We start from the raw sequence: 114,603 nt of genomic DNA on the forward strand, positions 1-114,603 counted from the left end.
CTTCTGCAGGAGAAATATTTTCCAAGCAGGGGATAAATTTAAATCTTTCACTTACTAAAAATACCCCTGTCTCTGAAGCATTTGGGTGGAGCTGGGGATGGTTTGGTTATTGCTGGGGCGGCAGTGCCTGGGAGGGGAGAAGCAGAGAGTCCTGCTCAAGTGGGAATGGGGGTGCTGGGATGGGGGCGTGGGATCTCCTGCCTCCAAAATGGATGGAGCACTGCCAAACCAAGCCATGATCCAAATGAGGTGGGCTCCAGGCTCCGGAGGCAGCTGGCACCGTGTCCTTCCTGCCCCGCTGGCAGCTGTGGCTCCATGGAGGAGCAGCCTGCACAAACCTTCCTGAGCAAATAGCACAGCGTCTGAACTCTTACCTATGAAATTCAATTCTGGGTTTCCTAAAGCAATCTCCCTGTTCCACCAGCCTCATCAGGGAAGAGTGTAATTTCATTTAATCCATTTCTTGAGTTCAGAGTGAACGGCGTTGCCATCATGCTAATATCACTGCTCTGCCATCTCTAGAGACGGACTGACGAGTTTGGGCCTGAAATCGAATTTGGCTCTGAGCTTCCAGAGGATCTATCAGCCAAATTACCCATGGTCTCTTCGCAGCAGCTCTGTCATGCAGTTTAGCTCTGTGAGCATACATTAGGCCAGGAAGGAGAGGTTATATAGCTTTTTGTTTGGGGAGCAATGAAATGCTGAAACAAGATATATGCAAAGCAATCAAAATAGTTATAGTGAGGGCTGAGTGTTCATTTTCAGGACAATGCAACCACTGCCTTTTGATATCCTCAGCTATTTTAATCTATGTATTCTCTCCTGTGACTGCCAGTAAGGTTTTCACTTGATGGGATGTGCACAATCAGTTGTGGACATAAATGTCTGTATAAGCAAGAGAGATTAATGTCAAATATGTATATTTTCTGATGGGCAGTCATGGGCAGAGGGATGCAAATGGGTCCTGGCACAGCACTCACTTGAGCCCTCATTCTGATAACTGTGTCTCAGCTCCATAGTATCAGCTGGTGGCCAGTGGCACACTTGTTTTGCCAGTGAATAGTAAATTTTCTCATACATCAAATCTGGGAATTACAAGAATTATAGTGGGAAATGGATGAGCTCAGGGGATAGATATTTATACCAAAGGAAAAGTGAGATTTTGGAACAGCTCTGTATTTTGAGGTTTTCAGCTCACACTTCACTGTCCCGCTTTAAAACTACATTCTTCTTTTAAATGCTGTCATTAGATTGCAAAGGCAATCTGTAAAGATCTCAAATGATCCGCAAGCTGAATTAAACCTTCGACTTCAGGTTAAATGGTTTAGCCTGTCTTGGGATAGAAATATTGTGAACTTGTCCTTTCAAAACATCCTACAAAAATAAGATGCTGGTTTCGGGGTGGGCTGTGGCTGTAAGGGGTCTCTCTCCCCTTTGCTGTCATTGCTTGGTACTTGATACAGCAACAGCTCTGCAATGTTATTAATATTAGGTGAAGCACATGGAAAGTGTTCTTTTGTGCCACATAAGCAGGTGATTAGGGGGGTTATGCCTCATGGGAGATGTGTGCTCCACAGGGGGAGACTGGGAATTTCCCCTCTGGGCATGGCAGGCTGGGAAGCGCATTAATAGACATCATTACATTAGAATAATTGCTGTGGAATCAGCAAGCGCGTACATAATCTTTAATGCCTGGGAAATCTCACACAGTTTCAAAATAATTAAAAGTGGGATTAATCTAGATGCCAGACAACGCCTGCCTAATTACCAATGAATAAAGCTGTCTGAATGGCTGCAGCACCCTCAGCAGCATCGCTCTTTGAAGTCAATGACCTGCAGATGGGCACAGGGCAGGGGTCCGGCCCAGCCCTTGTCCCTGTCCCCGCGGGCTGTGCTTGCCTGGAGCTCGGTGGGAGCCCACCCGGCCCCGGCAGCCAGCGGGGATGCCCTGGGGAGATGCTGCTGGGACACGGGGATACTCGGGGTACTCGGGATGGATACTCGGGGTACTCGGGATGGATACTCGGGGTACTCGGGATGGATACACGGGGTACACGGGATGGATACACGGGGTACTCGGGATGGATACACGGGGTACTCGGGATGGATACTCGGGGTACTCGGGATGGATACACGGGGTACTCGGGATGGATACTCGGGGTACTCGGGATGGATACACGGGGTACTCGGGATGGATACTCGGGGTACTCGGGATGGATACACGGGGTACACGGGATGGATACTCGGGGTACTCGGGATGGATACACGGGGTACACGGGATGGATACACGGGGTACTCGGGATGGATACTCGGGGTACTCGGGATTCACGGGTACACAGGATATTCGGGATGGATACATGGGATTCACAGGATACACGAGATACAAGGGATGGATTCACGGGATTCAAGGGACAGGAGCCCATCCCTCCTGGAGCACCCGTGGCTGGCAGATGTGCTCTGCATGTGGCTGAGAGCTGGCCCCGAGCCGGCCCCACAGCAGGGATCTGGGGACAGAGAGGGGTGTAAGAAGTGATTTTATGGCTGGGTGAGAAAGCACAGCTGGGCAGGGGCCCCTAGCCCCAGCTCCCATCCCAAACACCAGCTCGGCAAAAGCCCTCCTGTCAAACCCCAGGCTGGCTGTAGCTCACAGCCTGGGCCAGGCAGGAACTTCTGCTCCCGGGAGCAGCTCCACGGTTTTATGAGGCTGTAAACACACAAAGAGCCAAAATTCTCCCCTCAGGGAGATGTGTGCTGCACATCCCAGCTGGGCCCCGATGATCCTGGGGATGCACCGGCACGGCTGGGCACGCTGGCTGCGGGTAGTGGCCACTGCACCCAGCTGGACCCCAGGTGCCACTGCCTGGTGCCCAGTGGCCCCGTGGCTGTGCTCCCTAAAGGTGTTTGCAGACACCAGCCACAGATTTACAGCTATTACTGTAAATTTACAGCTATTACTGGGATTTTTGTGTCCTCTGAAGAACGGCCACAGCTGGAGTAACTCCTGTTGCTGGACTGAAGACCAATGTAAGGAAATCCCCTTTCCTCAGTTCCCAGTGCTGTGATGGTGTGGGGTAACCTCTGCTGCAGCTGGGAAGTGCATTTACTGCTGCTGCCTTTGCCCTGTTTGTTGTAATTCTTTGAGTTTTTTTTACGGGCATGTGTTTATTTTGATTCAATAGAAGGTCACATGGTTAGCCCCTCAGATCAGAGGTGAGGGTGGACAGATGAATGCAATGAGCAGGTCTGGGTGTATTGCTTATTTATATGTATGAAAGTTACGGGTGCTTCCTCGGAGTAATGAATTGTGAATAAAAAGTAGTGATATGCTGAATTTTTAAAATCCAGAAAAATATATTCTTGCAGTACAAATGTATGGGAATAATGAGGAGGGAATCATAGAACCGATTCCCTCAGGTCCTGTGCTCCAGTGTCTGAGTTTGCTCATGGAGGACTCACACCTGGAGGTGGCTGGGGTGGTGCCAGGTGCCACCACTGCTGGCAGGCAGCTAAGCCAAGGGGTGACATAGGCAGCTGTTGCCAATGGTGGAGAGTTCATCCCCCAGCCAAGGAGCCTGGGATGTGACCATCATTCTGGAAATCACTAAAGATTTGTGAGCTGTGAGTGGGCTAATCCCCTCCTCAGGGAGACCCGTTTGGGACTTCACATCTGGGACAGCTGAGGGAGGGTGGGTGGGGGCACAGAGGACAGACAGTGTCCATGGTGCGTCCTTGTCACAGCCCTGTGCCCCCCTGCCCTGCCACACCATGGGTGCCTCTGCTGTGCTTCAGCTGCATCCGTACTGGGATCGCTCACAGATCCCCCAGCCCAGCTGTGCCGGATCCTGCCCAGGGAGCCCACATGCACCAGGCTTTGCCAAAATAATGCTGCCTGCTGGGGCTGATTTGAAGTGCAGTGATTTGATGTGAGACAGTGCCAGCACCACACCAGGCAGAGGGGGAACAGTTGCTGCAGCAGCAGCTTCCCCAAACAGTGCCTTCCATAGTGTCCTCAAGTTCCATTGTGGAGAGGACACAAATTATAATTAAGGACGTCCTGCCTTCCTCCAGTGCCCTTCAGAGCACATTCCACGCCGTGGCTGCCTGGCCATCCGTGGTGTGTGGGTGGCTCTGCAGGGTTGCTGTGATGCTGCTGACTCACACACAGTGCCACTTCCCCTCACCAGCTGGTCACACCATTGCAATGCTGCCTCTTTTTTTTTTTTTTTAAATTCACTTTTCATGGCCTTGCTGAGAAAATGCTGCATCGGCATCAGTGTGTGCAAAGGACTGCCTGCAGAATCCTAAGTCCCTTCCAGGGCCTTTTGGGATGTTGCTGCCAGTCTGGAAGGAGTCATGCTGGCTCTTTGTCAAACATCACATTGATTTTAAAATTACTCTGATGGTTCTTTAAGGCAGTGCACTTTTTGTGGCCTTCTGCATTTGTCATAGCTGATCTCTCTCTTTCCCATGGAAGGGCAGAGGGGTGGCATTATCTGGTTTGGCTGCATTGATTTTTCTGGGAGTGGCAGGTCAGATTTCAGGTGGGGAGAAGATCAGAACTGAAATGTTGGACTCTATTTTTTCCCAGTGGTGCTCAGCTCCTGAGCAGGATGGAACTCACAGAACACACTCTGTCAGCAGAGATTTTCCTCCCAGGACACCTGGGTGGTGGATAAGACAGCAGTGCTTGGGCTGGAGTTTGTAATGCACAGACCATGAGCTGTGCTAGGGTGGGATCCACATACTCCTGCCTCCTTCTTTGCTGAATCTGGTAACTCGTGCCCTAAACCCTCATCCCTTTGACCTGGCTGCTTTTCTGTCACTTCTACACAAAAGTGAAGGCCAAGCCAAAGGTTGCAGAGGCAATACTAGAAATTAAGATGTAAAGGTGAGTCATTCTTCACCTTCTGCAGGCTGCAGCCTTTCTATGAGGGTAAATACAATCTCTGTATCTGTACACTCAGCTGTTAATACTGTAAATGAAGTACAATGTTTTTTAGATTCCTGACTCATTGCTGTCAGTAGAACAAGCAGCCCAAGCAGGCTGCCAAGGCAGGAGATGAAAGAAATCATTAATTTTATGTTTCTGGTTCATGAACAAATTTCTGAGCGAGGGTGATTAACTGCTGGAACAAGCCACTGAGGGGAGCAGGGGATCCTCCAGTTCCTGCTGTCTCCAGATGAAGGCTGGCTGCTGCTGTGAGGGACACTTTTGCCAGATAAAGTTGCACTCTGTGCAACTAGCTGAATTGTGCACCAAGTGCAGAGGCCAAGTGGAGACAATCTAATCATCTCAGCCACCCTTAACTCTTATGACATGCTCTTTGAAAAGGTCCTGCTGCTATGTGGGTTCTGAATATTCATGGGTCAGTTCATTCTGTCCCCTTAAAGGAATATCTCAACTGGCACCAGCCCACCAGCCTCTGGGGCAGTGGTGCTGTCCCCTGTGCCTGTGGGGATGGTGCAGTAGCTGCAGGCTTCTGTCCCCTGCAGGATGCTGTGCAGGGGCCATTCTGTGCAGCCCTACAGCCTTCCCTGGAAGGGAAACCCAGGTATGGAGAGGTGCAGCACTTTGCTTTTGGGGGTGGGAAGGAGACTGCCCTGACGGTGACAGCGTGGCAAAGCTGCCTTCCATCGGTCAGCTGCAGAACAGAACTCTCCTGCTTTGCAACCTGTTGATCATTTTAGATATTGCTTTTGTGCAGCAGGTCATGATAGAGGCCAGTGGTCCTCATCTGGCACTGTTCATTTTCCTCACAGACCTTGTGTGGGAGGTTGGACGCATCCCCTGCAGTTTCGTGCAGCACCGTAGCTCTGGTCCTGGGAAATCATTCTGGTTAATTCTCAGGGCTGATAATAATTAAACAACACCTTGGATTCGCTTGACAGAAGTGTTGGGGTGTGACCCTTTTCTTTTGCTTTGTCTGATGGTCAGCCTGGCTCCCTAAGGGAGGGCTCAGCACCCAGGGGAGCAAAGAAGATGCAGTCAGGATAGGAGGGGACTTCACCGAGCACATCTCAAGGTTGATGTTTTTGTGAGACCTCAGAGAAGAGCCCATTTCTCATGGCCCCAAAGCCAAGGATGCTCCTTGTCATCGGCTGTTGTGTGAGGAAGACTTTGTTACTGATCATGGGGCTTAGTTTTAGGTGCTCCTACCTGCCAAGCAGCAGAGATGCCTGGACATCACAACCCAGCCTGATCCTGGCCCTCATCCAGTGCCAGGATCTCTGCCCTCAGGGCAAAGCTCTCCCCTCCCTGGCCCCACCTGAGGTCCAGGGGAAAAAGAGGCATTTATTGAAAGGACTTCTATGTTCTGGCCAAGTTCTGCTTGATATTCAGAAGTGGAAGAAAGTGGGAACCCTAATATTTACATCTGTACTGATTTAGGCTTTAATTTAGGCAATATAATGCAATCTTTCTCTGGACTTTAATAGCTTTTCTATTATTTTGCTCCACAGCTACTTGGAAATGTGAGCTCCTTTACTACATGACTACTTAGACCAATAAAGGAGTTGTTTACTTAAGACATTATTTTGCAGGCAGCCTCCTGTGAGCCTGCTTGTGGAGGCTGCCTTTGTCCATGGCTGTGAGTATGAATATACATAATTAATAAATGTTATTTGCTGGACATTTATTCCTGAGTGTCTCAGCTCTCCTTGACCGAGAAATTCTGTCTCTTTGAGATCTAATGAAAGGTTTAGACTTTTTAATTTATTTTCTTAGATTAGTCTCAGAAAATAACCCTATTATTCTAATAGGTAGATCAGTCCCCGAGGAAGATATGAATAAATGAAAAGGAAATAGGTGAAAAATAGGCCAGAGCTGCTATTACAGAAGAGTCTCTCTGACCTTTTAATTTTTGGTTCAGAAACACAGAAATCAGACTGCAAGCATACAAAATTCAACCAGCTGCTCCTGCAGCCCCTGTAGCTCTTTTTCTGTGCAAGAGTGGCAGAATTTATACGAGAGCAAACATCTTCTCTGGAAATACATTTTAAGTGCCTGTTGTATTAAACCTATTTTAGGTTGCAACAAGTGCACGAAATTCCTTGTCTGTGTTCAGTCCCATTTTGGATTGTACACACTAGAGGGAGCCATGGAAAAACCAATCCCCAGCCTGCTGCCAGGCTCCTGCCTTTCTCCCCAAAGCCCCGGGCCCTGCCTGCTCCTGACCTCTCCCTTGGGAAAATGGGTGTCTGTGAGGAGGAAACCCTTAAAAAAAAAAAAAATTAAAAAAAAAAAAAATGGCTGTAGGAGCAGTTTCTTGAAAGTAAAGTGTTTTGCTTGAATATGCTGGTGTTGGTCAAAATTTTAATGGGAAAAAGGCATTTATTTCAATACATCTAAATGTTGCCTTTTGAGAATGTCCCAGGTTAGGTGATGTTGGTCGTTTTGGATGTTGTCCAGCATTCCTCTTCCCCATTGAAACATTGTGTATACGTCCAGGAGATGATTTTGCACAGTATCCCACTCTCAAGAGGACAGCCATTGTTGAAGGTGTCCAGTTGTCAATTAAAATGTTTCAGGAGACAGGAAATTATTTTTGCAACTCTGTTTCACCTGAAATTCCATCTTGTTTCTCCTACTTCCAAAATCTTCGTGTGCCCACCGCCCACAAATTCACCTAATCTCTTCTTGAAGTCTCCTGTGCTCCCAATACTACTTCCCAGAGAGGGGAGTCCTTGGGGCTGGGGGAGAGGGAGCTCCTCTGCTTTCCTTCTGCCTGAGCCCCCTTGGTGTTGGGAAACAGGGAAAGAGAGAGCTTGCAGCTCACCAGCAAAGTCCCAGATTCTGACAGCCTCCTGAGCCTCCATTTTCCTCAGCTAAATGATGCTTGTTTATAAGGTATGATTTAGGATAGGATATTAATTTTTGTCTCCTTTGAGAGCTAATATTGGGAGCTGGTGATGCAATCCCTGTGTGCTGATGGATCCTTGAAGAGGTTAATGCCCTGTGTGAGGCCAGGAAGAGCCATGCAGCCACTCCAAGTCCTGTATTTTCACAATGGCTATTTGCCCTGGCAGCTTTATGGAAAAGAGTGGGGCTGTTAGTGGAGCGCAGCTGGAATCAGAGCAGGGATATGAGAATTTAGCCCTGCAGTTGTTAGTGGTGGTCACAGTGCTGCACATGTGAAGCCCAAATGATAACAGGCACAGGCTGTTTGCTTTGCTGCCTTACAGCACAACAGCAGCTTTGTTGGAGCTTTGATGAGCTGTCTCTGCTGCAGCTCGGGTATGGGCTGTTTTTCTGTCTGCAAGGAAACATCATCTCTGTTAAGGCAGAAATGTTTCCCTCTGAATGACAAGAAAAGAAAAGCCGAGCAGTGGTCTTGTCAAGTGCTGTTCCACTGATAAAACAGAAAATAGGACAAAAGTTTTCTCCCATCAAACAGGGTTATTCTCAGCCAAGAGCAAACATCTCCCATTTATTTATATCCCCTTGCTCCTGTGCTCTTTTCGTACTCCCATCTGTATAAAGTTTCAAAGGGGCTCTAGGCCTGATGCTGCAAGTCCCCAAAAGGCCTGGCACCGAGGTAAATAAATCCAGCAACGGGCTGGGAGAGAATAACTAGCTAACTAACTGGGAAGGCTTTCCAGGATTGCAGCCGAGCCCTGGCACAGGGCTGGATGCACAGCTCGGTGGGTGGGATACACACACAGCCACATTTGAGGGTCAGGGGCTGGAGCTGTGGTGGTGCGAGGAGTGGCAATCCTCTCTGGCCTCTCCTGCTCTCCCACAGTGATTAGTGCACCTTTTGTAAGTCATGGAAAAAGAAATATTAGCTGAGTAATGCTTAAACAAAGCCTCTGTGTGTTTGGGGACGGTGGGGAGTGTGCAGGCTGGGCTGCCCAGGCAGCCCAAGAGTAGATTTAGAGCAGCTTTTAGCTTCTGATGAAGCTGACACACACTTCTGCTTGGAGCAGTGACCCTGGAGGAAGAAATGAGAACCCATTTGGGAAAGGGTGATATCATAGACCATAGTATCCTGAGTCCACCAATGACCCAGGGAGGTTTGTTTCAATATGAGATGGAGATATTATTCCGAAGTGATCTGCAATGGACACCAGACACAGTGTCTCTCAGTGCTGTCATCTGCAGGGAAAGTCTCCAGGGGGATGGTGCTGGTTGTGTTTGGAGACGATGCCACAATTCACACACCGGGGACAGTGTGTGTTCGGGTTCCCCCGCATGATGGACTTTGTCAGGAAACAATTTTTCTGCTTCTCAGATGCATCTCTGGCTCTCCAAGGGCACAGCTGAGCGCTGAGGGGCAGAGTTGCATCCTGTGTGTTGTTCCCCACCATTGTACCTGGTTTTATTTAGAAAAAAGGCAGCAAGGCTGGCAGAAGCCATTCTTTGTGATATGATGCAGCAACTGAAAGGAGAAACTCTGCTTTTTATGGCTTTCAAGGAAAGGCTTCCCATTTAGCCCAGGAGTAGCAGCTGTTCTCCCAGTTTACAACACACAAACAGACGGCATTGTTTTCTGATTTGCCTTTTTTATTACAGCAGATATTGGATGGATAGCTAGCAAAAAAAAAAAAAACACCCAGGGGTAGACCGGCCCAGCTGGTTCAGTTTATGGCATTTGGGAACACTGGGGCCCTACGAGTGGCACGGCTACCAGCACACGCTCTTCAAGGCAAGCAGTGCCCAGGCACACCCATGATCAGTGCTGCTGTCTCTGGGTGCATGGAAAAGGGTCTCCTTAGCGTGGGTGGGGCAGTGAACAGGTGGTCCCAGGGGACTTTCCTGTATATGGGATGTATGCAAAAGCTGGGAGATACCCCATGAGCCAGGCAAGAGCCGCCCGTAAGGGTGGCTCTGCAGCCTGTTGGGAGCACTGCAGTCAAAAGGGACTTTTCTTCCTCAATTCATCAAACTCAACTGCATTAATGTGAGGGAGCAGAGCACTGAGTAGGCAGAGGCCATTTTAACAATGCGGTGATGTCTATTTATTTATTTATCTAACCAAGATCGCACCTGCAAATGGCTGAAGTGATTTCCCCGAGTCAGGCTGCTCTGTGTCAGGTGCTCAGCGGGTATTGCTGCCTCGCCTGATCTTTCTGCAGGCGGCACTGGATTTTTTTTTTTTTTTTTTTTTTTTTTTTAAGAGCTTCCTCAAGCTCATCTACCCTCCCGGCTGCTCTCACGGTGTAGCAAAGCAAAGGGGCTTCTGCCAAGGCTTGCCAGGCAGGCCAGTCCGCAAGGCTCGCTGGCCTCGGGCGATGTGAACGCTTGTTAATTGGCAGCGGGTTCTTAGCCCTCGCTGGAGGCAGAGGCTGTGCCAACACGCTGCTTCCTCCAGCGCATCGCTCCGGTGATTACAGCTTGACTCAGCCTTGCAGTGCTGCTGCTCTTCCCCTCTCAGCCTCTCCTGGGAGCAGGAGGTTTTGGCAGGCGCTTGCTCCGTGTAAGGTGTCTCTGGGGACCCGGGTTCACTTACCGGGACTGCCTCTCATGTGCCCAAACTGGCTGCAGGCTCCAGCCATCGAGGGAGAGGAGCGAATGCCAGCAGCCAGTGAGTCAGTGCACTCCCATGGTATTTGCTAGGCTTGGGTGGGGTTCCTCAGAAATGCCAGTTCGCTTCCAAAGGAACATAAATCACTGTATTTAAACAAGCCTCAGTTCCGCAGATCCCTGTTTAGCAGCCAGGACGGGGCTTACAGTTAATTAAAAAAACAAAAAAGAAGAGGGCATGTGAAAGCAAGACCCAAATGTTTTTAATAATTATCCCAAGAGCGAAAACTTTCACTCTTCCTTTGGATGATGACAAACACTGGGGAGCAGCCGCCCCCGGAACTCGGGCCCCTCCTGCCTCCCTCCCTTTGAAGCTTGGTTTCCTTCCCCTCGGCGGTGCGGCGACGTGACTGGGGACAGTGTGTTCATCACACGCTGGCACTCGGGCTCTCGGCGGGGCTCAGCCCCACTGCTCCTCCAGCCGCCCGTGTCCTCCCTGCAGAGCAGCTCCTCCGAGGCTGCTCGGGACAGGGGCAAATGGGGCGGCTGCAGACATGTGCTGGCTTTGGAGAGGGAATCCCTCTTTCCTCATCTTGCCCTGCTCTGCACACCTCTGCATGGGTGCTTTGTGAGGGCCAGAAGGGACAAGAACACTCCCTTGCTGGAGGAAAGGACCAAGCGTTTTTCTGTGGGTAATCCACCATAACAGTCAGCAAAGAAAAACTCCCAAACCCTTTTATTTAAAACGACTGGACCTCTTTTATCTGCTCCCACAAACAGAGAGCATCTTTTCCTGCCCTCCTGTTGCTGATCCAAGACAATTGATTTGCAAGCCTGGACACCTGATGGCTGGGGTCTCGTTTGCTGCATGTACCTGATGCTCACCCACAGACCATTGCCTCCTTTGTGAGTCTTGTTCCCCTCCTGTGTTTCTACCTTTGACATTACGTTCTTTCTCTTGCAAGTCCAAAGAACAAAGCTGTCCTCCCCACGCACTCAGGCACTCCTTCTTTTCTTAACTGAGCTCTGCAGTGCAGAGTTATTAATAAAAAATCACAACGTCATGTACAGCCTGCACCATCACATCTGTCAATGTCACCACCACGCAAAATTGTGTGTTTTTTCCACCTTTTAGTGTTTCTTTGCTGCAGAGGTTGTTTAAAAGGAGGAGGAAAGCTGAGAATTCCCTTCCTACCTGCCAGAAGAAGTGAGTGATGATTTCAATAAGGGGTGTGGCATTTGGTGTTGTCATTCATGGCTATTAAAAACTGTTATTCGCGAATATTCAGCTGCTAAAAAGAAAAGAATTTTAATACTCTACCATGATTTATCTTATTGAAGGTGTCAAAATGATCCTGGTTTGTCAACCTCTTATGTAAAATGTCAATTTCTAACTGGTGCTCATGGCCTATGTTTCTGCTCACTCCTTGGTAACATATGTAAGGTTAATATTCAGCAGAAGCCATTAAAATCATCTTCTGCTTGAGCAGGGTTAGGTTTTGAAGACTTGTTTTCAGCATTTCCCCTAGTTAGTAGAATCCATACAGAAGTGCAGGAGTACAATGCAAGACCCTGTCCCAGCAAATGCTGGGTCTCACTGTCATGAGGGTGAGTGATGTGCAAAGCAACTTTGGATCCAAGGCCTCTCTGCCCTGACACATTGAGGAATTCAGGACAGAACCTTCTGAAGAAAATGTTGCAGAAAAAAAATACAACACAGCAGAAGGCAGATTTTATGGTGGGGATCTTTCTGTGTTTTCCCTTTGCAGCATAGGTGGGACTTCAAATGAGTAACCACGCTCCCCATAGCAGTGTTTGGCTCACTCCATTGATTGTCTTGTAGCAAGAAAAGGAATTAGCTTGTGGCTTTCTTAGTACCTCAGAGGATTCACGATACTGCAGGAATGTGGAGCAGGGGAAGGTGTCACAACATCAGCCTGAAGCACCGAGTTCCTCCATCAAGGGCTGCAGGTCCCATGGGTCTCATGGCCCCCACAAAGGGATCTGCAGGTGGGTGAGGGTGACACTGGCCCAGAGAACCACTGCAGCCTTCATCAGCTCACTTGGCACGAACACTTCTGAAATAGTCTCCTTCTGTATGCATGTGCATTGCCACTGGGGTGCAGCTCTGCAATCTTGTTTCTGCTCAGCACTCCGATTCCTTCATGTTACACATCCCTGGGCAGCCTGTGTGTACATTCACGGGGCTTTTGAAGGGGACAAGCAGGGCTCTTGCCATCGTTGGCTCCCAGGAAGGTGGCACAAGACCCAAATGGGTCTGTTGATAGCAAGCCAAAGCTGGAATTAGAGTGTGCTGTAGTAACAGCAGCCCCAGGCCAATTCATTGTGTAGGCAAACAGCCAGGAGGGCTTGGTGGAGCCAAAGGGGCAGGGTGATGGAGAGAGGGCTGTGCTGGGACTGGAAGCCCCATCCAGTTCTCCTTGTTCTCTGGTACGTGAGGCTGCCTGGGATTCTCATCATTTGCAGGTTTAAAATCCTGTGGACTTCAGGGAAGAAGGTGGAAACTGCTGTGGGCTAGGCAGGAGGTAGATCTCTTTCAGTTATAAACATCCCTGGCTGCCTTGTGCCAGCTTGTGCGAGTGGACATTTACTTCCCAGCTGGAGAGCTGCACGGTGAGTGAGGGGGAAGGAAATCCCACTCTGTGCTAGAATTGCTTTAGTGTAGAGTATCAGGGATATTTTTTCCTCTGTTGTTACAACTACCTTACACCACGTGCTACTTTCTTCTGTTTTATTTAGCAATAAGCAAAATGTCACTTGCTTTTGCAACCTGACAATGTGTGTGTGCCATGGGGCATAACGTGGGAAGGACATTAAATATACTTGTTCCTTCTGCTATCCATGGGCTGTTCACAAAACCACGTTAATATCCCTTCCCTCCAGACACCTACCAGAGACACGAACCTCTCCTGCTTTGTAATTCCTGCCCAGGAGGTTTGGGACACAGATGAGAAACAATAGACTAAGAGGCCCCAGTCTGGTCCTCTCTGGCTTCTTCCCCTTCCCTGGGGCAATCCCAAGCAGAGAAGCTTGGGATATTCCTGTTTCTCCTCTCTGGTTCACCCACCTGGTCCTCCGGCTGCTCACAGAGTTGAGTGCACAACCCAGCTGAGTACACAGCACTGAATGCAGCCCCTCTGAATCCAGCAGCTAAGCCATCTGCTCATGAGTTGCACCTTTGTGCAAATTCCAGCCCAAGTTTCCCAAGCATGGACACAGCCAGGCTGCCTCAAATGAGAGCAGATCACACACTTGTGCAGTGTGCAAGCAGCTGGAGATGTAAAGCACCACCTCTACAGAGAGGAACCTGCCCTGTGCCAAATACGGGATGTGGCATGAGTCAAAATGAGGGACACTAGGAAATAATAGACTTCACATGAAGGAGAGCAATAATTAGCAGCTGTAAATCACCTTTCATCTACAGATCACAGAGGCGTCTCAAGCACTAATTAGCACAGCCTTGCAGCATCCCTGCCCCATAACTAGCGCGGGGCAATGGTTATTCCATCTCCTGGCACACAGCCACATGTCCTTGCAGGCACCAGCAAGAGGGAACTGGCTTGCAAGGTTGGTCCTGTTCCACTTCTCACAGCCAGGCTGGAGGTTCTTGGGCACCTGTGCCAAGGAGCTGCCTTGTGTCCCAAGCCAGTGCTTCCACAGCAGGTAAGTGAAGATGGGCCAGGGGGAAAAGAGACACTTGGGATCCAACCCATTTCTGTTTTGGGCTCTATATGATATTTTCTGTGTGGAAATCACTACTTAAAGAAAACTTGAGTGAACAAGGTAAGCTCCTCCAGAAGCAAAAGTCCTCCTTAAAAGCATTTTAAGTAAGTATGGCGGGGAAGTTTACAATCTCCTAAAGTTTTTGTAAATATACGTGTGTATATATTTAAATATGTATATTTACAAAACATTTTCAAAAAAATCTAGACTTCTTTAACCTTGGTAGTTATCTCTGTAATGTTGGTAAGACACACCCAAAGCACTTGTTAATTTGGGCAGGAAGCAGAGAAGACAGGTTTGCAAGGATCTGTATGTGGAATTGTTCATATTTCTTGGGAAGTGCATGGAAGCCTGGCCAGCCCCAGCCTCAATCTCCTGCTTCTCTAAGTTGAGTCATCTTTCCTAGGAAAAATGAAATATGCTTTTCTTGGAAGAATTTAAATGTGAGAAAGTGGCATACTCAGGAAATTTCCCAGTTAGCTGTAGGTGAACCAGACCTTCCCTCCCCCTGGGCTGGCTACCTACAGCACATCAGCAGCACCCCAGTGCCTGAAGGACACAGCAGGAGTCTCTGGGTTGCAAAACTTGTCTATTTTGAGTTTGCAGCGAGCAAAATGAAGCAGAAGTTACTGGGATTCATGTGGGAATTGAAATGTAAGACTGTGAAATATGGGAGAGGGGAATCAGACTGGTTAGTCTCTCTCTGCATCTGAAATGTCTATGAACATTGTTGAAATACTGCGTGTGATCGTTTTGCATGGCTGAAAATAGCTCTGCGAGGTGCCGGGTGGCAGTACAAGCCAGCCCTTGGCATCACACAGCTCCCAGCATCGCTTTATTGTCACACCAGGAGCTTTGCTGTACAAAGAAAGCACAACTGGAGTCTGCTGCTTTGTCCATGCTACAAGGAGGTAAATTAAAGGCTAGAAAGATTTTAATTTGCTCCAGAACATAAAGAACATCAGGGCAGAAGTGAGACCTGCAAGCCCTAGCTGGCAGTCCCTTGCCCTGACTTCTGAATGATGTGGGATTTGTTCCCTTCGTTAAAAATAACCTTGTTTATAACCTCTGTTTCATGATTCAGCTTTTCTGCAGTTATCAACCGATCGCCATCAAAGCAGGGCAGCATCAGATTTCAGGAGGAAGATGCAGTAGGCTGTTGCAACTCAGGTGTGCTCTTTGCAAAGGGCAGTTTGATGGAGGAAATGAGGGATACCTTATCAAAGGGCTGCTCTTTTTGGAGGGGAGTTCTCTCTGAGATCTCTGTGCCAAAACTAAACTGCCTGGAGTTCCTGTTGTGCAAATCCCCACCCATGGCTTCTGCCCTGCCAGAAACTCCAGTGCCTCATCACCATGAAGGTGGCCCCGTGCAGGCCCAGAGCTACAGACAAACGTGGTTTTCCTGGTTCCTCTCCTCCTTCTCGCCTGTAGGTCAGAGCATCAGACATGCGCTGCTCTACATACGGCAACCTGGGGCCCTACCAGTGGCACAGCTACCAGTTCTACGTTTAAAGCAAGACTCGTTGCCAAGAAAAATCTCCTAGAAAGTCCCACACACCCACTTTTGTTTCTCGCACTGTGGTGTGACGTGTCTCACAGGCAGCACAGCTCCCCAGGCTTCTAATGACCGCGTTGTGAGGGTTTGCTAACTGCTGTATTATGTTGTCTGCAAAAATCAGGCTACACAGCTGCAATCCTCATCCCATTTAGCAGACTGGGAAGCAGAGGCACAAAACAAAAAGGACCATCTCTTTCCAAAACCTTCTGGTGACTTTTGGTTAGCTCTGGATTAAGTTGCCATGTTCAGGTGAGTCAGCAACTGCTGGCCCAAGTGGTGTGCCCATGGACACACAAATAATCAGTAGCAAACATCCAAGAAGAAGCCAAACCCTTGAGACACAATCCTGTGGTGCAAATTTGTGCTCATCCTCCTTTTTTTAGGAGCTAATCCTTTGTCTTTGCAGGAGGAGGAATTTTCCATAAATGTGGTATTTTTTTTACACCTCATTGTGTGTTTAATGTTTAACAGTGGGATCATTATGGTTTTATTAGCAGCATGTAACGCTTTGTCATCTTCAACTGACTTTGCAAACATTAACTAATTGATCTCAACTATGAATCAGTGGTGGTAACTAGGAAGGGAGCCGGAGTGGTCTGCTGGTGGTCACTGGGGAAGCGGTTGTCAGAACAGCAGGGCACAGAAACCAGGGCTCACACTTTGCTGCTCAGACCACGAACTCGACAGTTTTATTAGTGTTATTTCCATTAGTGCTGCTGTCAGGGAGGGCTGCCCTGCGTTCAATAAACAACCCTCAGCTGCTTCTCTCTGCCTCTGGTTGAGTTCATGCTTGACAAAATGTCACCAAACCCCCAAAAATACTGAATTAAGAAAAAAAAGTGACCGACTTTGTTTTCCTCAGTGATCCAGTGGTTGCTGGTTGTTTTCCGCTCCCCCTAACAAAATGCATAATTCAATTATCTATATTTGTGGGAATTAGATGCTAATGCCAGAAAGGAGCAGTGCTGCTTGCAGCCGCAGCCTGAGAGGTTTTTAAGGGCCACATCGGCAAAGACTGACTTGAAGCATCCTGAAGCCGGCTGCCAGGAAATTAGCTCCTCGTTTGCAGTATGCAGAACATGTACGGCGGCTTCATGATTTACTCGCTCATCTGCTTCACATTGCGCCTACTCTCCCTCGCGACTGTCCTGGCGTACGCAATCTTCTGTTGCAAAACAGGAGTGAAAATGAGCACTGCAGCGTGGAAGAGCTGTGCCACTACCCAGGTAAGGGTGGCCAAGCCTGGCGGGGACACGGCCCCTCTGGGGGGGGTGGAGTGACAGCAGCTCCGGTGACGGGAGGCTGTGCTGGTGGCTTTGAGGACAAATGAGATGTGTTTGGGGGGATGTGATGATGGCCTGGGGACAGCAGGGATATGGCCCCTCCGTGAGAGGGTGCAACGATGGCTTTGGACATAAGGATGGCTGCAGTGGGGGAGGTGATGGTGACTTTAGGGACAGCTGGAACAGAGTGGGAAGGTGTAATAGTGGTCTTGGGAAAAGCAGGGATGCAGTGGGGACATGTAAGAGCAGCTTTGGGGACAGAGGGTACAGAGTGGGAAGGTACGATTGTGACTTTGGGTACAGTGGGGATACAGTGGGGCATATGATGGTGGCTTTGGGGACAGAGAAGACAGAGGAGGAAGGTGGAATGGTGGAATGGTGGCTTTGGCAGCAGAGAGGACACAGTGGGGGGTATATGATTGTGACTTTGGGACAGCAGGGACACAATGGGGGGGATTAGATGGTGGCTTTGTGAACAGTGGGGATGCAGCCCCTCAGCAAGTGGATGTGATGGTGTCATTGGGGACACACAAGAAGGTGTGACGGTGGTTTGGGGACAGTAGGGATTCAACCCCTCATCAAGGGGACTGAATAGTGGCTTCAGGGACTGAGGGTAAGAGTGGGGAGGTATCATGGTGGCTTTGTGGACAGTGGGACTACAGCCCCTTAGAATGTGGATGTGATGGTGTTTTTGGGGACAGTGGGGACACAACAAAAAGGTGTGATGGTAGTTTTGGAGACAGCAGGGATACCATGGGGACATATGATAGTGACTTTGGGGAGTAGTGTGGATACAGTGGGAATGTATGATGGGGGCTTTGGGGACGGAGGGGACACAGCAGGAATACGTGACGGTGATTTGGGGACTGTAGAGATGCAGCCCCTCAGTGGGGGGATGTCACCGTGATTTTGGGGACAGTGGGGCCCCAGCAAGGAGGTGTGATGGTGGCTTCAGGGATAGAGGAGACATGTCAGGGAGGTGCAATGGTGGCTTTGGGGATGGAGTGGACACACCAGGGAGGTGTGATGATAGTTGAGGGTGGAAGGGACACGGCAGGGAGGTATGACGGTGCTTGGGGACAGTGGCGATGCAGCCGTTCGGCGGGCGGCGGTGGCTTTGGGGACAGGTGGGCTCGGTGCGGGATCGCGGCGGCTCTGTGCAGAGGTGCCGGGAGGTGCCCGGGCATCCCGGCCGGCGGCGGAGCGGCGGCCCCGGGGCGCGCCCCGCGGGTCGCGGCGGGGCGGGGGTCGCGGGGCGGTTGCCATGGCAGCAGCCGGGCGGCGCGCGCGGCCGGCGGGGCGCGGCGCGGCGCGGCCCCGGAGCGTACCATGTGCGCCCGGCGGGGGGAGGCGGCGGCGGAGGGGCCACGACGGCGGCGGCTGCTGCTGCTGCCCTGCTGCTATAGCTCCGCCACGGCGGGCCCGGCGACCAGGAGCCGCTGCGTCAATGTAACGGCGGGGACGGGGGCGGAGGGGACGGGGAGGACGAGGGGGGACGCTGAGTGGCATTTCCACGCCGCGCGTGGCCGCGGGGAGAGGGGGGTGAGGGGGGCGGAGGGCGGGCGGGAGGCGTTAAAATGGCGGCGCGCGGGCGCCCCCCGCGCTACACCGCCCCCCGCGATAACCCCCCCCCCGTGCCCCGCCCCGCGCCGCCGCGCGTGGCACGGGGGGCCCGCCGCTCCCTGCGTGCCCCGCCGCCGCCGCTGCGAGGTAAGGCCGGGGTGGCCACGGGACGCTCGGTGCCCCCCGACCCGCGGGCGCCCGGGGACGGGGGGCGCGCTCCGGGGAGGGGGCGCGGCGGTGGCTGGTCCCGGTCCCGGTCCCGCGGGCGGCTGTCCCGGGAGCGCAGGCGGGCTGGCCGCGGGTGCTGGCGCGGCTCCGCATCTCTCCTTTGTCTGGCGGCGGCGGCGGCGGGCCCGGGCTCCGCTCCGGCGGACGGCTGCGGAGGGCGGCTGGCGCGGTTGGAGCGTGGCGGGGGCGACGTTCCGTTCTTTAATAGGAAAAAAAAAATAAATCGCAAAACCCACACCAGAACTAATTTTTGCAGCCGAAAGTGTTGCAGGCGCTGCCGTACCCCCGGACGCCTGGTAGCCTGGCAAACCCCCGCTCGGAGCAGTAGGAAGAGGAGTTTTACTTCTGGAAAAGCAGCCCAAACTCTCCAGAGGGCTCCGGCCGCCGCAGCGGCGAGAGAGGGACCGGAGGGGAGGGGGGATTTTTTTTTTAATTTTTTTTTTTTTTTTTTTTTTTTTTTTTGACTCTTATGAAGACATGCGCATTTGTTCATTCTTGCCACCGCACTAGAGTCTGCCTAGAAACAAAGAACACAGCCTGGCGAAGTTGATGCTGGCTCCCAAAGTGTCTGGCTATTTATTTTTTTTTTTCCCCATTCTTCTTCTTTTCCTTCATTTAGTTGTGCCATCGGTAAAAGCCTCGAGATGTTTCCTTCAATTAGTCTCGTGTGCCTGCTAATGGAAACACACCCCCCCTCCCCTCCGCTCCCCTCGCCCCTACCAGGCCAGGTTACGCATTTTGGAAAGTGCAGCCATGATAGACAGAGCAAGTTCTCGCTCCCATTTTGCCCCGGCCCCGCGGTGTGACAGCTCGCAGGAGGTGTGCCTTCTCACCGGGAGCCACCCCCTTGCTGAATCATCGCCGAGCCATGGCCGGACAGCTCGTCCGCTCGGGCAGCGGAACATTCCCCGGCCGAGTATGAGGCGGTGGCGAGGCTGACGCGAGGCAGAGACCTGTTAACATTCGGCTCAGGCGCGGCCGAGCTGCTGCGGGGAGAAAACCTTCCCGATTCATGGCAGCGGGAGCCGCGGATGCCGTTCTGAGCTCAAAGGCAAGACGTGCGTTGCTGTAAGGAACATCCCCTGCTTTTGAGGTAGTGAAAGTCCGACTGCCTGGTCCTGCAGGTTTTGCCTCTGAAAAGTCCCCTCTTGCTCAGACAGGCTCCGTGTTGGATGGACACCGGGCTCGGGGAGCGACGTGCGAATTCGCGGTGTTGTGGCTCTTTGCAATAATCCTGTATTGTGTTTGTATAGAGAAGTGTATGAACAGTAGTGTCGTGTCTGTGCTATTTGCCTAAAACTAGCTTATTCTGCACTGATGGAAGTCATTGCCATTGTTACTGCAAGGAAATAATGGCTTAATCTTTATGAGGCTTGGGGTGCGAGTGTGTCATTTGCTGAGGTGTTGCTAGGTATCCCTGCCTCCATTCAAAGGTTGCCAAAAAGCAAGAGAGTGAGAGGTGGGATGAGCAATTTTCAGCTGGGGTGTATCAGGCAAGACTAAATTGCAGCAGTTGTTGGACATGTAACATGATCCTGTAATTAGAGTGAGGTTATAGTCTATACCATGTTGAAACTATCAAGTGTCTGAGTTGGAGCAGTCTGAATTAAGGTAATTATTCTGGGATTATACAGAAGCAGAAGTAATGCAGTTAAAGTTTCCACAGAGCAGCTTCCATAGGGTTGCAGAGATGTTTTCCCCCTATGGGTCCTCCTTGCGGGTGTTTTGCTGTTAAGGTAGTATGTGGGGGCTGCAATGGTGCTGCTCTCCGGGTTGGAGAAAAGCCTTACATGGCACAGTCCTGCTCCTTGGAGCTTAATTTACTAATGAACATCCAAATCATGCATCTTGGTCCTGGGAGGGAAAAATATCCTCAAGGGAGGACTTGGTGGTGGGGGGTTCAGCTTTGTGCAGAAGTGAAGGACTTAAAGGATTTGTAATGTGGTCTTGAAACTTCCCTGCCCCCATTACTCTCCATACCCCAAGGAAGATGAGTGTTAGTAAGTCTGGTGTAGAGCCTGGTCTGGTGGAGAGCCTGCAAGCTGTGGTCTTTTCAGGGCTCCTGGCAGTGGGGCAGGGTCTTCCTGGGGTGGCTTTAAGCAGCTCTGGTTTGCTGTAGGGTTGTACTGGTGTGGAGCTGCACAGGCAGACCTGGGAGGCTGTGCAGAGGTACGGCGTGTGGGCACCAGCTCTGCGCACGGGTGCCAATTTCCCTTGGTGTGTGTGCGGATATATATATAGACATGGTATATATTTAAACAAAGTAATTTTAAAGCAGAGATGGCCCAGAAAAGTTTTGAGAACTATTTCAGTGTTTTGAGTGTTCCAAAGACAATGGACTATGCTGAAGCTTCTAGGTATTATGGGATGTGCTGATAGCAGGAGGAGGAGGAGGAGTAGTCTACTTTGGGCTCAGCTGGCCTTTCTAGGAGCGGCTGAGTTTTATGTGTGCACCTGGTTCATCCTGTTTACAGCTGTGTGGCCACTGCAGATCTGGTGCTGCCTTCTGGGCCTTTTGGGATATGTTGGCAGGGGCCCAAAGCAGACGTGGTGGTCAGCAAGGAAATTAGCCCCACCATGCTGTAAACTGTCCTGCTCAGCCTCCTGCAGCATCTGGCCGGCTCAGCAGAATTCAGGGTGCCACATCCTTTCCACTGCTGTGAGGGACCTACATGGAGAAAAAGGGAGGTCTTGACCTGTGAGATCCTTCCCTCTCAGTGCTGGACCATGTGCTGCAGGAAGGTTACTGACAGTGGGGATGGTGGGCAGTTGTCCCTCTGAGATGCTGAATCCACACAGAGGATTTTCTAGTGGTTTTTGTGCCCAGTTCCATGTCACAAGCAATGGGGGCCTGCTCTCCCCTCTTATTCTCTGTTGGGTAATGGCTGGCGTAAGCCTTAAAGGTTATTTAGAATTTTACAGACCTAGAAATTTTCTCCTGGGCTTGTCCCATCTTGGAAAGAGGAATATGTGGAGCTTAGAATTTTGCACTTACGATGCCATCAGACATGAAGTTTTGAGGGGCTGTTCTGCACGTTTAAGGGAATCTCAAAGTGCAACTTAAAAACTTGTGACTGCAGAGAGAGAGGCTGGATTTGTTACTTTTTGCAGCATAGCTTGCAATCAATTTTGAAGCTGGTGCTGTGGTGGGAACTGGTGCTTCTTCTGGCCTTTTCCTCCAGACTCTTCCATCCTTGTGATTTAAGAATAATCTTGCAGAATAACAAGGAAAAAACTACACTCATTTTAGCCATCACTCAGCTTCTCCATGTGGCCACAGAAATTGTTGTGTTGGCACAAGAACTTGGGGGGCCCAGGCAGGATAGGATGGGGCTGGGCCACAGCATAACTGCATTGCTAATGTCTGGCAAATGGATCTTCCTAAAGGCACAAATCAAACCATGGCTTGCCTAGTCATCAGTGCCTGCAGCTCAGTCAGGAGCCTGAAAACAAATGAAGGTTTTCTTTGTGGCAAATGCAGGCACAGGTGAAGATGATGAATCTGCAGTTGAGATTTGGTGACTGATGCCCACCGTAGGACACTCCCTTCTGTGCTGGTGGTGACAACTTGGCTTTGTCAGTGGAGTGAACCTTTGCATGACTCAGATGTATTGGGAAAGAGTGTGGAGCATTCGTAGGAGCGGGCTTTTTGGACCATGAACATACTAGAAGTCACGTGTGGAAACTGAGTACTAGAAACACGAGGCTGCTCATTGAGAGGGAGGCTGAGCACTGAAAAGCACAGGTTGCTTAGATCTTGATATCCAAAGGTGGTCTTAGGAGTGATGTTTCTCTTGGTGTGCCTTGAGAACAGTACAAACATCCAACCAAAGAACTGCCATGTCAGACAGACATGGCATCTTGCATTGCCATTGCCCAGGTCCAGACTCCCAGCAGCCATCAGGAAAAATGTCAGAAAAATCTTTTGCAAAATGCTAGAAAACCTTGGCTGGGGAGCGACTGCAGCCTGGAAGCAGGAAAGAGAGGATGTCTTTATTGACCAGGATGTGTTTGCTCTTAAAATCCCTTAAAAGCTCTGAAGCTCAAGCTTGCTTGATTTGCTGTGTTTGCCATATGTAATATTTCAGTGAGAAGTTTCAATTCAGTGTGGCTGAGTTGAATCAGGGATCCACTGCACAGGTGATAAGGATCCACTTACCCGTGTGTAATGTACTGGTTTGCTTTTTAGATTGTTTTTTTGAGCTTCTTTTTAATTGGTGTAGTCTAGGCCTCTGGACAGTGCATGCATCCATCTCTAGGGCAATGCTCAGGTTCTAATTCATCATACGATTTAAGCACAGACTTGTCTCTTTTGCTGAAATTCAGTCTTTAAGCTGGAGCATTTATAATAAAACATTTTGTAATTCTCTGTTCACCTCTAAGGCAACACCACAGATTCCCCAGACTTTCTATCTGCTGCTGAAATGGAATTCCTTACCGTGTCCCCTAAGTATAGGGATCATTTTAGTTTGTTTTCTCCAGATTTCCATGTGTGCAAATTGCTGGTCCTGGATAGATGATTTACCTGAATTTGTGCTTGTGATGCTTGCAGTTGGTCACCCCTTGCCTGCTAAGCTGTGCAGTGGTGTTGTTCTTTTAAAAGGTGTGTATCCTCCCCTTTTTCCATGCCATCTTCCAGGAAGGATTGTCTACCCAGAGCAGTGTTGATGTTATTGTCTCCCATTTTAAATGGTGTCAGCAGTTATTTGTTTTTTCCCTTCTCTCATTCTGATGCTAAGTACTCACCATGGGAATGAGTCGTTTTGTATTATTCACATGGGGTGAATCTGTGGCTTGGCCTGCAAATTATAAGGCCCTGCTGAGTGAGGGTGAGGGCCTTGGGAGCCCAAGTAAAGGTGCCAGGATCTGTTTGCCTGGGTTTTTTTTTCTGTAAAAGTACGTAGGCCGATAGCAAGTGGAAAAAGCGGTGGCCTTCTGAGCCGGGTATTTTATGTCTGAGGGCTTCTGAATGCATAAAATCAGAGAGAATGTGTCTGTGTAATCCGATCTGCTCTTGAAAGCCTTGTGGAGGGCTGCATGCTGCAGACATAAGCTGTGTCAATAAGAACTCTATTCACCCTCGGAAAACAGCCTCGTGATCGAGCTTGATTGGCAGCCTTCCTAAGGGAGGGCCTTTTTTTGAGAAAGAGCTCTGATTTTTTGGCGGTACTTCTGACTGCCTTTTTGGACTCCCACTTATTGTTCCTTCCTCGGCGTGATAAACTCGGATATTTTTGCTGGGAGCTTGCTGGGGCAGAGGGAGGATTTCATGTAGCACTGTAACAGGAGTGTGGGGTGAGATTTCTTCCTTGCAGTGCAGCTCCTCTGCCAAAGCTGTATTTATGAGCATGAAGGTGAGGGATTTAAAAGAATATGAGGTAGGACTGGAGGTCGCTGTGTGCAGGAGACTGTACCATACCCTTGTGCGTGCTCAGGGTACTGTCTTGCAGAACAGTGGCACAAAACAGCCATCCTTGTAAAAGTCTTGGATAATAATACAAAAAATGTGTGGTTGTGCATGCTTATGTGCTTTTTTCCCCCCCTTGGTTCTGCAGATGTCTGTGTTATCGAGAAGTGTTGTTGGTTGAAATTCTGCTTTTGGTAATGCTGCCATAAATCTGCTGTGAAGACAGTGTCATACTAATGTCTGTAATTTGCTGGTTGCTATTATATATATATAAAAAAAAAAAATTAAAATAAACCATGCACGGCAAAAATCTAATTCTGCTTTATGAAGTATTCTACACCTGGCATGTAATCTTTTAAAATCTTGTAGGAAAAATCTGCTTGAGCTGATAAAAATGGTACTTATGAGATTTGCTGAAAGCAGAAGTTTAGTCAGAATACCAGGTTCTGAGCTGCTGTTCAGTGTGTAGCATTTGTGCAAATGGCATTTTCTGGTGCATTACGTGTGTGATATTCAGCATTTGCTCTGCTGAGGTCTTAAAGCCATTCTCATTGGCACTAAGTTACTGGCTTTAACAAAAGAGATAATGGACTTTCAGTTCTGCGTGTTTCTTCTTTTTTTCCCAAGTTCTTTGGTCTATCTGTCATTTTTTTTAAAGCTTCATGTACTTCATAAGTGATGATTTGAAAATTAGCTCATCTGTATGTCTTTCTGGGTTATTCCTGTAGCTGCAAATAAAAGCTTTAAAATATAATTAGAATGTAATATGCACGAGCTCAAAAGAAAAAAAAAAACAACAAAAAATGAAATAATGCGAAGCTATTATTTAAGAGAAATGCAATTATGTCTTGAGCCAATTGAGGCTTGACTTAATTTCTCGGGGTTTGCTGGTGATGTAGTAAAACCAAAATTAACTCCTGAAATATGCCTGTCCTGAGTCAGGAATTTGGCTGGTGAAAGTGTAGAGAGCTGCTGAAAGAAGGGGAATCTCCTTGTAGGGGAGCCTGTCCCTGTGCAGTTTGCAAATGGATGCAGCATTTGGGGCGATTCCTGCAGTTTCATTTTCCTCGCTCTTCCCAGCTGAATCCCCTTCAATAAAGGCCTGGTCTTGCCTACAACAGCTTTAATAACAAACTGTCTGTTTTAGGTGGGATTGGCTCCTGAGCAAACAGTGTGCAGACCTTGGCAGCCATGGACAGGGTGAGGGTGGGCAGGAAACACTGGCTGCTGCTCCTCTTAGAGCAGGGAGGGCGCAGCTGGGTGATTTGTTTTTACTTCCTGTTCCCAATCTGTTTTGGTCAAAAGTAGCGGTGTTTTTCCATATTAAAATGTTTGGCTTCATTCTGCGAGGCAGCAATAAATTTCACACCGTGCACAACGTGTTTCTTATATTTCAGAGACACTTCATTGCTGCCTTTGACTTTTAATTTGGATGGTGGAACCTTTATTAGTGCTTTCTTTGTTGCACGACCTGCTTTTCAAGGAAAACAGAAAGCTTTTTCTTTTTTTCTCCTTTCCTTCTGTTTTGGAAAGAGCCTTTGAAATATCTCACAGGTCTGTAGCTGAGCAGAGGGAGGGAGCTGGCAGGTCTGTCTGCCATGCCTGGCTCCTCAGCAGGCTCACAGGGAGATGGGGACACCTCAGCCTGCTTCTCTGCTCCTGGAGTTAGATGGGATGCTGGGACTTAATTCGTTAGTGCTTGTGAAGCATCTGGTAATGTTTTGGTGGAAGGTTCTGGGACTTGTGTGGTGGTGAGATGTGGTTGTGCAATGCAGAGCTGTGATGCTGGGAGGAGCCTGTGTGGGTTGATGGACCAGTTGTTAAAGTAGTCCTAAAGGCTGGAAGAGTGAGCTGTAAAACATCTCCATACCATTGATGGGAAATCCTGCTCGGTAAAGGACAAGCTCTGCGCTGTGGCTGACTGCTGGGCTGCTGCTGGGAGGTGCTTTCCAGAGCACTGGGTTAGTCCACAGCATGCAAAATGTTACTGCAGGCCATAGGGTGCAAAACTGATGGAGGAGAGAGAACCAGGCTCTTTGAGCTCTTCGCTGCTTGGGCAGCAGAGGTGTTGGGGTTTCCCCAAAAAAAGGTGAGAATTCCTTAATCAGTGCTGGTCACTCTTAAGTTGCTCAGTTGTAGGATCTCCTATTCTGCAGCCAGCAAGTCAGGGTGAATAAATCTTTTTATGGCCATACCAGGTATCAGTGGGCTTCTTTCAAATATAGTCTGAACATTTTTATATAAACAGTAATAAGCAGTGCTGGCCCAGGGGGCTTGTATTGCATTCAGATACATTTCAGTGAAATTATTTTTGATGTACAAAACAGAAACAGTAGCATGGAGCCATTCACAAGGTTATAGATGGTTTATCCTCCTTTCTCTTAAGCCTCCGGATGCTGGAGTTGTATCTGACTGAGGAAGTCAGAGTGTAGAGGTGTTTTGTGAAGCCTCCATGCCCTTGGACAGACTGCCCAGGTTTTGGCACTGGAATCTCCACCTTGCGTTTGCACTTGGCTCCTGGATCCACAAACATACGCCTCCATTCTGTGTACTCTGCTTGTTCCTCAGACCAAGTCCATCACTGATGAATTTGGCTTGACTAATTACTCAGTGAAGCACTTGGTGTGACAACCTCAGTGCCCTTCGTTAAGCAGAGCCTCGGTAATGAGCTAACTTTGGCAGTGTCCCAAGTGCCCAGGCGTGGTCTGGCTAATGAAGCAGCACCTTTCACATGGTGCTTGAGGAAGCTGCACTTCAGGTCATGTAAATAAGGAAACCAGAGTGGGCTGCTCTCTTGCAGGATAACAGCAAGCCCATTCCCTCCTGCATCTCTGCAGTGAGGTGACACCTCCCCTGCTGCCTCTGGGTGCAGCCAGCCTCTCCCTCTTGCTTAGAAGTGCAGACAGGTTATCCCCGCTCCTCCCCGTGCCTGAACTGCACACTCCTTGGACCAGTCTGCCCAGGGCACCTCTCTTGGGTGTCTCTCACATGGGATTGACCACCTTCATCATGATTTTCAGGGTCTGGAGAGCAGTGGGTTGAGTAGCTGTGATCCACAGTTTCTTCTGAGACTGTGGAGATGAATATGGCATGTAGGGCAGATTCTGTATGAGGTTTTATGAACCTTGCTGAAGGGAGAGATCTGCTGGGTTGGGGACTTCCAGCTCTGGTGACTGTGTTGTAGTATGACTCATTCAGTAGCTGACACTCAGGTACCAAGGTTGGAATGAGGATGCTGCTGCCAAATGCCAAATTCATTCTGTGCCCTGTGTTAGGTGGAAGGTTATCCTTCTAACAAGACCTTGAGATCTATTAATAAGGTACAGGGAAGCTTCTTGTGTGCTTAATAACAGATTTATTTATTTTCTGTACAGTGACACCCATCTTGATTTTCTAGAGATACCTAGATTTCTAAATTTGGCCCAGATGTAGAGACTGTAATAGGTACCCCTAGTTGGGTGGTGACACTGTTTTTCATGCCAGCTTACATGATAAAGTTTTCCCCTAGGTCTTGGAGCCTCTTTCGGGGAATGTGTGTATTTGGGACAAGAGGTGGAAACCTCTTGACAATGGGGCATTGCCAAGGCAGAGCTGTTGGCTGCTTGAGCTCCCAGGCTGTGCCAAGTGCTCTTGGCTTCATGGGTGCCACGAGGAGCTAAGCCTGCTTCTTCACGCACTTCATATGTTTTTTGGCACTGAAAGGTGTGTTCTCTTTCCTCACTGCTTCTGTCCTCTTTCCTCTGCTTTGTCAGTCTCAGGAAAGCTTGTCCTGGCTGAGGGAGAGGTCAGGAATGATGCCTGGGCTAATGCAGCCTGTGCTTGGATCAGCTGGAAAAGGTGGTGAGAGCAGAGCTGGAGGGTGCCCAGTGCTGCAGGAGAGCGTCTGCATGGGTGAGGCTGAGTCAGTCTCTGGTGGCCTTTTGCAGGGTGCTGGGGTTTTTTGGGTCAATAAAACACTCTAATAATTATGTACTGATTTAATTAGAAAAATGCTCACAGCATCCATTGCATAAGGCTGTGAGCTAATGCAGGTGCTTTTTAGCAGCAGTAATTCTGTTTTTTGAAACAAAAGGACTGGGCAGTTGAGTTGGACCAATCCCACGCAGCAGCAATTCACCACACACTACATTTCACACAACTGCCCACTGATTCCGGTTTTGTAGGTGTGGGGGTGCTTTGGCTTGACTTCCCAGTGTAGGGACCAGGAGAGCAAGCGGGGAATGCCACAGTCCAGCCAAGCATGCTAGATTTGGGACTGACTGGCAGCGATTTACAGGTTTTTTGACATGAAGTTCCCTTTTTATCAGTAAAATGTAGATTCAAACACTTGTGAGACACTTCTTTAGTGCAATCATTTGTGATGTTCAGCAGCAAACCTGTGACTGGTGACTTGCTTTTCTGATGGCTTTCTCTTGAGCATCCTCAGATATTTCTTTGTCAGTGTCATAATGACTGGGGAGAGGGACTTTACAGTTGAACTGAAATTTAAATTTCAGAAGTTTTTTCTCATGAAAATAAATCTATGTTTGGCTTTGCTGCTGTTACTGTGCTCCATGTTCAGTTTTTTGGTGCTGGCTGTAAAACCATTAAATTCCTAGTGAGGTGGTGCAGAGCAGTGTCTTTAGTTTGAATCTGAACATTAGTGAGGAGCAACTCGAATTTCAAATCAAGTTTTGGTCACCAGCAAGACACTTTTTTGTTGGTCCCATGTGCCTGTGACATGTGCTGGTGTTGTGGCATGTTCCATGCTGGTGAGTGTCAGCTCCCTCTCCGTGGCAGAGCCCAGGGCTGAACACCACTTGTTCTGTCTGCAGGAGTGACACTACTACTGCACAAGTGAGACTTTCCCCTTGCCTGTTGATAGGCAAAGAACCCATTAGGATTGCAGAAACTTCTTCAGAGATTTATGCAGCAATTGTAAGCATCCTATCTTCCTATTTTATTTTTTTTTTTAGATTAAACTAATGCTACAAATACTTTTTTTTTATAAGACTCCGAATACAACAAAACTGTCAAAGGGGAGAAGTCCACTGTGGTAATTATTGTCCAAATATAGTAACTTTGTGATAGACTGAAAGTGAGGCTGACTACAAATGGGAGTGATTCTGGGAGGAAGGTAAAAATCCTTAATATTCTGAATGATAGAGGAATGAATTTAAATTCATTTAATGCCAGTAATCTTTGTATTATTAAACATAATCTGCTTCTGAGAAGCACACAGACATGGCTTCTTTTTTTTCCCAGTTCTCAGTAGAACTACATTAATAAGAACAGAGTGTTTCTCCTGACCTCTGCCTTCAGACTATGAGCTCCCAAGGGCACAAATTTTTCTTCTGTATTTTTGGACAGCATCTGCAGGTAGTGAAAGCTGCCACAAGTAAGTAGCAAATCTGGGAGCGTGTAGCCGTAGTCCCAGATCATTTAGCAAGGGGTTAATGCTGCATGATGCTTACAGTAGAGTGAAACAAGGGTTGCAATCTGATACCCTTTCGTGGGTGGTTTTAGGATGGTTTTGAATCTGTGTTGCCAAAGAGATTCTCACCAAGGTGATCTTAGGTGGAAGCTGAAAGAGTGAGAGAGGGTGAAGGCTGCTGTGGTTTTGGATGCACAGTTTTCTGGATGGTTTACCAGAGGGGCAGTACAAATGCAATGGTATTGATGAATTTGATGCAATATTGTTAGCTGGATTGTGGAGGTGAGGAGGCAAGACTGGCTTTAGGATTGTTGTTTGGAACTTTCAGTGTGGGGAAAGAGTGCTGTGGCACATCTGACATCTATGGGTGGGAGGTTTTCACGATCAGCCTCATGCATTTCCCTCTTCTGAGGGAGAGAGCTGGTGCACACGACCTTAGGTTTCTGTAGGAATTGTGATGTTGCTCATCCTGGAGATCCAGGCAACCAAAATGAGAGAATTAAAGTGTGAGATCTGCTTGCTTATGACCTGAATCCCCTAATCACAGCCCTGTGTAAGTGAAGGTCTTAGGCTGGGTTGAGTAGAGGGCATCCGCACCCAAGAAAATGTACATCTGCCCTCCACATGGCAGAGTTAGAGCTTACTCCTGGTGAAATACAGTTGTAAGAACCTTAAACCTTGCCTTAAGCTAGACCTGCTGTTTGTGACTTTGCTTCCCCTGTGGCAGGCACATAGTGAAGGCATGGTGAAGAGAGGTGTGTGCTACCTGAGCTCCCTGTCCTCAGGACACCTACCCTGACTGCCGGGAAGTGTATCCTGGTGAGTCCATGGCTTTTGGAACTGGTCCTTCATTTGATGGCTTGGATTAAAGCCTTAATTGTATGTAATTGTTGTGATGCTTCTTACTTATTGGGAAGTAACATTGAGGCAGTTCATGCAACAGTGTGGCCGCTTTCACTTACCTTGTAATTTCCTTTTGACTGTGGCTGTTTCTCCCAGGGTATCCCACTAATGCCAAGCCCTTGGTAATCCCATGCTTTTCAGCGTGGTGTTCAGTTTATTTCAGGTTGTAACACTGTAGCCAGTGATGTAAGGCTTGCTGTTTTTTTCATGTATGTAGCTAAACTGAAAAATCACTTTAAAATAAAAGGAAAGGAATTTATTCTATTTTGAGTAGCGTCAGCAAAGAAAAATAAAAGAAAAAAGAAGAAATTGTCAGCACATTTTTGGCATGGAGGTGAAGGGAAGAACATATTTTTATGGAAAGATATGTAATTTGTTTATTTATTAGATGAGAGGTAGAGATGTTTCAGCTGAGGAATGGAGGAAAAAAGAGAAGGAAAAACAAGGAGGGAAGAAGTCTAATGCTGTTTGCCTTTTGTAAAGAAATGCTTCAGTTTTTCTTTTGAAGCAGTCTGGAAATTCAGGTTAGTCACTGCAAAGCTGAATAAATAATTTCTCTGAAAAGCACTGCCTAGCTTGCACACATAGCAGGTAGAAAGATTAAAATGTTTTCTAAAAGGACTTTAAAAGCACCTTTGGCTCAAATCTGTGGTACTGTAAACTGAGGGAGAACCTCTGATTTTTCTGTTACCTGAGGATCTGACTTGTGGTTTTAATCTCTTTTTCTCTCCCTCCCCTCCTTCTCCCATGATATGAAAGGTGTGTTTGTGTGGAGGATTTCTTGCAGCACATATTCAGGGACTCTTTCAGAACTCAGACAATTTGATCCAAAGGTTCTTCTTAGCCTTGATGGAGTTTTGCTTTTACAGCTCCTGTGAATTGAGAGTAATGGTTCAGCATCGTGTCAGATACAGATAATTGGGGTTTTGAACATCGCCCACAAACACTTAACAAAGCACTGTGCAAATGTTTTTGAGAGCTAACAAAAACCTGCGTTGTTGCCTGAAGGTTGAATCCACAGCTAGCTGCCTTCTTGGAATAAGCAGATAACAAATTAGCTACTAATACCTTATTTGTGTTTTGATATTTCCACTGCTGCTACTGATGTGTGGCTGGGGTCAAGGTTTTTGGGTCACAAGGTGGAGTGCAGGAATTGGATCCTGCTCAGTGTTGCTGCCCTGTTTGTATGGTGTGTTTGGGCAAGATAGATGGACAACAGCTTGTCCTATCTCTAGCCTGTGCCTCCTGCATATTGGCTACATGGGGTGGGGACAGCAGAGACTGGGCCATGTGTGGTAAAATAGAGGAACCAGCTTGCTCTTTGACTATACCATTGCAGCAGGTCACTGAGCTGTGCTGTTGGGGGGTGATGTGGGATCTGGTTCAAGTCCTTTGTGTTCAATTAATGTTTTGAATTGTGTTTCTGACAAAGGATGAATAAGTGCACAAGGCCAGGTTGGATAGGGCTTTGAGCAACCTGTTCTAGTGGAAGGTATTACTGCCCATGAAAGAGGCATTGGATAGAAATTATTTTTAAGGTTGGTTTCATCCCCATTCTAACCTTTAGATGAAGCTGGGTATACCAAACTTGGCTATGGTTTCAGTGTGAGGCCAGAGCTGCTTCTGAGGAAACTCTGGGGACTGTTGATTTAAGATTCATGTCCTGTTGGGTGAGCTCTAGGGTAATATTCAGCTTTCAGAAAGTACTGTGTGTTTTGTTTGCTTTTTGGCTTTTGAACATGTGTGGTTTTTAAGAACAATCAGTTTTGAGGGAGCCTCCTGTCAATAATTATTACTATTTGTGTAGGGTGATCAAAAGAGTCTCTGCAAGGCTGAAGGGGAGACTGAGCATAGACAGGCCCATGTTGGAGTCGCTGTGTGTTCACTGTGCCCTTAAGGTATAGGATTAAGCTTGCAGAAAAGGAACGAGGTCAGGTCTAGACCAAGAAGTAGACTCTGGAATCCAGCCAAGAGTGTAAGGTTTTTCCTGTAACAGCATCCTAGATGTGGCAGTTGTGTTGACTTAGCTGAAATGAGGCTGACATCTGTAGGTCAGGCCTGATTAAAAGGAAAGGAGGGTGGAGAATAGCTCTGCAGAGCAAAGAGGATTTAAAGATAACAGTGGGGGGAGATGCATGGCCCTTACTTGCAGAATTTGGGTTGGCCTTGGGAATCTCACTGTGTCTGGTAGCAGGAACCTCCTGGTCGCTGAGTTCTCTGTGAGCCCCAGGACAGAGCTGCTACTCCCGTTCATGGGTGTCTTCTGACTGATCCCTTCCCCCTGAGCCTGACTTTTTTGGATAGAAGTCTGACTTAAGCTTTCCTCTTCTGCTGTTCAAGGGAAGCCTCCCACACAAACCTTTGGCTTGGTGTAAAACCCTACTGTGATGACAACACCCACCCCTTGCTTTGTTGTTTTGGAGGGTTAAGTGTCTGGGTCTCCTGCTTGGTGCAGATGAAAGGTGCTGTATTGCTGAGCTGTGCTGTATGCTGGAGCATTATGTGCTGGAAGCTGCTTCAGAAAATGTTTCTGTGCTCCTTTTGACCTCCATTGTGTCTTCCTACCCAAATTCAGTTGTGCTGGTAGAGCTGTTAGAGGCTGCCCCTCTTTTTTGAGAGAGAAGGAAAGAGGAGAATGATGGCACTTCAGAAGCACTAACCCCATACTTTGGTAGAACAGCATATTGTGCCCAAAACTGTGCTTCATGATCATTAGCTGCTGCTTACACATTAAGTATGCTGTTCTCAGAAATGCTCTGACACCAGGGATCTCTCTTCTTTGGGATGGGTGAGGTGACACTGCAAACAGTAGTATGAAGGAACATGCCACCTCCAGGGTCAGGAATGTAATTCATCTGTACTTCTTGCCTGGAGACCTTCATGAGCTGTTCTGATTTTTTTCCACAATGATTCCTTTCAGCTTTTCAGAAAAAAATGGCTGATTTGATTAGATGAACACTTCTGTGGTATAAATCAGAAAGGAAGGGGGTGCTTAGCTTCTTCCTGAAGCAGGAGTTTTAGTTTCCAAATGAAAAACTTTCTTAGCATGATAAAAATAGGGAATTACTTTATGGGGAAAGTACTCACTTCCCTCCTGGCTCTGCTGGGCAGCCTTCAACTGGGAGGAAGTGGGGAAATTACCCTCAGCTCCCTTGGACCACAGCCAGTCCTAGTGGTTTTCCAGTGAAGTAACTAGAGTTTCACCAGAGCTGTGCTTTAGCTCTTCAAAGTTAAGGGATAAATAACTCTGTATGAAAATTGAATTTTAAATCCTGCCAGGCATGATGTCCCTCCCTGTAGGATCTGCAACCCGTGTGGCACTGCATCATGAAGTGCAGGCCATGTTGAATGGTAAGGTTCATCACGTTGGGGTGGTCAGTCCAGCTAAGCAGCATGGGTAGCTGTGATCACCACTCACATCAGTCAGTTAGTAACTTTTATATTTGGAGAAAGAACTGCATAAGCAGTAGTAGTCTCACATAGAATTCTGGGCCTCTCTGTCAGGGGATGGGCAACTGTTTGATGATTTTGTAGAAAATAAATTATCTTGGCCTTTATTCTAGTCCCTAAATTCATTTTCAACTGTGACAAGAGCCAGGATTTAAGCCTGGGTTTCCCAAAGTAAAATGCAGTTAATTAGCCCACTCCATCATGTAGCCTTCTCTGTTAACAAAGGCAGTATACTCAGCCAGACAGCTCTTGCTCACAAGTGATGCTCACCTTTTGTATGGCAGAGTGTGCTTGCTCAGAGCCTGGAGTCCTTGTTTGCATCCCTTTTCAGCAGTGCTTCTTAACCCCTCTGTGCAGCCCCATTGTAGTGCTGCCTGTCTCCAATTGAGAGACTGCTGGCACCAGGATGTGTTTAAGTTTGAGTGATGGTTTGTGTTACTGGAAATGGCTGTGGAGTTTTAGCAAGGTCAGAGACTGCTGCAGGGTAAAGGGGAAGAGGGTTTCTACCCTGAGGAGTTCGTAGCACTCAGGGTGATGTGACATTAGTGTTATTAGCTGTAAACTGTGAATGGGGTTCAAGCAATATTGGGGGGCAAAGTGAGGCAGTTAAAACAGCTTGATTTCTGAGCTGGAAGAAGGAAGTATGAGCCATTGTGTGGGGTCCTGGCTTGCTGTTCCCACCACACCAGATCTTCTCACTGGCTGGAAGCTTGTTTGCATCAGACAATAAGCCAGAGCTCATCACCAAATGCTGCTGTGGTGGATCAGGTGTGGGGAGATAAACCAGCAAGAAATTTGGGTTGCTGTGAGACTTTGCTGCACTGCTCCTGGCGGATCAGGGGCTGTGTTAGACTTTTTGTTTGCCATCTCACCACTGATGTGGGTTCAGAGGCTGGGGTGAGGCAGGGTGCTTCCTGAGCAGGGCAAGCTTCTGACAAGATTTCCTAAGTTGTCACTGACCTCAGGTAGCTTACTTAATTCTCTTCTTCTGCAAAGGAGCTGCTTGGGTTAAATGTCAAGAACTTTGAGTTTTGCAGTATCATGATATCGTACAGTTTCAAAATACTATTTTTCTTCTTTGCGTGAATATCTAAATTTGACTGTTGTACCTGCAATGTTACAGGATTTACTAAACTGGGGAGAAGGACAATCCTTAGTCTAGGTATAACTATTGGCTGTAGTCTGTAAAAATGTGTCTGCAGTTTAAAAAGCATAAGAAATTATTTTCAGATCCTGTCATCTATTTAAGCCCAGGCTCTTCAGTACTTGTCTGCTTCCTGAAGACTGCACTTACTGATATTGTAATCCAGAGCCTGTGTGTGCAGGCAGTGCCATGTGGTTGAATGCAATCCTTGCACAAAAAATCATCTGTATGTAGATACTAGAATGTGAACAGTGATGTCTGTGTGAGTGGATAGCAGGTCACGACCCCCTGAAAAGAGAAACATATTGATGTTGTTAGCAAAAGCCGTGGAGCATGTTTTCCTTGAAAATTGTTATTCAATGTTGTTCTTGCTGTCTTTTGAATTAAACATACTGTAAGAGTTGGTTTGCTGGAATTTTGACTGTTCTGGAGCACTGGATATTGGGTAGTCATTATTAACAGCCAGAGAAGGTAGCATGACCTACTGAACAGACAGCAAGATGCATAGACACTAGCAGCAAGGAAATCTAAGACAACGCATGGAAAAATATGTACAAGGTAAAACTTGCGCAGCCAGCCCTTATGCAGCAAATAAAGCAAGGTCTTACTGACCTTGGCAGCTGTACAGGGCAGTCTTTGCATAAGAATGACTTGTGCTCAATATGCTAGAGAAATTATTCAGGGATAAATATTCCTGTTTTCTGCAGTACTGGGGACAATGTCATCTTCTATCTCCAGTCGCAACACAAACAAATGCATTGCAGACGGGGTACAAGGAGGACCTGACCCTCCTCACGCACAGCCAGTTCTGCTTCCCATGGCTTAGAGAAAGAGGTTTGGTACTGTCCTCCTGGCAAAGCTGGATCCAGTGCCTTCTAGCAGCCACCTTTGAGACTGGCAGTGGCTGGATAGAAAGGCAGCATGACGGGTGTCTTCCTTAATTAGTCTGTACAGTTTGTGTCTGGTAATAAAAGATCTGCTAGACTCAGAAATCAGAGGGGCACTTTGCTCTTCCTATTGTGCTGTGTGGAGGCAAACAGGGGGACTAGACCTGCAGGCTGGTTAAATGCCAGGAGATACCAAGCCAGTCAGGAATTTCTCGTGGCCTAGTGCTTGTGTGCAGCTCTTGGACAAGCCAAGCCCAGCTCACCCACTGTTTGGAGTGAGCAGGAATTTCAATGGAGCCTGTACTTGGTGGTTCCCTGCTTCAGAGCCCAGTTTCCCTCCAGCCAAGGTGGGAGTGGGACAGATGGATGTTGAGCTGGCTGGAGTCTCTGCTCCCCACATCCTGGGGCCGGGCCAGTCCCCGTGCCACCACCATGGCCAGCTCTGCACCTGCACATCTCCTCTGGTGGTGTTGCTTACTAAACCTTGCTACTTACTCACTACTTATGTTTCTCATGAGTTTTTCCTTTCTCTTCCTCTTCCACTAGATAGATCAGCCCCGTAAATATCCATGTCCAAGAGCAAAGCTGTCTTGAGTGTTTGGCAGAGCAGGGTCTCCAAGGTCTCTCTATCAGGAGAGGGCCAGAGATGGTGTTTGTTGATATCGATCACGGGAAATGTAATTAATGCGGGTATAAAGTGTTAAATGTTAAATTAAAATGTGAGATTTAAAGGCAGTCAATAGATCAATTCTGAGGCTGGGATGAAATGCTCAGACTTTCAAATAATAATCAGATTTCCGATAAAATCTCACTGTGTGTAATTAAAGGGGTTGAAATACTAAATCAGGTGTTAAGGGAATGATATTTAGATTATGTTGAAAGAACAAAGATCCAGACAAAAAGAGCCTTCCTGTCTGCAGGCAGAGCTCAGGCTGGGCAGAAATAGTGTGGAGCTTGGGGGATGTGCTGATCTAGCAATTAAAACTGCCAAGAGAGGAGAATGATGGGGAAACTGCACAAATCTACAATGCTGAACATCTGCCTGAATGGAAACAAGACCATTTGGAGCTCATAGCTCTTTTGTAGTCTGATAACACATCTAAGACCTTGGTCCATCCACATACACAGATGTCTTCATCTTATGTGGTCTTGGTGAGCCTTCCAGAGGAGTGAGGACAGCATGTTAAAACCAACCCCAGCAGGAACTACTGCCATAAAAAACACTTCCCAAGAGTTAAAAATACTAATTACCAGCTGCCACCGCATTTCAGTGGTATTTCAGCTAGTCAATAAGAGCAAAGACATGCAGTTGATATTTTGTTAAGGGTAACAATTTAAGGAGAGAGGCAAAGTTAGACTCGGTGTCCTAGGGCACATGGTATTTCCAGGACATTTCTTTGAAATTTTTATTTTGCTCTATAATCTATAAAAAAGTAAGAAGGAAAGAGTCCAGAGTAGCCAACTCTCCAGTTTAACTGGCCTTTGAATAATGATACCAAATAAGTTCTGCTTTAGGAGCAGTATCAGCCTTTGCTCTTGCAGTCATCTTAATTTTCTGAAGCTGCAAGCTGTGCAGGAGGCTGCAGGAAACATCCATTCCCTGAATATGTATCTTTGCTTTCATCCCTAAAGGGGTAATTCAGAATATGGGACAGACATAGTATTTACTGTGGGCACTGCACCTGTCAAAGTAGCATTACTATGGAATGGAGGGTAAAAAATACTTCTCTGCTAGGTAAATGGGTAAACTGGCTCATTAGCTCTGGGCACTTACTTGCTAACCTTGTCCTGTACCTGTGATGTGATTATCTGCGAAGATGTAGCTGTAAGGCTCTCTAGAGCCTTGAAAGATGCATGTTTTAAGAGTATCTTCTCATTTTGTTTTATAATCCTGGTGCAGCCTCTGCTGTGCAGTTCCAGAGGTTGAGATGCTGAATAGGTCCATGGATATGATGTAACCCCACCCAGCTGGTCATCAGTGCCTTGGAAATGCTTCATGGTTGTTATTGCTTAACTGCAAGCCCTGCCTTAGCCATGGGCTGAGCCAGGCTTCTGCTCACCTTGGTCCTTGCAGAGCAGAGGGTGAAGAGCAAATAGGGCTGTTTCAGCAGTGGAGAACTCTTCTGAGCTTTTAAATAAAGGTCTCTAAATTTTCTGGTGTGGCTGGGCTGAGGTAACCTGATCTTTGGAAAAGTGCCTTTGTGCTGTAGTTTACAGAAGGGCTTCTTGATTAAAAAAGCCTGAATGTGGGTTAGTTAAACTGTAGCCATTGTATTCAAGGTCACTGTTAATTTTTTTAATTGCAAGCTTTCTCCCAAGCCTGGGGTTGGAAATGAGACTTGCCATGTCAAGCTCCCAGAAAGGGCTGGAAATTGTGGCATTTCATCCTGCAATTACTCTGTTTCACTCTGCCCCTTCTCTTTATTTAACAGGAAAATAAGCTTTGTAAACTGCTGTACATAGATTTTAAGTTCACTGCTGATACTAGAAGCCCCAAAAACCATGTGTCTATGGGAAGAGACTGATGCTCAGGCTGCAGCGTATCACAAAACCAGCCAAGGGAATGGCAGGGACATAAGGGCATGACTGTGGCTAGGGACTTAAAGAAGGTCTTTCCCTTCTCATGAGTCATAGTGGAGCTCTGGAGGTCCCTGCCAAAAGGTGGTGTGGGCACATGAAGCTTTCAAAAGTGCTGCAGAGACTGGGCAAGCACTAGGCATGGAGTTGGATGGGGAATAGTGAGCAGGCAAACAGTGGCATGCTTAGGGAGTCCTCAGAAGGAGTGGGAGGGTGGGAGATTGTGTGTCTGCTGTGCTGCTACTCCTGGGCATCTATGGGGCTGCTGGATTGATTTCACCAGCTGTAGCCCACCTGGAAGGAGGGTCATTCCTCCACACTCCTGCTGCTGCTCCTGCCTTCTTTGCCCACACCTGCCTGTGGACACGAGCAGAGGAAGGACCCACAAACAGTGAATCACTCTGAAACACAATGTTTGAGGGCTTGCATGCTGGAGGGGAAGTCTAGCCTCTCATGACTCCCTGTCAGGGAGCACTTTCTTGCCCTCCCTGAACCATTCCTGGGATTCTAGTTCCAGTCTTCTGGGTTGTTTCCAAACCTGCAGCACTCGACAGCACAAAAAAAGGGTGAAAGAGTACTTTATGTCTGGTCCTGCACACTTTCCCCCTAAAGAGTTTTCCCTTATTCCTTCCCTAGACAGAATATCAGGAGGCAGAACAGAGATTCTAGTCTCTGGTCTTCTCAGATGCCTCAGTGTTCCCAAAATAATACTCCCCTGGGTTAATGCTGTCCTTGCACGTTTTTAAGGTGAAACTCCTTGCAGTCTCATTCCTGGCAGGCAGAGTTGGCTGCTCCTGCACTGGAGCCCTGGTGATCCTGGCAGAGCAGCGTCTGCATGGTTCGTGTGGTGAGTCCCAGTTCTGTTTTTTGTGACCTGAATGCATGGAACAGCTTGTTCTCTGCTGTCTGTTAACCCTTGGAAAGGCACTTCCTCTTGTGCTCCTTCGTTCTGCATTGGCAGTGCTCAGCAGGGACGGCTCTGCACTTTGGGTTTGGGGACAGAGCCTTCGAGGGAGTTAATTGCTGAGTGATGATGGCTTTCTCCAGCTGAAGATCTGCTCCCATGAGCTATTTAAGCCTCTGTTTCTTGTATCTCTGTGCCAATCAGATTAGCTGATGCCAGGAAACAGACCACAGCCTGCTTGCTCTTGAATGCACCCTTTTTCCTCCTTACCTGTTTATCCCAGTCAAGCCCCTTTCCGCTCTGCCTTGGTTCTTTAATTTAGCTTTGTTCCTTCTTTTTCATTTTCACAGCCTTACACTGGCCCATCTCCTCTCCCTGAGGCTGCCTCTCTGGGTTTTGACATCCAGCCTTAAAAACAATCAATCCTGTTTTCTGTCCTAGTCACGACTGCTCCCTTTGCAGAGGCATGTGCCCCTCTGCACTTCTGCATTGAGCTTTTCTTGCTCTTGATTCCCTTCATGCTTACTCTGTTGTAACTTGGATTCTCTTTAAATTGCAATAGAGAGATCCACAGATCAGTGGTGCAGCTGAAGGGGCTCGCTTTCCCAGGATAGAAAGGGGAACAGGTTGGGGCAGGGAGAGTGGCTAAGAACTGCCCCTCAATCATTCCCCAGGGCTGCTGCCACCCTGCTGTTTGTGCATCCCCTGCTCTTCTGCCAGCTGGACCCCTCCACTCATTCACTGATTCTGGCAAGGGATTCATTTTTAAAAAAAAAAAAACAACCAAAAAAACTTCTAAACCCCCTCAGGCTCACAGGACCAAGCGTTCCAGCCTGGCCCTCTGTGCCAAAACAGGCCCATCCCCTGCCTCTTGTGAGGCCCCACCTTTATCCTTCTTCTAAAAATAAAACGCAATGACATTCCTTCCTAGTTACTCTGTTCTCTTATTCTGACCTCATTAGACTTTCCCAATAGAAAATTTCATTGAACTCCTCTGGTAGTGGTGAAAACAAACAAGACCATTGGACTTCCTCTGGAAAAAATGCATCTATATAACAGGGAATTGCAGGGAGCCAAATTTCCACTGCTGAGTTTGTGCTGTACACATATGTTCCCTCATATGCGTTTAGTAAACAAAGTTGTCTTCACACTAAGAAGAATTTAAAACAATTTATCCTTTATATCTGATTTTCCTCCCTTGTTGGAAAAAGATTGCTTCTGTAATATTATAAGGAGCAAAGTACTGCTAGCTGGGGTTGCAAGAAAAGCCTCTTTTTTCCAGACCTCCTGAGCTAAATATATTTTGAGGCTTATGTATGTGCATGTACGTAAGAATGATAGCCAGGTGATGGATTGCTAAGCCACATCATAAATTCAGCTTGTTGGACACCTCTGATTACCTCCTCTGCACTCTGCCTGTAATCATTCTCCTTCAAACATCCTTCTAATGTTCTTAACAGCAGCCAATTAAAACAAAGACTTCACTTGCCATCTATCTGCTCTTCCCTCTGCCATCACCCAAGCTCCTTCTCTTGAGTGGGGGGACAGAAGTGCATGAATGGATAGTGCTTCAGTGTGTGTGCTCAAGGTTTAGTGGAATATATCCCTACTTGGGTTTTCTTTTGGTTTTTTTTGCTGCTGCCTTTAAAATTCAGCTTGGACAGACACCCAGCCAGGCAGGGGTGGGTGCTTGTGTGTTTGCTGGGGGCTGGGCACTGGTGGCAGGAAGGTTGGGGTACATGGAAGACACTGTTCATCTGTGCATCTGCCCACCTTCTTGGGCTCCTGGTTTTGATTCAGAGGTTTTGTGCTGATTCATATGCTTTCTGAAGAAAAGCATGCCCACAGGCATTAAGGGGGAAATTGAAAATAATTCAGGTCACTAAGACTTTCATGGGGCAGAGGAGTTACAGGTTGTGGTGTTACAGATGCAGGAGGGTAATAAGATAATTGAAGATCTGAGGATTTCAGTTGGTGTCAATGACTCAAGCATGCCAGGGAAAACAGGATATTTAGTCCCTGAAAAGTTGATTCATCCACCTGGCAGTAAGGTGAAGAGTAATGAGTAACAGATTTTGGGGTGCATGGAAGGCAGGAGAGGCCAATACACTAACTCTGAATGGCTTGGGAAGTGCCTCAAGGGTGATTTTGACTTCCTCTTGCCTTTTTTAGGGCTTAGCTGTGCTGGCTTCTCTCTGCATGCACCCCTAAACCCTGTTTCCCACAGGGGCACTGGACAGAGAGTAGAGTAGGTGGTGCTTGGTATCAAAGTATGCTGCCAAAACTGGCCCTTACACCTTTAGGTGCCTTTTGGTTTGGCTTCTCCCTGTAGGTACAACAGCAGTGCCTCCCTTGCACGCTGAGAGGGTGTTTACTGCTGCGCAAGCAGGATTGGAATTGTTGGATGTGCCTTTCATCCTGTTTCAGCCTGCTGGATTAATGGGGCAGATCTCTGTGCGTGTGCATGTGTTCTGCTCTCTCTCCTCTATCCTGCTTTGCACTGTAATGGCTGTGGGGTCTGAAGCAGATCTGTTCATCTGGTGCTGGTGCAGCCTTTACCGCAGCAGTTTCTTAATGCCTGATTGCAGTTCCTGCCTTTTATCTGCCAGACATCACTGAGAGATGGGAAAGTAACAACCCCCGTTTGCAGATGGATTAAGTGACTTGTCACTTGTGGCACCTGTGGCTGCAGCAGTGTTTGAGCCCTGTTTCCAGAGAGTCCCAGTCTGACAGGAGTAGAGCATCTTTCCTGTCAAAATGATGACTACCTGTGCAACGATAATGCCTTTGGGGTTTGGGACTAAGCTGCTCTGGATTTACACTGGAAGTGGAAAATATGCTCTCAGTTGCCACTATATTAGGTTTTTCTGTTTTCCTACATGTTCTCACTTCTTTATTTTAATTCTGAAAGAAAATATTGTAAATACACTGGATGCTTTTGTTACCAGCCTTTCAGTCTCCTTTTGTCATTGTGTATTTGATTTGCAACCTGAGGATGCTGTTAGAGGTCTGAGTTGAGAAATAAGTCACAGCTTTACTTTTCTCAAGTCCTGAATTGTTTGACGAATGTATTTTGAGTACCATTGTGCACTGTATTCCCTTCCATGTAGCCCATAAATGATAGGTGTTTTCCCTATTGTGCATGAGTCCTCATTTTTAACACATCATGTAACTCAGATGGACTCAAATGTAGGAGCATGAAGACTTTGGAGGCCTGCCCTGTGTGAAGGGGAAAATTACTGTCTGGCCCAGAGCGGTGGCTTTGTGATGACTGCATTGTGTTGTGGTGTGCTGTGTTTGTACCAAACTGATTTGCTGCCAAGTTACTTATGGCTTATCCAAGCGCTCAGTACAAAGAATGTTAAAAGAAAAACTTTTTTTGTTTTCTCTGAATTCTTCCAGCTGAGAAAGAATTCAAACCACAGTCCAAATGCTGTCTCTTCTTTTTTCAGGCCTGTGGTGACCAGGTAAGGCAGTTAACACTGGAGTGGGAATTTTCAAGGCACAAGTATGTGTGCCTGGGCAGAGGCATCTATGAAGCACCAGACCTGGGCTGGGTCTCGTCTGTGTTTAGAACCCATCTGATTCCTCCTGAAAGTCCCAGGCTGCCTCTGTGGCACAGTGAGTGGCTGAGCTGGGTTCCTGTTTCTTTATTTCTCCTACCTGATAGAGTATATTGCCTATCTTGAGGGCTAGGATCATGCTTGGAGCTTAGGAGATAGCTGTAGGTTGTTCCTGTCAGCAGAATCCCAGGAAGGGCAGTTGGGTAAAAGCATTCCCTCCCCTCAGCTGTCCCAAACACATGCAGACATTTATCTGATTGGCAAGGACCTTGGGGGTTTCTTGAACACTGAGTAGGATAATCAGATAGATTGTGGGATACATCTGCTTGATCCTACTTCTTACCATTACTTGGTGGGGAACAAGCCTTAATGAGCCTTGGCCTTTCCTGTCTCTGCTGTAAATTTGTTTGACTCAATTGAGCTCTCTTTGTGTGAGACAGCTCTCTTTGTGCTTGGATATGGAAGCATCCACCTCTGAAGCTGGCTGTGCTTTGAGACGGGGTTTGGATTAGCTGACCTCCAGAGATCCCTGCCAACAATTTTTTTTCCCTTTTCTTTTGTGTTTGCAGCTGGTGTAATTGTGGTCCTAACCCCTCCCAAGCGGTGCTGACACTGGGGAGGATTTTAGCACTGTTTCACAGCAAGTGCAGTAGCTGCTTCTGCACTGCAGAGGAAATGCTCCTTTCGGGTCAGCCACCCCGCTGTAAGGCGGCTCCCTGGCCCTCAGCATTGGGAAGTTGCCTCATGTAGGAGGCCAGAAGGGATTTGCCAGCCAGGTCCTAATAGAAGGGAGCATCCTTCTCCATGTGTCTCTTACTGGCGATGGCCTTAGTCAAGCAAAACTCCCATTTGGCTGCCTGATCAGCAGAACATCCTCCAGATCCCACAGGGGTGGGATGGCAGTGGGTCACTCTCAGTCTTAGTAGAGAACTGGAGTAGGAAAGGGATCTTGACCTCTAATAAGCTGTTGGCAGAAAATCAAAAGCTCAAACGAACAGAAATGTGCATGTGTGGTTATTCTAACAACAAATTTATTTAGTGAAAGAGGGGGAAGTTCCCTTTGAAGCACCACAATGCATGCTGCCCCAGAACACCCTATGGAAAGGCATTTGCTCTGCCAAGGCATGTGTGTGGGTCCAGCACAGCAGCTTCTGTGACTGTTCAAAGACAAACAAATAAACAAAAAAGCTCCTTAAACTGCAATGTTTTTGTAGTGCGTTTTTGGCTTAGAAATCCCCAGCAGATAGTGAGAAATAGCTCCCAGCCGTTTGCCTGTGGAAGCATTTTGAAGAGCTAAGAGTGAAGGGGAGAAGAGTTCCCTGAACTTTGGTGGACAAGAAGTGCTGAAGGTTCAGGAAGAAGGAAAACAGACTGAAGATTTCAGGTGGCTGAGGGAATAGGAGCACCATAGTGCACAATGAAGAATGGTAGATTTCAAAAACAAAAGGATTTTTTCAATATTTCCTTAAACTCAGCATTAATTTTTCCGGTGATTGTTTGCTTCAGGGTGTAAGTGTGGAGAACTGCATGTACACAGGGGAGGATAAAGTTCCCTGTATTTATATATTCTTCTTCTCTGCAGTGAAGGGCTTCCTTCCCTCATGCTACTTTATTTTGCATATTTTTCTTCCCCTCGCCTTGTTTTTTTTTCAGTTGCCCACCACTGCATGTAAGAGAGGTGCTGAGGTTGTGTCAGGGCAGCTAAGAGCAGTGGAAAGTGCCCAGAGGCCAGTGATACATGACACATTTTCCCAAGGACAGCAGCACTGCTGGCCCTGCAGAGCCCCACAGCCATCTCCCAGGGTGCCATAAATCCAGGAGTTTTAGCAAGGTTGGTGAGCCTCTGAAGAGATGGGATACAGTATGTCCAGCCTTCCCCACTGAGGGACAGAAGGATGTTCCTTGTGCTGCTCTGTCCAGAGAGGTCACGACCAGTAATGGCCACTCCAAAGCTGCTCTAAGCCAGCAGAATGAGAGTGTGGGGAAAGAAGGACAAGTGTTACCAGTTCCTTCAGCACAGATTTGTGCGGTACCTGCATGCCCAAACATCCACCCTGTCACTTCTGTAGTGGGTTTATGTCCTGAAAACGAGGCTTTTCCATTGCAGCAGCATTGGGGTTTTACTTGAATGGGTTTATTATTTATTTTTGGGTTCTGCCATTCTGTTCTGAACAGACGGCACTCAGACCTGAGTTGACTTTTTGGCACACGGTGTGACCCCTGGTGATTCACAGCCCCCAACATCTGTGATTAGACCTTGAACAGAAACTTTTCATGCATGCCCATGGTAGAGGAAACTTGCTCTTTTTCTGAGTAACTGGTAGAAGAACAAAAGGAGGGTTATTTTGTTTTAGCTGTAAAGGTCTACCTTAAATTAAGTAAACTGTTCCCTGAGGGAAAAAGTGTCCAGGTACAGAATGTTCACAAAGGAAATATTCAAAGTGTCTACTGTGTCCCTGAAGTGTTTGTTTTAAAGTATGAGGGCCAGAGCAAAAAATAGAAGATTATTTTCTAATTTGAAAGCAAAAATACCTCTTGCAGGTGACAGAAAATAAATTGACCTTCTTTGGTCTTGATACTGCAGCCCATTAAGTGCATAAGCACTGAGAAGCCCTGGAGAAGCTGCCATTGCTGAGATGGCTCCGGTCCCAGTGCACAGCCTGGGAACGCGGGGGGCAGGAGCCGGCCCGTGTCCGAGGCAGCCCCGCTGTGTGCAAACTGTCAGTGTTCCACCGGCAAAGGAATCGTGTCTGTGGGAATCTGAACACTGCTGTGTTTTATGTGAGGTAGGGTAAGAGCATTGTCATTGGTGTTTCAGCAATGGAGGATCCACGCCTGGACTTCATGGGGGTTATTTTTGTGGCTTCTTTTGCTGTCGTGAAGCAGCACTTTTGAATCAGTCCCAAGTAAAGCCTTGTGATCCAATGGTGACAGCACCTAACTTGCCATGGGCTTTTCTGAGGTACAAAATTAACTTCTCTAATGTCAGCCAACTCAACTAATGTCACTGTGTTACTAGCTTGGTAGATTCTAGATGAAGATTTTTAAACTTTTTTGTTTCCCCTCCTCACTGACTTGGAAAGCTGCCCACAAATGTGCATTATCTTAACTCATGCATCACTGCCAATAAATGTAACAGTAGAACACTTTTCAGTAAAACCTTGCCTTTGACTATAACTTTTTGGTTTCTTTGATAAGCAAGGATATAGTTTCACGTGCTCTTTACTACATGCTGTGAAAGTGGAAGACAAAGGAAGGCTGTTGGATGGATGGTGGTATTCTCCACAGTTTTCTTTCTCAGAACGAAACAGTTCAGTGTGCTATTTTCATGGTTCCCATTTCTCTTTGCCTTGCAGTGTTTCCAGGAATACTCTGTTTATTTGGAAGATTGTTTGATAATGGAAACGTCTCACTGCTGTTTGGGTGAGGAGTTCCCTAGTCTGGCTTATCAAGGATGTGGTGGTGGTCACACCAAGCTCTTCTATACATACAATAAAAAGCCCAAATTACAGAATCATCTCTAAAGTGCAAGGACTGATGAATGAGTGTGGCATTTGTACTGTCAGCTGAATTTAGTGCTTTGAGGAAAGCCCATAGACAAAAGTATTTTTTGGGCTCTGACCAAAATCTAGACATTCAGTGAACATTAATAGCAATATTTAGTTTTAGTGGAATTGGTATAAATTTTGAGGTCTTAATTTTGTAAGCACCATTTCTGTATTGCTGTGACTTCAGGGTATCCATCCGTCCGTCCATCCTCTGAGCTTTCATTGGCCATAACTTGCAAAACTAGGTAAAGCACAGTGCAGCCTGGCAGTGTAGGGCTGAGCTTGGAATCGGGAGAGCGTGTCCTCAGTTCAAGGGTCACATGCTGGTTTGAGTGGAAGAGGAACATGGACAGCATCACATATGATAAACAACGGGCACGACTGGAACTTAACCTTGGGAAAACTCCAGTGTGTCTGCAGTATCCATGTTTTTCTTCAGGCGAAGGGAATAGCTGCTGTTCTTACTCATTGGACTGTGAGTTAGGGCAACAGCACTTCTGTTTCTCAACTGAGCAGTTGTGACCTAGAAATCCTTGAGAAACACTAAATGAGGAACCCACCTTGGCACTTCTACTGAGTCAGTTTTTCTTAAAAAAAAAAAGAAAGAAGAAAAAAAAATCTCTTCTAAATAGCATCATTTACACTTGGGAGCTGCTCAAATCCATCCTGTCACATAAATTACCATTTCTGAACTCGGCTGTCAGGAAGTGTCCTCACAAGTTGACATCCATGGGGGCTGTCAGTGGAAGGGGATCAGTTTTGTGGCAAGCAGGAGGAATTCAAGCATCAAGTGAATGCGCTCGTCCTCACGTTACCTCAAGCGGTCAGGGCATCTTAGTTCCGCCAGAGGCGAGCCCTGGTGTGACCTTTGCTCTTCAGACTGCCCTTGTTCCCCTGCACTCCGGTAGCTGTAAGGCTGGGTCTGACATCTGGAGCAAGCCCCATCTTCCTGCAGCTCAGGCAATTAAAGCCTGGCCCAGCAAGTGGCCCTGGAGCAGAGGTTTCAGGGATATTGTAGTTTCTTTACAGGGATCAAGGCCACAGGCTTTTCTCTCTGCTCTGCTGCTTTCTCCAGCTTTGATGGCAATGCCATTGAAATGAGATTGGCTCATCTGGTAGTGGAGGAGCTGAGCCCCACCAGACGGATCTGGCTTGCTGGGAGGGGTTCAAAAGGCAGCACCTACCCTTTGTTGTATTTCCTGCACACTAATGAAGCCCCTGATTTCTGGAGGTACTTTTTAATCCTTGTAGGTTGTATGTTGGTTTTGGCATGGATGTTTTTTTTTTTAAAAAAATTCCTCCCATTTGAAATACACAGGAGAACAAAGGGAATAAAATACCAGACCCCCCCGCCCCCCCCCGCCCAAGGTAATAAAAAGGAATTGTAAGGGTACATTCTGATGAGAACAGTTATTTGCTGCCAGGAGTTGAAACCTGGAGAGCTGAAGCTCTGTACTGTCAGCAGCAGGTTCGTGTCTGAGGTGCGCTGTCCTTGGGCTGTGCGTGGGAGCCTCGCTGCAGCAGTGTGCAGAGCTTGCTGTGATGTCAGCCCTGCATGCATGCGTTTCCAGCCTTCCCCGTGACCACACGGAGAGGGATTTGCAGCAATCCAAACACTGACAGAACTGTATTTGTTGACTTGCAGAAAAGCCTAACTCGTGCTCCTCTGGACTGTGATCATGTAAGCCGAAACACGATGACTGCTGCCTGCGCTTGCTGGCCTCCCAGTCCTGATAAACCTGTGAAGCAGATTCATTTATTTAGGCCCTGATTCAGCAAAGCACTTAAGTACATGCTTCAGATTTTCCTTCCAGAAAGACTGTTGGCATGCTCAGAGTTAAGCATGTGCGTAGCTGCTCTCCTGAGTGCCCGGCAAACAAGCAATGGGGCAGTGTGTGCTGTTGCTGTGCTCTGCCATGTGCCTAGCAGGCTGCAGAATTGCAGTATGAAAAATATAGTCATTAATTTGGCTCCCTCCAGTACAGGAGCTCTAGTGCCAGGGTCTGAGATGAGTCAATCCTTCTGCAGGGAGGTGGGTTGTTTCCATAGCACAGAAAATTTCTTGTCTCTTGAATGTTGCACAGATGAGTGTGCCCTTCTGCAGGATGTGGTGCAGGGGCAGTTTGCATCAGTGGGTTTGTTTCCTCCCTCATGAGTTGTAAAGAAGAATATCTACTGTGTTACATGTGTCTGAATGTTTTGATACTTGTAGTTTAATGTTTTTTGGAATTCATTTGATTTGGCTTTCATTAACATGATGCCCTACATTTTGAGGACTGAGCAGTTTAGTGCAGTCATGTACCTGTGGGCAGTGTGTGCTCCTGAGCTGCATGGCTTTGAGAGCAAGATCGACATTTGGTTTGTTACATTGGGATTTCTTGAGGTTGAAGGGCTGGAAAGGGCAGATGTTACTACACTGTTTGGACATCTTGGTGTTTGGTGTAGCTGTGTGTTAAGTCAGACCCATCATATTCCATCCCAAACATTAAGAGACCCTCACTTCCCTTGGGAGTCTGAAGCTGTGGAATAGGCACTTAATCCACAAGATGGTTGAATTTCAGTCTGCTCGGAAGAACTTCTGAGAGTGCATTCTTTCTAATCCCCACCCATATCTGACCTGTTCTAGCTCGTTTTTAAGAGCTGCACCCAGCTAGTCCTTAGCTCCCTGCAGAAGGTTTCTGCCCATCTTTTCCTTTCTTTTGCTTTCTGAGCTCATTTGAACAGGGAGCCCACATATTAGTGAATAGGATTCCTGTCTAAATTTTCCCTGTTTGCAAAATTGGAATTGATTTAGGGCATCTCTTCTGTACAAAATCCAAAAGACATGAGCATGGTAAGATGTGCCTTTTTTCCTTCTCTTTGATGTTTAAAACACGCTTAGCAAATATGACGTTTGCAGTCTCTGTTCCCCACCTGATCTGCAAAAATGCAAAGGTCCTTCCAGAAGCATGGGTCAGACCAAGCTTTGTGCTGATGCCTCAAGATGGATTGCAGGGGTCTGGGCAGGTTTTGTTATCAACTTGAGTGTAATTAAGCCTAGAAAGTGCTTGCAGTGTAGGTTTAACGAGTGTTGTTTTTTCTAAATTGAAATAATTCGATCTGTGAATCAAACAGCCTCTGTGCCCCACCCCCTGCTGCTGACAGCCTCTTCCCACACTTCTTCCTTGGTAGCATTGTTTCCATTGTTTCCAGCTCCAGTAGGTTTCAGTTACTGATCAGTGTAATTGCAATAACACACCAATAATAAAAGAGGAATTTAAGCTTCCTTTTTTTGTAGTTGAAGGCTCTTCTCCTACGAAAGCTTGAAATCTTAATAACAGTCACACAGACAACATCCCGCGGCTGTCAAATGTTTGCAAAAGTGGACGGTCGTACTTTAGGAAGTTAAAGAGCTGGATTTTGGGGAACTTGGAAAAACAGCCCAATCCTATCAGGCGGCAATGGTACAGCTAATATTAGAATGGGAGACTCTAGGGACAGCTTAACATTTTAGTGGATGCCAAGGAAGCCTTCAACTGGAATGCATTGAAAGTTGTTTGTTGTATAACACGAGTTGCTGGAGTCAGAGTAATCCGAGTTGCCTTTGGTCTGGTGGAAAACTACAGCTGTGAGCAATGAGTTAATTTTTTCCGTGTGTGTGTGTGTGTGGCTTAGGTTTTCCCTGTCGGGTTTGCTCTTAGTTTTGTAGGCTCTGAATCCATAGAGGAGCCTTTGCGAGCCAGTCATTTGTCTCCATGTACAGGAGCAGCCCTGCGCTGGGGATGGGTTTAATGGAACACCTTGGAAGTGCGGAGCGGTGCAGGGCTGACCTGGAATCTTGTATGTAAGAAAGCCACCGGCTGCTCTTCCCGCCTGAACGTTTCCTACAGAAGAGGGTTTGCGTTAGTTAATGTTAATTACAAAAATAAATAAAATACACTGAAGAGCAGACTATTCCTCCGTAGTCTGGGGGGGTTTGTGGGGCTCGGTCCCGGGGCTGCGGCGTGCGGCGGGCACCCGCCGCGGGCCTATGAAACGGTCTCTTGTATTGGTCGGCTGCCCGCGGGTGCTGCTGTAACGGCAAACGCCATTGGCCGCCGCCGCCTCCCATGCGCAGCGCGGCGCGGGCAGTGCCCCCGTGCCCGCAATGGCCGCCGGCGCCGCCCCGCGCCCGCCCGCCCGAGCGGGGCCGCCGGCTCCTGGCTGATTCTATTTCTCTTTTTCCTGCAGGTTGCTGAAAAGTGCCTTTCCTGAAGCCACCGCTGCTTGGATTTCTGTCTAGGGCTGCCTCTCTCTGCCCCTCGCCCCCCTCTCTGTTTAATTCGGCGTTGCTTGCGGTCCGTGCCCTGACGGCGGCTCCTCCAGCCTTGCCCGGTTTTTTTTTTGGTTTTTTTTTTTTTTTTTTTGCTCCCCATTTACACGCAGTTTGCTCAGCCATTTTATTTTTTTTCCTTCCCCCGACTATGTAGCAAATATTTAAAAGAAAAGAAAGAGGAAAAAAAAAATCAGACATCCTTTTGCCTGTTTTGATGCTCGTAAACCATAATTTTTAGAAGCAAGAAATAGAAGGAAAAAAAGCAAACCCGAAGTTTTCTCCCCAAGGACCGAGACCATTCCACAAACTGAAGTGCTGCCAGCAGCATATGCTTTTTGCAAGAATAATTGAAACCATTAACTGGAGAGCACAGAATTCTTTTGAAAGTCTGCCAGTTATTTGCAAGTAACTTTGGCAGTGGCACAAAATATAACACTTGTATTTTAACTTCTACAATTGCACTTTTAGGAGCTGGCCTCTAATTTGATTTTCAGTTGTTCTGATAAGATTTCTATTTTATGATTGGCTTTATGTTTAATTCTTGTTTAAAGAAACACGATTTGACTTAAATGAAAACCTAAGTGCTGATGAATAGGAGTTCTACCAAAGCAACAAGTTAGTTATTTCTTCACGTTTAACTTGAATTCACTTTTTTACCCTTTTTTTAAAAAAAAAAAGAAGAAAAAAGAAGATCAGCAGTAAATATTACCCTGAGGAAGGGTGCGATTGCTTGCATTTTAATTTTTGTTTTTTAATATGGCTGTAAACGTTTCCCTGGTTCGTGATACAAAATGGCTGACGTTAGAAGTGTGTCGAGAGTTTCAGAGAGGGACTTGTTCTCGGTCTGATGCAGAGTGCAAGTTCGCCCATCCGTCACGGAGTTGCCATGTGGAAAATGGTCGAGTTATTGCCTGCTTTGACTCCCTAAAGGTGAGGACTGTAACGCGTGCATTACCTAAGCTTCCTTGCTTTTCTTTCCCTTCCCAGTGGCTCGGTGTGCAGGGGTGTGGGATGTGCAGAACAGCTGTTTATTGCTCTGTGTCTGCAGGGAGGATGCAGCTCCTGAAGTCTAGGCTGAGTCTGACATCGGGTGTGATTGCCTGGAGTGCCAGGCATTGCAGGGAGAGAGGATTTTATTCAGGGCATTTTTCAGTGGTAGCTCTGGTCTCATATAGGTGTCCCTGAAACAGAGAATGAAAGAGATTGTGGGCAGCAAATGAAATACGAAGAGTAGAGAGAACTGAAACACAGTTTTGAGTGTCCAGATCAGATAAGCTGTGCATTTGGTGCAGGGATGTGAAATGTGCTTTTAATGAGCAGAAATGAAAGCAGCATTTTAAGATAATGAATCAACTTTACATGTATTTCCTGGAGACAGAGTTGCAAATACACTTTAAGATTGTCCTGTAGATGAGGACCAGCCTAAATATTTGGAGAACATTTCCAGGAATGACCATTGGGAAATGCTTTCTGCTAGGGACACATGAACTCGATGGCTCTGCCAGGCCTGTTGGAGCTATGGCTAAGTCTCGAGGTTGGTGCTCATCCTTGCAGAGTCTGTTTTGGAGGCAGTAAATGGCTCTTGGTTGCTTGTCCCTGCAGGAGTTCCAGGGGTGACTTTCAAAAATACCAAAGATCTGGACTGTGAGTCAGGGTGAGGAGTGGGGGGGGCTCACAGGAGGGGGGTGTGGGCATCTGTTTCTGGCCTCACTTCACTATGGTTCTTGGGTAAAGGAAGATCCACTTTTTTTTTCTTCTTCCCAAATCTATGACTCCTCAAATGTATTTTTACTCTGAGACCATATGGATAACTGATAGCAAATGAGAATTCTTGACACTGTGTTTAATGTTTTGACCAAAGTAATCAGCCTGTTAAAATTTCTAGAAAGAGTCTGGAAAATTTTATAATCTTAAAAAGTTTTCTCTTAAATTTCAACTGTTGCTTGAAAAGATTTGTGTTTATTTTTATGAGCATAATGAGTAACAGAACTGGTAGAATTATATATGCAGAGGTTCAGACCAGGACTGGATCTGGACTAACACTGGTTTACCCATTTTGTTCCTGTTAGTGGCTTCTTCATATTTTTATTTCTGTTCTCTTTTTCCAAGAAGCTCATGTTTTCTGTTTGCATTCAGGTTTCTCTTTTTAATCTGATTATATGAAATGACTCGTAGTTACACAGTGACTTTCAAATGTTCATTTACATTGCTGGTTTCCTGACAGTGAGAGACACTTTTTTATTGAAGAGGGAAAAAAATCGTGTTCTTTATGCCCTTGAAACTTTTGAATTGTAGCCAGTGGTAGTGCAGATAATTTTAATGAAGAGATTAGTATGTTCATATTTTATAGTGTTTATTTGTGAATGGAAAGGAGGGTTGTCACACTGTGGAGGGTAGTTTTGTGCCCCTTGCTGGTGTTTGCAGCATTTTGGGGAGGTGTTCCTGTGCAGTCACCCAGCTTGGCTGTGCTCTGAGCTGTGCTGTCACCCGGTGTGTGACGCTTCCCCACGTGTGCTGTTGGCAGTGCAGTTCCTGCAGCACACCCAGGCTCTCTGTGCCATCCCCTCTCTGCACAGCTGGGGCTGGGATGATGTGCAGGACCAAGTCCATGAGCAGCTGGGGTTCCAATCCCACCCACTGGTATGAGTAAATATTTCTCCCACTTCAGCAGTGGGGATGGGATGGGGAACACCATTTTAAGAAAACAAAAAAGAAAAAAACCCAGGGGAAGTAGTAGGGTGTGATCTTCAGATCAGAGTGTTTCCTGTGTAACTGTCTGTTAAATAGTGTTCTGGTTGCTGTTTCCTCCTGGCACAGTAGCAGCGTGATGCCCAGTATGTGCTGGTTAAGTGGCCTGAATTTTCCAGAGAACAGGTTTTTTGGACTTAGGGATGCCTCATGGGGGGCTGACAGCTCTGTCTTTGGGAAGTACTTGATGAGAGCTCCGACTGCAAAGCATTTGGCCAAAGGTGATGGGGCTGTTTCTGCACCCCACTTTGCAGACAAGGAAGTGGGTCTTGGAGCACTTCCATCAGACCCGTGGATCCAGCAGGTCTCAGTGGGCAGAGCCCTGTTTCCCTGTGCCATGGAGGGCTGCGGTCCCCAGTGCTGCACCTTGAGTGTGTGTGTACATTTCCCAGCGGAGACCACCCACTGGGGACTAAACCCTCAAACAGCGGTCATTCTGTAACTGGGCCAGAGCTGGGCTTGCAAAGCCCAGTTTGCAGTGGTCTGGATGGGCTCATGGCTGTAAGGATGACCCTTACCGGTCACCAGAGAGATGATACATTCTCAGACCCTTTTAGAGGCTTTTGGTTCCTATTCTGTGGACGTTTTTGTGCCCAGCAGCTGTGGAACACTGACCCTCTCTCCTGTGGAGGCTCAATAGCTGCTCGGTGCTCTCTTGTCTTTTCATGACCTGCATTAGCAGAACATCTGTGTTGCTTTATTGGAGGCAGGATATAGAATGCTTGTGGCTAATAAGTTTTCCCGTTGTCTCCCAGGGCTTTGTTCAGACGTTGCTTATCTGCATCCATTGTGTGCTGCTGCTGCTTGTTTTTGTGGTTTTTTTTTTCCTCACAGACCTCTTAAGCTTGAACAATGCCTTCATACAGGAACTTCTGATAACCCAGCAAACAATGGTCTCACCTCACTGGTCAGGTCATGCACAGCATCCATATGCTTACTGAATCGCCCTTTTCCCCCTTTTACCTCAACCTCCTATAGCAGTTCCATGCCTGCTGCAGTGGAAAAATCAGTAAGGCTTCCAGAAGCAGTCAGGCTGCCTCAGTGTGGGTTGTTTTACGGGTAACTCTGTGCTACCTGTAATCTTGTGAAGAACACACAGGACTCCTTGAAGGTAACGGGGGCCCTCACTGATGCTCAGGTGGGGGTCACCAGAACTCTCTCTGCAGAAACGTTGTGTGTTGTGCAATGCTTTGGTCGTGAAATGGCTGGTCTTGATTAGGTTGAAAGTGCAAGGCTGGATCTTGCTGTCCTGAGCTGTGTTTCTTCTAAGGGGGAGTTTGCACATTTGTAGGCAGCAGAAGGAACCTTTCTCAAGCAGATTGATACAAAACTTAAAAATAGTTCCTTGCAAGAAGCTGTGATTTGAATCAGATGCCAAGAGAACTCTCACTCTACTCGTGCATCCCTCCTTGTTATTCTGGAAGCAGTGTTCTCTGAATTAATTTGTGTGAATGGCAGGAGAATCTGCACTTCTTGATTGCAGGGCAATCCAGAGGCACAAGAACTGGCTATGCTGGACCATCCCACTTCCAGAAGCGACCATGAGGGCTGCTGGTCAGTGGCCAGTGCTCTCTGGTACCTCCTGTACAGTTCCTGTGGCACCTCAGAGACATTCTGAGCAAAGGAGAGGAATGTTATATCATCCCTGTAAACTCGGGTGGCCTCTGGGTTCGTTCATTGCTTCTCTCCAAGGCTCAGTGTGCACCATCCCATGCAGAGCCAGTGCTTTTTGTAAGGACTGGGACATGGTTTGCTGGCTCATGGCAATTCCTACAAAGGTTTGTTTTGGGACTTCAGTGGGCTGCTCCTCAAGTCATTAACTTCCTTATTCAGGCTGGATCAGGAGGGTGGGATATGAGTTTGACTGACTCTCAGTTCCTGGCCAGCGAGTCATTGGTTGGGTTTTCAGTTTCTGATGTCAGGAAGGGAAAAAAAGCATAATCTTTGGTCACTAATGGAACAGAGAGCTGGGAAGATGGGGCGTTAGGAGATGGTGACATATTATATATAAGTGTGTAGGTAATACACATCAGGTGTTCACAGAGGCTTTAATTTATACTGCTCACAGTATGGGTATCTGCACTGAGGACTTGTGGTTTAAAAAAATTTGCTTTGTGAGGTGTGGCTGGGGTCTTCTGCTGTTTATGGGTTTTTACATTTTCTTTATGAACATTAATGTGAATTGAAGCTTCAAAGAGCATTTTGAGACAGAAAATAGTGGGGTGAAAAATTTCAGTAATGTGAATTTTGACTTTGGGAGGTCTAATGTGAAAAACATTGTTAAACTGTTGCATGTTTCAAAGGAGTACTCTATAAAAAGGTGAAAAGTTTCCTGTGAACAGGCATAAAAAGAAGTTAAAAGTAGTTTTGTCTAAATTGTCTATTTTGTAAAAGAAGTGTTATTCTCTGGTAATAATATTCAAAATCCCACGGCAATCTAAAATGTTCACACTGCTTGGGCAATGGATGTACTATATGATCTTGAAACTGATATACCTGAGGCTGTTCCTCACAGTTTTCATGCTAATTTGTACCTGGTTTGTGCTGACTTGACTAGAATTGTTGCTGACTTACTGGTTGGCAATCAAATTTATTTTTTTTTCAATTTAAATAAACTCCAAATTAGGAAACAACTAAAAACACCAACTAAACTTAGCATATGGTTACACTTTTAGAGAGGAAAAAGAAAGCAAACAAAGCCATAGTGATATTTTTGGAGACTTTCTGGCTCCATGTCTCAGCTCAGTGTAATGGAGATGTAAATATTCCACAAGAAGAGTGTTGAGCCAAGTTACCTGTGTGACAAACATCTGTTTTTCCTTGGTCATTAAGCCACTTTACTGGCAACAGTAGATTTGCAGCAGCTTTCTGTCCACTCTGTATGCTTGTGTGTCTTAAGACATGTCATAAGTGCTTTTTGTAACTACAAAAACACTTACAACTGTAAGTGGAGAAAAATGTATTTATACTCAATTTTCTTTATAGAAACTGTTAATACTGTATTTCTCTTTCTATGTTAATTTCTGTATTTCTCTTTGTATTTCTCTCTGAAGTAAATTGGTATTTCAAGGGGAATAGGAGAGCTTGTGGGGGAAAAATAATTTGTCTATAGGTAATAACAAGCCATGTTTTCACAGCTTAATTTAATTGGCACACATGCTGTCTATACTCTGCAGTGTCTTCAGAAGTTTTTGGCACATCTGTGGGATGGAGAGCACTGATGGAGAAGCTCACCTGGCACTGCCTGTGGCTGAGCATCTCCCAGGCTTGCCCCAGTGTCTGGACTGCAGGATGCTCTCTCTGCAATTAAGGCTAGCTACTTGAAGATGATGTGTGACCTCCGTAGGCATGTTCAGCTTTCCAGGGAAAGGATACACCTTGTTTATTTAATCTGCCTGGCTGATCTTTCTGTGGGACAAACATCTGTGCACAGTGTTTGATTTGTTTAGTGCTATCCAGTGTTTTTTCTGATGGCCTGGTAGCCTCATTTCATTTGTTTTCATTTATTTGTGACTTTTTGACACTGAACCATGGCAGATGAGCTCTGGTGGGTTTGGCAGTCATGGTTTCGAAGGCTGCTGCTCTGAGCTGTCCCCTTGCTCCTCTGTTGCGGGTTGCTGGCAGGGTTAGCAGGAGGACAGAGTGCCTTAGGCACCGAGTACCAAGTCCAGTAGCTGCAGTTCCTTTGGTCCTGGCTCTCTGCAGAGTTGCTGGGTGATGAATTTGTGTAACTGGAAACAGACTGGTGTTACCTGGTGACTGTGCTGCAAGGACAGCAATAGACAGGGAGTTGCAGAAAGGTCTTATTTTATTGCCAGCTGTTAGCAAAGTTGTAAGGCAGAGTCCTTGACAGGAATTCTTGTCTGTGCTCTAAAGCAAGGAGTTGATCTTTCAGGTGTGTTACGGAGAGCAGAGATTGGTTTTATCCTTAATCTCTATCAGGTCTTTCTGTAGCTGAGTAGCCTCAGCAGGGAACACTACCATGGCCTTTACATTTACAGGGACATGTGCTTTGTGAAACTTGGTATTGTCCATGACAACATGACAAGAAAGGTGAGATAATTGTAGGTTTCCTGGTGCATAGTCTAGTTCTAGTGGAACTCTGGAGGGATGCTCTCTTCTCAGCTTATTGCTTGTACTTCTGTGGAGGGTGGATATTTGGTGACTGGGTATTTGCTGTGCAGTAGATGGAGAGCACCATCTGTGCCCCAGACCTCCTGACACCACATTTCTCCTGAGGGATTGCCCACACAGGAGCTAATGCCTTTGCTGTTGCCTGTGAGTGCCAGTCTCATGTGTGGTGTCTCTGGGACAGGTTCAGGAGGCTGGCAGAGGTGCAGGCACAGGCAGGCATGCTGGGAGTGCAAGGGGCACGGACAGGAACACCATCCTTGTCTGTCTGCTTGCCGCTGATTAATTGATTACAGCTTTTCCTTGGGCCTCAGAATTGTGTGCTTTTCCCCTTGTACGTGTTGGAAGGCAGATCTGTGCCCACAAACTAATCCTGAGAGCACGTTTTGGAGGCCAGCCTCTTCAGGGAGATGGGCCAAGCGAATTCATCAGTAGGGTTTTACTGCCAGCCTCGCCTCTCCTTTCCTCACCAGCCAGCCCTGGCAATGCAGGGCCTCTGCTCCTGCCTGCAGCTCATGTTGTCTCATTCTTCTCCCTGTGGCGTGAGCAAACCACCATCCTCAAAGGGTAAAGCCAGCAGCATTTACATTATTAATATTAGCCAAGAGTAACCTTGGGTTTCTGGTTGGGAAGATGATGGTAAAATGCTGACTGCTGCTCACACTTGCCTAAAAAAGCAGGAGAGAAATTCTTTTGGGATGTTGACTCTAAACCCTTCTGAGCTTCTGTGTGTGCTTAAGCAGATACATTTAAGAACCTTTTATGGGCATATTGCAATGTTCCACTGCCATGGCATGCCACCTCCTGCTCCTGAGGCTTGTTTTCCCATTTGAAGGGCAAAGCTCTCCAGACCAAGGTTCTGGTTCTGCAAAATACTTAAGCCTGATTTTAAGTGCTGTACAGTTCCTGTGGGCAGCAAAGAGCTCCTTGTGCTGGAGTGAGCTGTTGCATCGAGTTTTGAGTGTGAGAAGTGGTCTCCTCAGCCAGTCTCTAAAGGGGGACAGCTGCCCACGGTTGTTTGCTCTGCCACCTTTGGCTTTTGGGAGTTCCTTTGCACTCACACCTTGAGTTTGCAGTCTTGTCAAGCCTGCTGGGATCTGCAAGCACCAGCTCCGTGCCTGTGACCCAGCACAACTGCTGGGGGATGCTCTGTGAGCCCCAGAGTTTTCCTCTGCACAGGGAGGGGGCAAAGGAGATGCTGGGCCCAGATTGCAGGTGGCTGTGTTTTACCCCTGCTGCTGTGAGTCAGAAGTTGGCCAAGGGAGTACAAAAGGGGGGTTGGGGGTGTGTGTGTGTGTATACAGTGAGCTCTGGCACCTCAAATGGTGCCATGTTGCAAAATGTGGCACTGCCAAATTCTTCTAGGGAAGAAGTTCAAGCATAATGTCTTCCAGCCCTGAAGTGTAGCAGTAGCTAACGCTGGGATTGAAATAGAAGCACCAAGCCTACAAGTCTCTGCCTGGACAGAGTCTGGGGCAAAGAGGATGCTTGGCCGTGATGTCCTGTCTTGCTACAGTGTTGGTGAAACTACCTAGGGACTTCTCATGCTTCTGATTGCATTAGGCCAGCAGAACGAGCTGGGGGGAAGGTGGTGAAAAGATTGTTTTCAAGGGGAGTGACTGAGCAAGCATGTGGAATTGGTGAATTTCTTCAGTGGCATAGCATCAGTTTGATGTAATCCCTTAGCTGACAATAGCTTTCTGCCACTTGGTTCACCCTTCTGAAGGAGGGTGCAGTAACATGCTTTTATGTAATTGAGCTGTTTGGAAGCTTTAAAACAAATATAAACAAGATGTGCCAGGCTTTTTGGAGAGCCCAATGCCTGACATCTCCCACAGAGCATTTCAATAAGTGGTTAGATTTCCAAGTGAGGAGCTGAGCTCTTTGAAATTCTGTCCCTATAAATATTGTTTTGCTGGTATTAAAATAAATGCTTTGAAGACCTTGGGTGAATGTTGCCCCATACAGGCACAGTTTTACTTCTGGCTTATTAATACTGTTTTATTGCTGTTCATAAAACAGCAAGGACCCAGGCAATGACCCCCTTCTTCACCCCATATAGTCCTTGTGCCGTGTCTGATGACAGTCTTTTGATTAGAGGAAAGGCCAAGGATTTGGAAAACCACCTTTCAGAGCCTTGTGATGATGCAAACTGCTTCAAAGTGTTGTAATGTCGGTCTCTGTGCCTAATTGCACTTTTTGACCTCACAGGAGCAGTACCAAAAAAAGTCCTTGAGGGCTGAGTGTAGCTGAGCTGCTGTGGTAGCAAGACTCTGGGTGTTTTAGACAGGTGTCCTAACTGAGTAATTATTTCAAACCCTGGCTCCTTCCAAAGGAATAGCTATCAAACTTGCTTAGTTCTGTAAGCTTACCTGCCTGATAGGAAAGCCCCCTGTTCTGTAATGGCAGTGAAAATATTCAGCTTAACCATAGCTAATGAGTTAGGATAGTAAAATCCTTCTGCTGTCCACACAGTAGAAAGTACATGGCACAAAAGTAATGCTCATCTCTCAGGAGCCCTGGGTTTTGCATTTGGCTCTCTGAACGTCTGGTTAGTGTTTGGCTTTGGTTTAGGATTTCAGTGACATGGTTACTTGATGTCCCCACTGTCAGAGCAGCCGGATGCTGGAGTAGGGATTATTAACCACCAGCTCTTTGTTTTTACCTCCCCTGTCTGAAGCCAGCACCTGGGAATGGCTCAGTGCTGTTCTCTGTGTGCTTCAGTTCCAAGCTGGAAAGCTGAGACCTGGAGGTGCCTTTCTGCAACATCTAGCTTAAAGCTGTGAGGAAGAATCATCTTCCTGAGAGGGCACAATTGGCTCACTGGACCATGAGCATACTCAAATCAAGCAATTCCCCAAGTTTGTAGTGAAATGTTACGGCAGATGGCCCGCTTACAATGCGGGATATTATTAGAACCATGATCAGAGCTAATAAGGTCATTGGTGGAGGGGGAGGAGGTCAGTGTCTGACCTTGTTTGGAAGGTGGCAGCCTGTGCTCTGTGAAGAAGTTTTCTCTTGCAGCAGTGGAATGTGAATGTTTAGAACAAGCTGCTTTGTGTATTACTCTGGCTGTAGAGTGGAGAGAAAGACCCACCACCCCATCCAGCAGAACTACTGCAGGGGGGCTGCTGGCTCCCACGCCTTGCTGAAGTAGGTACACAGAGCACCATTAAATAAGTGAGGCAAATTCTGCTGAATTCTGGGAATGGGAACCAGGAGCAGTTTAGCTAATACTAATATTATAATACTGATATAATAATATATATATATTATATGTGTAATATGTAATGCAGAATGGGTATGGTATCACAGTACATTGCCCAGGTGACTGGTGGGTGGTCTCCCTTGAGTTTTATCTTGCCTCTGACCATACTCTGCATTAACACAGCACTAACTTTCAGCGTTCTCCTACACTGGTGTCAGAAAAAGACCCAAAACAATGACTACAGATAGGAGTGTTGGAGTCCAGTTGAGTTGCATGAGTGATGTCCATATCTCTGCCCAGCAGTACCCACACCAGGTTCTGATGGGGATTTAAGCCAATAGCCTGAAACATGGTGCTTTAACTCTGTCTCATTACTTCTTTTCCTTATGGGTGATCAGCTCTGGGTGCATGGTGAGAGGAGATAATGCTTAAATAGAAGGGCATTTGGGAAAGTCTGGAGTATCTTGGGGTTCAAAGGTGGCCAGGGCAGCACTAACATGGTGGAGTTGCAGCCCATGTGCCTGAGATCGTGGCCATCGTGACAGTGCTTCCCTAAGTCCCTGTTACCCACAGGCGCAGGGCTGGTGCTGGCAACAGTCACACGGAGATTAGGTCCTTAAAGAGCCCTGCCTCAGCTGAGCAGAGTTGAATGTAAAACCTCAGTGTGTAATCCCAGCAATATTGGCCGATCCCACTGATCTGTTTCTTCCTCTTGCTGTCCATTACTAAAGGATCAGAGCATGGGTGAGGCTTGCGGCCATTATGTGCTCTTGATCCCAAATGGTTGGTTTGTGCAATGTTGTGCTGCGTGTAGTGCTTGGGCTCTGCTCCCAGAATCCCTTCCACGTGATGCTGCAGATAGCAAACCCAGGATAAGTTTGCCAGGAGAAAGCTGGAGCCTCATGGGGTTGGACATTTCAGCCCATGCAGTAGCACTTTAGTGCTCAGGGTGCTGGGGAGTTGAAAACCAGCCATATAGAAGAGCCTTTAAGGAGGGCTTGGAAGGTCATCCAGGTATGACAGAGATGATCGTGTTTTAGGTCAGCTGTAGGAAGAAAAGCTCTTTCCTCCCTGTGGGGGAATCTTGTTTCATAAACCCGTGGACTTTCAAGACAGAGAGTTGTCTTTGTAGGGAATGTTGCTCCTTCCCAAACATTGTAGGGGAAGGTGTTAAAAGATTCTTTTGCTTATGCAGGAGCCCTCCCAAATCTTGCTCTGATAGTGCAGCAATTGAAGCCTTATTCTAATGCCTTTTTTCTTCTTTATGCTGTTTCCTCCTCCCCTCTGGGCCTATTTGTCCTAGAGCAGCTCCCCTGTCCTCTTTGTCCCTTTTGTAGTGTCTGCAGGGACTGTACAAGGCAGCCTGAGAAGTCTCTTGCTCTCCACTCCTGTTGCTTCAGAAGTAATTTTTGTTTTTCGGTGCATCTGGTGCCCTTGCAGATGAAGATGTAATCGCAGTTACTTCCCTGCAGACTTTGACTCCCTGCTGTGTCAATCCTGTTGCCTGTAAAACCTCGGTGATGTGCTGCAGGGTGGGAGCTGGAGCAAGGCAGGCAGGCTGAGTGACTTTGGGGCTCGAAGCTGGAAAGCCATCAGAGAGGGATGTCTGAAACCTCTGAGCTGTGAGGGACCTCGAGGGAAGGAGGTTGGGGTGACTCTGGGGAGCAGTGCAGCTCCCCAGGCCACTTTCCCATAGGACTGGGGAGCTCAGGGATGTGGCAGAGACCCCGGCCACCCATCGCTGCCAGCTCTGTCAGCATCTGCTGGCTGGCATGTCATGGCAGGGCACAGATTGCCCAGCACAGCCACGTCACTTCTGTCACCAGAACCCACCCAAACCGCTCTGCAGCATCCTTGGGAGAGCTGGGGGCAGGGAGGGTGAAATCCCTTGGGGGCTGGGGGACAAATGGGCAGAGGATCACTTTTAGCTAGCGATGCAGAGGTGGGACACTGGGCAGGCTTCGAGGAGGAAGGAGCTCGGGAGGCATTGAGGTCATCACGGCTGCAGCAGCCCGGCACAGAGCAGCTGGAATGCAGTCTGGGTGTTGCCGAGGCTTCCCCTGGCTGCCTGGGGTTTTTCCATCAAGTCTGGTGTATTTAGACTGAAAACTCTTCAGGCTGGGACTGTCTCATTTTGTGTTTGGGTAGTAATTGGAGCAGGACCCTGAGCTGTAGCATTGATGAGTATTTGTATTCCCACAGCCAGAAATCCCCTGCTGCGGCCTTGTGCGATAAAGCACAGATTGAATTAAGAGGATTTTCATTGTTGTTTTGTGTTTCTCTGCATGGGTTTTTGAAGAGTCCACAGTAATATAAAATCTTTAGAAGTCTTTACTTAGAATAGAGCTCACATTAGGTAGGACAAAAGCACTACTCAAAACTGTGGGGTTTTTTCCTGTTTTGATTGTGCTAATTCTTGGAGAATAATTTTAAGCATCCTTTCAGTGCTTAGCCCATTCAGGAGAAAAGTGTTTGCAATTTTCTTACTTTGTCCTTCTTGGCCTGTATCAGAGGCACTTGAAGAAAAGTTTGTGCAGGGATTTCTGCCTGGGTCCTATCAGAAGTCCATCTATCTTGGTTTAAACCAGTTGGAGCATTTTTCCGGCAGTGTTGGAGTGTTTGCTTACGTAGGCACTGGTCCTGCTGCATTCCAGACTTGTTAATGACCCTGGAGCTTCTTTGCAGCTACTCCTCTCATGTGGCAGAGAGACTGCAGATGTCCTCAAGAAAGGTCACTCTTCCTTGCAGAAAAAATCCCTCCAACCCCCATCTATATGGGCCCATCCCACCTAAAAACAAATGAACATTTGCATTGCAGCTGACTCATCCTGACTGTGCCCGGTGAGGGCAGTGAAAGGTCTTTTTCTCGCTGCCCTTTTAGGAAGGGATTGTGCTGCATCTGAAGCTATCTCTTGTCAGTAGCAAAAGCAAAATACGTGAGATCAGGTGTCTACTGCCTAAGGAAGTCATGTTGTTTAAGATGGCTTTCTAATTGAAAACAGCCTTCAAAAGGTAACCCTTGCACTCCTCATCTGCAAGAGGTTGAGCATCTCAGGCAGTCTGTACTGCACTTGGTGAATTGGACAAGGATAAGCTGCTAAGGGTAGAAGTTTGGAAAGCAGAGCAGCAATACGGGAAGGACAGAAGAACCCCATGGTAATTTGATCAGTTTGCTTTTGTGCCTCAAGTTTAAATAAGCAAGCACATCAACATGGATATGCTTTAGCTGCTTCTGCCTCCCCCAGCTTTTCTCTTGTGCTCTCAAACCTAAGTAAGTGAATCTGGTAGTTATTAAAAACATGAACTCCAAAGCACCAAGCAGAAGAAGGGAAAGCCCTGATCAGTTCCATTCTTATTGGTCAGCTGGGACAGATGGATGGACAGACACATGTATGCACATGCAGGACACATTCCTTTCTTAGTTGTTCTGGCACTTATACTAGTGCTGCTCAGAGGAGAATTTAGGTCAGACCAAAAGTTGCATCCCACAGGAGTAAATGGATACATCCACCTAACTAGGCATACAGCCTTTTCAGTGTTCTGTCCCACAGCTCTTGTTACACAGAAGGGAACAGATCGCAGCGGCTACATGGAATTAACCTCTCAGCAGCTGAAATCATCATAATGCAAAATACATTATCAGTTAATACCCATTCCTGGCATCATGGGGAGAAAGCAGACCACTCTTTCTAGATTTTGGTCTCTTTGGGCTGTACATCAGCGTAGAGACCACAGACCCTGAATTTTGGCTATCTAGGTCAGCATGGAATGCAAGGTGAGCAGAAAGCCTCCTTGAGCAGTCTGGTTTGCAGCATCTGTGTTGGCTTACTGTTCCTGCGAAGGCTTTGTTACTTCATAACTGAGTGTTCTCAGTTAGGGACAAGAGCATGGATCTGCTTTGGCTAAGAGAGGTTGGGAGTGTGAATCTGCACAGACCCTCAGAGACTGCCTAACAGACTGTGGGAGCAGGGATCTGTGAGTAGTGTTGTAATTAGAACAGGTAGAAGTTTTGTTCTAGCCAAGGTTGTTGTAATAAATCCATTGTATATTCACAGGTTTTCAGATGTTGGCACAGAACTTGGCATCGCGTTCATTAAAGCTGGCTGCCTGTGTGGCACTTGTGACTAGTGCATGGGAACTGCACCTAAATATGTCTCACTAATTGCAGTTTTATCCCAGAATTGTCATTGCCAAACTCTCCTTTTGCCCATAGAGATGTCAGTGGATTATCTTTGGCACTGTGAGCCCATCGTGTATGCCTCTGTGGAAAAAGGTCTGTCCTGTTGTCACCACAGCTTACGATGCTTCTCCATGGGCTCAGCTCCTAACAAACATTTACACTGCCTTAACCTCCCTTTCTCTTGAGATAGTAGCAAATATTGGTCACATATCTGCTTTCTAGTGCCAGGTGCTTTTTAAAGAACACTTCTGAAGGTGTTTTTTAAGAGAAAAATCCCCTCTGTGACTTAAATGTGCATATGTTACTGGCTGTAATGAACAACTCACTAAATTGATCAGTCTGCAAAAGCTGACTGAGGTGGAATATTTGCCTAGGGCAAGGCAGGCTTTCTTCTTATTTTTGCTTGTTTTTTTCCTTTTTTCTCTTTCTTCCTTTCTCTTCAAGCCATGCTGCCTCCTAGATGGAGGGCTGTGATTCAATGTCACTTGGCCTGAATGTCCTTTTTGGAAGCCAAGGCCCGTGTGAGATGTGTGGTCCTTGCCTGCTGTGCCTAGCAGGCTGCAGGAGCTCTCTTGAAGGTACTTTTTGTATCTGCACCTTTAATCCTTTGGCCAACAGCAAGTTCATTATACCATGGGCATGAAATCTGAGGCCTGGCATGGACCAGAAAGCTTTGGGGTCCTTGCTCGGAGATGTGTGGAGTTGGTGGCACACAGTCAGCTCTTTTCTCATAGCTTGGTAGCTTCTCTGCAAAGCCAGAGCAGAGGGGAAACGTGCTGCTGTGCACAAATATGCCTGGCACGTGTAGCTGAAACAGGAGCATGAGGACAAAGCTTGGTCTTTGGTGAACTGAACCATAGCCTGAGAAAGCAGCTGGGGATGTCAGTGGGCCATCAGGGTGAGAAGCGGGACAAGCTGGCTTTGCTCTCTGCTATGGGGCAAATCCTAGCCAAGAGCAGAAAGGTGTCCTGTGCATTGGAACATCAGACCCCTGGTTCTGACAGATGTCAGGGAGCAAATCCCATGGTGGCAACTGAGGCCATCACCTCCTGTATTTCTGCATCTGCTGTTGCCCTGCACTCACCTCCTTTGTTGGCTTAAGCTATTGCACAGGACTGTGCAACTGGGCTCTGACATATCTTGTGGAAAGCTGGAGTGGCAGAGCCCAGCCACATCCTTCCCTGCTCAGGGAATGGTTGTGTTCTGCCAGGTTCTTAGAAAAACCCAACCAACCTAGCCACCTCCATATCTTTTTATTTGCAATTTAATTTTGCTTTCTGAAGCACAGTGAGAATGAGGTTTTCTGAGCATGACTTTGCCCTCTGCAGGACAGGAGGGAGGGTTTGGGTCAGACTCTTAGTTATCAATCTCTGCTCTTCCCTATTTGCCTTTTCCCTTGTGTAAACTTGAGACGTGAGGCTGCCAGAGGTGGTCACATGTCCGATATTTGTATTCATGAACACAGTACTTTAACATTTGTTCTCCTGGGCTTTAACGTGCTTTGCTGGGTTCTGTCTACGTGTGGTTTGTCTGCTGCAATTGTAATATTCAACAGACACTGTAGGTAGAGGAAGGTCAGAAGCATCAACTTTCCCATATGACCTTGACAGATTCAGCTGGTGAAAGTTATAGAATTGGATTATGGGATTTACAATGAAAAGATGGTTTAAGGGACAAGAGAAACTGCACTTGCTGTTTTCAAATGCTGGCCTGGTGTAATAGCAATCAGGAGGAACACAGTTGAGTGAGATGGAAGGTAAAAGACATATGTGAAGTTTAATTTTGTTTGTTTTTCTTTGGGGTTTTGTGGTGTTTTTTTTAATACAGTACTTGTGCAGTATTGTTCCAGAGAGCTGGCATGGGCTTTTTTTTTTGTAATTTATTATAGAAGAAAAATCAATGACTTGCCAGTGTTTCTATCTTCAGATAGAATTGATTTTTTTTTTTTACTTAGAAATAGTCCCACATTGAAACCCACAGGAATATCAACATTGCTGGATGTCATCTACTCCACATCCTACTCTGTACATGTTGTGGTCCCAGGGCTAAACATGCTCCTAAATGTGCTCTCTTTACTGGACACTAAATGCCTTCTTTTGTAATTGTTATCGATCATTTCCTTCAGCAGGTCTGTGGCCAGGCAGGTCTGTAAAGTTTTATTTGTCTTGGAGAGAGCCTGTTTTTGATACTGTACTAAAGAAGCCTATTTTATTGTGCTTTTAGCATTCCTGAACCTAGGAGAGAAGTGGAATAATAGTTGGAAGACATTTAAAAGGCTCAGTTCAGAACTCTAAATGATGATACTTCTACTCTGTTTAAACCTTGTTTCAAATATGTGGTGGGAACAGACTGATACAGTTCACAAACATAGCATAATCAAAATGTATTGGTGGATACAAAAGAAAAGAGCTTGATGAAAGTCTTTAGTCCTGTCTTTTGTGGAATGAGATTGCTGTTATTGGAAATAGTAATCCCTCAGATAATCCTGTTTTTCTGCTCTGTGGCTATATGACAATAAAAAATGTCAAAAAATATACTTTGTCAGTGCCATACTCTTTTAATATATATTTTTTGGGCTTGGTAAACACTGTCCATTACTTGGAGCAAGCTAAAATGTTCCACAAAACAAAAACATTAAAATCAATATACTTTTTTTCATTGAGCATAACAGAGCGTGTCATTGGCCTCAAAGAAGAGAGCTTGGCAGGAGAACAGAGCTGGAAAGAGTTGTCAAGATGTAAAAATATAATGAAGGAGCTACAGGGCTTTTCCCCAACAAAATAACTGCTCTGAGTTTTTAAGAACCTTCAAGTATAACAAACAGCTTGGAATGAAAATCCTGCATGAAAGCAGGAGGACAGCCACGACCTCTTTGTGCTGTCCTGGGGAAACTCAGTAGAACATTGCTGTATTCAGCAATGCGCAAAACTTCACTCACAGCAGCCCTTAGCTTCCCTAATTGCCAGGTGAATAAGGATTTGGGAATTTAGGCTAGTGCCTGTGGCTGCTTAGAGTCTACTGGAATGCAGTAGTTGCATGTCCCCCCTGTTCCTAATTAAAATATATTTTAAAATGTCAGGGTGATAGTACTTGAGCTCTGTGGTAACAAGCCATGGTTTCTTTCTGGGGCTGGATTTGCCTGCCGAGGTCAGTGGTTTGAAGTGATTGGCAGTGGCTGTGAGTGGCTGTCACCAGTTAAGGTGCTACCAAAAAGGGAGATGAGGACATAGAAATGCTGCTTTCTGCTTTGTTTTTGTCTCCTGTTCTGAGTTTTGTAACAAAAACAAGCTTGACAAGCATTTTGAGGCTACAGATTTTAAGCGAGTCCTAGATAAGCATGTTTGAGTTCCAGCAGAGCACATCTGAGCTTGCAAACCCCCTGTCCAAGTGCTTTGCACTTTTATACAGATTATTTGAAAGGACTGGCATGTGCAGTAGGGCTTGGTCACACTGTGCATCTGTTTGTTCCCAGCATTTGCACCTGATCGCAGTGTTACCCTGGTGTGAGGGAAGCACTGTGATGTGCTCAGTGTACATTTTTAATATGCTGGTGAAATTGTTCAGGTGCTAAACTGTTTGTGCCATGTGATGGGAAGAGTGTCCTCTGCTTGGGCAAAGTGCTGCTGTCCCTTATATGCCTTTTGGTGGTGACCTGTCCTACTCTGCAGTAAGTATATGACTGAGGCCCTGTCAGCTTGGCCACGTGCCACAGGGGTTGGTCATCATGTGTTGGTGGCAAGGGGCAGCTTTCCAGTCCTGTGATGGGTGAGAGCCTTCAAGCACAGCACATCCCCCTGCGCCAGTGGCACACAACACAGCCCCTTACAGCTTGTTTTGTGTCTGTGGCAGAGGTTGGCTTTTCACAGCTGGAATGACAAAGAGATGGACGTGTTACGGTTTGTTCAGCAGTCTCCTCAGCTGGCTGTTGGCAGCTTTTTTGCTGGACTTGAATACCTTTTGCAAAAAGGTATTTTTTTACCTTCTGTGTCCTTTCTATCTTCCCTGCAAAGCAAAAATATCCTAGCAGAACAGTCACAGGGGGAGGCCAAAGAACAGCATCAGTGTCTTAGAGCCAGGGATTGTTGAGTTTGCTTTCCATTTCTTGTGTGTTTTTCTGACTCTCTGGCCATAGAGCTAGACCCTATCTGGACTGAAGTGGTAGTGTTTCACTGACCTGTTCTTTTAAAGTTGCAGAGGATAGAATGTTTTGGGCTTTTTAAGCCCAAGCATTGGTTGGCTTCTCAAGGCTCTGCCCCACAGCTGTAGGAAGAGGAAATCTGGGTTGACTGGGACTGTGCAAAATGCACCAGAGGCAGACAGAGACTGAGTAAAGTGTACCAACCTCCTTTCAGTGGGGTGAACACAGAGTGTCTGCTTGGTGTGCTCTGAGGGTTTTCAAGCTGCCTTGCACTTGCATGTGCCACTGAGCTTTGCTTTGAGCTCCCAGTTCAAAAGGACCCAAAACTCTTGTCATAGCTGCCAAATGTCACCTGCTTTCATTTGGAATAATGCAAAACATCAAGGTTCACTCATTTTAGTCAAAATCAAGTCTAGGCTTGCTTAGAAAGGGCTTGACCTAACATTCATTGAAGCCATGAAATTCAGTTGCTGTTTTAGTGACAAGCTGGGATTGCCTTGAGAGTCCTGGAAACGTTGGTAGCCCTGGGAGCTTGTGATAGCTATTCTGGTTTTTCCACTGAAGCTGTGTGGAAAGGCAGGTCTGACTCTTGTCCTCTGTACCCTGACAAAAGACATGTCCCTGTTCACCTCAGCAGCCCTGGGTCAGAGCTGACATGCTGCTGGTGCAGCTCAGAGCATCGTTCAGAACAGCATAAAATCTGCAAACGATTCTCAAGTGACTGCAGGGGAGCTGAGCTGGGCTAAAATAACACCTGGGGTTTTTTTTAGCAGTTTTCTTCTCATCTGTTTGCCTAGGCTCAGGGAGGTGGCTCTTTATACTCAGAGGTGGGAATTTCAAAGTTAGGCAAAACTCTTCCTAGAGATATTGTAGAACTGTGTTTTGTGCTTCTTATGGGGTATTTGAATTCTCTTTCCACCAAATTCTGTATTCATGAACTGTAATCTTTCCTGGCTAGAACATATATTTTGCAGGATCTGCATCATCCATAGCTGGAAACTACCAGATTAACCTTAACTCTAGCATTTTTATTCACACACATTGAAACTTCTGTATGGTAGGAAGTCTGTGTTGCTTCGCTTGCCTTAGAGGCTGATTGCCATCTGGTAATGCTAACTAGAAGATACATTTTGCTTTTTCTTTCCAGCTATGATCTATTCACAGCAGGATCCTCACCATAACAGCAGTCTCTGGGCTCTCTGTAAATGGGTGTTACACCTGCATTTGGAAAATGTCAGCAGCCAGCTGTGCTGTATTTTTTATTGCTGTTACAAGTAACTTTAGACCACCACTTTCTTTGTACCCAATATTGTATAAGTGGGGCTGCTGGCATAGGAGGGGTGCAGAGCACGAACTCTCCAGAATCCCAACATCTGTCCCAAAAGGAGCAGAAAAAGCAGTAGAACTGGAAGGCCTTTGAGATGAGTTATTTCAGAGAGGGAGGGTGAAGTGCTGGCTCTAGGTTTGAGAGTCTTTGATGCAGCACAAATCCACTTCCAAACAAGACAGGGAACAAAGCATTGGATAAACTTTAATGTAACTATCCACAACAGCTTGGAAAACTGAGTTCAGTGGCAGTCTGGAAGGATGTGCTTGGCAGGACTGTTCGGTTTTGTTTTGTTCTGATGGCTTGAATGATGGAATAGAGAGAGTATGCTTGTTAAATTGGTAGGGTGCTTTGAGCTGGAAAGAACTACATACTCTTTAGAGAACTAGATGTGGAGTTGCAGATAGTTTTGACAGGTTGGAAAAGTAATCCATAAAAAGGCGAGTGAGTTCAATAAAAACAGTATGAAATACAGCGTTGGAATGAATCAGCTGCCTCATACAGGGTGCAGCATAGCTAGGTCTGGAGTAGTTCTGGAAGAGGCTTGTTGAGAGTGAATCAAAGAATGTTCCATTGTTAATAGGAAAGAAAATGCCATGCAGGGATGTAAAAGCAGCAGTGTCATCTGCAGGACATGTGAAAAAATCTGTGTACCTGCACAGCACTAGTCAGGGATTAGGTGGAGCACAGTGCTCCGTGCAGGTACCCACAGCAGCAGGGACTGGGGGAGTCACCTAAGGAAAAGCATGGAGACTGCGCTGGAAGGGTTGAAAGAGCATGGTTTGCATAGTCTAGAGCTGAGAGTTTTAAGGAAGGGGGTAGATGTGACCACAGCCTTTAGTTATGGGTCCTTCCTCAAGGAGGAAGAGAATAATTCTTGATCTGGCCTAAACCAGTTTTAGGTTTCTATTGCAAGTGGAGCAAAACTGCAGTTGAAATACACAAGTAATGGGTACAAGGAAAATAGTGATCTGTGTGGTCCATAGGGAGATGTATCACTTCACTATATTCTTTTAGAGCTGCTTTTCAGGATGTTTATAGGGGTCTAACACCCTTCCATGAGAACATATTCAAGGAGTGTTTTCTGCTAATTGCACATTAAAACTTCTCTGTGAAAGTCAGTTGCTCCAACACTGCTAGGAGGAAAGCATTGCTCTTAAGCAGATGTTACGTGATGTATTGGGCCAGGGTCAATGTTCAGGGGAGGTTGCAAGGTTGCAGTTCTCACTGACTCAGTTGGCAGCAAAATTTCTGAAATTTCATTAGCCTGTAGAAAGGACTCACAGATAAAGGTGTATTCAGGGCTGGCTTTGAACTGCAGCGAGTGACAGCTGGGCTGCGTGAACACCTATCTGAGACGCAACACTCGCTAATGATCAGACTGACTTGTCAGCTCCAGCCTCTTTTGTTTTCCAGTTGAAAACATGCTATTTCCATGCTATTTGATGTTTGCCAGTGAGACGTGTTTGATCCAGCAGTGAGATGGACAGCTATCTCCTTTCCTCCAACGCAGCTCTCTACCTGTGTGGAAAGAGGAGTGTGGTGCGGCATTGGAAGTGGCAGGATGAGCCATTCAATCCAGCCAGCATTCCACTTGCTCAGCTCTGGAGCTGCTGGTTGCTTAAGGACAAACTGCAGTGAGCACAAAGAACTTGAGTAGAAGTGGTGCATTGGTGGTTTGCTGTCCTGGAAGGGTAACTTTGAAACTGCAAGTCCTTATGGGATGGGTGAAGGACTTAGAGCTTGGGCACCATGTACCAAGTCTGTCTCCTAGGACCTCTCTTTTCTTAGAGAGCAGGTGGCAACACGGGGAGACCTAAAGCAGTATGTGCTGCTCAGTACATGTTCTTAGTTGTGCATGGACATGAGGGTGCAACCCTGAACTTCCTACTTTTTGCCATAGAACATGAATTGCAGGGCAATTCATGCTCTATGGCATGAATTTGCAGCCTGCCCTGCAAATGTGGGGCAGACACCATGATGGTTGAGGTTGTATTGTGTATGAGAAAGCCATGCAAGGCTGTGGCACGAGCATGGATCCTTATCCATAGCCAGGAGAGAGCCTTTGTGTGCATGTGGTGAGTGGGATGGGAATCAGAGAGCGTTTTGTGCCTCAGCACTGGAGCGACAGGCACTGAGTAAGCAGGGCCAGCACATCTCTGATTGTGCCTCCCCACTGAGTTCCTCTTGGGGAGGTGGAAATCTGCTGCTTCATGCGGAGAAAAGTTATGTAGACAAGCTGTGTTTTGGTGCCTGGTTTTGTGCAAAACATGGAAATCCTTTCCTGCCTGGTCTCTTTTCATTCTCTTTGCTGTCAGTCATTGCATATGTCATCAGTGTCTGTGGAAAAGACTGCACAGTCAGGGCACCAACCTACTGCAGCCTCCAGTGTGTGAAAAGCCGCATTAGCTTGAAGATTTTCACATGAGAACTGCTCATGATTGATGGGACATAGTGTACAGTCATTAAAACCAGAAATGTGTGTCTGGAGCCCCCTCACTGGTGTCCGGGATTAAAGAGACCGTAACAAATTGCATTACTGGTGCACATGTGAGCAAGCATTGGGGTTTGTGCTGGGTGCCTTGTTTCTGCAGCACTGTTCAACTCTCTTCAGCAGCCAGGGAGGAGAGAATTTGTGCAACATGCTTAGGGAAGGTTCATCCAGCCTGGTGCAGTACCCAGAATGCTCTTATTTGCATCCCTCTGAGCTAGGATGCAGATGACAAGGTGCAAACTCCACAGAGCCAGGTGTAATGCAGGTTTTTCTACGGGATTTCAGTGTGCTGCCGTCAGTGCTGCACTCCAAACAGCTGGCTTTGTTGCAATGCAAGCTGCTGTCACGTTAGCTGGTGTCAGATGCCAGCCATTTACAGTATACGCCATCACAGCATGACTTAAGTTGGCAACACAGAGTCAATCACATGCCAGCAGCCTACTGTAAGGGTGGGGGAGTGTGCGGGAAGAAATGGGGAGAAGATACTCTTATAAAATCTTTTAATGATTTATTTTTAATATCCATTTTTCAAGCCTGTGAAAGTGCAGTCCATATGCTTTTCCCTCATGGCTGTAGTTGGCAGAGAATCAGATGAATATGGTCCTTCAGACTCCTTCCATTTTGTGTGGAGCCAGAAAATACAGCTATATTTAGCATGTTACCAAGGCCAGCAGCAGTCTGTTACTGGGTGGTGATTCCCTGGCTGCAGGCTTGTGTGCCACCCGGGACAGGGTGGGAATGCGCCTGTCCTGGAGTCAGTGCTCAGGCTAAATTGACAGCAGCAAATCTCAAATTTCTGGTGCCAGCAGGCTCAATGTGCTGCTTACCAGCACAGATCAGTCTCTGAGCACCAGGCCCCTACCAGCACATGCAATGGCCACTCCAGGTGCTGTAATGGTGCTTTTTGGTGCAGCACTCAGCTTGGAGAATGTCTCAGTTGGTCTTCTGTGCACAGCCCTGGAACTGTCCCGTACCCTATGCTGAGCTTTCGATGTGCTGGAGCCACAGCTAGTCCCTGCAGGAAAACCGTGCCTTGTAGCATAAATATGCTCATCTAAAACTGGGGGCCTAACTCCTGTTGTATTTCTCATGTTGTATTCTTAGGCCACCCAGGTATAAAATGGAGTTGTCCTTATTTATCCCCAGCCCAGTATCCACACAGCAGATTTGCTACCAGTTCCCTGTTGCTTTCCCTGCTGTGTTGCAGCTGGTACTGAGGAGTTAAAAATGGCAGTTCCTTTGTCCTTCTGGCAGCTTTTGTAGAGCTGAAAAATTGGTTTAGAAGAACTGTGTGTGGTTCTGGGAAGTACCAGGAACTGTGGGTGTTGTGATGGAAGGGTAGAAGAAGCTCACCCCTTCCAGTGTTGGAGTTCAGGGGGTACTACTGGTGCCCATGACTATAGAGCGATACAGCTTGAAAGTTGTTACATAGTAAGATGTCTAAACTGGGAACATTTTGTGTCACTCTGTCACATCACCAGTTCCTAAAATTCATTGTCTGAGAGATAAAGAACTTACTGTAGTGCTGGAGAGAGGGCAGCTCAACTCAGCTGTGGCTTCCAATATGCCCCAGTGAAACAAAGTGGTTGGTGGTGCTCAGGATCAAAATGTTGGTGAGGAGGAGTTAGACCAAAGGCATGGGTTTGAATCTGAGTGTAGCAGTGATTCATTTAGTCTTTCTGAGCCCTCAAAGGCCTGACTGACAGCATTTTACAGCCTTTGCTCTGCAGCAGCGTCTGCACAGCTCTGTTTCTTACAAATACATGTCCTTGAAACCAGTAGCACTGTGTGGGCACTGGTTTCAGCTTACAGACTCTGTCTGCAAGACCAACGCCTTGTGCTGTATGGTGGTTTTTTTATTGGTAGTAAAAATATTCTGTTTGTAGAACCTCCTGTTGGAATTAAACAAACTGCTTTGAGAAAGAAAAAAGTAGAGCAAAGCTTCACACCGAGCTGGGGTTGCTGGTATCAATGATATTCACAATTTCAGTTGAAACAGCAAAGTCCTTCTCAAGTTGAAGTCAACTGTGTAAGTATTGTTTACAAAAAACAGTAGTTCTTTTTTTTCAATCTTCTCCATTCCTGCAGTGTAGAAACATCTACGCAGATTTATTCCAAATTTGGTAGAAATAAGTGTTTCCCCAACCCAAAGCACTTGTGCCAAGTTACAGTCAGGAGGAATTTCTAAGGCTGATGTGTAAGCCCATGGGAGGTTGGAGCTTAGAATCGAGCAGCTGCCCGGCCACGTACAGCCTGTGGTTCAGTGGGGTCTGCTCCTGGTCAGCAGCAGCTCTGCAGGAGCTGTGGAGGTGGGACACTGCAGGTGTGCTCTGAGGCTGAACCCTGGACTCTTGCTGGGTCCCAGATGATGGGATAGGCTGTAGAGAGGCCTGGTCCTGTGCAGCATGAGAAGGATGACCCAAATCTGCCCAGTGCTGATGAGTGTTGTCCTTGCAGATTAATGCAGTTATTTCCTTTGTAGTGGCACAGTCTGAGCACCAGCCAGCTGCCATTTTACCCTCACTTCACACAGATGTGAAAAAGTGTCTGGGGATGAAGATTTGTGTCCTCAGGGGCTGTGAGCAATTAACTCACTGCTGGCGATCTGGGGCTGCTGGATTACTGAGAAGCCAAAACAATAGCATTAAAAAGCCTCTTTTGTTTTTAGTTGGGTTGCTGGGAGCCACTGGGCTCTTCTAGGAGCAGGGCAGAGAGTTTCGTTCCACCAAGCCAGGCTGCTAAAGTTTGGAAGTGGTTTTTTTCCTGTCCCACTGTCTCTAGCCCATGACTTCTTGCATTTAATTATTTGCCTTTTGTTTAATTCTGATCTCCTCAGAGCAGGTAAGAGAGGAGCCTTTTCCCATGACAAATGTCAAACAGCCCCTTTTAAGCTGCAGTCAAGCTCTTCCACCCTCTCCCCAGTGGTGCTGTTATTCCCACCAGGAAGTGGGGCAGAGTAAAGCTTGGAAATCTAAGGCTGCTCTACAGAGACCTGGCATGCTGGGGTGCCTGGCTGGGGATTCAAAACCAGCTCCTGCAGTGGGTGACAGCATTGACTTTTTGCAGTGGTTCTTGGACTGTCCAGTGATTTCACCTGTACGTTTGCAAAAGCCTTAAAGAATCCCCAGGGGAGTATCCTGGATGCATCTGAGGCTGATCCCAGGAGGTTCCCACCTGAGCCTTGGGTGAGTGGTGTGTAACAGCTGTATCCTTGTGGACCTGGTTATGGGGTTACAGCTCTGCTGCACATGATCTTGCTAACAGGGACATGGGGTCATCTGATGTGCCCCTTTTGGAAGGCAAATGTAATTACAGTGAGACTGAGAACTCTGTGTACAGCCCTTGACTGTGCCTGGGACAGGCTTGGTAATGGATGGTCCTGTGCCTTTGCTGGCTGCAGGAACTGTTTTTAATTATCTGTTGTGGAACAGCTCTGTGGCCTCCAGGTCTGGCCTTATTTTAATAGGCTTTGATTAGCTCAAAAGAATTTGTTCCTCAAAAAGTAACCATTTTTGCATAAAGTTACATTAAGTATTTTATGTTTTCTGTATGCCTCTTGTTTCTTGAGGAAGAAATTAAATAAGAAAGGAGGGAGAGAAAAAACCTTAATTTTCAAGAACTATTTCATCTTAATGACAACATTTGTTACTAGCTTTCCTATTTAGTGATGTATTGATATTTATCTTCTTATGTCTACTTGCAAACACTATGAAAGTAAGTCACAGTTTATACATGTTTTTTAAGTGATGATCTCAGTTGATTTGCAGGGATAACATCAGTGATCTCTTGCTTTTTAGGAGTCACTGGCATGGCCAGTGCTTACGTTTGTTGCATGGGGGAAGGAGTCAGTGATGCAACACACATCACTTCTGACAAATGAAAGCATGAAGGGGGAAAACGGTTTCAGTTCTTCCTCCTGTGACTGCTAGTTCTCAGCATCTTGGGGTACCTGCATGTTGTGGAACAGAGGTGCTGCCTTACAGAGCTGTCCTCTTAAAGTTTTATCCAGTGCATCTGGGGAAATGGTGGAGACAGTTTTGTTTCTTGCTGTCTGGTTATCAGGGCCAATTAAGTGGTCTGGCATTGGGAAGGAGGGGAAAAGCAACCCACGCAAGGAGCACAGGGAATTTTTGTTGTGGTTTCTGGAATTGTTGCCACCAGCTTCTGAAAGTATTGCTGTTTGTGTTAGATTGTTTGGGGTTTTTTCTTACAACAATCATTTTAACATCAGGAAGCCTGACTTTTTGGTTTAGCTTGATAGTATTCAGTTAGTGTTACTGCAGGAGAAGTCATGTTGCTCTTCTCTTCACCTACTATAGAAAAATCACAAAAGAGGCACAGTAGCTACCAAGCTGCCTCCGCCTCGATGATTGTGTTGTTCCAGTAACCCAAACAATCCCTAATTAAATTTCTCTGGCTGCCCTGGGTGTTACATTCACTGAAATGCTGTTCCATTATGTTTTTTAGGGCCGGTGTACCCGAGAGAACTGCAAATATCTCCACCCTCCCCCACATTTAAAAACACAACTTGAAATAAATGGACGCAACAACCTGATCCAGCAGAAGACGGCCGCAGCCATGTTTGCTCAGCAGATGCAGTTCATGCTACCGGGCGCGCAGCTACAGCCAATTGTGAGTTATAGCCACGGACCCATTGGCTTCACACTGCTCCCTGTTCCTCCCCTGTTTGCTCACAGAGGCCCCAGCCCTGTGCCTGAGCTCAGGCCATTGTATGTGATGCACAGAACTGGGCAGAGTCCTTCCAGAGGGGTCAGATGCTACCTTTGCATCTCCTTGCAAGCTGTGTCTCTCTTTTCCTCTGATAACCGAGGAGCTGCGAGATTCAGGGCTTCAAGTGGAAGGGTCTTAGCACCAGCTGCTTTTTTGACCAGTTGATTGACATACATCCCAGAAGTTCTGAGTGGCTCAATTCCAGTGGATCCTATTTTGGATATCTGTTTTCCACTGAGATGATGCTGACTCCCTTGGACTAGATGTGTTGCACTGTTGGACTAAAACTAGGGCAGATGAATCCTACCTAGACTTTAATCCTTTTTAATGTCTGTGAGTGAGACCCATTTCACTGCAGCTGTCCCAGCAGAGACTTGTGCTAATGTCACAGCCCTGTCACTTGTTTTTCACAGTAATGCTGATTTAGAGTAAGAGCAGGAAGATTTGCTTCTCTTCAGGTAGGAAGGGAAGCCTGTGGGAGATAGGTGTTTGCGGAGCAGGTAGTTCAGAGAAGCCTTCACTGCCTGTCCCTGCTTTTGCTTGTCAGTTAAAACAGGTTTCAGGCTGGAGAACCCTGTTACGCCAGGGAAAGGATGGCTTGTGTCTGCTGGTTGGTGTATCTGGGAGGGGATGATATTTGTCAGCTGAGTTTTAGTCTGTCACAATGTATATTTCAGTAACTGTCAGAGGTCTTGAAGCAGCTCTTCAGTGCTGATGTGAATAAGCTGCACTGAGAGTTAATTAGGAGTTCTCAGTTTAAAGTTGGGCTGAGTATCTTTCCTGGGTCAATGTGCACTTAGTGTGCTGTAGTTGGGTGAGGCTCCTTGTGCTGTGCTACACATGAGGACTGGCCAGATCCTTCGGACAAGCTCTTCTAGCCTGAAGGTGTCAAGTGTGTGAACCAGCCTGAACTTGGTCTCCTGGTGTCCCACCTGCACTGCCTGACCTCTCTATCCATGTGGGACACAGCATCTGTCACCCCAGCTTTGAAAAGCTCGGGTGTTCCTGGTTTATTCTCACCAGAGAACAGTGGAGGTTGTTGTGATGTTTGGTATAAGAGCTTGTGATGGAGGTTTCTCTGTTTCAGCAGGGAAAACTGGCCAGTGTCCCTTCATGATGTTGGTCTGCCACCAGCCTGGGCCATTTCCTCAGTCTGGCATATTCCGCCTGTGTTTTGGGGGCTTTTCCATGTTTGCCATCACTCTGATTATCCTGTGTATCTGCTAGTAGCTTTATCTTGGCCCTGCCCTATAAGTTAGGAAAATGCTGTCTATTCTTCCCATTTTGAAGATGGAAAGGTGAGACAGAAGATTGTCCACAGAAAAGGTCCTTAGTTGTGCTGTGCCTTAGGCTCTTAATTGCTGTAATCTTGCACCTCTTTTTTGTGGAGTTCGAAAGTATTGTCCACATAGAAGGAAATCCTGAATTCTCACAAGACAGTGGCATTGGTTTCCAAGTCCTGTACCAAAAACAAACCCTTCCTATTTGAAGTTTACCTCTGTAGGGAATTCATGATGGATGCTCTTTGGCTGGCTATTCAAAGTATCTTCGGGATTTCCTCTTTGGAAAGTTCCCATCTTTCCACTTGGCAATCTTGTAGGTCCAGTGTGCTCCTAAATTTTACTCCTGCCTTTCAAATTGCCTCTGAAACTGAATGTGTCTGTTTGTCTGGTTAGTGCTGTCATTTCAGAGGTAGCTTTATCTGATGAGAAGGGCCCCTGGTTTCTAAATTGTGCCATGAGGAAGACATGGGCAAAGAAGAAAAATAAAAATTTGTTCTGCAGTGACTGCTCCCTTCATGCTTTCCCACACTTTACTCAGACTAAACAAGCTCTTGGTCTGATTCCTGCTGCCCAACTTGCTCCACACCAATTTCAGGACAAACAAGAGATTTCTCTTTCAACTGCCTTTGATTTCCCAAAGATGCTGTCAGTGGAAGCTAGCTTTGAGAACTTCTTTCTCTCTAAATGAGAAGGGTGGGGCCTCCTTCTGGGTACACATGAAGTTTGTCAAAGTAGAAAGTATTGTATGTGATGCAGCAGCAGAACAAATCCCATGTGATCAGAAAGCTGATCAACAGGATGCCTGCTTAATTGGAATGCTTGCCAGAGATGAGATTTGAAATAGCACACTTAATAGCTCCAAACAATGGCTGAATGTTCAGACGTTTTAAAGTGCAGTTTCACAAGAAAAGCTACCTAATTAAAAAAAACCCACCACCAAAAAAAACCCCCACCAAATTAAAACGAAACCTGTTTTTTTAATGTAGCAGCTTTTCACCAGGCTTCCTGAAATGTCATCTGTCTATGAGCTGGGCTCTGGCATTGATAGGCAGAGCTACTTTGGTAAATGTTATGTCTGGTTTCTTGGATATGGTTGCTTTGCGTCCTGTGTGTGCCAGTGCAGGACCACCCAAAAAGTGCTGCTCTCTCCCCACCCTCTCCATCGTGCTTTATCCCTTTGCAGCAGTGTGGGACAGACTTTTGGAGCTGACCATGGAGATGCTTCAAGCCAGGATCCAAGTGACATGGTGGAGCAGGGCACTGGTTTGCCTGGTGCTTCCCCATTAGTGCCGGAACAAGCCTTTGATGGAGCATGGCAGTGGTGACACACTTGCCACAACTCCTGCCCTGCAGCTGCCTCTGCTGCTGCCTAGGGAAGCTGTTTCTTCTCTTTGTTTTCAAGCTCTTCATCTTTTCTTTGTGTCAAGGTCTTTGTAGACAGGACTGTCTTAATAGTTCTGAATCACCCATGCCCCTGAAGACAGCCCAGACTTTAAGGCAGCCCTTTGTCCCCTCCTGTGGCAGAGGATCCTGCTACCACTCCTTGGTGCTGATGGAGGGGTTAAAGGAGAGGGTGAGCAACTTTCTTGCCCAGTGATGCTTGGAGCAAATGCTGGTGCCGATTTCAACAGGTGCTTTGCACAAGCATTTGTTCCATGCAGCAAAAACCTGATTTATATCTCAGCCTCTAGTCAAAGGCATGCTAGGAATGAATAAACACACTACCCAGGCCCAGCCAAGAGCTGGTATCTGCCAAGAGACAATGCTGTGGGGTGTTAACACCTGTCTTTTACACTACAGCAACCCACAAATGAGAGATCCTATGATCGAGGAGTGTGTCCTTGCAGTCTGATTACAGAAATAAGCATCTGCGGTGGTAGGTAGCTGGATGCTTTGACCCATTGGATTCACTCCAGCATGCTCAGCCTTCGTGGTGGAGGGTGGTTTTGCAGCTAGCCAGACCAATGAAGTCGGAGAGGAACACAGATTTTTGGGTTTTTTTACAGCATCAATTACATTTTTAATATCAACGTTTTCAATCTTGTCAGTACGAGATTTTTATCTTCAGTTTCTATCACCAGACTGTAAGCTGCCATTGTTTTTTGTGTGCTTTCCATATATAGCTGCTTAGCAGTGACCTGTCTCCCCTCCTTCAGGCTATCAACACCTCTGTATTTACAGTGGGCCTCATTTTCTGGCTTTCCCTTTTTTAGGGTCTGAGGTAACTCAGAATCAACACTTCCTGGCTGAGACAGTGCTTGTGTTTGACAAAACACCAACCGCTCCTCTGCCTTCCTCTTCACACCCACTCTATGTTTCTTCTCTAGCTTTAGCTTTTTCTGCTAGCCAAATCGAATGCAACTTCTAGATTGTTAACAAAATCAGCTGTTCCAGGTTCTGTTTTCACCAGTGGTAACAAATGTCCCTCCCTGGGACAGTTCCTTCTCTCTGCTCACACCCTCAACTCAACAGCATCCATACTTGAGGTCTGCGAGGAGCTCAGAGCTGTCAAAGTCCTTGGAAACCCTCCCCCTGAGATGTGTTCTCACAACAGTCATTGCAGCTTTTTAAAATTATTACTATACTTACAAGCATTTTAATACTCAGTAAACCAGTCTTGTGAGCTGCTACCAGCCTGAAATCTTTGCTGCTGCACTGTAACCTGTTTCCCTCTGCACAGGAGTTACTGGTAGTGTCTCTATGCTATGATTTACAAACGTTAATTTGCAATGTCTGTATTTCTTGAATTAGCAAGAGCTTTAAGAGGGGCAGCAGGAGTAAGTGCTGATACTTTCATTCCCTCTGTTTTGCCCTAGAGCACACCAGCAATTAAGTTGAGAGTTTGGTTTTTTAGTGTACAGCCATAATATTGCTCTGTCAGGTCCCTCCCTTCCTCTTTCTCCCACAGCTTTATATCAGGAATATGATGCCATTCCGTCTGGGGTATCCCTTGGGTTAGTTGGGGTCAGTTGTCCTCTGTCCCCTCCCAGCTCCTTGTGCTGTCCTCCACAGTCAACTCGCTGGTTGGGTGGGATGAGAGGCAGAAAAGCCCTTGACCCTGTGTAGGCACTGCTCAGAAACAACAAAAATCCCTGAATTATCTGCACTGTTTCCAGCACAAATCAAAACCACAACCCTACACCAGCTACTGTGGAGAAAATCAACTGTATCCCGGACAAAAGCAGCACAGCTGTCACAAGAGGTGGACAGGAGGCATGTTGAGGAGGGCAGTACTGTTTGGAGTAAAAATTACATTTGGGTTCTGGCTGCAAGGAGGAAATCTGCTCACATTCCCTGAGGACATGGGGGACCTGCACAGACGTAGAGGAAAGAATTGGCTGGCAGCATCCCTATTTACTGGTACTGATGCATGAGCCAGACTGGATTTCCCAATCCAAGACAGGCAGCCGGGTCTGGCAGTGAGCACAGCCCATCTTTTCCCCTCATCAGCCACAATAAATACAGAGCTCCCTGGTGCCAGCTCACAAAGGCGCAGTTCTCAGAGTGCTTCACGCACTCCAGACTTAAAACCCCAGCTCTTGGAGGTTTAATATGTTGAGTGAGGTCTGCTTGTTCCCTGGCTCTGCACCCGCTTGGCTGCGAGCATCAGCCCCAGCCTGCGGGCAGGGTGTGGAGCACAACTGTCACTTCCAGTCAGGGAAGCAGGCACAGGGTGCAGGCAGGCAGAAGGAGCGCTCCTGAAACCTTGGGAATGCGAGCAGACGTCAGGGCATGGAAAGGGGCTGAATGAACAGCAGCAGCAATAAAATCTCATCCTGCTCCTGCAAGCGTCACTTTGCAGGTTTCCAGGATCACAAGTGGATTGTACTGCACAGTTGTTCCTCATGCACAACTTTTCTCCACTTGCTTCTGCTTGGGTTTGGATCCGTTTGCCCTTGCTGATTGCTCCCAGTGAGAAGAGGAACTGCTTTTGAGGGAGATGGGAATTGTGTTTCAGGGAGCAGGTCCTGCTTCCACCTTTGTAGTAGCTTTGGCGAAGAGGCTGGTATATAATCTCTTTGTGAATGTTTCAGGTGAATTCACTCAGTGTGAGGTGTTGCAAGCCCCAGCATTTCCAGTCTGCACAAATCCTGCCTTCTGCAGTGGGAGGAACATCTTCCCTTTGTCTCAGAAACCAGTGAGGTCCTTGGCCTGATTGCTGGCTGTGTTTGACCCCAAGCAGGAGAAGCTTGCTTTAAAGAATCTCCTGGCATTTTGGAGCAGTGTTTGTGCCACACCTGCTCAGTCAGGATACTTCTGCTGTATTAGGTGCTGAAAAACATAGGGTAGGTTTGCCCACACATTTGTGCAAACCACTTGTAACTGCAAGGTTTGGAGTACTATGGGTACATAAAACAAACGCTGACAACGTGTCAGGCCCCCCTATAACCTCTGCAGACTGGCCAGGCAGGAGAAACTCCTTAAAATAGCATTTATGGTGCAAATGGTGCCGGAAGTTCAGCAGATACCACTGTAATTATTGGTACTTGCACAAAAGAAAATAGTCTGATGGATGCTGCCTTCTCACTGAAGTGTTCAGGGAGTCACGGCTTTAAAAATCCTAAAGAAATTTTTTAGCAATAAAGTGTCTGGGAGCCACAGAGAATTGAAAGAGAGAAGAAAATTATTTAATAAAGGGCTGTGGATTGGGAGATCTCTGGCTTTAGTGGCTGAAGTCTCCCAACAGCTGAAGTGGTGACTAAGGCTCACAAGAAGGAAAATTGGAAATCCCTCCCAGAAAGAGAATTATTTGGTTCTGCTACACTTAAAGCTGTGTCTCCTCACTGAGGAGGAAGGAATGGGATATATTCTGTCAATGATTCCTTTTCCCATCAGATCAGGAGCCACTTGCTGTCACTGACCTTAGGAAGGGGCATTATTGAGCTAGAGCTGGATTAGGACAGTTGGCTGGTGTAACTGTGGGTTAACTTCTTCCACACTTCAACAAGCAAAGTATGAAAGTACCAGGATGAAGATGCTGTTGAGGTACACACTATCCATATATGGTTTCTTTTAGAAGTTCACCGGACTAAAAGTACCAAAACTAAAGGAGGGCAGGGTGTGTGTAGCCAAAAAACTGCCCCAGGCATAAGCACACTTGTAATTATTGCCAAGTAGAGGCTATAGCTCCCAAGGATGTATCACAGACACCTGCCAGTGTAAGCAGCTTTAACTGGAACCCAGAGTTCACAGTGGAGTAGGTGTCAGGAGGGAATATGAAAATGGTTGCAAATTTCAGGCTGCTTTCCCTGGGCGTGCTCAAGCCCCTGCTACAGGAGCAGGAGTGCTGCCATGCACACACTCATCTTCAATGGGGGCAGGTGGAGTTTTTCATCAGCTGGAATTGGTTTCATTCCCAAGAATACTTTGGATCTGGTGCTTTCAAACCTCACAAACTCTCTGGTTTTAGGGGCTAGTCCCAGACTGAGCATCTGCTTAGGAGCCTTGTGCTCACCTGCCTGCCAGCACAGCAGCTCCTTTCCCAGATGAGCGCTGCTGGAGCAGCTCATATCAGGGAAGTGTTTCTGGGCCCCAGCACTGAAGCTCTACTGCACTCAAAGGACCTTCCCAACACAATGTAGGGACCTGAAGTGGTCAGGATCTTTATGGCATCTTGTTCTGTCCCAAAGAGAACACGACTCCTTGTAGTGCAGATGGGGTCTTGGACCTCACACTAGTCCACTTGAGCCATCTTATCTGGTACACTTTGTCATTGCTCTTCCAAGCTCAAGACTCACCAGCTCTTGCCACAGCCATGAGATTTGGTATGTTGTAGCATTAATGAGTTTGGTGTCCTCTTGCTGCTGTTCACAGGGTGCGCAGACTTAGATCCTTCTGCAAAATGGCTTTTGCCTGGAGTCTGTTGACACTCTGAAACCATCCCCAGATGTGCAGGATGCCTGACTAACCGAGCATACTGCAGCAGAGATACCTCACCTGACTGAATGATGCCTGTGGTCTAACCTGAGGCCCACTGGCCATGCTGACATGGAGTTCAGGGCAGGCTGATGGTGGATGCAGTAGTGCAGCTAATGGGGTTACTGCTTCCAGGTCCTGAAGCTGCAGTTTACCTTGGAGTCTCTGTACAGCATTGCAGTGTAGGCATAAGGAAGCTGAGACGTTTATTTGGGAATGAAAAGTCTGTTTAATTTGGGCCTGCCCTAATTGCTGGCATGAAATCCTTAATTGTGTCATTAAACTATAAAGATCATCAATATGCTTTGATCTGACAAATAAAGATGCCTTGTATTCAGGATGAGTCACAAATCTGTGAGTCAGGAGAAGCGAATGGATCAGAAATAAATGGCAATAGATGAATAGATTGGAGAGCACAGCATTTTGATGTGGCTAATCAGATTGTCTAAAAGGATTGAAGTGTGATGCAAGGCTTTGATGGGTAATCCAAGACAGAGCTTTTTAACTAATACTTTGTTTTTCCTCTTTTTGTACACAGACAACGTTTCCTGTGACTCCATCGCTTGCAACAAGCCCCACAATGGCTTTTAGTCCCTACCTGAGTCATGTTTCTCCTGGGATGGGCTTAGTTCCTGCAGAGCTTTTACCAAATACTCCTGTCCTGGTTTCTGGAAATCCTACTGTTACAGTACCAGGAGGCTCTGCTGGGCAGAAACTGATGCGTACGGATAAACTGGAGGTATTTGGACATCTGATTCAATACTGCTGACAGGGATGAACAGGACATGTGCTCCCAGCTGTTGCTCTCTGCTAAAATGACCTGATGCAGCACAGTACAGAGTTTGACTTGCAGCTTTCCTAGCATAGGGTTGTTGCTCTCTGCCAGAGCAGACACTCTTGCGGGACCTTTTCCCAAATCCTTGGAAATTTGGGAAAACTCACTCTTCTGGTATCAGTGAGTATTAGAGCATGGTTGGGATTGGTTTTTTGTATGTGATCTGCCATGCTTAAAAAAAACTCCAAAAAAACAAATAGATGGTCTGCCCTTAAACTTCATTGGGTAGAAGATGTTTTGAAGGTAACAGACATTTCCCTTTTCTAGAGATGGGCTTATTGAGCTTTTACAGAAAGCTTTAAGCATTACACTGATGGGAGTGGTGAGTGTGGGGTGTTGGAAAGATGGCTCTCCCTCCCCAGTTGGCTGGACATGCTGGGACTTCTTGGTGGAGGAGTTGTAAATGTCTTTCAAACCCTAAGCAGAGACTCTGCAGGAGATAAGGGCTGAGGACCTGAATTCAGAGACCCCTGCAGGTGTAAATTATAACATGGGAAGATAGCAGAGAAGGGTGTAATTTCAAAACACATTGTTTTGTGTTATGTACTTTATCTTGCCTTGCTGACATCTCACCTTTCCCCACACTCAGTCTGATTACACATTGGTACGTGAGCTACACCACTTGCTATATTATTCAACAACTTCTCTCAGTTCCTCAGACAAGAAACCTTGCAGACTTTTTGTGAAACCTTTTTCTCTGCCTCTGATGCTTCAGTGGTCATAGCTTACGAGGATCTGCGGGATCCTAGTACAACTAGTAATTTTGGCAACACCTTCAAACACATTGCTGTGTAATCAAACGTGCTGTCATGTAATGCCAGGGTCAGGGTTTTATTGTGAAGGGCAGGGAGACTATTTATGTGAAAGAGGCACCTTATGTTTAAGAAAAAGTACTTGCTGCAAATAGCAGTAGCATGTAACATTTAGAATTAAATGTCCTACCCAAGAGTGTGCTTCATAACAAATACATAATCCAGGTGAGACACAAATGGCCGAGTTATTAACATTTAAGCTTTAGAGGCAGGGGAGAAATCCTGAGCTACACAAGTTTTGTCACAATGACATTGATTTTCTGGGGTCACTTTCCATTCTGCACAAATTCTGTACTTCACTTGCATTTGGTAATTGGCTTTATTAACGTGGTTTTTTTCACCTCTTGAAGCAGTTGTGAGTAGCACCAGTTGCCCCTGTGTCTGTTGATATATGTGCTACCCCAGATGAGCATGGATTTAGAATACACACATGGTTTAATGTGGCCAACTGAACTGATATTCTGTGTTGAAAATACTGAATGAAAAGTGACTTAATGTTCTGCTCAACAATGTGACTTTCTTTTAAGGTTTGTCGAGAGTTTCAGCGTGGAAATTGCACACGTGGTGAGAATGATTGCCGCTATGCTCACCCTATAGATATTGCAATGATAGACACAAATGAAAATACTGTTACAGTTTGCATGGATTACATCAAAGGTCGATGCTCTAGGGAGAAATGCAAGTACTTTCATCCCCCTGCACACCTGCAAGCCAAAATCAAGGCAGCTCAACACCAGGTGAACCAGACAGCTGCAGCTGCAATGGTAAGTAGTGCTCTTGTCAAGCTGCATTTCCATTGCTAAGAGATTTCACGTGTTATATGTGTCATTTTTGGAAAAGTAGAGAGCTTTGTAAATGGCTGCCTTTGTAAATAGAGCTGAGAGCATGTGCAAGATCCATCTCTTCGTCCTGTCTTCTGTGCTCACCACAGCATGAAACCCTTACTGCACAGTACATCTCACCAGGCAGGGACATGGTGCCCAGCCCTGTGATTTGCTGACATGACATTGTGGTGTGACATGAATGCGAGTGCAGCAGCACCCAGCACCTTTCCTGGCTGAGTCACAGGGGTCAGTTAGGCTTCCTCAATACACAATATATCCTTTTCAGGGAGACCCTGGCCTGTTCTCTGCAAAAAACAGATGATATCTGTTGCTTGAACTTAGCAAACTTATATCCAATACCTTTGCCAAGACTTAGTGAAATTACAATTCACAATACAATGGTGACTTCCTGACCTGTTTGATGCTTTGGACCTGATAGAGATTGTCACACCTGAATTTCAAGTTGAATTGGGACTACTTATTTCTACAGTTCTGAACATGAGTCAAGGAAGACTCACCAGGTGACTCCTAGCTGGTATAAATGTTTGCCATTCTGTTGAGTTTGGTTTAATGGGACCTGTTAATTCCAGAGATGAGAGAGCTGGGGAGGGAAGGAGAGACCCAGGGGATCCTACCCCACGTGCATAAATTGCTGATGTGAGACATAAAGAAGGTGGAGGGAAACTTCCCTGTGGTGCCCAGTGAAAAGATAAGAAGCAATGGGCACAAATTTAAAATCAGGACATTCAATTTAAACATAAGGAAAAATTTATTTACCAAAGAAAGGTCTAACACTACAATAGGATTCTCCATCCTAGTAGGTACTGCCAACCTGCCTGAATGGAGTCTCAGGCAAGCCTCTGTAGTTGACCCTGCTTTGAGCAGGATGTTGATCTAGCTGATCTCTAGCAGTCCCTTCCATCTCTCCTATGAGTTCTTCAATTTTTTTTTTTAAATTAACATTAAAAAGGCTCTTGCTGCCTCTTTGATTTAGAATTAAGGCCACTAACATTTTTCTAAATACCTTTTTATTTTTTTTAAGATAGTAAAGGAGGTTGCTTTTAATTCATAGTGAAATTTAATGCAGAGCCGTGGCAGTTCTAGAAATTAAACAATTGCCCTCCTTGTAGCATCAATATTACCTGGAATGTAATTTGAACAATTAATTTATACTGCAGTATTTATTTGTCCTGCGCAGTTTATTTATTAGTTTTCTTACTGTTTTTATTGTTGAAATAAGAGTCCAGGTCTGTTGAAAAATAATCTTCTGAAATGAAACTCTTGTGTTTTTCACAATTGAATCTTTACCTTTTCACTAATTATCTAGGACACTGCTATTTAACTAAAGCCAATGCATGTTTTATTCATCCTGCTGACTTCTCTTAAAAATGTAATTAACCCTATTTGTATGCTGTTAACTAGAAGCTTTAAAATATTTATTGACGGCTTGTTGCATCGCCCCTGCTACCAAAACAGCCTACATTATTCATTGACTTTTCAAGGTTTCATGCATTTACTGTACCTGTTGAGGTGTAAGACTTTATTAAAGGGAAGAAAGGTTCTCCATTTTCTTGGAGGGGAAAACAGATGCTAGGCTATGGATCTACACTCTAAAACAGATTTAGAATGACTTCAAATCTAAATTCAGCATTTCTGAGGGACCCAATCCTGCAGTTACTTTCTGTGCACAAGTAGTAGCTTCTCTCACTGCTGCTTGGCTGGAGTCAGTGCAGCACTGGATGAACTGGGTAAGGCTCAGTCCCCGGCTCAGGACAGCACTTAAGCATGTGCTTGAAGCTCCCTCCTTTTCCAATGGTCCTTCCCTCTCCACGAGTGCTCTGCTGGCCTCTGCATGATGTGTAGCTGCAGCATGAGGGCTGGAGCCCAGTGCCAGTCCCTGTGCAGGTGCTAATCCCTGAGCGCTCCTGCCCTGCTGTGCCAGCTGATGTGATAAAGCTCCAAAGCACATGTCCTGTGATGACATTTCTTTACTTTTAAAACTTACCAAGGCAAAATAACTGACTTGCCACTAGGCCAGGTAATTACCCAGCCACCCCATGTTGTGCATGCCTCGTCTTTTTAATATATTGTATAATGCATTCACTTTTTAATTTTTTTTCTCTTCGCCTTCCCAAATTGTTGCTCTCTCTTGACACACCTCTGCTTGCTGTTTTTGTTACTGTGCTTGATCCCCCTCCCCGGCCCATTGCCATCATGTGCTCGCTGCCTGCTAATTAAGACTCAGACAGCTGTCAGATCACTGAAGCGACCGCTCGAGGCAACCTTTGACCTGGTACTTGGACCTTTCACCTTCTCGCTTTGCACGTAACCATCTTAGTCTGCATGAAAGCCTTCTGCTCTTGGTCTGTGGTGTTAGTTCCTGGGGAGACTGCCCATCCCAGCCAGAAATGTTCAGTGTGCATTCAGACATGCCAATCCTGTGCCCCACACACCATCCATTAATGTCTGAGCTTTGCCTCTTGAAGCCTGGATGTGTTTTGGAGACAGTGAATAATCTTGGGGGGTGGCAGCTCTGGCTTTTGAAGTGTTTTTTCCAAACACTGACAGCTTTGGTGTCACAAGATGCAATGTTTCAGGGAGAATTTAGCTCATTAGGTCTGCAGTATGCTCTAAATGCTCTAAATGCGTGGTTGCAGGACAGATCCAGTAACTTTTCTTTGTATTCTCAACATCACAGCCTTGCCTGGCCAGTGCCATGCTGGTAACTGCCCTGCACAAAAGTGTTCTGTGTAATGAGCACAACTGGGATTTAGGGGGAAGAGGTCTAACCAGCATCTTGGGGGATCTGTGCCGGGAACTGAAATAGGTGCAGTGTGGAACTTGGCTCATGTGTTGGGTAAGCTGGGGACGTGGCTGTCCCTTCAGCTGGCTCTGTCTGTAGTTCATCCCTGATTCCCCAGTGGGACAGTGTCAGCAAAGGGACCTTGCTCTGGGTGCCTTTTGCTTCAGTCTCAAGCATGGGATCTGCTCCCTGAGCTTCTGCCTGCAAGCTGTCTTCATATATGCTGTCTTTGATTGTTTTATGACTCTCAAATAGTGTTTTACTTGGCTTTATGATGCCTCATAGTGAGGCAAAAGCCATCCTCACAGTGCAGTCAGTCCTGGCTCCACAGAAGACAACTCCTTCCTGTTTTCCCAAATAGTAAGGGAGGGATACAACACATTTTAAAAGAAAAAGCTCCTGTTGCCCAGCTATAGTGGAGAGAGGGAAGAGTGGACACAGGAGCTGTGAGCTGTTAAGCTGATGTTGCTTCTCATTCCCAGAGTTAGGGAAGAGAAGCTGATCTGCTCTCCTTCCTCTCCAAAGCCTTGTTTTTGGGTTTACGTAGTCAAGAGGCTTCCTTATCAGAGTTTTAGGCAGCAGCAGTACAAAGCCTTGCTAGGGCCCAGCTTCTGCCAGCAGTGGTGGAATGATGCTGTAATTGATGTCCAGCCTCTCACTTGCCCTGCTCACTGCTGACCCAGCACAGGCAGGACCTGCACAGTGCCTTGCTGTCCTTTTCAAGAGCCACCACTCTGAGGAGACACGGTCTGGCAGAGTGGGAGAGCCCATGGCTACTCCCCCACTAAACAAACCCTACGGGAGAAGCTACTTGTACAAGTGTTCCTGCTCTGACACATCGAAAGGTTTGCAGCTGCTCATTGGAATGTTACCTCCTCTGAACCCTTCATGAGTGATAAGAGCATGTATGATCTTCAGAGGAAACTGCTCACTTTGCTTCTGCTGCTTGCCAGGGAACAGGTGCTGCCTGTGCCCTCTCTCAGATCATTCTGTGTTTGTCACGCCTGGCAGCAGACACAGCCCCTCTTTGCTGAGTGCAGAAGGGTGAAAGTGTGATCTGGTCCCAGAAGATAGAGATCTGAGGGGAACTTTGAGGTGCAATTAAATTGTTTGTTGCAAAAGTTTAATCCAGTGCTTGTCTTGCAAAAAATAATGAGAAGTTTGTTAACCAGCACGTGGGAAATTCTGACTTTGGCATGCAGTGTGTTTTTATCTGTCAGTCTTGCTGAAGAATTACTTTCCATGCCATGCAGAGAAGTGGCACAAGCCTCTTTGTTCAGATGCTCATTTGAGCAGGAATGTAGCTTTCCCAGCCGAAAAATGGGAGGCTGCCTGGCATTTAATTAGTGGAAATTGTTCATTTGGATCAGTGCAGGACTATCACATGGATACTGAACTGAATTAACCCTTTCACTGGTGCAGATGACCAGATCCTGTTGCAAAGGGTGCATACCCATGTGTGCACACAAACACACAGGGGAAAAATAATGTCAGAAAAAGTTACTGTCCGGAGCTGCTGCTGTATTTGTGGTGGTCAGAGCTTGTCCAGAGGGAAGCACGAGCAGCTAGATGAAGTAAACTCATAAAGTAAGTTCTTTGCTACAAGGGTTTAGTGTAATTCCTCTGCTGCAGTGGGGAGGCACTGGCTGCAGAATTTGGTGGTGAGAAGTCTGTTGCCTTTTGTATATTCTGCTTGTGGGATTCCTTCAGATCCAGGATGTGGTTCAAGAAAGAAATGAGCTGCTACAATTCCTGCAGGTCCTGAGTGATACAAAAATTGTAGCCAGTGTCAAATGAGACACATTTGTTTGATCCTGTGTCCCTGCCAGTTCCCATGCAGAAGCTATATTGGCCCAGCTTCATCATGTGCAACTTTAGATGCCTCTTCAAGGAGCTGTAGATGGACCTTTCAGTGAGCATGCTCCTGGCCTGGGGCTCTTACCTCATCATACGGGCTGGAGAAGAGCTGAAGCCAGATCCTTCTGTCTCCTTGGGCCCTCTTACACCTTGGTATGCAATATAAGATGGGTTGGCAACAGGAGGAGCACATCTGCATGTATCCTGTGTGAACACTACTCCAGCTGCTGGGGTGGAGGGGTGACCCACAGGGTTGGGTCAAACCAGAAGCAGATCAAGATCCCCTGCCCACAGAGCCCGTGTGGTAGAGCTGGACTTCAGCTGGCACAGGAGCTGCTGCAGAGTGCTTGTTTCTTTAGAACACTCTGGAAATACTGCATTTATTTGTGTTTCTCCATCTGGCTGCTGTTGAGGGAGCAACAGTAAGGCTGCTATAGCTCCTTTCTTTCCCTTGTTCCCAAGGGGCTGTAGAAGGTTAGGAGGGACAATGATGCTGGAGAAGTAATGGGATAGTCTGATGTGTCTTGACATCCCTGGGGCCTGCTGGTGTCTGTATGCTCCCTCTGATTGCAGTGCTGGGCTTGGGAATTGTCCTGTGATGTGCTGGGACATCACAGGAAGATCTTAAAGCCTTCAGCTGTTCTGCTTTTGGCACTACCATTGTGGGGTTTGGGGTGGTGACAGCCTTTGGCCAGGTAGCAGGGAGTCAAAAGTCCATTATGTGCCTGGCACAATTGCTTTGCTATAATTAGTGTGTTCTTCTGAGCCAGATTTTGGAAGTGTCTGAAAAGTATTATTTAGCAATGGGGTACCATAAGGGGCATGAATTTAAGTATGAAGTTCTTCAGTCACTGTAAAGCTGTAAAACCTCTGTGATGTACATGAAGCTACTCCAGACTCTGTAAGCTGCAGATCCGTCCCGTGCCTGAAGGAACAGTCACGTAGCCATCATTAAACAGACAAGTTGTGCATAACAGGCAGATTTAACACAGATACCAATGAAAGCTTACCCAGAAATGAAGACCTGTACATCATCCTAAAATATGGATCTTAAGTGAAAGATTTTGGTGTCTGTGTCTGAGAATATTGTCCTGTTCTTGACTGCTGTCTTTTGCTGGCAGCCAGAAGAAATCTGGAAAGATTAAATCCTAATGCTGAGAGTGGATGCCCACTAGCACAGGCAAAGGATGTGTGCATGTCTGAGGGCAGTTTTGCAAATACAATTTCTTCTCATTTTCTTTTTCAATATTAAAACCACCCAAAAGCAACCATGTGAGTAGAGATAGGATGGAGTAATGTTTTGCCTGGAAGTATGTTGCTTAACATTTCTCAGATGAGCAGTCTCCTATAGCAGATTAAAGTGAAGCCTGTTTCTAGATGGCGACAAACTGTTGCAAGCTTTCACTTACATTATGTTGTGTGTTGATCTTCATAACGCTTTAAAATCTCTTGTGTCCTTTCTTCCAAGTGTTGTGTGTTTGTAGCTTTAACTCTTTATTAGCCAAACCCTCTCCATTACCTACCATTCATTTGTGACCTATTAAAATAAAAGTAGGAGTGATAACCCTGTTTTTCAGCCATTGCTTTGCTACATGATACAGACTAACAACTAGTCAGAAATGACCTGATTCTGCATGACTTCCACGTGCGTAAATCTCATTGACGTCAATGGGAGTTTTACGTGCAAAAGGACTGCGGGGCATAATTAAAAAGGACCCTTTTCTATCACAATGTGGAGAAAAAAAAGTGGTTTCTTACTTGGGTACAATGAAAAAGCTGTAAATCATTAGAAACATTCCTGTCTCTTAAGAACCTGACATACTACTTTGCTGTTGAGACATGCTTGGATGAATGATGAGTAACTCACTTAGAAAAGTTCCTGAGTTGGGTTAATGCTTTTTACCAAGTCTGATCATGAAACAGGTTTGACGGGCTGGAAGAAGCCCGGTGGTGTGACAGAATGAAAAGAAGGGATTTGTCAATGGCTTTTTCCACTGTTAATAACGAGTGAGCAGTATTTGACTGATGGAGGCCGCCTTCTGTAAAGTGGGAGCTGGTCCAAATCTGCTGGTGGTGGGCTGTGCCTCTGGTGTGAGCAGTGGAGAATCAGGCCTGGTCTTGACCATGTTGCTCAGCCTCTCTACTAACAAGTGGAAATGCATTTTACTGTGAATGTAATGTTATCTGTGTAATTGGCAACAGCTACAGCTTTACCATCTGGACACATGGGTTGGCTGCACAATGTGCATGCTTCCACACATGCACACATACATGTAGGCAGGTGTTGAAGCAGAGGCAAGCATCCGATTTTTTTTCATGGCATTTGTCGCTTATGCTAATTTTCTTGGGTTTAAAATAGTCATCTGCTATATTTTTGTTCTGGGGTTTTTAATGCTTGTTGCCTGCAACTGCTCTTTGTAGCATCCTGCCCAGGTGATCACCCCTCACCTTCCTTTTCCCAATGCTTTTTTCTCCCTCTGTACCCAACTCAGTCCTGCTGAAAAGCTCCTTAGTATCCCTTCTCTTTCTGGGCTCTGCCCCTCTTCCTGGTGCATTTAGTAACTGCTTACCTAGTGAAGCTGTTGTTTCACCTCCTACTCGTACTGTGACTTTGCTGCTCTTCTCCTTCCTGCCTTGCTAAGTTGATAGTGTTGCAGGTGATTTGCAGCCAAGACCCCCTATTATTTATCGAATGCTTAACCTACATCTGGGCCCCTTTATTTACTCCACTTGTCTTTAATGACTCCCTTATCCACAGGCCCTGCCGCCTGGTGCACTTCAACCTTTACCAAAGAGGCCAGCACTTGAAAAAAACAATGGTGCCACCACAGTCTTTAACCCAAGCGTTTTCCACTACCAACAGGCTCTAGCCAACATGCAGTTGCAACAGCCTACATTCATCCCTACAGGTAAGTGTCTCCTTGCTTCCCCACCATCACATTGGCTTATTTTATTACCTCAGTGTTCAGCTAATGAGCAGTTTTTGTAAGAGTCCTTAGCAAAAGAGTATTGGTGTGTAGTTTCATGTTTAAAATGGATGAAAAAGTAACATATTTTATTTGATTTTTTTCCCTTCACCTACTACAATTTAGAGCTTTTCACATGTAAAGATTCTTCTTAGCCCTTATTGTGTGGTTTGGGGTTTTTTTAAACAGTCAAACTAAGAAAAATATCTGCACGTTTCTTGAATTCATACTTTCTGTTTTTCCTCCTTATGGTTCAACTGGTTAATCCCAAATTAATTCTTTGACTCTTGCGTAGCGCTCTTTTGGACTCATGTTAAAATGTCTTACAGATCTGTATGCCTGCTCTCTTGAGGCTATAGGTACCCTGAGCTTGCATCTCACTGACCTACATATTACAGCAGCTGTGATGTTTATAGAGGGAATGGTTAGTCTTTAGTAAATACAAATTATATAATCCTCTTTAGAGGCATATATTTCCCTCTTCCTTGTCTTTTGACCAGTACAATACCTTAAGCTTTTTAAAAGCAATTTAACTCCCAGCTTTTATTGTACCTTTTAGGTCTCAGTGTTAAATTGAAAGATGCAGTTCAATAATTCTTACAGGACTGGAAATATGAATGTGGCAGATGTGACTGACTTCTGACTGGCCAATTAACTGCAGCCGAATGAAAAACAAAACCTGCTTGGAGCGGAAAGTATTATAAGTGGCTGAATTAGGAATATTCCAGAGTTGATAGCTCATATTTTAGTATCATTATTATTATTCAGAGCATCATAGGAAAATTAATTCCCAGTGTTTTTAATGTTTAATGCTGTATTTACTTGTCAGATGATATTTACAAATATACACAGTGTTTCTCTGGGCTGACCCCTGGAGGTGAGCACACAATGGACCTGCACCTTGGTGCTGTTGTTCTTTGGGGTCAGGGAAAAAGCTTTGGACAGCCTTGTCCTGAGAGTAAGCTTTCTCAGGTGGAGTGTGGGTCCAGGGAGCAGGGAGCTAAACCCTCTGCTTGTGTGGTTATGAGAGCCCTTGGAAACACTCAGAGCTCAGCAGCTACCAAGATGTTCTTCCAGGGGGAGCAGATTCTCATGCGGAGAGATGGAGCCTCTTACCTTGTGTTCTGCAAAGCGTTGGAGGGGCTGGGCTGAGCTGACCTCAGAGCTGTGGTAACAGCTCTGACAGATGCCAATTGAAGTAATTCTCCAGGAAACATGGACACCTTGGAGAATGCCAAGTCCCCCAGCTGGCTGCACACTCCTCTTCCTCAAGGTCGCAGTTGCCAAAGTTGACATAAGGACACGCATTTCTGATGGAGCACCATAAATCAGCTGTGCCCAGCACTCGCTGTGCTGCGGTGCCGGTTGCATGGCAATGAAATTACACGCAGGGCTGATGCATAACAGGGCTGCTTACTGGCACCTGTTCTCGTCTGAAGACATTAATGCTGGGCAGAGCAGCAGATTTCCAGTCACAGGACAGATCTGTGATGAATTTATGTTACACATCAGACTCCAGATCTGGGCTCAGCCTTGGCAGCGCTCAGGACAGCAAAGCAGAGAGGTGGCATGTCGCAGCTCTCACTGTGGGGAGGGGAAGAGAGCTGTTGCTTTTCTTAGTATCTCCTGTTCAGTTGTTGAGAGATCAGCGTCGTTGGTTGCCATGGCAGGGGGGAGTCAGGCTGTCTCTTGAAAATGGCATCACCACTGCAATTTTTTCGAATCCAGAAAAATAAATGCCTCTTTCAACTTAAACTGGAGACTTTGAATCGCAGGCCCTGCTTGTGGGAGTAAATTGCTTTTGGAAAGTCAATTTTAACATGAGTGTGACATTCTTCTAAGGGCAATTTGTATTCTGTTGACATGATAAGAAAGAAATCAGCATACCCAATACCCAAAAAATCCCAAACAATCCTGATTTCTGGGATCAATCATATTGTTTAATACTGAGGTGGGAGGAGTTTATTCTCTACTACCCAAGAATTAAAGAATTAATTTGGTTTGCTATGGTCTCTTAAAACGGAGTTTAAACTATTGATGTACCAGTATACAGAATCGGGTTGCATGTGCTTAAATACTGAATGCTGCAAAGAGAATACCTGCTTTTTAAAGTGATATCTAACACTGAAGCTTCACTAATGAAATATCCCTTTTGTTCATCTTTCCACGCTTCAATGCATGGTGTGCAGGGTCAGTTCTGTGCATGACACCCACTGCAAGCGTTGGTAGGTTTTTCTACACAAACTTCTCAACTTTTCCTAATCTGAAAGAGACTGCAAGTTAGTATGCATCAGTGAGAACCTGGGTGGATGAGTGGTGTGACTGTCTATCCGCTGTCTTCTTTGAGGCTTAAATGGTCGTATCCCTTTTAATTTCTGTGCAGTGCAGTGTTTCATGTGACTTACAATAAGAGAATCCAAGGTGATGTGTTCCCACCCCTATTTAGTTCCACTTCAGAGACAAGAATCTGTCACTTAAATGTCTTTACAACCCATTTAAGTCATCTGACACAAGGAAATAGAAGTGGGAGGATCCTGTTGGCTTATTTTTGTTTTATTTTGTATCAAGGAATAGGCAGACTTAAGCGTGGATTTTCAGTTGTCCTTCTGAGGATATTTTAGGAGACTGGTTTAATTAAGGTGCTGAGGAGGAACACGTCTGGGGGCAGCCCCTCTGCCAGAGCAGGGTGCTACTTGTACAGTTTGGACCATGGACTGGCTGGAGAGTCATCTCTGTAGGACAGTGTTAGGTGTGCAGGTACAGGAGGTCATAGGAGGTACCACTGCAGGTGCATGTGGGATGCAGGGAGGCAGTGAGTACGTGCTCATTAGTGTTGCAGGGATCCACTCTGTTCAGGCTCAGCATCTGGGTCTTGATGAAACCTCTGCAGGCCTTTGAGGACTTTCCCCTCTGTCTACAGCTGCTGGGCACAGCAGAGCAGGTGAAAGCTGAGCTTTCATCCTCTAGCCAAGGTTATGCAAGACTACCAGCATCCAGGTGTGTGCGGGCTTTAGCCAGAGGGAGAGAGGCAGGAGCCCTGGAGGGGGCTGTGCAAGGCTTTCCAAGAGCAGGTGTGGAAGCTCTAACATGAATGGCTAAACACTGCTCTTGAACCTGCCTATCCCTATAGTACAGGGAGGACATATTGCTTGCATGACGGAGAGCTGAGTCCCTCAAATACACTTCTGCCTGTAGGAAACCCAACCCACAGGTTCCAACATCTCGTGGCCGGAGCGTGCCCAGCCACAGGCACACGCTCCTTCCCTGCTGGGGCTGGCCGTGGCTGCTGGGGTGGAGGGGAAGGCAAGTCAGCTTCCCCACTGCATGTTTTTGGGGATGGCTGGGCCTTCCTGTGGGCTCCCCAGCCCCACAAAACCCGCCCCCGGGTTTGGGGGATGCTCGTGTGTGCACCGGAGCATCCCTTCCAGCACTGTGCTCTGCGGGACGTGCAGCTTCAGGAGGCTGCCAAGCTCCCTGCTGCCGTGTTGTCCTTTTGGATGCTCTTCCTGCAAATTGTAGCTGTTCAGATGCCTTTGTGTATTTTTCCCCTCTCTGTCCCTTCCCCTCTCCATCCCCCCACCCCTCACCCTGCAAGAGGAGAGTTTTGCCAAATCCTATAGAATTAGGGTGGAAAGGAAGCATGCTGAATTTGTACGGAGAGAGCTCAGTCCGCCAGCCGCTCGTTTGCCGTGCCTCCAGCTCTGTCCCATGCCGAAACATTGTCCCTGCTAGAGAGAGGCGAGAAAACCTGGTGAAAGGGCTGCGGCAGCCGCTGCAAAGTGCATCATGTACCTCTGGTTGCTGGCGGGGATGGGATGGGGAGGGAAGGGGACAAGCTTTCCCAGGCGGGCGGGAGGGTGCGCTTGCCAAAATGTCCCCACCCAAAGGAACGTGCACTGGCTGTGTCTAACTCCCCACGGGTGCGAGCTGACGTGGGCTTTTGCTAGCACACCCATCCTCTCCCCCCTTTGGAAATTTGGCCCTCGGAGTCTAATACATCATTGTTCTGCTTATAAATGTACTAAGTGTTGAGAATGTTTTGGTTTTTTCCTTAATTATAATTGTAATTGGCTTTTCCCCTTCTCTCTTGTTTATTTTTTTTCCCAACGCTGTCTTGCTTTGCACTGTGATTGCATGCTGCGCCCCGATGTGTCCTTCATGACGATGTCACATGGCTTGTTGCTGTGATTCCTGCCACGCCCCCAAATCCACCGCCATGTTGCCATGGTTACATAAAACCAACCAAACAAACAAAATATATATACGCTCCACCCTCCTGTATGTCGCTTCCATGGTTCCCTTCCGAAAGTGCCCATGATGCACGGTGCTACGCCCACCACTGTGTCTGCAGCAACAACTCCTGCCACCAGCGTCCCCTTCGCTGCAACAGCTACCGCCAATCAGGTTTGGCCCTTTCAATGGCTTTCTTTCACGTGTTCAGATCTTGAGGACCGGGCGAGGGCTGGATCCCGTGCGGGGTCGAGCGCTGTCCCGCCCGGCTCGGCGCAGGCTGGGGCGCGCAGAGGCAGCGTGTGCGTGTGCGTGTGGCCGGGGATCCGAGAGGGGCCGCTCCTGCCGCCTGCGGGACGGGCACAAGCCTGGCCGGAGCGTAGGGATGGGCGATTGGCAGGGGCGCAGGCTCTCTTCCAAAAACACACCTCCCCCCGGGTCCTCAGAAAACGCGCTGTGAATCTCCCGAGCGTACGGTCACGCGAGACCTGCAGCACTTCTGCTTTCAGTCTCAAGCAGAAATACCACCCCGAGCATCCTTCCCTGTGGTATTTTGGCATGTCCTCTCTGGGCTGGAAAGTGGAAGTGGAAACACAAAGTGGCCTCCTCCCACCACAGAATTGGACTCTAAAAACTACCAAAAATCCCCAAACAACCGAAACCCAAAAATTGGGGGTGAGGCTGTGAAGTGTAAAGTTTTTTTTTTACGCCAATAGCATGTCACCCATCCCTACAGAAAGGACTCTGGATGTGCAGTACGTGCCATTGTAGCACTGCCATAAGTGTACAGGATTCCATGCATGTCTGCCGAGCCATAATTCTCTCCAGAACTTCCCTCTGAAGATACTGAGTGTGATGGCTGCTTCTGCACCAGTCCTGAACTGTATATGCACAACCTGTCCTAGTGATGCTTCCTGGTAATTTGTTGTGACACAACTTCTCCCAGTTAGACCAGAGACATTTCAAACACTTTTTAAAAATTTTTCCCCCCAGGACTAATTTTAGCATTTTTATTTGTCATGCTCTCAGGTTTAGAGCTATCGCAAAGAAATCGGGGTGTCACTTTGCTCTGTAGGAGGCTGTTAGCCATCCTGAGTGCCAGTAATAGCTCTGGGGGCATCCTCTGGTCTTTTGTTGGTGTGAGGTCATGTGGATTTCAGGAGGAGTTTTGCCTGCATAAGTCCTAGGCAGTGTTTTACTGCTTGCAGTAGGAATTGCCGGTCTTTTTCTGTGCTTTGTTGTTACTTTCAGGTAGAGCAGGTCTTACTCAGACTTGTGTTGGTCATGAGAGGAAAGTAGAAATTCCTGTGCAGCGTTGCTCTGTGGCTGTGTGAGTCCTGTTTCAGCCAGATAGTTTCAGGGCATTTCTGTTTTACTTGTAGTCTATGGAGTCATAATCCCAGAACAATCACCAGGTACTCCACAAGACATCAGTAGTGGTGCAGCTACATTGTACTTAATGTGTAGCAAAATAAAGACTTGGGAGTGGATCCTGTTTTATAAGACACTGATGTACTTATTAACCTGATACTGAAGACAGAATGAACAGCCCTATCTCAAGGCAATGTTTTAATGTTTTGTGTTCTTTGTTTTTTTTTGCTGTAGATATCCCAGTTATCAGTAGATGAACTGAGTAGCAGCATGTTTGTTTCACAGATGTAGAAGTTCCTGATAGAACAGTAAGTTCCTTTTTGGTTTTTCTCTTTATGGTGAATTGATTTGTGTGTGGGCACTGCATCCCCTAAACACAGGGCTGGCTGAGGCAGAGGGACTGAGCCCATGGGACCCCCATTGGCTTCATGCTCTGCTGACTCAACAGGAATTCAGCAGTTGCAGCACAGACAGACCAACCCTGTGGTTTAGAAGGTTTCCTGTGTCTCAAGTACCTGTGTTGCGGTGTTCGCAGCCTCCCTGCTCATCCCCCCAGTCCCATGGCTCTGTGTGCAGGTTGCTCTTGCTCTGCACAGCTCCCAGCTGCCTGCAGATGCCTCAGGGATTTGCAGTGTTGATGGCAAAGACTGCTCTGGTAATGAGTCAGCTGAAAAGGTGTAACTTCTCTTTTGCTGTTAGTGACATATTTCCTTTCCTGGGGTAAGCAGGATTGGGTCAGCAGCAGCTGCTGTGCATCTGCAAGGCTGGCTTGGTCTGAGCAGAACCCTGCTGTCAGCTGCAGAGAAGGCCTGGCTCATGGTGGGTTGAAGACCAGAATGAATGTCATAAGCAACATAGTCTTCACCCTACCTGCAGATCCTGGGCTTCCCTAAGATGATAGTTTCCTCTGAGGGGAATAATGAAGGAATTTGTCCTTGGACTTACAGAGTACTATTTCACAGCCATGACAGCAGCGTCATTTTTCCACTGCTTTTCTTTGTGAGTTTTAGCTGATGTTCATGAGCTAAAATCTCTGGGTAGTTTCAGTTCTTGACTGTGATTTTTTATCCCAAGAGAATAAAGAGCAGTTCAGCCAATTCAACAAGAGGTCACTGGATTTTCTCAAAGCGGCCGTTTAGTACATGCAGATATGCAACTTATAATTTCTTGAATTATAAAACTTGAATTTCTTCCTTAGGTCACATATTACAGTCAAGTTCTTAAATACTGGAAATTAATTCGGCAAGCAATTCTGTAATGATATCTATTAGCAATCAACAGAAGCTACTTTCTCAGTGGTGGCCCTTATCTCTGCTGACCTTAATTAAACACCATATGTATACATGACCTGCTAACTGTGGCTGTGGATGCTGTTCATGAGGGGTGACACCAAGCTTACCCACATTAGTGAAAATGTTCAACTTAGATTGTACTGCTGTTGCAAATGACAGATAGATGTGACACCTGACATGTTAACCCATTTCCATAACATGTGTAAACCAGCCTGTTCCACCCAATAAGATCATTTGACTGGAGGAGCTTCATCTTGAAGTCTTTGAGATTGTTTTCAGCATTTTTTCAGGAGACTTTCCCTGAGTGGGACTTTGGTAACTGAAACACTCACTGCTCTGACAGTTGTTTGTCTTTTCCTCCATGGCTGAAGTAGCCCTGGTAGCCAGGCTGGTTGGTCTAGGTCTGCAGGACATAAGTTGTTGGGTCCTTCAGTGGAGGATTTTCATGAGTACATCACAATGAGGCAGTTTGCTCCCAGAAGAGGGTCCTCTGAGCACAGGATTTCTATATCTGTGTTTTATGTCTGGGCTCAGTTTGCCTTTGGCTTGTGACTTAGGATCAGATTTAATGTGTCTGAAGAAAACAAGAGCTAACAGATCAGGGATTCCTTTGGCCCTCTCCTTAGCCACCCTTTACTTGGCATCCCATCCAAAAATCAAGACTGTTATTTGTCCACCTCCCTCTTCCATTATTTGTCCTGTCATTGTGTGTGAAGTGCATAGGAAAGAGAGTCCTAAGTGCAGATTTAAGAGAATGCCAAGTCTGTTATTGGCAGTTTCTCCCTACATCAGAAAATTAATGGAATAAAATGTCTGTCTGCAACGCACTAATGACAACCTCTTGGGCAACATATTGAGAATGTAAATGTAGTAGAATGACTTCTAAAATATAGATGTATTAACTTCTCACTATTTCTTTGTTGTTGTTTTTTTCTTTCCCCTACAGCAGACCATGTTGAAATTCTGAACAGTAAAATTATGGAGCACCAGGACTTCTTGGTGGGAAGCTGCGCATGGCCTTTCTGTATATATTCCCCTCTTCCCTCTATCATTCTCTACCACCTCTACAGTAAGCCTGTTGCAGCCTACATGTTAACCAAAAACTGATCAATGGGAATGTCAAAAAAAAAAAAAAAAGAAAAAAAAAAGCACTATAGAAACAATTAACAAACAGCGCTCTGTTATATGAGATATACAAGTAGGAAATTATAATAGACTTTTATAACACATTACTTTAACACACTTAATCATTTTATGACTACCATCATGATAAGTGCATCTGCACAGCGGACTGTTGGTTTACTGTATACTATCGATGGATAAATGTTTGTCTTGTTTTTAAAGTGTTATCTTACTGTTTTGTTTACATCATAGTCTATTGATTTGTTTTAAAGTGTACATCATTATCAAGTATACTCAATACCATTTTTTCATTATTGTTATGTCTTAAGTTTTCATATACTGTAGGTTTTATGGGGTTTTGTTTGTTTTTTTACTAAAAATGTTATTGTGGGAAACAGGAATTATGTGCTTGAAAAACACGACACAGAATGTTCTGCCCTTTGCTGGATTTTGCTGTTGATGTCAGCTAAAGTTGCTTATGTTAAATGCTCCTTTTATCATTTAAAACTTGCCTTCAGATAGTCTCCAAATTTTTAGTACAAGTGATGTGAAAAGACAGCTATCATTTTAGTCCAGTTCAGGGTTCTTCTTTCAATACAATGAGCTGATTCTGGAAACTTTAGGAAAAAAAAAACCCACAAAAGCCCAGGCTCAGTAAGGGGACAGGAACAATTTGCTCAGACAGGGGTAAGCATTAAAGGATTTCTGCAGCTCTGTTGTCCATTGAAGTGCATTCTCAGCTGCAAACGGCGCACAATCTCTCTCGCTGTTCTCATGGTGCAGTCAAAACAAACAACAAAAAATGGTGGTGGAGTGAGACAGCTTCAGTTGGGCAAAAGCTCATTGCATTGGAGAGGAGCAGGTGCCAGCCGTTGGCTGGGGAGGGCCTGGGGCCGTGGCTCAGCCCAGGCTGGGTAACACCGAGCCCTGGGGCTTGTCTCCACCAAGCATGCTGAAACATTTTGGCCTGAAATCTTATATGTGTCTCTTGTTGAAATTTTGTCAGCATGCCCCATTTATTTAATCACCATTTTCCATAAGTGGGTGATTCCCCCACACCCTCCGTGATCTGTGGCCCTTTAAAGCAAACACAGCAGTAACAAAGCAGCAAAAAGCTCAGCATAAGCTTTCTGCTGTTGATAAACATTCGTCTTAATGAAGTTCCTGTCAGTCAGTGGATTTATTTTGGCACCTTCTACTTGATCAAGAGCAATGTTTGCTGCACAACAAGGGCTAGTTCTCAATACCTCCTTTTCATACGCACGAATAAAACCATTTCAGCCCGTGCACCCTGGACAGACCCACTGTCGTTATGCTGCGTTGCTGAACAATCTGGCTGCAGAAATGCATTTTGGTTGAGGACACCGCCAAATTCATCCCTGTCATAGCTCTGCAGTATCATTGACATTATGGAAGAGCAAATCCATATTTGCTGCTGTAAATCCACAAACTCCATACAAGGAGAAAGAGAATCAAGCAAGAGGCCAGCTCAGTGTCTGGAGGTGTGACCACCCTGAGATCAGAGTGGTCCTGTAGAGTGCCAAATTCAGACAACCAGATTTTCTTCTCTTTTCCCAGTTCCTTGGCCTTGGTTAGATTTTCCTTGCCCCTTCTCCTGCAGTATGAGCACAAGCAGTTTGCTAGATGTGTGTCTCCATGGGCCACAAGTGATGGAGGCACGCCTAGGGCGCAGCCTGTGCACCCCAGGGCAGGCTCTGACCATCTGCCCGTGGAGACTCACACATAGCGTAAACCTTTGAGGAGCCCAGCTCAAGAAGGCCTTGAGGAGTCTTTTTGTTCACTTCAGCAGACTTTGAACCTAACTGATAGAAAGGGGAAAAAAAACCATCTCTCCCTGACAAGACCTCCTTTATGGACCCTGAGTTTTGACAGTCGCTTGTGTCTGTGGATGTTCCCCAGCCATCTGTGCTCACAAGCGGCAGGGTGGCTTGAAATCAGTGACTCTCATTTGTATTGGCGACCACATACCTGTTCTTTTCACCACTGTGTTTCTGTTTCCCAAAACCATAACATTGTTAGTGGAAAAAGTGGATTTGAGTACTTCCTGTTTGAAATTATTTGTGTATCAAAAATGGGTTTTGCACAACCTGTGCCAGTGCCTCAACAAAGAACAGAGCTGATCTTCTTAAGCCAGAAAGGATGCATTCAAGCTTGTATGGCTTTATGAGTTCAAGGAGGTTGAAATTTTTTCAGTGCTAAATGGATTTTTGTATATCTTGAAACTTTGATGTAACCTCCTATTTTATTTATCGACTTAAACATCTGGCATAGATGTGCATAGAATGTAAACCTAGAATACAGCTGTTTTCATGTCACATTTAAAGCACTGAAAAAAAAAAGGCATTTAAGGATTATTTTTTATTAAAGAGGTCCAATGAGGGATGTTCAGGGTAGTTATATTAGGTGCCACAACAGTTTTTATATTGCTGGCAAATTTAGAGTTAATTTGTAAATGAGTTTAAGGAAAGAAAAGCTTGAAGCACTAAACTTCACCAAATTCAAAACAATCTCGGCAAAAATGCCATTTTGAGGTAGCACTATTTAAACTAGTTGTGCAATGACTTGCTCTAATTTTCTTTGTTCAAGAAAGAAAAGAAAAAAAAATCAGTCGCCAGACTATAAATTTCCTAAATAGACTATTACAAAGTCACCGAGCTAGTTAGTGACTCTAAACAAATGTCATAAAAGCATGAATATCATCCTTTATTTGACAAGAGATGTATGTAAGTTTGTTTAAATCAATATAATTTTAGTGACATTTTTATAAGCTTCCCACTTTCCATGAACCTATATTTTTTATTTATCCAAAGTTATTTCTCTTTGTCCATTTCTCTCAGCCTTATGCAAACAATATGCAAGAAATGCTGAAACTTGGATAAAACGGGTCATGCAGAGGGAAAATGAAAGCTGAGATTGATCATTTTCACGAAAAAAGGTTGTTAGTAGTTTCAATAAAAAGTACTACTACTAAACTGTAACATAAGCAGACAATAAAAGAGGGATTTAAAATAAAATGGATTCATAAAACTATTAAGATTATTTTTGTTAAATACAGTGTTTTTAGTAATTTGGAACATGATTTCACAATCAGCCGTGTTTTTTAGTTGGAAATTTTTAGCTGATGATTTTTGACTGTGTATTTTTGCATCGCAACGTTCTAGAAGCCGTTACCTCCCCGGGCAGCCCGCGCCGGCCCCGTTCCCGAGCGCTCCGACGCGCTTCTCCTCCCGGCCGCCTCTCCTCGCTGCCCCGCTCCGCGCCGGGCGCTCCCCAAGGGCGGCCGGGCCGGGGTCCCGCTGCTCCTCCCGTGTCGCGCTGCAGCGGGGACCCCGCGGAGCTGCCACCGCAGCCGGCCGCGCGTTGGCTGGAGCGGGACGCGCCGGGGCCGGAGACGTCCCCTGGCCTGGCTCGGGCTGGCGCTGGCGCGGTAGGAGTAGCTCTAGGACACGCCGGGTACACAACGATTGAGAAACTGGAGTCCTCGTTTTGTTTATCCCTTGTACATTTCACAGACATGAAAATTAAAAAAAGGTGAAATTTATGAGGAAAATCTAATTTCCCATTCCTGTTGAATGGATTTAGTTTGATATTGACCTGATTTTACCATGTGCCTGTTGAAGGCCTTAGAGTATATACTGTATGTTAAAGACTGTAATAACTTTAAAAAAAAAAAAAATAGTTGATAGCCTAATCCAAATGTAAATAGAGCTACAACTCATTGTTACTAGGCTACAACGCATTAATTCATGTCATATATTTTCATTTCTCTACCATTAGTTTTTAAGGTTTTCATTATTGCTTCTTTTGATATCTTTAGTAACTAATGAATTTAATTTTGAAGGAGAGTTAGAGAAAGTTTAAAATTTTTAATACATGTATTCAGCCCATTTAGTTATATTCTAAACCAACACTGAAGCATGGTAAGGTATAGAATACAGTCCATAACTAGTTTGTATAGTTTACAGTTTAAGAACAAAATTAACTTTGTATGTAACTCCTACAATGATAGATTCATTGTTAACTAATTATATTAAGTTGTTGTTGCTATGGCAACAAAACTACAACATGGCTACCTTTGTATACATTATTTGTGAAATTTTCACATGTAAATTAAAAGTGATGTGTAACAGTATGAGCTTGTTAAAGGTACAGTTCGATACTGTCAGATAAAGATATGATTGAATATTTTTAAAATCCCAAAGTCCCATGTGAACGCTGAATTTGTGTCTTTAAGGTCACTTTTTCAGTCAAGAAGTTTACAACACATGGATTTAGAGTCAGGTTTTATAGCTTGTAGAAATTGTTGTGTGGCAAGGGTTATTCCACAGTATTTTCACTTCAGAAACACAGCAGCCTGTATTTACAACGTAGTGACCGGCCTTGCTTTCATTTCACATCCATTCACACAGTGGGAATTCAGAATTAATCAGTTTCAGTACTGTAGCTTTGCCTGCAATTTTCTTTTCTCCAGAAATGGAACACTCACACGATTACGTTACGATCAGGGCTAAATAATTAAGCATATAACTATTTTAATACTAATTTATATTAGCAAAAACTGTACATAAGAAAAAAAAAATATTGTGGAATGACCCCGTAACAGTGTTGAAGATACAAATATGCTGCAGTTAAACTGATTCAGTTAGTGTACGAATGTGTGAGACACACCTTTTTTGCACTTATGTACATAGTCCACGAAAGAAATCCTTGGAACTTATTTTGAATATAAAAAGTCTGTAATAATACAGGAAAAGTTTGTAAAAGAGATAGGTATTACTAAGGCTTTGAAAAGGAGGAGTTTTTTGCTATAAAACTTATCTGAAAGCATGATGTTGCTTTGCTGTTGTAAAAGCTTTGTAGTTTGCCATAGCTTATTATACAGCAGACTGATAACAGGTCAGCTCCAACCTGCAGCACAGAGAATGGGAAACGGTGTGGAATTAATTAGTAAGGTCACTAGCAAAGATTCAAATTACTTTTTTTAATCAGCCTACATTTTCAAACACACCCCAGGTCATGTTTCTGATAGGTTGTGTTCTCGGTGAATCCTATTAGGACTGGTAGGTTCATGGCAGCATACACACATTTTTCCTAGCACCTAATCCTATTTCTGTCTGGGAGTGTTTATCTGTGGGAGGTGACTGTCATTGTGGCGAGTGTTTTAAATCCCAGAGCGAATTTGAAATGTCACAACTTCTTGATTTATTTTTTTTTTTTAGTATTTCAGGGCAAGGTAACAAAATGGAAGGAGCTGGTGAGCTGTAGATGGACAGGGGTGGGTTGGGATTGTCTGGGACCAGTTCTTTCTGCTGTGTGACAGCTGTGGTGTTTGTTTGAGGGGCACGTGCTGCAGGTGCTGCTGGGGCAGGGAGCTGGTGGCAGCGTGGCCAGCCGGCTGCTCCGGGCTGGGACTAACAAGCGCCTTTGAGTTGCCACCAAAGGAGAGCAAAGCTGTGGCCTGTCAATGAGCAGCCTCTTGTTCCTGTTTGTGTTGGTACTGCTGGGGCTCTGCAGTGCTGGGGGATTTTGGAGCAGCTGAAGTGCCTGTGTTGACCCATTTATTTTTGATTGGAACAAGTTTCGGTTTTTTGTTGGATTTTTTTTTAAGGTTTTTTTTTTCCCCCTGGTTTTTAATTTGGGTTTGTTTTGGGTGTTTCTTTTCGCAAAACTCAAGCCCCAGTTTTGCTTCAAGCTGGTTTTGCCATGAGTCTGGTCCTGACTCGAGCGGTGACTCAAGTCCCCCAGCGCAGAGCTGGTGGGAGGTGGCATCTGATGTCACTGTCGCCCTTTGCTGGATGCCCCAGGGTTGGGGCTGAGCCCAAGACCTGTTCCTTGGCCAGCATTCCCTACTCCTGGTGATGCCAGTGTGTGCACAGCCAGCCCACTCTGCACCACGGGGCTGTGCAAGTGGTGGTTTGCTGAACTGGAGTGGCCCCAGGGTCTTTAAAATGAGGAAAAATCAGATGTTGCTTCTCTCCGTGGTGTTACATAATAACGTAGATTTTAATACTAAATAATCAGCTAGTTCAAGCCACCACACGATTATGGCTTCCCTTTGCCATAATCAGTGTCTATAATCAAGCTCTTTCTCATTTCTAGGATTATGAGAGAAAAAGATTTTGCACTATGTGAAATGAATCATAGCTGGTCAAACTTAGTCAGGGTATGAGCATGATCATGACAACACTGCTAAAATCTTTGCTAGTGATCTTTACTGACATCCTCTATCATCAAAAATAACTCTATATGCCTCTCAAAGGAGATATTTAAACACGCAAAATAACACAACTGTTAAATAAAATGAAGTTATTTTTCCAAACACACAACAGAGAGAATTACCTGACACCGAATTACAAGGTTCCAGTTCTTTATTACTGTACACAGATGCTATTTGATAGTGGTGGAAGCCAAATGATTTTGTTGCCATGGCTTTTGTATCCTAGCAGATGAGGGGATGATAAGACCATTCTTAGACTGGATTATGGGATTTTTTTTCTTTCCAATTAGCTTTGTTTTAATTTTTATTTTTTTTTTAGATCATGAAAATGAACCGACTCCTCACCCTTTATTACATCACCTGACAACAGATCACTATTTTTTTTTATAAATAGAGAATTGTATTTTAGGCAATCACTAAAATCAAAGAGAGAATGTTCTCCTAAATTGTCAATTTTTAATTTAAATATATAAAAACATTTATACTGTACTGTGTAAAGTAGATCTTTGAAGCACATTCTTCTTTTCATAGGCATTTCTGGTAAAACAAAGTAAGGGAAACATTAGATATAAATTTAATGGAATAGTTTAGAAAATATATACAAATGATTACACTTAGCCCTGTGGAATTGTAAGAAATTAAAATATCATTGGATCCAGACAGGCGTAGGTTAATGCAGTATTTCAGTTCCATAACAGGATAGTTCATTCCCTCAACTGCTACCAACAGGGTGTACGCTTTGAATTTGTTTCTTTTTGCCACATTATATTGCTGTAGTGCTTGTACGTGCTTTAGAAATGTGCATAATGCTACTCATTTTAGTATGTTACTTCTATATTGTTATTGTTTATTTTTTGATCTTTTAATAAAGTGTATAAAATTCTTGGTTATGTTTTTTATGGATCCATATCTACACATTAATAGGAGTTTACTTTAAAAACTTTTCAAGTTACAGTTTATTAGTCCCAAACTTCAAAGATTCTGATGTAAAAATAATAACTAATGAATTTGAATCAATGTTATATCTGAAGTGTAGATCAACAGAATAAATTTCTTTCCAGAAAATATCTTCAGTATTTTGAATTCTGTAGCCAGTGCTTCCTTTTTACTGGATGCATTCGGCCTATCATATTAAAGTTACTAACACAAGACAGACATTTGTATTTTAGAAAAATAAAAAGTAAAACTTTCCAGATGCTGCCTTTTGGTTTCTCTCGTGCCTTAGACCTTCGGAGACACATGTGATGTGGTCTGCTTAGCTTGTATTTTTCCATGCTTCCTTTCTGACCCTGTCTGTGATGTGATTAGAGAGGAGATCAGAGCTGTGCATTTGAAGATAACCATGAAGAATGAATCAACTCCCATTCAAAGGCCTGCAGCTTTTGTAGAACAGTGCTGTGTGTATTAATTTTTTTCTTTCAGCATTGGTGTCAGATACTGTTTTGAATGTCCCAGTGCAATAATACAACAGTGAGCTCCCCTTTGGCAGCAGCCTGGATTCCCCAGCTCTCTTCCAAGTGCCCAGCTCATCCCAGGCTGCCCAGCCAGGCTCGCGCCTCCGGCCAGCACAAGCTGGAGCTGCCTCTCACCATGGTCTGGAGCCAGCCTGGCTGAGCTGGGTCTAGGCTGCTGCAAGAGAAAATTGCTTCTTGATAAGCTTGTTTGTCCTTTCTGTAACGTTGCGTAGATTTAGTCGTAAGAAAACTGCTCAACAGCGAGGCCGGCTTGGTCACCACCTTGTTACCAATAGCATTGCGTCCGAGGGGCTTTGACCCTTAAACTGGCTGGTGGCCACCGCTTGCTCCATCAAGGCTTTAAGCTGGAGGCACCGAGCCAGGGCACGTGGCTGTCCCCAGCCTCAGCGTCACTCAGCTCGTGGGCAGCAGAGGACAGCGCCGGGACCCGAGGATGTGAGTAACTGCCCTTGTGGTGGGAGCGTGGCTGCAGGCCTGGCCGTGACGGGTGAGCCCCGATGGTGCAGCCGCAGGAGCTCGGTGCCAGCACGGGGGAGTCCCTCACAGCAGGGGAGGGAGCCTCGGCTCTTTTCCCAAAGGAGTTCAAGAATCTGACTCGGGGGACTTGGGGGAGGGATTAGGAGTTTGAGAATGTGTTTCGGGGGATGTGGGTGCAGTGCAGCTGCTCGGGGCAGGAGCGGTGGCGAGGAGGCACTGCCAGAGGAGGCTGGGCAGACACTGCTCCTCATCGCCAGCAGGACAAGCTGCTGACTTTGAGAACAGACAGACCGAGTCCAGGACAAATTATGTAACTGCTGCTTTTTCATCAGCCTGTTCCCCGGACTTCTCCTTGCAGGTTAATTGACTCTATTTGTGTGTCAAGGCCACTTAGAGATTTCTTCTATAAATGACTCCTGCCTCATCTGATGGCACAGTTAAATGTCTGAATTGTTTCTAAGATAAAAAAAAAGTGGAACTGAAACTTTTCTAGGCAGTTGATGTAGAAGCATGGGATCCTTCCTGAATGGTTACTCATCATTTTTATTGCTAGCTTTGGTCTGGCTTGCTTTCCCTGCAGGATGGAGACAGGAGCTTTCAAGTGATGCATTTCTTGAGATGTGGGATGGGCTGGGCCTTGGCTGCTGGAGGCACCAGCTCTGCTCAGAAGCCTCCCCCATTGGAGGATGCTGGGGGTGGGAGTCCCACACTAGCACTGAAAATGGAGGGTAGTCCATCAACTAGAGACTTTAAATTGTGTTTCAAGGCCAAAGAGCACACTTGGACCAAGGATGTGGGATTTTACCTGGGGCCCATTTGCAGAAGTTACAGGAGGAGCTGCTGCAAACTGCTTTATAGATGGAGTTGGATTAAAGGATCTGAGCAAAATTATTCATGATGCTGTATTTACAGCATGTGTCATTTTGAAGTCTTACAGCACCTGACCCATCTGCTTTTTCACTGGGGCTTGTTTGTGCAGGAAAATCAAGTTTAGTACAAAAATCTCTTTCAGCTCTTTGGCTGTTGAAGCTTCAGTGGGAAACATGGGGAAATTTCAATTTTTCAAGACTTGCTCCATGTTTAGATGGTCCAAAGCCAGTTTTTATTCATTTGGTCTTAGAGCTGGATAAATAGATCCATTTGATCTATTTATTATGAGAAATAAGAGAATGGAGGAATGTTTGGCTAATCATCAATGAGTTGTGGATATAAAATATGTTCTCCAACACAAGCAGCCCTTAACTCTCCAGCAGGGGTCACGTCAGAATGCAGGGCAGTGTGAGGAGCAGTCTGTACCCTCTCCCTTGTGCTCTGAGCTGTTACTGTGGACGATGGGTGCGGGTGCCTCCTCCAGCCCAGGTGAGATGTGCCTTGAGTACATCTCTGAGATGGCAGCACATGCCAACAAAGGATCCCTGTGAGTGGGCTGGGAGGCCTCAGGTGTCTGTGGGCAGGGAGACAGAAAAAGCCCCAGCCTGAAGGCCATGGCAACGGGCTTGGAGGAGCAACCACCCAGCAAGGCCTGGCTCAGTTGCAAGATGTTTGCTTTGCCCTTCCCTTCTTTTGTTGCCTTTTTCAGGGTGGCTCTGCCAGGCTGTTTAGCTGGCACGTGCCCTGGCATCTGCTCCTATGTTCCCACTGTCCTTCCCCTGGACCTGAAGGTGTAAATGCAGCCCCGAGGGGATGGCACTGTGACACCTCACCACCTGCCTGAGGAAGATCCCGCTGCCAGGCAGGAGGCCCTGGTACAGTGCTGCTGCATCATTTCTCTCTTCACAGCCACAGCTGAGCTCCACAGAGGTATTTCTGCTTTGCTCCATGGTTCATGTAAATGATCAGCTCGTAAATGTTATCAGAGCCTTCCCCAGGGAGCTGCTGCCTCCCACCCTCTGCAGCCACCGTGTGCTCGAAGCTGTGTTCGTAATCGATGCAGCTTCTGCTTTAATGCTTCACAGCCCATCTCCATGGCAGTGCTTCTGCTGCAGCTCCTGCATGTCCTGTGCCCCCCATGGCCATGAGGCCTTTGTGGCTGTGGCCCCACCTGCCCCACAGCCCAGCCAGCCCTCAGTTTTGCCCCCACACCTGCAGCACAGTGGTACCTGAATATCTGGCAGGGCTCTCACTGGTGAGCAGCTCCTGGTGATCACATCAAGGGGCGCTGGAGGGGTTTCAGACTGCATGTGGCTGCACCAAAACAGAGGTGCCTGTGCTTTGTAAAGCTTCTGGAAGACTTACTAAAGAAAACTGTGTTTTGCTTTCCCCACAGAAGCCTGAATCAAAGGCATCAGCCATTTGCCCTGTGGGGTGAGCCTGCCTGAGGGTCCCACTCTGCCCTGCTAGTAAGGAGACACAGGATATTCCCATCACTGTTCCCAGAGCCACATGTGGCTGTGCCAAGGCAGAGGAAATACAAAGGTAAGACCATGTATTCTCTGGGGTGCAGGGTGCTGGTGGCCACCCACATCCCATGATGCTGGGGTGTGCAGGAGCAGCAGGTGCTGGCTCAGCAGCTCCCCTGCCTGGAGCATCCCTTGTGCTTTGGAAGCTGGATGTGCCCAGTCCTGCTGCCCTGGCCCTGTTGTGACCCTCAGTGAGGTTAGGGGCAGGCAGAGCCCTAGCAGTGCTGGCAGCAGGAGGATGGGTGATGCACAGGTCACACACATCATGATGCTACTTGTGCTGTTGCATAAATCAAAGGGATTTTGGTGAGGGTAACGAGGGCAACTTGGGGCTCTGAGCTGGGGAGGATGAGGCCTTGGAAGATTTTAATTTCCTGTACTAAACAGTCCAAGGGTGGGGGCTGTGGCCACATTTGGACCAGAGAGGTTACACTGAGGGTAGCCCATGCTGACGAGGGAGGTGGGCTGCAGTTCCCCCCGACAGACTCTCACCCCTCTGTCAGCTTTACTCAATTATGGGAAATCCTTTAAGCTTTTGCATTAGTGCTGTATTTAGGTCTGTACTGTATTAGGGCTTGCCATAGGGAGCACAGTGAGATTTCTCACTTAATAAAGAATGTTTTAAAGGCATTTGTCACCGTGGGCCCACTGCAGGGAGCCAGCTCTCTGGATAGGCAGGGAGAGTGCTGTGGGAGGTGAGGGAGCTGGGCTGGCTCCAAGGCCTGCTGTGCTTGGCCCTGACCGGGTCCCATCTCTGCCCCTGTGGTCCCACACTGAACATTGAGACAGAGGATCCTGGTCTGCCCCCATTACCCACC

General features: G+C 46.3%; 1 protein-coding gene across 15 annotated transcripts; it reads left to right on the forward strand.

Annotated features, from left to right (window-relative positions):
• Window positions 1–16,940: 16,940 nt before the first annotated feature.
• On the forward strand, window positions 16,941–110,629 carry MBNL3 (muscleblind like splicing regulator 3). Of its 15 annotated transcripts, none has more exons than XM_088062798.1 (10): window positions 16,941–16,990; window positions 50,844–51,858; window positions 77,622–77,786; window positions 85,623–85,823; window positions 87,259–87,495; window positions 94,974–95,124; window positions 97,371–97,406; window positions 99,491–99,585; window positions 101,017–101,090; window positions 103,021–110,629. In XM_088062798.1, the coding sequence occupies exons 2-9, from the start codon at window positions 51,685–51,687 to the stop codon at window positions 101,071–101,073; spliced, it is 1,116 nt and encodes a 371-aa protein (XP_087918924.1). In that variant the 5' UTR covers window positions 16,941–16,990; window positions 50,844–51,684; the 3' UTR covers window positions 101,074–101,090; window positions 103,021–110,629. The 15 variants fall into 15 exon arrangements, 13 of the variants coding, with proteins under 13 accessions (XP_087918924.1, XP_005526236.1, XP_087918931.1 ...); XM_005526179.3 differs by lacking the exon at window positions 16,941–16,990 and adding an exon at window positions 18,399–18,496; XM_014255374.2 differs by lacking the exon at window positions 16,941–16,990 and adding an exon at window positions 19,699–19,931.
• Window positions 110,630–114,603: the final 3,974 nt, after the last annotated feature.

Source organism: Pseudopodoces humilis, chromosome 15 (assembly GCF_049639895.1).
Source record: "Pseudopodoces humilis isolate 2021_Gansu_Grassland_sample_001 chromosome 15, ASM4963989v1, whole genome shotgun sequence".
NCBI classification, from domain to species: domain Eukaryota; kingdom Metazoa; phylum Chordata; class Aves; order Passeriformes; family Paridae; genus Pseudopodoces; species Pseudopodoces humilis.

Excerpts from the sequence above, each read along its gene's own strand:
- MBNL3 (XM_088062798.1), top strand. The coding sequence starts at position 51,685 with ATGGCTGTAAACGTTTCCCTGGTTCGTGATACAAAATGGCTGACGTTA. Across the intron at positions 85,824-87,258 it reads TGCGTACGGATAAACTGGAG|GTTTGTCGAGAGTTTCAGCG; the intron begins GTATTTGGACAT and ends CTTTCTTTTAAG. Across the intron at positions 97,407-99,490 it reads GACACCCACTGCAAGCGTTG|TGCCCATGATGCACGGTGCT; the intron begins GTAGGTTTTTCT and ends CCCTTCCGAAAG.